Genomic DNA, 144,179 nt, shown 5'->3' with positions numbered 1-144,179 from the left:
AACGTTCACGGATATAAGATGCATTTTTCATGGAAAAAATATTTTTGGGAATTTCAGTGGTCTAGGATGCGGGTTAATGCCCCTTTCAGGCTGCAAATGTTTTTGGGACATTCAGAGCTCTCTGACCCTGTTTTTGGGCCACCAACATTTTCTGGACTTTAGGGGGTCTAGGATGCCTGTAAACCCCTTTTTAGGGCTTCCAAAGTTTTCAACATTTTTGCAGGCCTAAGATGCATTTTAAGGCCTTTTTTGGGCTGCTAACATATTCTTAACCTTTAGGGGTGTAGAATGCATTTTTTGTGCCAAAATTAGTTTTGGGAATTTCAGTGGTCTAGGATGCGGGTCAATGCCCCTTTTAGGCTGCAAATTCGTTAGGGACATTCAGAGCTCTCTGACACAGTATTTGGGCACCATCATTTTCTGGAATTAAGGGGGTCTAGGATGCCTGTAAACCCCGTTTTTGGGCCTCCAAAGTTTTCAACATTTTTCCAGGCCTAAAATGCATTTTAAGGTCTTTTTTGGGCTGCTAAAATATTCTGAACATTCACGGATGTAAGATGCATTTTTCATGGAAAAAATTTTTTGGGGAATTTCAGTGGTCTAGGATGCAAGTTAATGCCCCTTTCAGGCTACACATGTTTTTGGGACATTCAGCGCTCTCTGACTCTGCTTGTCGGCCACCAACATTTTCTGGACTTTAGGGGGTCTAGGATGCCTGTAAACCTCTTTTTTGAGCCTCCAAAGTCTTCTACATTTTTGCAGGCCTAAGATGCATTTTAAGGCCTTTTTTGGGCTGCTAACATATTCTTAACTTTCAGGGGTGTAGGATGCATTTTTTGTGCCAAAATTATTTTTGGGAATTTCAGTGGTCTAGGATGCGGGTTAATGCCCCTTTCAGACTGCAAATGTTTTTGGGACATTCAGAGCTCTCTGACTCTGTTTGTCGGCCACCAACATTTTCTGGACTTTAGGGGGTCTAGGAAGCCTGTAAACCTCTTTTTTGGGCCTCCAAAGTCTTCTACATTGTTGCAGGCCTAAAATGCATTTTAAGGCCTTTTTTGGGCTGCTAACATATTCTTAACTTTCAAGGGTGTAGGATGCATTTTTTGTGCCAAAATTATTTTTGGGAATTTCAGTCGTCTAGGATGCGGGTTAATGCCCCTTTCAGACTGCAAATGTTTTTGGGACATTCAGAGCTCTCTGACGCACCTTTTGGGCCACCATCATTTTCTGGACTTTAGGGGGTCTACGATGCCTGTAAACCCCTTTTTTGGGCCTTCAAAGTTTTCAACATTTTGCAGGCCTAAGTTGCATTTTAAGGCCTTTTTTGGGCTGCTAACATATTCCTAACTTTTAGGGGTGTAGAATGCATTTTTTGTGCCAAAATTATTTTTGGGAATGTCAGTGGTCTAGGATGCGGGTTAATGCCCCTTTTAGGCTGCAAATGCGTTAGGGACATTCAGAGCTCTCTGACACAGTATTTGGGCACCATCATTTTCTGGAGTTAAGGGGGTCTAGGATGCCTGTAAACCCTGTTTTTGGGCCTCCAAAGTTTTCAACATTTTTCCAGGCCTAAAATGCATTTTAAGGTCTTTTTTGGGCTGCTAACATATTCTGAACATTCACGGATGTAAGATGCATTTTTCATGGAAAAAATATTTTTGGGAATTTCAGAGGTCTAGGATGCAAGTTAATGCCCCTTTCAGGCTACACATGTTTTTGGGACATTCAGCGCTCTCTGACTCTGCTTGTCGGCCACCAACATTTTCTGGACTTTAGGGGGTCTAGGATGCCTGTAAACCTCTTTTTTGGGCCTCCAAAGTCTTCTACATTTTTGCAGGCCTAAGATGCATTTTAAGGCCTTTTTTGGGCTGCTAACATATTCTGAACATTCACGGATGTATGATGCATTTTTCATGGAAAAAATATTTTTGGGAATTTCAGTGGTCTAGGATGCAAGTTAATGCCCCTTTCAGGCTACACATGTTTTTGGGACATTCAGCGCTCTCTGACTCTGTTTGTCGGCCACCAACATTTTCTGGACTTTAGGGGGTCTAGGATGCCTGTAAACCTCTTTTTTGGGCCTCCAAAGTCTTCTACATTTTTGCAGGCCTAAGATGCATTTTAAGGCCTTTTTTGGGCTGCTAACATATTCTTAAATTTCAGGGGTGTAGGATGCATTTTTTGTGCCAAAATTATTTTTGGGAATTTCAGTGGTCTAGGATGCGGGTTAATGCCCTTTTCAGACTGCAAATGTTTTTGGGACATTCAGAGCTCTCTGACGCACCTTTTGGGCCCACATCATTTTCTGGACTTTAGGGGGTCTAGGATGCCTGTAAACCCCTTTTTTGGGCCTTCAAAGTTTTCAACATTTTTGCAGGCCTAAATTGCATTTTAAGGCCTTTTTTGGGCTGCTAACATATTCTTAACTTTTAGGGGTGTAGGATGCATTTTTTGTGCCAAAATTATTTTTGGGAATTTCAGTGGTCTAGGATGCGGGTTAATGCCCCTTTTAGGCTGCAAATGCGTTAGGGACATTCAGAGCTATCTGACACAGTATTTGGGCACCATCATTTTCTGGAGTTAAGGGGGTCTAGGATGCCTGTAAACCCCGTTTTTGGGCCTCCAAAGTTTTCAACATTTTTCCAGGCCTAAAATGCATTTTAAGGTCTTTTTTGGGCTGCTAACATATTCTGAACATTCACGGATGTAAGATGCATTTTTCATGGAAAAAACATTTTTGGGAATTTCAGTAGTCTAGGATGCGGGTTAATGCCCCTTTCAGGCTGCAAATGTTTTTGGGACATTCATAGCTCTCTGACCCTGTTTTTGGGCCACCAACATTTTCTGGACTTTAGGGGGTCTAGGATGCCTGTAAACCCCTTTTTAGGCCTTCCAAAGTTTTCAACATTTTTGCAGGCCTAAGATGCATTTTAAGGCCTTTTTTGGGCTCTAACATATTCTTAACTTTCAGTGGTGCAGGATGCATTTTTTGTGCCAAAATTATTTTTGGGAATTTCAGTGGTCTAGGATGCAAGTTAATGCCCCTTTCAGGCTACACATGTTTTTGGGACATTCAGCGCTCTCTGACTCTGCTTGTCGGCCACCAACATTTTCTGGACTTTAGGGGGTCTAGGAAGCCTGTAAACCTCTTTTTTGGGCCTCCAAAGTCTTCTACATTTTTGCAGGCCTAAAATGCATTTTAAGGCCTTTTTTGGGCTGCTAACATATTCTTAACTTTCAAGGGTGTAGGATGCATTTTTTGTGCCAAAATTATTTTTGGGAATTTCAGTCGTCTAGGATGCGGGTTAATGCCCCTTTCAGACTGCAAATGTTTTTGGGACATTCAGAGCTCTCTGACGCACCTTTTGGGCCACCATCATTTTCTGGACTTTAGGGGGTCTAGGATGCCTGTAAACCCATTTTTAGGGCTTCCAAAGTTTTCAACATTTTTGCAGGACTAAGATGCATTTTAAGGCCTTTTTTGGGCTGCTAACATTCTGAACGTTCACGGATGTAAGATGCATTTTTCGTGGAAAAAATATTTTTGGGAATTTCAGTGGTCTAGGATGCGGGTTAATGTCCCTTTCAGGCTGCAAATGTTTTTGGGACATTCAGAGCTCTCTGACCCTGTTTTTGGGCCACCAACATTTTCTGGACTTTAGGGGTCTAGGATGCCTGTAAACCCCTTTTTAGGCCTTCCAAAGTTTTCAACATTTTTGCAGGCCTAAGATGCATTTTAAGGCCTTTTTTGGGCTCTAACATATTCTTAACTTTCAGTGGTGTAGGATGCATTTTTTGTGCCAAAATTATTTTTGGGAATTTCAGTGGTCTAGGATGCGGGTTAATGCCCCTTTCAGAATGCAAATGTTTTTGGGACATTCAGAGCTCTCTGACGCACCTTTTGGGCCACCATCATTTTCTGGACTTTAGGGGGTCTACGATGCCTGTAAACCCCTTTTTTGGGCCTTCAAAGTTTTCAACATTTTGCAGGCCTAAGTTGCATTTTAAGGCCTTTTTTGGGCTGCTAACATATTCCTAACTTTTAGGGGTGTAGAATGCATTTTTTGTGCCAAAATTATTTTTGGGAATTTCAGTGGTCTAGGATGCGGGTTAATGCCCCTTTTAGGCTGCAAATGCGTTAGGGACATTCAGAGCTCTCTGACACAGTATTTGGGCACCATCATTTTCTGGAGTTAAGGGGGTCTAGGATGCCTGTAAACCCTGTTTTTGGGCCTCCAAAGTTTTCAACATTTTTCCAGGCCTAAAATGCATTTTAAGGTCTTTTTTGGGCTGCTAACATATTCTGAACATTCACGGATGTAAGATGCATTTTTCATGGAAAAAAATTTTTGGGAAATTTCAGTGGTCTAGGATGCGGGTTAATGCCCCTTTCAGGCTGCAAATGTTTTTGGGACATTCAGAGCTCTCTGACCCTGTTTTGGGCCACCAACATTTTCTGGAATTTAGGGGGTCTAGGATGCCTGTAAACCCCTTTTTAGGCCTTCCAAAGTTTTCAACATTTTTGCAGGCCTAAGATGCATTTTAAGGCCTTTTTTGGGCTCTAACATATTCTTAACTTTCAGTGGTGTAGGATGCATTTTTTGTGCCAAAATTACTTTTGGGAATTTCAGTGGTCTAGGATGCGGGTTAATGCCCCTTTCAGAATGCAAATGTTTTTGGGACATTCAGAGCTCTCTGACGCACCTTTTGGGCCACCATCATTTTCTGGACTTTAGGGGGTCTACGATGCCTGTAAACCCCTTTTTTGGGCCTTCAAAGTTTTCAACATTTTGCAGGCCTAAATTGCATTTTAAGGCCTTTTTTGGGCTGCTAACATATTCCTAACTTTTAGGGGTGTAGAATGCATTTTTTGTGCCAAAATTATTTTTGGGAATTTCAGTGGTCTAGGATGCGGGTTAATGCCCCTTTTAGGCTGCAAATGCGTTAGGGACATTCAGAGCTCTCTGACACAGTATTTGGGCACCATCATTTTCTGGAGTTAAGGGGGTCTAGGATGCCTGTAAACCCTGTTTTTGGGCCTCCAAAGTTTTCAACATTTTTCCAGGCCTAAAATGCATTTTAAGGTCTTTTTTGGGCTGCTAACATATTCTGAACATTCACGGATGTAAGATGCATTTTTCATGGAAAAAATATTTTTGGGAATTTCAGTGGTCTAGGATGCAAGTTAATGCCCCTTTCAGGCTACACATGTTTTTGGGACATTCAGCGATCTCTGACTCTGTTTGTCGGCCACCAACATTTTCTGGACTTTAGGGTGTCTAGGATGCCTGTAAACCTCTTTTTTGGGCCTCCAAAGTCTTCTACATTTTTGCAGGCCTAAGATGCATTTTAAGGCCTTTTTTGGGCTGCTAACATATTCTTAAATTTCAGGGGTGTAGGATGCATTTTTTGTGCCAAAATTATTTTTGGGAATTTCAGTGGTCTAGGATGCGGGTTAATGCCCTTTTCAGACTGCAAATGTTTTTGGGACATTCAGAGCTCTCTGACGCACCTTTTGGGCCAACATCATTTTCTGGACTTTAGGGGGTCTAGGATGCCTGTAAACCCCGTTTTTGGGCCTTCAAAGTTTTCAACATTTTTGCAGGCCTAAATTGCATTTTAAGGCCTTTTTTGGGCTGCTAACATATTCTTAACTTTTAGGGGTGTAGGATGCATTTTTTGTGCCAAAATTATTTTTGGGAATTTCAGTGGTCTAGGATGCGGGTTAATGCCCCTTTTAGGCTGCAAATGCGTTAGGGACATTCAGAGCTCTCTGACACAGTATTTGGGCACCATCATTTTCTGGAGTTAAGGGGGTCTAGGATGCCTGTAAACCCCGTTTTTGGGCCTCCAAAGTTTTCAACATTTTTCCAGGCCTAAAATGCATTTTAACGTCTTTTTTGGGCTGCTAACATATTCTGAACATTCACGGATGTAAGATGCATTTTTCATGGAAAAAATATTTTTGGGAATTTCAGTGGTCTAGGATGCGAGTTAATGCCCCTTTCAGGCTACACATGTTTTTGGGACATTCAGCGCTCTCTGACTCTGTTTGTCGGCCACCAACATTTTCTGGACTTTAGGGGGTCTAGGATGCCTGTAAACCTCTTTTTTGGGCCTCCTAAGTTTTCTACATTTTTGCAGGCCTAAGATGCATTTTAAGGCCTTTTTTGGGCTGCTAACATTCTGAACGTTCACGGATATAAGATGCATTTTTCGTGGAAAAAATATTTTTGGGAATTTCAGTGGTCTAGGATGCGGGTTAATGCCCCTTTTAGGCTGCAAATGTTTTTGGGACATTCAGAGCTCTCTGACCCTGTTTTTGGGCCACCAACATTTTCTGGACTTTAGGGGGTCTAGGATGCCTGTAAACCCCTTTTTAGGGCTTCCAAAGTTTTCAACATTTTTGCAGGCCTAAGATGCATTTTAAGGCCTTTTTTGGGCTCTAACATATTCTTAACTTTCAGTGGTGTAGGATGCATTTTTTGTGCCAAAATTATTTTTGGGAATTTCAGTGGTCTAGGATGCTGGTTAATGCCCCTTTCAGAATGCAAATGTTTTTGGGACATTCAGAGCTCTCTGACGCACCTTTTGGGCCACCATCATTTTCTGGACTTTAGGGGGTCTAGGATGCCTGTAAACCCCTTTTTTGGGCCTTCAAAGTTTTCAACATTTTGCAGGCCTAAGTTGCATTTTAAGGCCTTTTTTGGGCTGCTAACATATTCTTAACCTTTAGGGGTGTAGAATGCATTTTTTGTGCCAAAATTATTTTTGGGAATTTCAGTGGTCTAGGATGCGGGTTAATGCCCATTTTAGGCTGCAAATGCGTTAGGGACATTCAGAGCTCTCTGACACAGTATTTGGGCACCATCATTTTCTGGAATTAAGTGGGTCTAGGATGCCTGTAAACCCCGTTTTTGGGCCTCCAAAGTTTTCAACATTTTTCCAGGCCTAAAATGCATTTTAAGGTCTTTTTTGGGCTGCTAAAATATTCTGAACATTCACGGATGTAAGATGCATTTTTCATGGAAAAAATATTTTTGGGAATTTCAGTGGTCTAGGATGCAAGTTAATGCCCCTTTCAGGCTACACATGTTTTTGGGACATTCAGCGCTCTCTGACTCTGCTTGTCGGCCACCAACATTTTCTGGACTTTAGGGGGTCTAGGAAGCCTGTAAACCTCTTTTTTGGGCCTCCAAAGTCTTCTACATTTTTGCAGGCCTAAAATGCATTTTAAGGCCTTTTTTGGGCTGCTAACATATTCTTAACTTTCAAGGGTGTAGGATGCATTTTTTGTGCCAAAATTATTTTTGGGAATTTCAGTCGTCTAGGATGCGGGTTAATGCCCCTTTCAGACTGCAAATGTTTTTGGGACATTCAGAGCTCTCTGACACAGTTTTTGGGCCACCATCATTTTCTGGACTTTAGGGGGTCTAGGATGCCTGTAAACCCATTTTTAGGGCTTCCAAAGTTTTCAACATTTTTGCAGGACTAAGATGCATTTTAAGGCCTTTTTTGGGCTGCTAACATTCTGAACGTTCACGGATGTAAGATGCATTTTTCGTGGAAAAAATATTTTTGGGAATTTCAGTGGTCTAGGATGCGGGTTAATGTCCCTTTCAGGCTGCAAATGTTTTTGGGACATTCAGAGCTCTCTGACCCTGTTTTTGGGCCACCAACATTTTCTGGACTTTAGGGGTCTAGGATGCCTGTAAACCCCTTTTTAGGCCTTCCAAAGTTTTCAACATTTTTGCAGGCCTAAGATGCATTTTAAGGCCTTTTTTGGGCTCTAACATATTCTTAACTTTCAGTGGTGTAGGATGCATTTTTTGTGCCAAAATTATTTTTGGGAATTTCAGTGGTCTAGGATGCGGGTTAATGCCCCTTTCAGAATGCAAATGTTTTTGGGACATTCAGAGCTCTCTGACGCACCTTTTGGGCCACCATCATTTTCTGGACTTTAGGGGGTCTACGATGCCTGTAAACCCCTTTTTTGGGCCTTCAAAGTTTTCAACATTTTGCAGGCCTAAGTTGCATTTTAAGGCCTTTTTTGGGCTGCTAACATATTCCTAACTTTTAGGGGTGTAGAATGCATTTTTTGTGCCAAAATTATTTTTGGGAATTTCAGTGGTCTAGGATGCGGGTTAATGCCCCTTTTAGGCTGCAAATGCGTTAGGGACATTCAGAGCTCTCTGACACAGTATTTGGGCACCATCATTTTCTGGAGTTAAGGGGGTCTAGGATGCCTGTAAACCCTGTTTTTGGGCCTCCAAAGTTTTCAACATTTTTCCAGGCCTAAAATGCATTTTAAGGTCTTTTTTGGGCTGCTAACATATTCTGAACATTCACGGATGTAAGATGCATTTTTCATGGAAAAAATTTTTTTGGAAATTTCAGTGGTCTAGGATGCGGGTTAATGCCCCTTTCAGGCTGCAAATGTTTTTGGGACATTCAGAGCTCTCTGACCCTGTTTTGGGCCACCAACATTTTCTGGAATTTAGGGGGTCTAGGATGCCTGTAAACCCCTTTTTAGGCCTTCCAAAGTTTTCAACATTTTTGCAGGCCTAAGATGCATTTTAAGGCCTTTTTTGGGCTCTAACATATTCTTAACTTTCAGTGGTGTAGGATGCATTTTTTGTGCCAAAATTACTTTTGGGAATTTCAGTGGTCTAGGATGCGGGTTAATGCCCCTTTCAGAATGCAAATGTTTTTGGGACATTCAGAGCTCTCTGACGCACCTTTTGGGCCACCATCATTTTCTGGACTTTAGGGGGTCTACGATGCCTGTAAACCCCTTTTTTGGGCCTTCAAAGTTTTCAACATTTTGCAGGCCTAAATTGCATTTTAAGGCCTTTTTTGGGCTGCTAACATATTCCTAACTTTTAGGGGTGTAGAATGCATTTTTTGTGCCAAAATTATTTTTGGGAATTTCAGTGGTCTAGGATGCGGGTTAATGCCCCTTTTAGGCTGCAAATGCGTTAGGGACATTCAGAGCTCTCTGACACAGTATTTGGGCACCATCATTTTCTGGAGTTAAGGGGGTCTAGGATGCCTGTAAACCCTGTTTTTGGGCCTCCAAAGTTTTCAACATTTTTCCAGGCCTAAAATGCATTTTAAGGTCTTTTTTGGGCTGCTAACATATTCTGAACATTCACGGATGTAAGATGCATTTTTCATGGAAAAAATATTTTTGGGAATTTCAGTGGTCTAGGATGCAAGTTAATGCCCCTTTCAGGCTACACATGTTTTTGGGACATTCAGCGCTCTCTGACTCTGCTTGTCGGCCACCAACATTTTCTGGACTTTAGGGGGTCTAGGATGCCTGTAAACCTCTTTTTTGGGCCTCCAAAGTCTTCTACATTTTTGCAGGCCTAAGATGCATTTTAAGGCCTTTTTTGGGCTGCTAACATATTCTTAACTTTCAGGGGTGTAGGATGCATTTTTTGTGCCAAAATTATTTTTGGGAATTTCAGTGGTCTAGGATGCGGGTTAATGCCCCTTTCAGACTGCAAATGTTTTTGGGACATTCAGAGCTGTCTGATGCAGTTTTTGGGCCACCAACATTTTCTGGACTTTAGGGGGTCTAGGATGCATGTAAACACCTTTTTTGGGCCTCCAAAGTGTTCAACATTTTTGCAGGCCTAAGATGCATTTTAAGGCCTTTTTTGGGCTGCTAACATATTCTTAACTTTCAGGGGTGTAGGATGCATTTTTCGTGCCAAAATTATTTTTAGGAATTTCAGTGGTCTAGGATGCGGGTTAATGCGCCTTTCATGCTCCAAATGATTTTGGGACTTTCAGAGCTCTCTGACACAGTTTTTGGGCCACCATCATTTTCTGGACTTTAGGGGGTCTAGGATGCCTGTAAACCTCTTTTTTGGGCCTCCAAAGTCTTCTACATTTTTGCAGGCCTAAGATGCATTTTAAGGCCTTTTTTGGGCTGCTAACATATTCTTAAATTTCAGGGGTGTACGATGCATTTTTTGTGCCAAAATTATTTTTGGGAATTTCAGTGGTCTAGGATGCGGGTTAATGCCCCTTTCAGAATGCAAATGTTTTTGGGACATTCAGAGCTCTCTGACGCACCTTTTGGGCCACCATCATTTTCTGGACTTTAGGGGGTCTACGATGCCTGTAAACCCCTTTTTTGGGCCTTCAAAGTTTTCAACATTTTGCAGGCCTAAGTTGCATTTTAAGGCCTTTTTTGGGCTGCTAACATATTCTTAACCTTTAGGGGTGTAGAATGCATTTTTTGTGCCAAAATTATTTTTGGGAATTTCAGTGGTCTAGGATGCGGGTTAATGCCCCTTTTAGGTTCAAATGCGTTAGGGACATTCAGAGCTCTCTGACACAGTATTTGGGCACCATCATTTTCTGGAATTAAGGGGGTCTAGGATGCCTGTAAACCCCGTTTTTGGGCCTCCAAAGTTTTCAACATTTTTCCAGGCCTAAAATGCATTTTAAGGTCTTTTTTGGGCTGCTAAAATATTCTGAACATTCACGGATGTAAGATGCATTTTTCATGGAAAAAATATTTTTGGGAATTTCAGTGGTCTAGGATGCAAGTTAATGCCCCTTTCAGGCTACACATGTTTTTGGGACATTCAGCGCTCTCTGACTCTGCTTGTCGGCCACCAACATTTTCTGGACTTTAGGGGGTCTAGGAAGCCTGTAAACCTCTTTTTTGGGCCTCCAAAGTCTTCTACATTTTTGCAGGCCTAAAATGCATTTTAAGGCCTGTTTGGGCTGCTAACATATTCTTAACTTTCAAGGGTGTAGGATGCATTTTTTGTGCCAAAATTATTTTTGGGAATTTCAGTCGTCTAGGATGCGGGTTAATGCCCCTTTCAGACTGCAAATGTTTTTGGGACATTCAGAGCTGTCTGACACAGTTTTTGGGCCACCAACATTTTCTGGACTTTACGGGGTCTAGGATGCCTGTAAACACCTTTTTTGGGCCTCCAAAGTGTTCAACATTTTTGCAGGCCTAAGATGCATTTTAAGGCCTTTTTTGGGCTGCTAACATATTCTTAACTTTCATGGCTGTAGGATGCATTTTTCGTGCCAAAATTTTTTTTGGCAATTTCAGTGGTCTAGGATTCGGGTTAATGCGCCTTTCATGCTCCAAATGATTTTGGGACTTTCAGAGCTCTCTGACACAGTTTTTGGGCCACCAACATTTTCTGGACTTTAGGGGGTCTAGGATGCCTGTAAACCCATTTTTAGGCCTTCCAAAGTTTTCAACATTTTTGCAGGCCTAAGATGCATTTTAAGGCCTTTTTTGGGCTCTAACATATTCTTAACTTTCAGTGGTGTAGGATGCATTTTTTGTGCCAAAATTATTTTTGGGAATTTCAGTGGTCTAGGATGCGGGTTAATGCCCCTTTCAGAATGCAAATGTTTTTGGGACATTCAGAGCTCTCTGACGCACCTTTTGGGCCACCATCATTTTCTGGACTTTAGGGGGTCTACGATGCCTGTAAACCCCTTTTTTGGGCCTTCAAAGTTTTCAACATTTTGCAGGCCTAAGTTGCATTTTAAGGCCTTTTTTGGGCTGCTAACATATTCCTAACTTTTAGGGGTGTAGAATGCATTTTTTGTGCCAAAATTATTTTTGGGAATTTCAGTGGTCTAGGATGCGGGTTAATGCCCCTTTTAGGCTGCAAATGCGTTAGGGACATTCAGAGCTCTCTGACACAGTATTTGGGCACCATCATTTTCTGGAGTTAAGGGGGTCTAGGATGCCTGTAAACCCTGTTTTTGGGCCTCCAAAGTTTTCAACATTTTTCCAGGCCTAAAACGCATTTTAAGGTCTTTTTTGGGCTGCTAACATATTCTGAACATTCACGGATGTAAGATGCATTTTTCATGGAAAAAATATTTTTGGGAATTTCGGTGGTCTAGGATGCGGGTTAATGCCCCTTTCAGGCTGCAAATGTTTTTGGGACATTCAGAGCTCTCTGACCCTGTTTTTGGGCCACCAACATTTTCTGGACTTTAGGGGGTCTAGGATGCCTGTAAACCCCTTTTTAGGCCTTCCAAAGTTTTCAACATTTTTGCAGGCCTAAGATGCATTTTAAGGCCTTTTTTGGGCTCTAACATATTCTTAACTTTCAGTGGTGTAGGATGCATTTTTTGTGCCAAAATTATTTTTGGGAATTTCAGTGGTCTAGGATGCGGGTTAATGCCCCTTTCAGAATGCAAATGTTTTTGGGACATTCAGAGCTCTCTGACGCACCTTTTGGGCCACCATCATTTTCTGGACTTTAGGGGGTCTACGATGCCTGTAAACCCCTTTTTTGGGCCTTCAAAGTTTTCAACATTTTGCAGGCCTAAGTTGCATTTTAAGGCCTTTTTTGGGCTGCTAACATATTCCTAACTTTTAGGGGTGTAGAATGCATTTTTTGTGCCAAAATTATTTTTGGGAATTTCAGTGGTCTAGGATGCAAGTTAATGCCCCTTTCAGGCTACACATGTTTTTGGGACATTCAGCGCTCTCTGACTCTGTTTGTCGGCCACCAACATTTTCTGGACTTTTAGGGGGTCTAGGATGCCTGTAAACCTCTTTTTTGGGCCTCCAAAGTCTTCTACATTTTTGCAGGCCTAAGATGCATTTTAAGGCCTTTTTTGGGCTGCTAACATATTCTTAAATTTCAGGGGTGTAGGATGCATTTTTTGTGCCAAAATTATTTTTGGGAATTTCAGTGGTCTAGGATGCGGGTTAATGCCCTTTTCAGACTGCAAATGTTTTTGGGACATTCAGAGCTATCTGACGCACCTTTTGGGCCAACATCATTTTCTGGACTTTAGGGGGTCTAGGATGCCTGTAAACCCCGTTTTTGGGCCTTCAAAGTTTTCAACATTTTTGCAGGCCTAAATTGCATTTTAAGGCCTTTTTTGGGCTGCTAACATATTCTTAACTTTTAGGGGTGTAGGATGTATTTTTTGTGCCAAAATTATTTTTGGGAATTTCAGTGGTCTAGGATGCGGGTTAATGCCCCTTTTAGGCTGCAAATGTTTTTGGGACATTCAGAGCTCTCTGACTCTGTTTGTCGGCCACCAACATTTTCTGGACTTTAGGGGGTCTAGGAAGCCTGTAAACCTCTTTTTTGGGCCTCCAAAGTCTTCTACATTTTTGCAGGCCTAAAATGCATTTTAAGGCGTTTTTTGGGCTGCTAACATATTCTTAACTTTCAAGGGTGTAGGATGCATTTTTTGTGCCAAAATTATTTTTGGGAATTTCAGTCGTCTAGGATGCGGGTTAATGCCCCTTTCAGACTGCAAATGTTTTTGGGACATTCAGAGCTGTCTGACGCAGTTTTTGGGCCACCAACATTTTCTGGACTTTAGGGGGTCTAGGATGCATGTAAACACCTTTTTTGGGCCTCCAAAGTGTTCAACATTTTTGCAGGCCTAAGATGCATTTTAAGGCCTTTTTTGGGCTGCTAACATATTCTTAACTTTCAGGGGTGTAGGATGCATTTTTCGTGCCAAAATTATTTTTAGGAATTTCAGTGGTCTAGGATGCGGGTTAATGCGCCTTTCATGCTCCAAATGATTTTGGGACTTTCAGAGCTCTCTGACACAGTTTTTGGGCCACCATCATTTTCTGGACTTTAGGGGGTCTAGGATGCCTGTAACCTCTTTTTTTGGGCCTCCAAAGTTTTCTACATTTTTGCAGGACTAAGATGCATTTTAAGGCCTTTTTTGGGCTGCTAACATTCTGAACGTTCACGGATGTAAGATGCATTTTTCGTGGAAAAAATATTTTTGGGAATTTCAGTGGTCTAGGATGCGGGTTAATGCCCCTTTCAGGCTGCAAATGTTTTTGGGACATTCAGAGCTCTCTGACCCTGTTTTTGGGCCACCAACATTTTCTGGACTTTAGGGGGTCTAGGATGCCTGTAAACCCCTTTTTAGGCCTTCCAAAGTTTTCAACATTTTTGCAGGCCTAAGATGCATTTTAAGGCCTTTTCTGGGCTCTAACATATTCTTAACTTTCAGTGGTCTAGGATGCGGGTTAATGCCCCTTTTAGGCTGCAAATGCGTTAGGGACATTCAGAGCTCTCTGACACAGTATTTGGGCACCATCATTTTCTGGAGTTAAAGGGGTCTAGGATGCTGTAAACCCCGTTTTTGGGCCTCCAAAGTTTTTAACATTTTTCCAGGCCTAAAATGCATTTTAAGGTCTTTTTTGGGCTGCTAACATATTCTGAACATTCACGGATGTAAGATGCATTTTTCATGGAAAAAATATTTTTGGGAATTTCAGTGGTCTAGGATGCGAGTTAATGCCCCTTTCAGGCTACACATGTTTTTGGGACATTCAGCGCTCTCTGACTCTGTTTGTCGGCCACCAACATTTTCTGGACTTTAGGGGGTCTAGGATGCCTGTAAATCTCTTTTTTGGGCCTCCTAAGTTTTCTACATTTTTGCAGGCCTAAGATGCATTTTAAGGCCTTTTTGGGCTGCTAACATTCTGAACGTTCACGGATATAAAATGCATTTTTCGTGGAAAAAATATTTTTGGGAATTTCAGTGGTCTAGGATGCGGGTTAATGCCCCTTTCAGGCTGCAAATGTTTTTGGGACATTCAGAGCTCTCTGACCCTGTTTTTGGGCCACCAACATTTTCTGGACTTTAGGGGGTCTAGGATGCCTGTAAACCCCTTTTTAGGGCTTCCAAAGTTTTCAACATTTTTGCAGGCCTAAGATGCATTTTAAGGCCTTTTTTGGGCTCTAACATATTCTTAACTTTCAGTGGTGTAGGATGCATTTTTTGTGCCAAAATTATTTTTGGGGATTTCAGTGGTCTAGGATGTGGGTTAATGCCCCTTTCAGAATGCAAATGTTTTTGGGACATTCAGAGCTCTCTGACGCACCTTTTGGGCCACCATCATTTTCTGGACTTTAGGGGGTCTAGGATGCCTGTAAACCCCTTTTTTGGGCCTTCAAAGTTTTCAACATTTTGCAGGCCTAAGTTGCATTTTAAGGCCTTTTTTGGGCTGCTAACATATTCTTAACCTTTAGGGGTGTAGAATGCATTTTTTGTGCCAAAATTATTTTTGGGAATTTCAGTGGTCTAGGATGCGGGTTAATGCCCCTTTTAGGCTGCAAATGCGTTAGGGACATTCAGAGCTCTCTGACACAGTATTTGGGCACCATCATTTTCTGGAATTAAGGGGGTCTAGGATGCCTGTAAACCCCGTTTTTGGGCCTCCAAAGTTTTCAACATTTTTCCATGCCTAAAATGCATTTTAAGGTCTTTTTTGGGCTGCTAAAATATTCTGAACATTCACGGATGTAAGATGCATTTTTCATGGAAAAAATATTTTTGGGAATTTCAGTGGTCTAGGATGCAAGTTAATGCCCCTTTCAGGCTACACATGTTTTTGGGACATTCAGCGCTCTCTGACTCTGCTTGTCGGCCACCAACATTTTCTGGACTTTAGGGGGTCTAGGAAGCCTGTAAACCTCTTTTTTGGGCCTCCAAAGTCTTCTACATTTTTGCAGGCCTAAAATGCATTTTAAGGCCTTTTTTGGGCTGCTAACATATTCTTAACTTTCAAGGGTGTAGGATGCATTTTTTGTGCCAAAATTATTTTTGGGAATTTCAGTCGTCTAGGATGCGGGTTAATGCCCCTTTCAGACTGCAAATGTTTTTGGGACATTCAGAGCTGTCTGACGCAGTTTTTGGGCCACCAACATTTTCTGGACTTTAGGGGGTCTAGGATGCCTGTAAACACCTTTTTTGGGCCTCCAAAGTGTTCAACATTTTTGCAGGCCTAAGATGCATTTTAAGGCCTTTCTTGGGCTGCTAACATATTCTTAACTTTCAGGGGTGTAGGATGCATTTTTCGTGCCAAAATTATTTTTGGGAATTTCAGTGGTCTAGGATGCGCTTTAATGCGCCTTTCATGCTCCAAATGATTTTGGGACTTTCAGAGCTCTCTGACACAGTTTTTGGGCCACCATCATTTTCTGGACTTTAGGGGGTCTAGGATGCCTGTAAACCCCTTTTTAGTCCTTCCAAAGTTTTCAACATTTTTGCAGGCCTAAGATGCATTTTAAGGCCTTTTTTGGGCTCTAACATATTCTTAACTTTCAGTGGTGTAGGATGCATTTTTTGTGCCAAAATTATTTTTGGGAATTTCAGTGGTCTAGGATGCGGGTTAATGCCCCTTTCAGAATGCAAATGTTTTTGGGACATTCAGAGCTCTCTGACGCACCTTTTGGGCCACCATCATTTTCTGAACTTTAGGGGGTCTACGATGCCTGTAAACCCCTTTTTTGGGCCTTCAAAGTTTTCAACATTTTGCAAGCCTAAGTTGCATTTTAAGGCCTTTTTTGGGCTGCTAACATATTCCTAACTTTTAGGGGTGTAGAATGCATTTTTTGTGCCAAAATTATTTTTGGGAATTTCAGTGGTCTAGGATGCGGGTTAATGCCCCTTTTAGGCTGCAAATGCGTTAGGGACATTCAGAGCTCTCTGACACAGTATTTGGGCACCATCATTTTCTGGAGTTAAGGGGGTGTAGGATGCCTGTAAACCCTGTTTTTGGGCCTCCAAAGTTTTCAACATTTTTCCAGGCCTAAAATGCATTTTAAGGTCTTTTTTGGGCTGCTAACATATTCTGAACATTCACGGATGTAAGATGCATTTTTCATGGAAAAAATATTTTTGGGAATTTCAGTGGTCTAGGATGCAAGTTAATGCCCCTTTCAGGCTACACATGTTTTTGGGACATTCAGCGCTCTCTGACTCTGTTTGTCGGCCACCAACATTTTCTGGACTTTAGGGGGTCTAGGATGCCTGTAAACCTCTTTTTTTGGCCTCCAAAGTCTTCTACATTTTTGCAGGCCTAAGATGCATTTTAAGGCCTTTTTTGGGCTGCTAACATATTCTTAAATTTCAGGGGTGTAGGATGCATTTTTTGTGCCAAAATTATTTTTGGGAATTTCAGTGGTCTAGGATGCGGGTTAATGCCCTTTTCAGACTGCAAATGTTTTTGGGACATTCAGAGCTCTCTGACGCACCTTTTGGGCCAACATCATTTTCTGGACTTTAGGGGGTCTAGGATGCCTGTAAACCCCTTTTTTGGGCCTTCAAAGTTTTCAACATTTTTGCAGGCCTAAATTGCATTTTAAGGCCTTTTTTGGGCTGCTAACATATTCTTAACTTTTAGGGGTGTAGGATGCATTTTTTGTGCCAAAATTATTTTTGGGAATTTCAGTGGTCTAGGATGCGGGTTAATGCCCCTTTTAGGCTGCAAATGCATTAGGGACATTCAGAGCTCTCTGACACAGTATTTGGGCACCATCATTTTCTGGAGTTAAGGGGGTCTAGGATGCCTGTAAACCCCGTTTTTGGGCCTCCAAAGTTTTCAACATTTTTCCAGGCCTAAAATGCATTTTAAGGTCTTTTTTGGGCTGCTAACATATTCTGAACATTCACGGATGTAAGATGCATTTTTCATGGAAAAAATATTTTTGGGAATTTCAGTGGTCTAGGATGCGAGTTAATGCCCCTTTCAGGCTACACATGTTTTTGGGACATTCAGCGCTCTCTGACCCTGTTTTTGGGCCACCAACATTTTCTGGACTTTAGGGGGTCTAGGATGCCTGTAAACCCCTTTTTAGGGCTTCCAAAGTTTTCAACATTTTTGCAGGCCTAAGATGCATTTTAAGGCCTTTTTTGGGCTCTAACATATTCTTAACTTTCAGTGGTGTAGGATACATTTTTTGTGCCAAAATTATTTTGGGGAATTTCAGTGGTCTAGGATGCGGGTTAATGCCCCTTTCAGAATGCAAATGTTTTTGGGACATTCAGAGCTCTCTGACGCACCTTTTGGGCCACCATCATTTTCTGGACTTTAGGGGGTCTAGGATGCCTGTAAACCCCTTTTTTGGGCCTTCAAAGTTTTCAACATTTTGCAGGCCTAAGTTGCATTTTAAGGCCTTTTTTGGGCTGCTAACATATTCTTAACCTTTAGGGGTGTAGAATGCATTTTTTGTGCCAAAATTATTTTTGGGAATTTCAGTGGTCTAGGATGCGGGTTAATGCCCCTTTTAGGCTGTAAATGCGCTAGGGACATTCAGAGCTCTCTGACACAGTATTTGGGCACCATCATTTTCTGGAATTAAGGGGGTCTAGGATGCCTGTAAACCCCGTTTTTGGGCCTCCAAAGTTTTCAACATTTTTCCAGGCCTAAAATGCATTTTAAGGTCTTTTTTGGGCTGCTAAAATATTCTGAACATTCACGGATGTAAGATGCATTTTTCATGGAAAAAATATTTTTGGGTATTTCAGTGGTCTAGGATGCAAGCTAATGCCCCTTTCAGGCTACACATGTTTTTGGGACATTCAGCGCTCTCTGACTCTGCTTGTCGGCCACCAACATTTTCTGGACTTTAGGGGGTCTAGGATGCCTGTAAACCTCTTTTTTGGGCCTCCAAAGTCTTCTACATTTTTGCAGGCCTAAGATGCATTTTAAGGCCTTTTTTGGGCTGCTAACATATTCTTAACTTTCAGGGGTGTAGGATGCATTTTTTGTGCCAAAATTATTTTTGGGAATTTCAGTGGTCTAGGATGCGGGTTAATGCCCCTTTCAGACTGCAAATGTTTTTGGGACATTCAGAGCTCTCTGACTCTGTTTGTCGGCCACCAACATTTTCTGGACTTTAGGGGGTCTAGGAAGCCTGTAAACCTCTTTTTTGGGCCTCCAAAGTCTTCTACATTTTTGCAGGCCTAAAATGCATGTTAAGGCCTTTTTTTATGCTGCTAACATATTCTTAACTTTCAAGGGTGTAGGATGCATTTTTTGTGCCAAAATTATTTTTGGGAATTTCAGTCGTCTAGGATGCGGGTTAATGCCCCTTTCAGACTGCAAATGTTTTTGGGACATTCAGAGCTGTCTGACGCAGTTTTTGGGCCACCAACATTTTCTTGACTTTAGGGGGTCTAGGATGCCTGTAAACACCTTTTTTGGGCCTCCAAATTGTTCAACATTTTTGCAGGCCTAAGATGCATTTTAAGGCCTTTTTTGGGCTGCTAACATATTCTTAACTTTCAGGGGTGTAGGATGCATTTTTCGTGCCAAAATTATTTTTGGGAATTTCAGTGGTCTAGGATGCGGGTTAATGCGCCTTTCATGCTCCAAATGATTTTGGGACTTTCAGAGCTCTCTGACACAGTTTTTGGGCCACCATCATTTTCTGGACTTTAGGGGGTCTAGGATGCCTGTAACCTCTTTTTTTGGGCCTCCAAAGTTTTCTACATTTTTGCAGGACTAAGATGCATTTTAAGGGCATTTTTGGGCTGCTAACATTCTGAACGTTCACGGATGTAAGATGCATTTTTCGTGGAAAAAATATTTTTGGGAATTTCAGTGGTCTAGGATGCGGGTTAATGCCCCTTTCAGGCTGCAAATGTTTTTGGGACATTCAGAGCTCTCTGACCCTGTTTTTGGGCCACCAACATTTTCTGGACTTTAGGGGGTCTAGGATGCCTGTAAACCCCTTTTTAGGCCTTCCAAAGTTTTCAACATTTTTGCAGGCCTAAGATGCATTTTAAGGCCTTTTTTGGGCTCTAACATATTCTTAACTTTCAGTGGTGTAGGATGCATTTTTTGTGCCAAAATTATTTTTGGGAATTTCAGTGGTCTAGGATGCGGGTTAATGCCCCTTTCAGAATGCAAATGTTTTTGGGACATTCAGAGCTCTCTCACGCACCTTTTGGGCCACCATCATTTTCTGGACTTTAGGGGGTCTACGATGCCTGTAAACCCCTTTTTTGGGCCTTCAAAGTTTTCAACATTTTGCAGGCCTAAGTTGCATTTTAAGGCCTTTTTTGGGCTGCTAACATATTCCTAACTTTTAGGGGTGTAGAATGCATTTTTTGTGCCAAAATTATTTTTCGGAATTTCAGTGGTCTAGGATGCGGGTTAATGCCCCTTTTAGGCTGCAAATGCGTTAGGGACATTCAGAGCTCTCTGACACAGTATTTGGGCACCATCATTTTCTGGAGTTAAGGGGGTCTAGGATGCCTGTAAACCCTGTTTTTGGGCCTCCAAAGTTTTCAACATTTTTCCAGGCCTAAAATGCATTTTAAGGTCTTTTTTGGGCTGCTAACATATTCTGAACATTCACGGATGTAAGATGCATTTTTCATGGAAAAAATATTTTTGGGAATTTCAGTGGTCTAGGATACGGGTTAATGCCCCTTTCAGGCTGCAAATGTTTTTGGGACATTCAGAGCTCTCTGACCCTGTTTTTGGGCCACCAACATTTTCTGGACTTTAGGGGGTCTAGGATGCCTGTAAACCCCTTTTTAGGCCTTCCAAAGTTTTCAACATTTTTGCAGGCCTAAGATGCATTTTAAGGCCTTTTTTGGGCTGCTAACATATTCCTAACTTTTAGGGGTGTAGAATGCATTTTTTGTGCCAAAATTATTTTTGGGAATTTCAGTGGTCTAGGATGCGGGTTAATGCCCCTTTTAGGCTGCAAATGCGTTAGGGACATTCAGAGCTCTCTGACACAGTATTTGGGCACCATCATTTTCTGGAGTTAAGGGGGTCTAGGATGCCTGTAAACCCTGTTTTTGGGCCTCCAAAGTTTTCAACATTTTTCCAGGCCTAAAATGCATTTTAAGGTCTTTTTTGGGCTGCTAACATATTCTGAACATTCACGGATGTAAGATGCATTTTTCATGGAAAAAATATTTTTGGGAATTTCAGTGGTCTAGGATGCAAGTTAATGCCCCTTTCAGGCTACACATGTTTTTGGGACATTCAGCGCTCTCTGACTCTGTTTGTCGGCCACCAACATTTTCTGGACTTTAGGGGGTCTAGGATGCCTGTAAACCTCTTTTTTGGGCCTCCAAAGTCTTCTACATTTTTGCAGGCCTAAGATGCATTTTAAGGCCTTTTTTGGGCTGCTAACATATTCTTAAATTTCAGGGGTGTAGGATGCATTTTTTGTGCCAAAATTATTTTTGGGAATTTCAGTGGTCTAGGATGCGGGTTAATGCCCTTTTCAGACTGCAAATGTTTTTGGGACATTCAGAGCTCTCTGACGCACCTTTTGGGCCAACATCATTTTCGGGACTTTAGGGGGTCTAGGATGCCTGTAAACCCCTTTTTTGGGCCTTCAAAGTTTTCAACATTTTTGCAGGCCTAAATTGCATTTTAAGGCCTTTTTTGGGCTGCTAACATATTCTTAACTTTTAGGGGTGTAGGATGCATTTTTTGTGCCAAAATTATTTTTGGGAATTTCAGTGGTCTAGGATGCGGGTTAATGCCCCTTTTAGGCTGCAAATGCGTTAGGGACATTCAGAGCTCTCTGAGACAGTATTTGGGCACCATCATTTTCTGGAATTAAGGGGGTCTAGGATGCCTGTAAACCTCTTTTTTGGGCCTCCAAAGTCTTCTACATTTTTGCAGGCCTAAGATGCATTTTAAGGCCTTTTTTGGGCTGCTAACATTCTGAACGTTCACGGATATAAGATGCATTTTTCGTGGAAAAAATATTTTTGGGAATTTCAGTGGTCTAGGATGCGGGTTAATGCCCCTTTCAGGCTGCAAATGTTTTTGGGACATTCAGAGCTCTCTGACCCTGTTTTTGGGCCACCAACATTTTCTGGACTTTAGGGGGTCTAGGATGCCTGTAAACCCCTTTTTAGGGCTTCCAAAGTTTTCTACATTTTTGCAGGCCTAAGATGCATTTTAAGGCCTTTTTTGGGCTGCTAACATTCTGAACGTTCACGGATATAAGATGCATTTTTCGTGGAAAAAATATTTTTGGGAATTTCAGTGGTCTAGGATGCGGGTTAATGCCCCTTTCAGGCTGCAAATGTTTTTGGGACATTCAGAGCTCACTGACCCTGTTTTTGGGCCACCAACATTTTCTGGACTTTAGGGGGTCTAGGATGCCTGTAAACCCCTTTTTAGGGCTTCCAAAGTTTTCAACATTTTTGCAGGCCTAAGATGCATTTTAAGGCCTTTTTTGGGCTCTAACATATTCTTAACCTTTAGGGGTGTAGAATGCATTTTTTGTGCCAAAATTATTTTTGGGAATTTCAGTGGTCTAGGATGCGGGTTAATGCCCCTTTTAGGCTGCAAATGCGCTAGGGACATTCAGAGCTCTCTGACACAGTATTTGGGCACCATCATTTTCTGGAATTAAGGGGGTCTAGGATGCCTGTAAACCCCGTTTTTGGGCCTCCAAAGTTTTCAACATTTTTCCAGGCCTAAAATGCATTTTAAGGTCTTTTTTGGGCTGCTAAAATATTCTGAACATTCACGGATGTAAGATGCATTTTTCATGGAAAAAATATTTTTGGGAATTTCAGTGGTCTAGGATGCAAGTTAATGCCCCTTTCAGGCTACACATGTTTTTGGGACATTCAGCGCTCTCTGACTCTGCTTGTCGGCCACCAACATTTTCTGGACTTTAGGGGGTCTAGGATGCCTGTAAACCTCTTTTTTGGGCCTCCAAAGTCTTCTACATTTTTGCAGGCCTAAGATGCATTTTAAGGCCTTTTTTGGGCTGCTAACATATTCTTAACTTTCAGGGGTGTAGGATGCATTTTTTGTGCCAAAATTATTTTTGGGAATTTCAGTGGTCTAGGATGCGGGTTAATGCCCCTTTCAGACTGCAAATGTTTTTGGGACATTCAGAGCTCTCTGACTCTGTTTGTCGGCCACCAACATTTTCTGGACTTTAGGGGGTCTAGGAAGCCTGTAAACCTCTTTTTTGGGCCTCCAAAGTCTTCTACATTTTTGCAGGCCTAAAATGCATGTTAAGGCCTTTTTTTTATGCTGCTAACATATTCTTAACTTTCAAGGGTGTAGGATGCATTTTTTGTGCCAAAATTATTTTTGGGAATTTCAGTCGTCTAGGATGCGGGTTAATGCCCCTTTCAGACTGCAAATGTTTTTGGGACATTCAGAGCTGTCTGACGCAGTTTTTGGGCCACCAACATTTTCTTGACTTTAGGGGGTCTAGGATGCCTGTAAACACCTTTTTTGGGCCTCCAAAGTGTTCAACATTTTTGCAGGCCTAAGATGCATTTTAAGGCCTTTTTTGGGCTGCTAACATATTCTTAACTTTCAGGGGTGTAGGATGCATTTTTCGTGCCAAAATTATTTTTGGGAATTTCAGTGGTCTAGGATGCGGGTTAATGCGCCTTTCATGCTCCAAATGATTTTGGGACTTTCAGAGCTCTCTGACACAGTTTTTGGGCCACCATCATTTTCTGGACTTTAGGGGGTCTAGGATGCCTGTAACCTCTTTTTTTGGGCCTCCAAAGTTTTCTACATTTTTGCAGGACTAAGATGCATTTTAAGGCCTTTTTTGGGCTGCTAACATTCTGAACGTTCACGGATGTAAGATGCATTTTTCATGGAAAAAATATTTTTGGGAATTTCAGTGGTCTAGGATGCGGGTTAATGCCCCTTTCAGGCTGCAAATGTTTTTGGGACATTCAGAGCTCTCTGACCCTGTTTTTGGGCCACCAACATTTTCTGGACTTTAGGGGGTCTAGGATGCCTGTAAACCCCTTTTTAGGCCTTCCAAAGTTTTCAACATTTTTGCAGGCCTAAAATGCATTTTAAGGTCTTTTTTGGGCTGCTAAAATATTCTGAACATTCACGGATGTAAGATGCATTTTTCATGGAAAAAATATTTTTGGGAATTTCAGTGGTCTAGGATGCAAGTTAATGCCCCTTTCAGGCTACACATGTTTTTGGGACATTCAGCGCTCTCTGACTCTGCTTGTCGGCCACCAACATTTTCTGGACTTTAGGGGGTCTAGGATGCCTGTAAACCTCTTTTTTGGGCCTCCAAAGTCTTCTACATTTTTGCAGGCCTAAGATGCATTTTAAGGCCTTTTTTGGGCTGCTAACATATTCTTAACTTTCAGGGGTGTAGGATGCATTTTTTGTGCCAAAATTATTTTTGGGAATTTCAGTGGTCTAGGATGCGGGTTAATGCCCCTTTCAGACTGCAAATGTTTTTGGGACATTCAGAGCTCTCTGACTCTGTTTGTCGGCCACCAACATTTTCTGGACTTTAGGGGGTCTAGGAAGCCTGTAAACCTCTTTTTTGGGCCTCCAAAGTCTTCTACATTTTTGCAGGCCTAAAATGCATGTTAAGGCCTTTTTTTTATGCTGCTAACATATTCTTAACTTTCAAGGGTGTAGGATGCATTTTTTGTGCCAAAATTATTTTTGGGAATTTCAGTCGTCTAGGATGCGGGTTAATGCCCCTTTCAGACTGCAAATGTTTTTGGGACATTCAGAGCTGTCTGACGCAGTTTTTGGGCCACCAACATTTTCTTGACTTTAGGGGGTCTAGGATGCCTGTAAACACCTTTTTTGGGCCTCCAAAGTGTTCAACATTTTTGCAGGCCTAAGATGCATTTTAAGGCCTTTTTTGGGCTGCTAACATATTCTTAACTTTCAGGGGTGTAGGATGCATTTTTCGTGCCAAAATTATTTTTGGGAATTTCAGTGGTCTAGGATGCGGGTTAATGCGCCTTTCATGCTCCAAATGATTTTGGGACTTTCAGAGCTCTCTGACACAGTTTTTGGGCCACCATCATTTTCTGGACTTTAGGGGGTCTAGGATGCCTGTAACCTCTTTTTTTGGGCCTCCAAAGTTTTCTACATTTTTGCAGGACTAAGATGCATTTTAAGGCCTTTTTTGGGCTGCTAACATTCTGAACGTTCACGGATGTAAGATGCATTTTTCATGGAAAAAATATTTTTGGGAATTTCAGTGGTCTAGGATGCGGGTTAATGCCCCTTTCAGGCTGCAAATGTTTTTGGGACATTCAGAGCTCTCTGACCCTGTTTTTGGGCCACCAACATTTTCTGGACTTTAGGGGGTCTAGGATGCCTGTAAACCCCTTTTTAGGCCTTCCAAAGTTTTCAACATTTTTGCAGGCCTAAAATGCATTTTAAGGTCTTTTTTGGGCTGCTAAAATATTCTGAACATTCACGGATGTAAGATGCATTTTTCATGGAAAAAATATTTTTGGGAATTTCAGTGGTCTAGGATGCAAGTTAATGCCCCTTTCAGGCTACACATGTTTTTGGGACATTCAGCGCTCTCTGACTCTGCTTGTCGGCCACCAACATTTTCTGGACTTTAGGGGGTCTAGGATGCCTGTAAACCTCTTTTTTGGGCCTCCAAAGTCTTCTACATTTTTGCAGGCCTAAGATGCATTTTAAGGCCTTTTTTGGGCTGCTAACATATTCTTAACTTTCAGGGGTGTAGGATGCATTTTTTGTGCCAAAATTATTTTTGGGAATTTCAGTGGTCTAGGACGCGGGTTAATGCCCCTTTCAGACTGCAAATGTTTTTGGGACATTCAGAGCTCTCTGACTCTGTTTGTCGGCCACCAACATTTTCTGGACTTTAGGGGGTCTAGGAAGCCTGTAAACCTCTTTTTTGGGCCTCCAAAGTCTTCTACATTTTTGCAGGCCTAAAATGCATGTTAAGGCCTTTTTTTTATGCTGCTAACATATTCTTAACTTTCAAGGGTGTAGGATGCATTTTTTGTGCCAAAATTATTTTTGGGAATTTCAGTCGTCTAGGATGCGGGTTAATGCCCCTTTCAGACTGCAAATGTTTTTGGGACATTCAGAGCTGTCTGACGCAGTTTTTGGGCCACCAACATTTTCTTGACTTTAGGGGGTCTAGGATGCCTGTAAACACCTTTTTTGGGCCTCCAAAGTGTTCAACATTTTTGCAGGCCTAAGATGCATTTTAAGGCCTTTTTTGGGCTGCTAACATATTCTTAACTTTCAGGGGTGTAGGATGCATTTTTCGTGCCAAAATTATTTTTGGGAATTTCAGTGGTCTAGGATGCGGGTTAATGCCCCTTTCAGGCTGCAAATGTTTTTGGGACATTCAGAGCTCTCTGACCCTGTTTTTGGGCCACCAACATTTTCTGGACTTTAGGGGGTCTAGGATGCCTGTAAACCCCTTTTTAGGCCTTCCAAAGTTTTCAACATTTTTGCAGGCCTAAGATGCATTTTAAGGCCTTTTTTGGGCTCTAACATATTCTTAACTTTCAGTGGTGTAGGATGCATTTTTTGTCCCAAAATTATTTTTGGGAATTTCAGTGATCTAGGATGCGGGTTAATGCCCCTTTCAGAATGCAAATGTTTTTGGGACATTCAGAGCTCTCTGACGCACCTTTTGGGCCACCATCATTTTCTGGACTTTAGGGGGTCTACGATGCCTGTAAACCCCTTTTTTGGGCCTTCAAAGTTTTCAACATTTTGCAGGCCTAAGTTGCATTTTAAGGCCTTTTTTGGGCTGCTAACATATTCCTAACTTTTAGGGGTGTAGAATGCATTTTTTGTGCCAAAATTATTTTTGGGAATTTCAGTGGTCTAGGATGCGGGTTAATGCCCCTTTTAGGCTGCAAATGCGTTAGGGACATTCAGAGCTCTCTGACACAGTATTTGGGCACCATCATTTTCTGGAGTTAAGGGGGTCTACGATGCCTGTAAACCCTGTTTTTGGGCCTCCAAAGTTTTCAACATTTTTCCAGGCCTAAAATGCATTTTAAGGTCTTTTTTGGGCTGCTAACATATTCTGAACATTCACGGATGTAAGATGCATTTTTCATGGAAAAAATATTTTTGGGAATTTCAGTGGTCTAGGATGCAAGTTAATGCCCCTTTCAGGCTACACATGTTTTTGGGACATTCAGCGCTCTCTGACTCTGCTTGTCGGCCACCAACATTTTCTGGACTTTACGGGGTCTAGGATGCCTGTAAACCTCTTTTTTGGGCCTCCAAAGTCTTCTACATTTTTGCAGGCCTAAGATGCACTTTAAGGCCTTTTTTGGGCTGCTAACATATTCTTAACTTTCAGGGGTGTAGGATGCATTTTTTGTGCCAAAATTATTTTTGGGAATTTCAGTGGTCTAGGATGCGGGTTAATGCCCCTTTCAGACTGCAAATGTTTTTGGGACATTCAGAGCTCTCTGACTCTGTTTGTCGGCCACCAACATTTTCTGGACTTTAGGGGGTCTAGGAAGCCTGTAAACCTCTTTTTTGGGCCTCCAAAGTCTTCTACATTTTTGCAGGCCTAAAATGCATGTTAAGGCCTTTTTTTTATGCTGCTAACATATTCTTAACTTTCAAGGGTGTAGGATGCATTTTTTGTGCCAAAATTATTTTTGGGAATTTCAGTCGTCTAGGATGCGGGTTAATGCCCCTTTCAGACTGCAAATGTTTTTGGGACATTCAGAGCTGTCTGACGCAGTTTTTGGGCCACCAACATTTTCTTGACTTTAGTGGGTCTAGGATGCCTGTAAACACCTTTTTTGGGCCTCCAAATTGTTCAACATTTTTGCAGGCCTAAGATGCATTTTAAGGCCTTTTTTGGGCTGCTAACATATTCTTAACTTTCAGGGGTGTAGGATGCATTTTTCGTGCCAAAATTATTTTTGGGAATTTCAGTGGTCTAGGATGCGGGTTAATGCGCCTTTCATGCTCCAAATGATTTTGGGACTTTCAGAGCTCTCTGACACAGTTTTTGGGCCACCATCATTTTCTGGACTTTAGGGGGTCTAGGATGCCTGTAACCTCTTTTTTTGGGCCTCCAAAGTTTTCTACATTTTTGCAGGACTAAGATGCATTTTAAGGCCTTTTTTGGGCTGCTAACATTCTGAACGTTCACGGATGTAAGATGCATTTTTCGTGGAAAAAATATTTTTGGGAATTTCAGTGGTCTAGGATGCGGGTTAATGCCCCTTTCAGGCTGCAAATGTTTTTGGGACATTCAGAGCTCTCTGACCCTGTTTTTGGGCCACCAACATTTTCTGGACTTTAGGGGGTCTAGGATGCCTGTAAACCCCTTTTTAGGCCTTCCAAAGTTTTCAACATTTTTGCAGGCCTAAGATGCATTTTAAGGCCTTTTTTGGGCTCTAACATATTCTTAACTTTCAGTGGTGTAGGATGCATTTTTTGTGCCAAAATTATTTTTGGGAATTTCAGTGGTCTAGGATGCGGGTTAATGCCCCTTTCAGAATGCAAATGTTTTTGGGACATTCAGAGCTCTCTCACGCACCTTTTGGGCCACCATCATTTTCTGGACTTTAGGGGGTCTACGATGCCTGTAAACCCCTTTTTTGGGCCTTCAAAGTTTTCAACATTTTGCAGGCCTAAGTTGCATTTTAAGGCCTTTTTTGGGCTGCTAACATATTCCTAACTTTTAGGGGTGTAGAATGCATTTTTTGTGCCAAAATTATTTTTGGGAATTTCAGTGGTCTAGGATGCGGGTTAATGCCCCTTTTAGGCTGCAAATGCGTTAGGGACATTCAGAGCTCTCTGACACAGTATTTGGGCACCATCATTTTCTGGAGTTAAGGGGGTCTAGGATGCCTGTAAACCCTGTTTTTGGGCCTCCAAAGTTTTCAACATTTTTCCAGGCCTAAAATGCATTTTAAGGTCTTTTTTGGGCTGCTAACATATTCTGAACATTCACGGATGTAAGATGCATTTTTCATGGAAAAAATATTTTTGGGAATTTCAGTGGTCTAGGATACGGGTTAATGCCCCTTTCAGGCTGCAAATGTTTTTGGGACATTCAGAGCTCTCTGACCCTGTTTTTGGGCCACCAACATTTTCTGGACTTTAGGGGGTCTAGGATGCCTGTAAACCCCTTTTTAGGCCTTCCAAAGTTTTCAACATTTTTGCAGGCCTAAGATGCATTTTAAGGCCTTTTTTGGGCTGCTAACATATTCCTAACTTTTAGGGGTGTAGAATGCATTTTTTGTGCCAAAATTATTTTTGGGAATTTCAGTGGTCTAGGATGCGGGTTAATGCCCCTTTTAGGCTGCAAATGCGTTAGGGACATTCAGAGCTCTCTGACACAGTATTTGGGCACCATCATTTTCTGGAGTTAAGGGGGTCTAGGATGCCTGTAAACCCTGTTTTTGGGCCTCCAAAGTTTTCAACATTTTTCCAGGCCTAAAATGCATTTTAAGGTCTTTTTTGGGCTGCTAACATATTCTGAACATTCACGGATGTAAGATGCATTTTTCATGGAAAAAATATTTTTGGGAATTTCAGTGGTCTAGGATGCAAGTTAATGCCCCTTTCAGGCTACACATGTTTTTGGGACATTCAGCGCTCTCTGACTCTGTTTGTCGGCCACCAACATTTTCTGGACTTTAGGGGGTCTAGGATGCCTGTAAACCTCTTTTTTGGGCCTCCAAAGTCTTCTACATTTTTGCAGGCCTAAGATGCATTTTAAGGCCTTTTTTGGGCTGCTAACATATTCTTAAATTTCAGGGGTGTAGGATGCATTTTTTGTGCCAAAATTATTTTTGGGAATTTCAGTGGTCTAGGATGCGGGTTAATGCCCTTTTCAGACTGCAAATGTTTTTGGGACATTCAGAGCTCTCTGACGCACCTTTTGGGCCAACATCATTTTCTGGACTTTAGGGGGTCTAGGATGCCTGTAAACCCTTTTTTGGGCCTTCAAAGTTTTCAACATTTTTGCAGGCCTAAATTGCATTTTAAGGCCTTTTTTGGGCTGCTAACATATTCTTAACTTTTAGGGGTGTAGGATGCATTTTTTGTGCCAATATTATTTTTGGGAATTTCAGTGGTCTAGGATGCGGGTTAATGCCCCTTTTAGGCTGCAAATGCGTTAGGGACATTCAGAGCTCTCTGACACAGTATTTGGGCACCATCATTTTCTGGAGTTAAGGGGGTCTAGGATGCCTGTAAACCCCGTTTTTGGGCCTCCAAAGTTTTCAACATTTTTCCAGGCCTAAAATGCATTTTAAGGTCTTTTTTGGGCTGCTAACATATTCTGAACATTCACGGATGTAAGATGCATTTTTCATGGAAAAAATATTTTTGGGAATTTCAGTGGTCTAGGATGCGAGTTAATGCCCCTTTCAGGCTACACATGTTTTTGGGACATTCAGCGCTCTCTGACTCTGTTTGTCGGCCACCAACATTTTCTGGACTTTAGGGGGTCTAGGATGCCTGTAAACCTCTTTTTTGGGCCTCCTAAGTTTTCTACATTTTTGCAGGCCTAAGATGCATTTTAAGGCCTTTTTTGGGCTGCTAACATTCTGAACGTTCACGGATATAAGATGCATTTTTCGTGGAAAAAATATTTTTGGGAATTTCAGTGGTCTAGGATGCGGGTTAATGCCCCTTTCAGGCTGCAAATGTTTTTGGGACATTCAGAGCTCTCTGACCCTGTTTTTGGGCCACCAACATTTTCTGGACTTTAGGGGGTCTAGGATGCCTGTAAACCCCTTTTTAGGGCTTCCAAAGTTTTCTACATTTTTGCAGGCCTAAAATGCATTTTAAGGCCTTTTTTGGGCTGCTAACATTCTGAACGTTCACGGATATAAGATGCATTTTTCGTGGAAAAAATATTTTTGGGAATTTCAGTGGTCTAGGATGCGGGTTAATGCCCCTTTCAGGCTGCAAATGTTTTTGGGACATTCAGAGCTCTCTGACCCTGTTTTTGGGCCACCAACATTTTCTGGACTTTAGGGGGTCTAGGATGCCTGTAAACCCCTTTTTAGGGCTTCCAAAGTTTTCAACATTTTTGCAGGCCTAAGATGCATTTTAAGGCCTTTTTTGGGCTCTAACATATTCTTAACCTTTAGGGGTGTAGAATGCATTTTTTGTGCCAAAATTATTTTTGGGAATTTCAGTGGTCTAGGATGCGGGTTAATGCCCCTTTTAGGCTGCAAATGCGCTAGGGACATTCAGAGCTCTCTGACACAGTATTTGGGCACCATCATTTTCTGGAATTAAGGGGGTCTAGGATGCCTGTAAACCCCGTTTTTGGGCCTCCAAAGTTTTCAACATTTTTCCAGGCCTAAAATGCATTTTAAGGTCTTTTTTGGGCTGCTAAAATATTCTGAACATTCACGGATGTAAGATGCATTTTTCATGGAAAAAATATTTTTGGGAATTTCAGTGGTCTAGGATGCAAGTTAATGCCCCTTTCAGGCTACACATGTTTTTGGGACATTCAGCGCTCTCTGACTCTGCTTGTCGGCCACCAACATTTTCTGGACTTTAGGGGGTCTAGGATGCCTGTAAACCTCTTTTTTGGGCCTCCAAAGTCTTCTACATTTTTGCAGGCCTAAGATGCATTTTAAGGCCTTTTTTGGGCTGCTAACATATTCTTAACTTTCAGGGGTGTAGGATGCATTTTTTGTGCCAAAATTATTTTTGGGAATTTCAGTGGTCTAGGATGCGGGTTAATGCCCCTTTCAGACTGCAAATGTTTTTGGGACATTCAGAGCTCTCTGACTCTGTTTGTCGGCCACCAACATTTTCTGGACTTTAGGGGGTCTAGGAAGCCTGTAAACCTCTTTTTTGGACCTCCAAAGTCTTCTACATTTTTGCAGGCCTAAAATGCATGTTAAGGCCTTTTTTTTATGCTGCTAACATATTCTTAACTTTCAAGGGTGTAGGATGCATTTTTTGTGCCAAAATTATTTTTGGGAATTTCAGTAGTCTAGGATGCGGGTTAATGCCCCTTTCAGACTGCAAATGTTTTTGGGACATTCAGAGCTGTCTGACGCAGTTTTTGGGCCACCAACATTTTCTTGACTTTAGGGGGTCTAGGATGCCTGTAAACACCTTTTTTGGGCCTCCAAAGTGTTCAACATTTTTGCAGGCCTAAGATGCATTTTAAGGCCTTTTTTGGGCTGCTAACATATTCTTAACTTTCAGGGGTGTAGGATGCATTTTTCGTGCCAAAATTATTTTTGGGAATTTCAGTGGTCTAGGATGCGGGTTAATGCGCCTTTCATGCTCCAAATGATTTTGGGACTTTCAGAGCTCTCTGACACAGTTTTTGGGCCACCATCATTTTCTGGACTTTAGGGGGTCTAGGATGCCTGTAACCTCTTTTTTTGGGCCTCCAAAGTTTTCTACATTTTTGCAGGACTAAGATGCATTTTAAGGCCTTTTTTGGGCTGCTAACATTCTGAACGTTCACGGATGTAAGATGCATTTTTCATGGAAAAAATATTTTTGGGAATTTCAGTGGTCTAGGATGCGGGTTAATGCCCCTTTCAGGCTGCAAATGTTTTTGGGACATTCAGAGCTCTCTGACCCTGTTTTTGGGCCACCAACATTTTCTGGACTTTAGGGGGTCTAGGATGCCTGTAAACCCCTTTTTAGGCCTTCCAAAGTTTTCAACATTTTTGCAGGCCTAAAATGCATTTTAAGGTCTTTTTTGGGCTGCTAAAATATTCTGAACATTCACGGATGTAAGATGCATTTTTCATGGAAAAAATATTTTTGGGAATTTCAGTGGTCTAGGATGCAAGTTAATGCCCCTTTCAGGCTACACATGTTTTTGGGACATTCAGCGCTCTCTGACTCTGCTTGTCGGCCACCAACATTTTCTGGACCTTAGGGGGTCTAGGATGCCTGTAAACCTCTTTTTTGGGCCTCCAAAGTCTTCTACATTTTTGCAGGCCTAAGATGCATTTTAAGGCCTTTTTTGGGCTGCTAACATATTCTTAACTTTCAGGGGTGTAGGATGCATTTTTTGTGCCAAAATTATTTTTGGGAATTTCAGTGGTCTAGGATGCGGGTTAATGCCCCTTTCAGACTGCAAATGTTTTTGGGACATTCAGAGCTCTCTGACTCTGTTTGTCGGCCACCAACATTTTCTGGACTTTAGGGGGTCTAGGAAGCCTGTAAACCTCTTTTTTGGGCCTCCAAAGTCTTCTACATTTTTGCAGGCCTAAAATGCATGTTAAGGCCTTTTTTTTATGCTGCTAACATATTCTTAACTTTCAAGGGTGTAGGATGCATTTTTTGTGCCAAAATTATTTTTGGGAATTTCAGTCGTCTAGGATGCGGGTTAATGCCCCTTTCAGACTGCAAATGTTTTTGGGACATTCAGAGCTGTCTGACGCAGTTTTTGGGCCACCAACATTTTCTTGACTTTAGGGGGTCTAGGATGCCTGTAAACACCTTTTTTGGGCCTCCAAAGTGTTCAACATTTTTGCAGGCCTAAGATGCATTTTAAGGCCTTTTTTGGGCTGCTAACATATTCTTAACTTTCAGGGGTGTAGGATGCATTTTTCGTGCCAAAATTATTTTTGGGAATTTCAGTGGTCTAGGATGCGGGTTAATGCGCCTTTCATGCTCCAAATGATTTTGGGACTTTCAGAGCTCTCTGACACAGTTTTTGGGCCACCATCATTTTCTGGACTTTAGGGGGTCTAGGATGCCTGTAACCTCTTTTTTTGGGCCTCCAAAGTTTTCTACATTTTTGCAGGACTAAGATGCATTTTAAGGCCTTTTTTGGGCTGCTAACATTCTGAACGTTCACGGATGTAAGATGCATTTTTCATGGAAAAAATATTTTTGGGAATTTCAGTGGTCTAGGATGCGGGTTAATGCCCCTTTCAGGCTGCAAATGTTTTTGGGACATTCAGAGCTCTCTGACCCTGTTTTTGGGCCACCAACATTTTCTGGACTTTAGGGGGTCTAGGATGCCTGTAAACCCCTTTTTAGGCCTTCCAAAGTTTTCAACATTTTTGCAGGCCTAAAATGCATTTTAAGGTCTTTTTTGGGCTGCTAAAATATTCTGAACATTCACGGATGTAAGATGCATTTTTCATGGAAAAAATATTTTTGGGAATTTCAGTGGTCTAGGATGCAAGTTAATGCCCCTTTCAGGCTACACATGTTTTTGGGACATTCAGCGCTCTCTGACTCTGCTTGTCGGCCACCAACATTTTCTGGACTTTAGGGGGTCTAGGATGCCTGTAAACCTCTTTTTTGGGCCTCCAAAGTCTTCTACATTTTTGCAGGCCTAAGATGCATTTTAAGGCCTTTTTTGGGCTGCTAACATATTCTTAACTTTCAGGGGTGTAGGATGCATTTTTTGTGCCAAAATTATTTTTGGGAATTTCAGTGGTCTAGGATGCGGGTTAATGCCCCTTTCAGACTGCAAATGTTTTTGGGACATTCAGAGCTCTCTGACTCTGTTTGTCGGCCACCAACATTTTCTGGACTTTGGGGGGTCTAGGAAGCCTGTAAACCTCTTTTTTGGGCCTCCAAAGTCTTCTACATTTTTGCAGGCCTAAAATGCATGTTAAGGCCTTTTTTTATGCTGCTAACATATTCTTAACTTTCAAGGGTGTAGGATGCATTTTTTGTGCCAAAATTATTTTTGGGAATTTCAGTCGTCTAGGATGCGGGTTAATGCCCCTTTCAGACTGCAAATGTTTTTGGGACATTCAGAGCTGTCTGACGCAGTTTTTGGGCCACCAACATTTTCTTGACTTTAGGGGGTCTAGGATGCCTGTAAACACCTTTTTTGGGCCTCCAAAGTGTTCAACATTTTTGCAGGCCTAAGATGCATTTTAAGGCCTTTTTTGGGCTGCTAACATATTCTTAACTTTCAGGGGTGTAGGATGCATTTTTCGTGCCAAAATTATTTTTGGGAATTTCAGTGATCTAGGATGCGGGTTAATGCGCCTTTCATGCTCCAAATGATTTTGGGACTTTCAGAGCTCTCTGACACAGTTTTTGGGCCACCATCATTTTCTGGACTTTAGGGGGTCTAGGATGCCTGTAACCTCTTTTTTTGGGCCTCCAAAGTTTTCTACATTTTTGCAGGACTAAGATGCATTTTAAGGCCTTTTTTGGGCTGCTAACATTCTGAACGTTCACGGATGTAAGATGCATTTTTCGTGGAAAAAATATTTTTGGGAATTTCAGTGGTCTAGGATGCGGGTTAATGCCCCTTTCAGGCTGCAAATGTTTTTGGGACATTCAGAGCTCTCTGACCCTGTTTTTGGGCCACCAACATTTTCTGGACTTTAGGGGGTCTAGGATGCCTGTAAACCCCTTTTTAGGCCTTCCAAAGTTTTCAACATTTTTGCAGGCCTAAGATGCATTTTAAGGCCTTTTTTGGGCTCTAACATATTCTTAACTTTCAGTGGTGTAGGATGCATTTTTTGTGCCAAAATTATTTTTGGGAATTTCAGTGATCTAGGATGCGGGTTAATGCCCCTTTCAGAATGCAAATGTTTTTGGGACATTCAGAGCTCTCTGACGCACCTTTTGGGCCACCATCATTTTCTGGACTTTAGGGGGTCTACGATGCCTGTAAACCCCTTTTTTGGGCCTTCAAAGTTTTCAACATTTTGCAGGCCTAAGTTGCATTTTAAGGCCTTTTTTGGGCTGCTAACATATTCCTAACTTTTAGGGGTGTAGAATGCATTTTTTGTGCCAAAATTATTTTTGGGAATTTCAGTGGTCTAGGATGCGGGTTAATGCCCCTTTTAGGCTGCAAATGCGTTAGGGACATTCAGAGCTCTCTGACACAGTATTTGGGCACCATCATTTTCTGGAGTTAAGGGGGTCTACGATGCCTGTAAACCCTGTTTTTGGGCCTCCAAAGTTTTCAACATTTTTCCAGGCCTAAAATGCATTTTAAGGTCTTTTTTGGGCTGCTAACATATTCTGAACATTCACGGATGTAAGATGCATTTTTCATGGAAAAAATATTTTTGGGAATTTCAGTGGTCTAGGATGCAAGTTAATGCCCCTTTCAGGCTACACATGTTTTTGGGACATTCAGCGCTCTCTGACTCTGCTTGTCGGCCACCAACATTTTCTGGACTTTACGGGGTCTAGGATGCCTGTAAACCTCTTTTTTGGGCCTCCAAAGTCTTCTACATTTTTGCAGGCCTAAGATGCACTTTAAGGCCTTTTTTGGGCTGCTAACATATTCTTAACTTTCAGGGGTGTAGGATGCATTTTTTGTGCCAAAATTATTTTTGGGAATTTCAGTGGTCTAGGATGCGGGTTAATGCCCCTTTCAGACTGCAAATGTTTTTGGGACATTCAGAGCTCTCTGACTCTGTTTGTCGGCCACCAACATTTTCTGGACTTTAGGGGGTCTAGGAAGCCTGTAAACCTCTTTTTTGGGCCTCCAAAGTCTTCTACATTTTTGCAGGCCTAAAATGCATGTTAAGGCCTTTTTTTTATGCTGCTAACATATTCTTAACTTTCAAGGGTGTAGGATGCATTTTTTGTGCCAAAATTATTTTTGGGAATTTCAGTCGTCTAGGATGCGGGTTAATGCCCCTTTCAGACTGCAAATGTTTTTGGGACATTCAGAGCTGTCTGACGCAGTTTTTGGGCCACCAACATTTTCTTGACTTTAGTGGGTCTAGGATGCCTGTAAACACCTTTTTTGGGCCTCCAAATTGTTCAACATTTTTGCAGGCCTAAGATGCATTTTAAGGCCTTTTTTGGGCTGCTAACATATTCTTAACTTTCAGGGGTGTAGGATGCATTTTTCGTGCCAAAATTATTTTTGGGAATTTCAGTGGTCTAGGATGCGGGTTAATGCGCCTTTCATGCTCCAAATGATTTTGGGACTTTCAGAGCTCTCTGACACAGTTTTTGGGCCACCATCATTTTCTGGACTTTAGGGGGTCTAGGATGCCTGTAACCTCTTTTTTTGGGCCTCCAAAGTTTTCTACATTTTTGCAGGACTAAGATGCATTTTAAGGCCTTTTTTGGGCTGCTAACATTCTGAACGTTCACGGATGTAAGATGCATTTTTCGTGGAAAAAATATTTTTGGGAATTTCAGTGGTCTAGGATGCGGGTTAATGCCCCTTTCAGGCTGCAAATGTTTTTGGGACATTCAGAGCTCTCTGACCCTGTTTTTGGGCCACCAACATTTTCTGGACTTTAGGGGGTCTAGGATGCCTGTAAACCCCTTTTTAGGCCTTCCAAAGTTTTCAACATTTTTGCAGGCCTAAGATGCATTTTAAGGCCTTTTTTGGGCTCTAACATATTCTTAACTTTCAGTGGTGTAGGATGCATTTTTTGTGCCAAAATTATTTTTGGGAATTTCAGTGGTCTAGGATGCGGGTTAATGCCCCTTTCAGAATGCAAATGTTTTTGGGACATTCAGAGCTCTCTCACGCACCTTTTGGGCCACCATCATTTTCTGGACTTTAGGGGGTCTACGATGCCTGTAAACCCCTTTTTTGGGCCTTCAAAGTTTTCAACATTTTGCAGGCCTAAGTTGCATTTTAAGGCCTTTTTTGGGCTGCTAACATATTCCTAACTTTTAGGGGTGTAGAATGCATTTTTTGTGCCAAAATTATTTTTGGGAATTTCAGTGGTCTAGGATGCGGGTTAATGCCCCTTTTAGGCTGCAAATGCGTTAGGGACATTCAGAGCTCTCTGACACAGTATTTGGGCACCATCATTTTCTGGAGTTAAGGGGGTCTAGGATGCCTGTAAACCCTGTTTTTGGGCCTCCAAAGTTTTCAACATTTTTCCAGGCCTAAAATGCATTTTAAGGTCTTTTTTGGGCTGCTAACATATTCTGAACATTCACGGATGTAAGATGCATTTTTCATGGAAAAAATATTTTTGGGAATTTCAGTGGTCTAGGATACGGGTTAATGCCCCTTTCAGGCTGCAAATGTTTTTGGGACATTCAGAGCTCTCTGACCCTGTTTTTGGGCCACCAACATTTTCTGGACTTTAGGGGGTCTAGGATGCCTGTAAACCCCTTTTTAGGCCTTCCAAAGTTTTCAACATTTTTGCAGGCCTAAGATGCATTTTAAGGCCTTTTTTGGGCTGCTAACATATTCCTAACTTTTAGGGGTGTAGAATGCATTTTTTGTGCCAAAATTATTTTTGGGAATTTCAGTGGTCTAGGATGCGGGTTAATGCCCCTTTTAGGCTGCAAATGCGTTAGGGACATTCAGAGCTCTCTGACACAGTATTTGGGCACCATCATTTTCTGGAGTTAAGGGGGTCTAGGATGCCTGTAAACCCTGTTTTTGGGCCTCCAAAGTTTTCAACATTTTTCCAGGCCTAAAATGCATTTTAAGGTCTTTTTTGGGCTGCTAACATATTCTGAACATTCACGGATGTAAGATGCATTTTTCATGGAAAAAATATTTTTGGGAATTTCAGTGGTCTAGGATGCAAGTTAATGCCCCTTTCAGGCTACACATGTTTTTGGGACATTCAGCGCTCTCTGACTCTGTTTGTCGGCCACCAACATTTTCTGGACTTTAGGGGGTCTAGGATGCCTGTAAACCTCTTTTTTGGGCCTCCAAAGTCTTCTACATTTTTGCAGGCCTAAGATGCATTTTAAGGCCTTTTTTGGGCTGCTAACATATTCTTAAATTTCAGGGGTGTAGGATGCATTTTTTGTGCCAAAATTATTTTTGGGAATTTCAGTGGTCTAGGATGCGGGTTAATGCCCTTTTCAGACTGCAAATGTTTTTGGGACATTCAGAGCTCTCTGACGCACCTTTTGGGCCAACATCATTTTCTGGACTTTAGGGGGTCTAGGATGCCTGTAAACCCTTTTTTGGGCCTTCAAAGTTTTCAACATTTTTGCAGGCCTAAATTGCATTTTAAGGCCTTTTTTGGGCTGCTAACATATTCTTAACTTTTAGGGGTGTAGGATGCATTTTTTGTGCCAATATTATTTTTGGGAATTTCAGTGGTCTAGGATGCGGGTTAATGCCCCTTTTAGGCTGCAAATGCGTTAGGGACATTCAGAGCTCTCTGACACAGTATTTGGGCACCATCATTTTCTGGAGTTAAGGGGGTCTAGGATGCCTGTAAACCCCGTTTTTGGGCCTCCAAAGTTTTCAACATTTTTCCAGGCCTAAAATGCATTTTAAGGTCTTTTTTGGGCTGCTAACATATTCTGAACATTCACGGATGTAAGATGCATTTTTCATGGAAAAAATATTTTTGGGAATTTCAGTGGTCTAGGATGCGAGTTAATGCCCCTTTCAGGCTACACATGTTTTTGGGACATTCAGCGCTCTCTGACTCTGTTTGTCGGCCACCAACATTTTCTGGACTTTAGGGGGTCTAGGATGCCTGTAAACCTCTTTTTTGGGCCTCCTAAGTTTTCTACATTTTTGCAGGCCTAAGATGCATTTTAAGGCCTTTTTTGGGCTGCTAACATTCTGAACGTTCACGGATATAAGATGCATTTTTCGTGGAAAAAATATTTTTGGGAATTTCAGTGGTCTAGGATGCGGGTTAATGCCCCTTTCAGGCTGCAAATGTTTTTGGGACATTCAGAGCTCTCTGACCCTGTTTTTGGGCCACCAACATTTTCTGGACTTTAGGGGGTCTAGGATGCCTGTAAACCCCTTTTTAGGGCTTCCAAAGTTTTCTACATTTTTGCAGGCCTAAAATGCATTTTAAGGCCTTTTTTGGGCTGCTAACATTCTGAACGTTCACGGATATAAGATGCATTTTTCGTGGAAAAAATATTTTTGGGAATTTCAGTGGTCTAGGATGCGGGTTAATGCCCCTTTCAGGCTGCAAATGTTTTTGGGACATTCAGAGCTCTCTGACCCTGTTTTTGGGCCACCAACATTTTCTGGACTTTAGGGGGTCTAGGATGCCTGTAAACCCCTTTTTAGGGCTTCCAAAGTTTTCAACATTTTTGCAGGCCTAAGATGCATTTTAAGGCCTTTTTTGGGCTCTAACATATTCTTAACCTTTAGGGGTGTAGAATGCATTTTTTGTGCCAAAATTATTTTTGGGAATTTCAGTGGTCTAGGATGCGGGTTAATGCCCCTTTTAGGCTGCAAATGCGCTAGGGACATTCAGAGCTCTCTGACACAGTATTTGGGCACCATCATTTTCTGGAATTAAGGGGGTCTAGGATGCCTGTAAACCCCGTTTTTGGGCCTCCAAAGTTTTCAACATTTTTCCAGGCCTAAAATGCATTTTAAGGTCTTTTTTGGGCTGCTAAAATATTCTGAACATTCACGGATGTAAGATGCATTTTTCATGGAAAAAATATTTTTGGGAATTTCAGTGGTCTAGGATGCAAGTTAATGCCCCTTTCAGGCTACACATGTTTTTGGGACATTCAGCGCTCTCTGACTCTGCTTGTCGGCCACCAACATTTTCTGGACTTTAGGGGGTCTAGGATGCCTGTAAACCTCTTTTTTGGGCCTCCAAAGTCTTCTACATTTTTGCAGGCCTAAGATGCATTTTAAGGCCTTTTTTGGGCTGCTAACATATTCTTAACTTTCAGGGGTGTAGGATGCATTTTTTGTGCCAAAATTATTTTTGGGAATTTCAGTGGTCTAGGATGCGGGTTAATGCCCCTTTCAGACTGCAAATGTTTTTGGGACATTCAGAGCTCTCTGACTCTGTTTGTCGGCCACCAACATTTTCTGGACTTTAGGGGGTCTAGGAAGCCTGTAAACCTCTTTTTTGGGCCTCCAAAGTCTTCTACATTTTTGCAGGCCTAAAATGCATGTTAAGGCCTTTTTTTTATGCTGCTAACATATTCTTAACTTTCAAGGGTGTAGGATGCATTTTTTGTGCCAAAATTATTTTTGGGAATTTCAGTAGTCTAGGATGCGGGTTAATGCCCCTTTCAGACTGCAAATGTTTTTGGGACATTCAGAGCTGTCTGACGCAGTTTTTGGGCCACCAACATTTTCTTGACTTTAGGGGGTCTAGGATGCCTGTAAACACCTTTTTTGGGCCTCCAAAGTGTTCAACATTTTTGCAGGCCTAAGATGCATTTTAAGGCCTTTTTTGGGCTGCTAACATATTCTTAACTTTCAGGGGTGTAGGATGCATTTTTCGTGCCAAAATTATTTTTGGGAATTTCAGTTGTCTAGGATGCGGGTTAATGCGCCTTTCATGCTCCAAATGATTTTGGGACTTTCAGAGCTCTCTGACACAGTTTTTGGGCCACCATCATTTTCTGGACTTTAGGGGGTCTAGGATGCCTGTAACCTCTTTTTTTGGGCCTCCCAAGTTTTCTACATTTTTGCAGGACTAAGATGCATTTTAAGGCCTTTTTTGGGCTGCTAACATTCTGAACGTTCACGGATGTAAGATGCATTTTTCGTGGAAAAAATATTTTTGGGAATTTCAGTGGTCTAGGATGCGGGTTAATGCCCCTTTCAGGCTGCAAATGTTTTTGGGACATTCAGAGCTCTCTGACCCTGTTTTTGGGCCACCAACATTTTCTGGACTTTAGGGGGTCTAGGATGCCTGTAAACCCCTTTTTAGGCCTTCCAAAGTTTTCAACATTTTTGCAGGCCTAAGATGCATTTTAAGGCCTTTTTTGGGCTCTAACATATTCTTAACTTTCAGTGGTGTAGGATGCATTTTTTGTGCCAAAATTATTTTTGGGAATTTCAGTGGTCTAGGATGCGGGTTAATGCCCCTTTCAGAATGCAAATGTTTTTGGGACATTCAGAGCTCTCTGACGCACCTTTTGGGCCACCATCATTTTCTGAACTTTAGGGGGTCTACGATGCCTGTAAACCCCTTTTTTGGGCCTTCAAAGTTTTCAACATTTTGCAAGCCTAAGTTGCATTTTAAGGCCTTTTTTGGGCTGCTAACATATTCCTAACTTTTAGGGGTGTAGAATGCATTTTTTGTGCCAAAATTATTTTTGGGAATTTCAGTGGTCTAGGATGCGGGTTAATGCCCCTTTTAGGCTGCAAATGCGTTAGGGACATTCAGAGCTCTCTGACACAGTATTTGGGCACCATCATTTTCTCGAGTTAAGGGGGTGTAGGATGCCTGTAAACCCTGTTTTTGGGCCTCCAAAGTTTTCAACATTTTTCCAGGCCTAAAATGCATTTTAAGGTCTTTTTTGGGCTGCTAACATATTCTGAACATTCACGGATGTAAGATGCATTTTTCATGGAAAAAATATTTTTGGGAATTTCAGTGGTCTAGGATGCAAGTTAATGCCCCTTTCAGGCTACACATGTTTTTGGGACATTCAGCGCTCTCTGACTCTGTTTGTCGGCCACCAACATTTTCTGGACTTTAGGGGGTCTAGGATGCCTGTAAACCTCTTTTTTTGGCCTCCAAAGTCTTCTACATTTTTGCAGGCCTAAGATGCATTTTAAGGCCTTTTTTGGGCTGCTAACATATTCTTAAATTTCAGGGGTGTAGGATGCATTTTTTGTGCCAAAATTATTTTTGGGAATTTCAGTGGTCTAGGATGCGGGTTAATGCCCTTTTCAGACTGCAAATGTTTTTGGGACATTCAGAGCTCTCTGACGCACCTTTTGGGCCAACATCATTTTCTGGACTTTAGGGGGTCTAGGATGCCTGTAAACCCCTTTTTTGGGCCTTCAAAGTTTTCAACATTTTTGCAGGCCTAAATTGCATTTTAAGGCCTTTTTTGGGCTGCTAACATATTCTTAACTTTTAGGGGTGTAGGATGCATTTTTTGTGCCAAAATTATTTTTGGGAATTTCAGTGGTCTAGGATGCGGGTTAATGCCCCTTTTAGGCTGCAAATGCATTAGGGACATTCAGAGCTCTCTGACACAGTATTTGGGCACCATCATTTTCTGGAGTTAAGGGGGTCTAGGATGCCTGTAAACCCCGTTTTGGGCCTCCAAAGTTTTCAACATTTTTCCAGGCCTAAAATGCATTTTAAGGTCTTTTTTGGGCTGCTAACATATTCTGAACATTCACGGATGTAAGATGCATTTTTCATGGAAAAAATATTTTTGGGAATTTCAGTGGTCTAGGATGCGAGTTAATGCCCCTTTCAGGCTACACATGTTTTTGGGACATTCAGCGCTCTCTGACCCTGTTTTTGGGCCACCAACATTTTCTGGACTTTAGGGGGTCTAGGATGCCTGTAAACCCCTTTTTAGGGCTTCCAAAGTTTTCAACATTTTTGCAGGCCTAAGATGCATTTTAAGGCCTTTTTTGGGCTCTAACATATTCTTAACTTTCAGTGGTGTAGGATACATTTTTTGTGCCAAAAATATTTTTGGGTATTTCAGTGGTCTAGGATGCAAGTTAATGCCCCTTTCAGGCTACACATGTTTTTGGGACATTCAGCGCTCTCTGACTCTGCTTGTCGGCCACCAACATTTTCTGGACTTTAGGGGGTCTAGGATGCCTGTAAACCTCTTTTTTGGGCCTCCAAAGTCTTCTACATTTTTGCAGGCCTAAGATGCATTTTAAGGCCTTTTTTGGGCTGCTAACATATTCTTAACTTTCAGGGGTGTAGGATGCATTTTTTGTGCCAAAATTATTTTGGGGAATTTCAGTGGTCTAGGATGCGGGTTAATGCCCCTTTCAGACTGCAAATGTTTTTGGGACATTCAGAGCTCTCTGACTCTGTTTGTCGGCCACCAACATTTTCTGGACTTTAGGGGGTCTAGGAAGCCTGTAAACCTCTTTTTTGGGCCTCCAAAGTCTTCTACATTTTTGCAGGCCTAAAATGCATGTTAAGGCCTTTTTTTATGCTGCTAACATATTCTTAACTTTCAAGGGTGTAGGATGCATTTTTTGTGCCAAAATTATTTTTGGGAATTTCAGTCGTCTAGGATGCGGGTTAATGCCCCTTTCAGACTGCAAATGTTTTTGGGACATTCAGAGCTGTCTGACGCAGTTTTTGGGCCACCAACATTTTCTTGACTTTAGGGGGTCTAGGATGCCTGTAAACACCTTTTTTGGGCCTCCAAATTGTTCAACATTTTTGCAGGCCTAAGATGCATTTTAAGGCCTTTTTTGGGCTGCTAACATATTCTTAACTTTCAGGGGTGTAGGATGCATTTTTCGTGCCAAAATTATTTTTGGGAATTTCAGTGGTCTAGGATGCGGGTTAATGCGCCTTTCATGCTCCAAATGATTTTGGGACTTTCAGAGCTCTCTGACACAGTTTTTGGGCCACCATCATTTTCTGGACTTTAGGGGGTCTAGGATGCCTGTAACCTCTTTTTTTGGGCCTCCAAAGTTTTCTACATTTTTGCAGGACTAAGATGCATTTTAAGGGCATTTTTGGGCTGCTAACATTCTGAACGTTCACGGATGTAAGATGCATTTTTCGTGGAAAAAATATTTTTGGGAATTTCAGTGGTCTAGGATGCGGGTTAATGCCCCTTTTAGGCTGCAAATGCGTTAGGGACATTCAGAGCTCTCTGACACAGTATTTGGGCACCATCATTTTCTGGAGTTAAGGGGGTCTAGGATGCCTGTAAACCCTGTTTTTGGGCCTCCAAAGTTTTCAACATTTTTCCAGGCCTAAAATGCATTTTAAGGTCTTTTTTGGGCTGCTAACATATTCTGAACATTCACGGATGTAAGATGCATTTTTCATGGAAAAAATATTTTTGGGAATTTCAGTGGTCTAGGATACGGGTTAATGCCCCTTTCAGGCTGCAAATGTTTTTGGGACATTCAGAGCTGTCTGACCCTGTTTTTGGGCCACCAACATTTTCTGGACTTTAGGGGGTCTAGGATGCCTGTAAACCCCTTTTTAGGCCTTCCAAAGTTTTCAACATTTTTGCAGGCCTAAGATGCATTTTAAGGCCTTTTTTGGGCTGCTAACATATTCCTAACGTTTAGGGGTGTAGAATGCATTTTTTGTGCCAAAATTATTTTTGGGAATTTCAGTGGTCTAGGATGCGGGTTAATGCCCCTTTTAGGCTGCAAATGCGTTAGGGACATTCAGAGCTCTCTGACACAGTATTTGGGCACCATCATTTTCTGGAGTTAAGGGGGTCTAGGATGCCTGTAAACCCTGTTTTTGGGCCTCCAAAGTTTTCAACATTTTTCCAGGCCTAAAATGCATTTTAAGGTCTTTTTTGGGCTGCTAACATATTCTGAACATTCACGGATGTAAGATGCATTTTTCATGGAAAAAATATTTTTGGGAATTTCAGTGGTCTAGGATGCAAGTTAATGCCCCTTTCAGGCTACACATGTTTTTGGGACATTCAGCGCTCTCTGACTCTGTTTGTCGGCCACCAACATTTTCTGGACTTTAGGGGGTCTAGGATGCCTGTAAACCTCTTTTTTGGGCCTCCAAAGTCTTCTACATTTTTGCAGGCCTAAGATGCATTTTAAGGCCTTTTTTGGGCTGCTAACATATTCTTAAATTTCAGGGGTGTAGGATGCATTTTTTGTGCCAAAATTATTTTTGGGAATTTCAGTGGTCTAGGATGCGGGTTAATGCCCTTTTCAGACTGCAAATGTTTTTGGGACATTCAGAGCTCTCTGACGCACCTTTTGGGCCAACATCATTTTCGGGACTTTAGGGGGTCTAGGATGCCTGTAAACCCCTTTTTTGGGCCTTCAAAGTTTTCAACATTTTTGCAGGCCTAAATTGCATTTTAAGGCCTTTTTTGGGCTGCTAACATATTCTTAACTTTTAGGGGTGTAGGATGCATTTTTTGTGCCAAAATTATTTTTGGGAATTTCAGTGGTCTAGGATGCGGGTTAATGCCCCTTTTAGGCTGCAAATGCGTTAGGGACATTCAGAGCTCTCTGACACAGTATTTGGGCACCATCATTTTCTGGAATTAAGGGGGTCTAGGATGCCTGTAAACCTCTTTTTTGGGCCTCCAAAGTCTTCTACATTTTTGCAGGCCTAAGATGCATTTTAAGGCCTTTTTTGGGCTGCTAACATTCTGAACGTTCACGGATATAAGATGCATTTTTCGTGGAAAAAATATTTTTGGGAATTTCAGTGGTCTAGGATGCGGGTTAATGCCCCTTTCAGGCTGCAAATGTTTTTGGGACATTCAGAGCTCTCTGACCCTGTTTTTGGGCCACCAACATTTTCTGGACTTTAGGGGGTCTAGGATGCCTGTAAACCCCTTTTTAGGGCTTCCAAAGTTTTCTACATTTTTGCAGGCCTAAGATGCATTTTAAGGCCTTTTTTGGGCTGCTAACATTCTGAACGTTCACGGATATAAGATGCATTTTTCGTGGAAAAAATATTTTTGGGAATTTCAGTGGTCTAGGATGCGGGTTAATGCCCCTTTCAGGCTGCAAATGTTTTTGGGACATTCAGAGCTCACTGACCCTGTTTTTGGGCCACCAACATTTTCTGGACTTTAGGGGGTCTAGGATGCCTGTAAACCCCTTTTTAGGGCTTCCAAAGTTTTCAACATTTTTGCAGGCCTAAGATGCATTTTAAGGCCTTTTTTGGGCTCTAACATATTCTTAACCTTTAGGGGTGTAGAATGCATTTTTTGTGCCAAAATTATTTTTGGGAATTTCAGTGGTCTAGGATGCGGGTTAATGCCCCTTTTAGGCTGCAAATGCGCTAGGGACATTCAGAGCTCTCTGACACAGTATTTGGGCACCATCATTTTCTGGAATTAAGGGGGTCTAGGATGCCTGTAAACCCCGTTTTTGGGCCTCCAAAGTTTTCAACATTTTTCCAGGCCTAAAATGCATTTTAAGGTCTTTTTTGGGCTGCTAAAATATTCTGAACATTCACGGATGTAAGATGCATTTTTCATGGAAAAAATATTTTTGGGAATTTCAGTGGTCTAGGATGCAAGTTAATGCCCCTTTCAGGCTACACATGTTTTTGGGACATTCAGCGCTCTCTGACTCTGCTTGTCGGCCACCAACATTTTCTGGACTTTAGGGGGTCTAGGATGCCTGTAAACCTCTTTTTTGGGCCTCCAAAGTCTTCTACATTTTTGCAGGCCTAAGATGCATTTTAAGGCCTTTTTTGGGCTGCTAACATATTCTTAACTTTCAGGGGTGTAGGATGCATTTTTTGTGCCAAAATTATTTTTGGGAATTTCAGTGGTCTAGGATGCGGGTTAATGCCCCTTTCAGACTGCAAATGTTTTTGGGACATTCAGAGCTCTCTGACTCTGTTTGTCGGCCACCAACATTTTCTGGACTTTAGGGGGTCTAGGAAGCCTGTAAACCTCTTTTTTGGGCCTCCAAAGTCTTCTACATTTTTGCAGGCCTAAAATGCATGTTAAGGCCTTTTTTTTATGCTGCTAACATATTCTTAACTTTCAAGGGTGTAGGATGCATTTTTTGTGCCAAAATTATTTTTGGGAATTTCAGTCGTCTAGGATGCGGGTTAATGCCCCTTTCAGACTGCAAATGTTTTTGGGACATTCAGAGCTGTCTGACGCAGTTTTTGGGCCACCAACATTTTCTTGACTTTAGGGGGTCTAGGATGCCTGTAAACACCTTTTTTGGGCCTCCAAAGTGTTCAACATTTTTGCAGGCCTAAGATGCATTTTAAGGCCTTTTTTGGGCTGCTAACATATTCTTAACTTTCAGGGGTGTAGGATGCATTTTTCGTGCCAAAATTATTTTTGGGAATTTCAGTGGTCTAGGATGCGGGTTAATGCGCCTTTCATGCTCCAAATGATTTTGGGACTTTCAGAGCTCTCTGACACAGTTTTTGGGCCACCATCATTTTCTGGACTTTAGGGGGTCTAGGATGCCTGTAACCTCTTTTTTTGGGCCTCCAAAGTTTTCTACATTTTTGCAGGACTAAGATGCATTTTAAGGCCTTTTTTGGGCTGCTAACATTCTGAACGTTCACGGATGTAAGATGCATTTTTCATGGAAAAAATATTTTTGGGAATTTCAGTGGTCTAGGATGCGGGTTAATGCCCCTTTCAGGCTGCAAATGTTTTTGGGACATTCAGAGCTCTCTGACCCTGTTTTTGGGCCACCAACATTTTCTGGACTTTAGGGGGTCTAGGATGCCTGTAAACCCCTTTTTAGGCCTTCCAAAGTTTTCAACATTTTTGCAGGCCTAAAATGCATTTTAAGGTCTTTTTTGGGCTGCTAAAATATTCTGAACATTCACGGATGTAAGATGCATTTTTCATGGAAAAAATATTTTTGGGAATTTCAGTGGTCTAGGATGCAAGTTAATGCCCCTTTCAGGCTACACATGTTTTTGGGACATTCAGCGCTCTCTGACTCTGCTTGTCGGCCACCAACATTTTCTGGACTTTAGGGGGTCTAGGATGCCTGTAAACCTCTTTTTTGGGCCTCCAAAGTCTTCTACATTTTTGCAGGCCTAAGATGCATTTTAAGGCCTTTTTTGGGCTGCTAACATATTCTTAACTTTCAGGGGTGTAGGATGCATTTTTTGTGCCAAAATTATTTTTGGGAATTTCAGTGGTCTAGGATGCGGGTTAATGCCCCTTTCAGACTGCAAATGTTTTTGGGACATTCAGAGCTCTCTGACTCTGTTTGTCGGCCACCAACATTTTCTGGACTTTAGGGGGTCTAGGAAGCCTGTAAACCTCTTTTTTGGGCCTCCAAAGTCTTCTACATTTTTGCAGGCCTAAAATGCATGTTAAGGCCTTTTTTTTATGTTGCTAACATATTCTTAACTTTCAAGGGTGTAGGATGCATTTTTTGTGCCAAAATTATTTTTGGGAATTTCAGTCGTCTAGGATGCGGGTTAATGCCCCTTTCAGACTGCAAATGTTTTTGGGACATTCAGAGCTGTCTGACGCAGTTTTTGGGCCACCAACATTTTCTTGACTTTAGGGGGTCTAGGATGCCTGTAAACACCTTTTTTGGGCCTCCAAAGTGTTCAACATTTTTGCAGGCCTAAGATGCATTTTAAGGCCTTTTTTGGGCTGCTAACATATTCTTAACTTTCAGGGGTGTAGGATGCATTTTTCGTGCCAAAATTATTTTTGGGAATTTCAGTGGTCTAGGATGCGGGTTAATGCGCCTTTCATGCTCCAAATGATTTTGGGACTTTCAGAGCTCTCTGACACAGTTTTTGGGCCACCATCATTTTCTGGACTTTAGGGGGTCTAGTATGCCTGTAACCTCTTTTTTTGGGCCTCCAAAGTTTTCTACATTTTTGCAGGACTAAGATGCATTTTAAGGCCTTTTTTGGGCTGCTAACATTCTGAACGTTCACGGATGTAAGATGCATTTTTCATGGAAAAAATATTTTTGGGAATTTCAGTGGTCTAGGATGCGGGTTAATGCCCCTTTCAGGCTGCAAATGTTTTTGGGACATTCAGAGCTCTCTGACCCTGTTTTTGGGCCACCAACATTTTCTGGACTTTAGGGGGTCTAGGATGCCTGTAAACCCCTTTTTAGGCCTTCCAAAGTTTTCAACATTTTTGCAGGCCTAAAATGCATTTTAAGGTCTTTTTTGGGCTGCTAAAATATTCTGAACATTCACGGATGTAAGATGCATTTTTCATGGAAAAAATATTTTTGGGAATTTCAGTGGTCTAGGATGCAAGTTAATGCCCCTTTCAGGCTACACATGTTTTTGGGACATTCAGCGCTCTCTGACTCTGCTTGTCGGCCACCAACATTTTCTGGACTTTAGGGGGTCTAGGATGCCTGTAAACCTCTTTTTTGGGCCTCCAAAGTCTTCTACATTTTTGCAGGCCTAAGATGCATTTTAAGGCCTTTTTTGGGCTGCTAACATATTCTTAACTTTCAGGGGTGTAGGATGCATTTTTTGTGCCAAAATTATTTTTGGGAATTTCAGTGGTCTAGGATGCGGGTTAATGCCCCTTTCAGACTGCAAATGTTTTTGGGACATTCAGAGCTCTCTGACTCTGTTTGTCGGCCACCAACATTTTCTGGACTTTAGGGGGTCTAGGAAGCCTGTAAACCTCTTTTTTGGGCCTCCAAAGTCTTCTACATTTTTGCAGGCCTAAAATGCATGTTAAGGCCTTTTTTTTATGCTGCTAACATATTCTTAACTTTCAAGGGTGTAGGATGCATTTTTTGTGCCAAAATTATTTTTGGGAATTTCAGTCGTCTAGGATGCGGGTTAATGCCCCTTTCAGACTGCAAATGTTTTTGGGACATTCAGAGCTGTCTGACGCAGTTTTTGGGAACCACCAACATTTTCTTGACTTTAGGGGGTCTAGGATGCCTGTAAACACCTTTTTTGGGCCTCCAAAGTGTTCAACATTTTTGCAGGCCTAAGATGCATTTTAAGGCCTTTTTTGGGCTGCTAACATATTCTTAACTTTCAGGGGTGTAGGATGCATTTTTCGTGCCAAAATTATTTTTGGGAATTTCAGTGATCTAGGATGCGGGTTAATGCGCCTTTCATGCTCCAAATGATTTTGGGACTTTCAGAGCTCTCTGACACAGTTTTTGGGCCACCATCATTTTCTGGACTTTAGGGGGTCTAGGATGCCTGTAACCTCTTTTTTTGGGCCTCCAAAGTTTTCTACATTTTTGCAGGACTAAGATGCATTTTAAGGCCTTTTTTGGGCTGCTAACATTCTGAACGTTCACGGATGTAAGATGCATTTTTCGTGGAAAAAATATTTTTGGGAATTTCAGTGGTCTAGGATGCGGGTTAATGCCCCTTTCAGGCTGCAAATGTTTTTGGGACATTCAGAGCTCTCTGACCCTGTTTTTGGGCCACCAACATTTTCTGGACTTTAGGGGGTCTAGGATGCCTGTAAACCCCTTTTTAGGCCTTCCAAAGTTTTCAACATTTTTGCAGGCCTAAAATGCATTTTAAGGTCTTTTTTGGGCTGCTAAAATATTCTGAACATTCACGGATGTAAGATGCATTTTTCATGGAAAAAATATTTTTGGGAATTTCAGTGGTCTAGGATGCAAGTTAATGCCCCTTTCAGGCTACACATGTTTTTGGGACATTCAGCGCTCTCTGACTCTGCTTGTCGGCCACCAACATTTTCTGGACTTTAGGGGGTCTAGGATGCCTGTAAACCTCTTTTTTGGGCCTCCAAAGTCTTCTACATTTTTGCAGGCCTAAGATGCATTTTAAGGCCTTTTTTGGGCTGCTAACATATTCTTAACTTTCAGGGGTGTAGGATGCATTTTTTGTGCCAAAATTATTTTTGGGAATTTCAGTGGTCTAGGATGCGGGTTAATGCCCCTTTCAGACTGCAAATGTTTTTGGGACATTCAGAGCTCTCTGACTCTGTTTGTCGGCCACCAACATTTTCTGGACTTTAGGGGGTCTAGGAAGCCTGTAAACCTCTTTTTTGGGCCTCCAAAGTCTTCTACATTTTTGCAGGCCTAAAATGCATGTTAAGGCCTTTTTTTTATGCTGCTAACATATTCTTAACTTTCAAGGGTGTAGGATGCATTTTTTGTGCCAAAATTATTTTTGGGAATTTCAGTCGTCTAGGATGCGGGTTAATGCCCCTTTCAGACTGCAAATGTTTTTGGGACATTCAGAGCTGTCTGACGCAGTTTTTGGGAACCACCAACATTTTCTTGACTTTAGGGGGTCTAGGATGCCTGTAAACACCTTTTTTGGGCCTCCAAAGTGTTCAACATTTTTGCAGGCCTAAGATGCATTTTAAGGCCTTTTTTGGGCTGCTAACATATTCTTAACTTTCAGGGGTGTAGGATGCATTTTTCGTGCCAAAATTATTTTTGGGAATTTCAGTGATCTAGGATGCGGGTTAATGCGCCTTTCATGCTCCAAATGATTTTGGGACTTTCAGAGCTCTCTGACACAGTTTTTGGGCCACCATCATTTTCTGGACTTTAGGGGGTCTAGGATGCCTGTAACCTCTTTTTTTGGGCCTCCAAAGTTTTCTACATTTTTGCAGGACTAAGATGCATTTTAAGGCCTTTTTTGGGCTGCTAACATTCTGAACGTTCACGGATGTAAGATGCATTTTTCGTGGAAAAAATATTTTTGGGAATTTCAGTGGTCTAGGATGCGGGTTAATGCCCCTTTCAGGCTGCAAATGTTTTTGGGACATTCAGAGCTCTCTGACCCTGTTTTTGGGCCACCAACATTTTCTGGACTTTAGGGGGTCTAGGATGCCTGTAAACCCCTTTTTAGGCCTTCCAAAGTTTTCAACATTTTTGCAGGCCTAAGATGCATTTTAAGGCCTTTTTTGGGCTCTAACATATTCTTAACTTTCAGTGGTGTAGGATGCATTTTTTGTGCCAAAATTATTTTTGGGAATTTCAGTGATCTAGGATGCGGGTTAATGCCCCTTTCAGAATGCAAATGTTTTTGGGACATTCAGAGCTCTCTGACGCACCTTTTGGGCCACCATCATTTTCTGGACTTTAGGGGGTCTACGATGCCTGTAAACCCCTTTTTTGGGCCTTCAAAGTTTTCAACATTTTGCAGGCCTAAGTTGCATTTTAAGGCCTTTTTTGGGCTGCTAACATATTCCTAACTTTTAGGGGTGTAGAATGCATTTTTTGTGCCAAAATTATTTTTGGGAATTTCAGTGGTCTAGGATGCGGGTTAATGCCCCTTTTAGGCTGCAAATGCGTTAGGGACATTCAGAGCTCTCTGACACAGTATTTGGGCACCATCATTTTCTGGAGTTAAGGGGGTCTACGATGCCTGTAAACCCTGTTTTTGGGCCTCCAAAGTTTTCAACATTTTTCCAGGCCTAAAATGCATTTTAAGGTCTTTTTTGGGCTGCTAACATATTCTGAACATTCACGGATGTAAGATGCATTTTTCATGGAAAAAATATTTTTGGGAATTTCAGTGGTCTAGGATGCAAGTTAATGCCCCTTTCAGGCTACACATGTTTTTGGGACATTCAGCGCTCTCTGACTCTGCTTGTCGGCCACCAACATTTTCTGGACTTTACGGGGTCTAGGATGCCTGTAAACCTCTTTTTTGGGCCTCCAAAGTCTTCTACATTTTTGCAGGCCTAAGATGCATGTTAAGGCCTTTTTTTATGCTGCTAACATATTCTTAACTTTCAAGGGTGTAGGATGCATTTTTTGTGCCAAAATTATTTTTGGGAATTTCAGTGGTCTAGGATGCGGGTTAATGCCCCTTTCAGACTGCAAATGTTTTTGGGACATTCAGAGCTCTCTGACTCTGTTTGTCGGCCACCAACATTTTCTGGACTTTAGGGGGTCTAGGAAGCCTGTAAACCTCTTTTTTGGGCCTCCAAAGTCTTCTACATTTTTGCAGGCCTAAAATGCATGTTAAGGCCTTTTTTTTATGCTGCTAACATATTCTTAACTTTCAAGGGTGTAGGATGCATTTTTTGTGCCAAAATTATTTTTGGGAATTTCAGTCGTCTAGGATGCGGGTTAATGCCCCTTTCAGACTGCAAATGTTTTTGGGACATTCAGAGCTGTCTGACGCAGTTTTTGGGCCACCAACATTTTCTTGACTTTAGTGGGTCTAGGATGCCTGTAAACACCTTTTTTGGGCCTCCAAATTGTTCAACATTTTTGCAGGCCTAAGATGCATTTTAAGGCCTTTTTTGGGCTGCTAACATATTCTTAACTTTCAGGGGTGTAGGATGCATTTTTCGTGCCAAAATTATTTTTGGGAATTTCAGTGGTCTAGGATGCGGGTTAATGCGCCTTTCATGCTCCAAATGATTTTGGGACTTTCAGAGCTCTCTGACACAGTTTTTGGGCCACCATCATTTTCTGGACTTTAGGGGGTCTAGGATGCCTGTAACCTCTTTTTTTGGGCCTCCAAAGTTTTCTACATTTTTGCAGGACTAAGATGCATTTTAAGGCCTTTTTTGGGCTGCTAACATTCTGAACGTTCACGGATGTAAGATGCATTTTTCGTGGAAAAAATATTTTTGGGAATTTCAGTGGTCTAGGATGCGGGTTAATGCCCCTTTCAGGCTGCAAATGTTTTTGGGACATTCAGAGCTCTCTGACCCTGTTTTTGGGCCACCAACATTTTCTGGACTTTAGGGGGTCTAGGATGCCTGTAAACCCCTTTTTAGGCCTTCCAAAGTTTTCAACATTTTTGCAGGCCTAAGATGCATTTTAAGGCCTTTTTTGGGCTCTAACATATTCTTAACTTTCAGTGGTGTAGGATGCATTTTTTGTGCCAAAATTATTTTTGGGAATTTCAGTGGTCTAGGATGCGGGTTAATGCCCCTTTCAGAATGCAAATGTTTTTGGGACATTCAGAGCTCTCTCACGCACCTTTTGGGCCACCATCATTTTCTGGACTTTAGGGGGTCTACGATGCCTGTAAACCCCTTTTTTGGGCCTTCAAAGTTTTCAACATTTTGCAGGCCTAAGTTGCATTTTAAGGCCTTTTTTGGGCTGCTAACATATTCCTAACTTTTAGGGGTGTAGAATGCATTTTTTGTGCCAAAATTATTTTTGGGAATTTCAGTGGTCTAGGATGCGGGTTAATGCCCCTTTTAGGCTGCAAATGCGTTAGGGACATTCAGAGCTCTCTGACACAGTATTTGGGCACCATCATTTTCTGGAGTTAAGGGGGTCTAGGATGCCTGTAAACCCTGTTTTTGGGCCTCCAAAGTTTTCAACATTTTTCCAGGCCTAAAATGCATTTTAAGGTCTTTTTTGGGCTGCTAACATATTCTGAACATTCACGGATGTAAGATGCATTTTTCATGGAAAAAATATTTTTGGGAATTTCAGTGGTCTAGGATACGGGTTAATGCCCCTTTCAGGCTGCAAATGTTTTTGGGACATTCAGAGCTCTCTGACCCTGTTTTTGGGCCACCAACATTTTCTGGACTTTAGGGGGTCTAGGATGCCTGTAAACCCCTTTTTAGGCCTTCCAAAGTTTTCAACATTTTTGCAGGCCTAAGATGCATTTTAAGGCCTTTTTTGGGCTGCTAACATATTCCTAACTTTTAGGGGTGTAGAATGCATTTTTTGTGCCAAAATTATTTTTGGGAATTTCAGTGGTCTAGGATGCGGGTTAATGCCCCTTTTAGGCTGCAAATGCGTTAGGGACATTCAGAGCTCTCTGACACAGTATTTGGGCACCATCATTTTCTGGAGTTAAGGGGGTCTAGGATGCCTGTAAACCCTGTTTTTGGGCCTCCAAAGTTTTCAACATTTTTCCAGGCCTAAAATGCATTTTAAGGTCTTTTTTGGGCTGCTAACATATTCTGAACATTCACGGATGTAAGATGCATTTTTCATGGAAAAAATATTTTTGGGAATTTCAGTGGTCTAGGATGCAAGTTAATGCCCCTTTCAGGCTACACATGTTTTTGGGACATTCAGCGCTCTCTGACTCTGTTTGTCGGCCACCAACATTTTCTGGACTTTAGGGGGTCTAGGATGCCTGTAAACCTCTTTTTTGGGCCTCCAAAGTCTTCTACATTTTTGCAGGCCTAAGATGCATTTTAAGGCCTTTTTTGGGCTGCTAACATATTCTTAAATTTCAGGGGTGTAGGATGCATTTTTTGTGCCAAAATTATTTTTGGGAATTTCAGTGGTCTAGGATGCGGGTTAATGCCCTTTTCAGACTGCAAATGTTTTTGGGACATTCAGAGCTCTCTGACGCACCTTTTGGGCCAACATCATTTTCTGGACTTTAGGGGGTCTAGGATGCCTGTAAACCCTTTTTTGGGCCTTCAAAGTTTTCAACATTTTTGCAGGCCTAAATTGCATTTTAAGGCCTTTTTTGGGCTGCTAACATATTCTTAACTTTTAGGGGTGTAGGATGCATTTTTTGTGCCAATATTATTTTTGGGAATTTCAGTGGTCTAGGATGCGGGTTAATGCCCCTTTTAGGCTGCAAATGCGTTAGGGACATTCAGAGCTCTCTGACACAGTATTTGGGCACCATCATTTTCTGGAGTTAAGGGGGTCTAGGATGCCTGTAAACCCCGTTTTTGGGCCTCCAAAGTTTTCAACATTTTTCCAGGCCTAAAATGCATTTTAAGGTCTTTTTTGGGCTGCTAACATATTCTGAACATTCACGGATGTAAGATGCATTTTTCATGGAAAAAATATTTTTGGGAATTTCAGTGGTCTAGGATGCGAGTTAATGCCCCTTTCAGGCTACACATGTTTTTGGGACATTCAGCGCTCTCTGACTCTGTTTGTCGGCCACCAACATTTTCTGGACTTTAGGGGGTCTAGGATGCCTGTAAACCTCTTTTTTGGGCCTCCTAAGTTTTCTACATTTTTGCAGGCCTAAGATGCATTTTAAGGCCTTTTTTGGGCTGCTAACATTCTGAACGTTCACGGATATAAGATGCATTTTTCGTGGAAAAAATATTTTTGGGAATTTCAGTGGTCTAGGATGCGGGTTAATGCCCCTTTCAGGCTGCAAATGTTTTTGGGACATTCAGAGCTCTCTGACCCTGTTTTTGGGCCACCAACATTTTCTGGACTTTAGGGGGTCTAGGATGCCTGTAAACCCCTTTTTAGGGCTTCCAAAGTTTTCTACATTTTTGCAGGCCTAAAATGCATTTTAAGGCCTTTTTTGGGCTGCTAACATTCTGAACGTTCACGGATATAAGATGCATTTTTCGTGGAAAAAATATTTTTGGGAATTTCAGTGGTCTAGGATGCGGGTTAATGCCCCTTTCAGGCTGCAAATGTTTTTGGGACATTCAGAGCTCTCTGACCCTGTTTTTGGGCCACCAACATTTTCTGGACTTTAGGGGGTCTAGGATGCCTGTAAACCCCTTTTTAGGGCTTCCAAAGTTTTCAACATTTTTGCAGGCCTAAGATGCATTTTAAGGCCTTTTTTGGGCTCTAACATATTCTTAACCTTTAGGGGTGTAGAATGCATTTTTTGTGCCAAAATTATTTTTGGGAATTTCAGTGGTCTAGGATGCGGGTTAATGCCCCTTTTAGGCTGCAAATGCGCTAGGGACATTCAGAGCTCTCTGACACAGTATTTGGGCACCATCATTTTCTGGAATTAAGGGGGTCTAGGATGCCTGTAAACCCCGTTTTTGGGCCTCCAAAGTTTTCAACATTTTTCCAGGCCTAAAATGCATTTTAAGGTCTTTTTTGGGCTGCTAAAATATTCTGAACATTCACGGATGTAAGATGCATTTTTCATGGAAAAAATATTTTTGGGAATTTCAGTGGTCTAGGATGCAAGTTAATGCCCCTTTCAGGCTACACATGTTTTTGGGACATTCAGCGCTCTCTGACTCTGCTTGTCGGCCACCAACATTTTCTGGACTTTAGGGGGTCTAGGATGCCTGTAAACCTCTTTTTTGGGCCTCCAAAGTCTTCTACATTTTTGCAGGCCTAAGATGCATTTTAAGGCCTTTTTTGGGCTGCTAACATATTCTTAACTTTCAGGGGTGTAGGATGCATTTTTTGTGCCAAAATTATTTTTGGGAATTTCAGTGGTCTAGGATGCGGGTTAATGCCCCTTTCAGACTGCAAATGTTTTTGGGACATTCAGAGCTCTCTGACTCTGTTTGTCGGCCACCAACATTTTCTGGACTTTAGGGGGTCTAGGAAGCCTGTAAACCTCTTTTTTGGGCCTCCAAAGTCTTCTACATTTTTGCAGGCCTAAAATGCATGTTAAGGCCTTTTTTTTATGCTGCTAACATATTCTTAACTTTCAAGGGTGTAGGATGCATTTTTTGTGCCAAAATTATTTTTGGGAATTTCAGTAGTCTAGGATGCGGGTTAATGCCCCTTTCAGACTGCAAATGTTTTTGGGACATTCAGAGCTGTCTGACGCAGTTTTTGGGCCACCAACATTTTCTTGACTTTAGGGGGTCTAGGATGCCTGTAAACACCTTTTTTGGGCCTCCAAAGTGTTCAACATTTTTGCAGGCCTAAGATGCATTTTAAGGCCTTTTTTGGGCTGCTAACATATTCTTAACTTTCAGGGGTGTAGGATGCATTTTTCGTGCCAAAATTATTTTTGGGAATTTCAGTTGTCTAGGATGCGGGTTAATGCGCCTTTCATGCTCCAAATGATTTTGGGACTTTCAGAGCTCTCTGACACAGTTTTTGGGCCACCATCATTTTCTGGACTTTAGGGGGTCTAGGATGCCTGTAACCTCTTTTTTTGGGCCTCCCAAGTTTTCTACATTTTTGCAGGACTAAGATGCATTTTAAGGCCTTTTTTGGGCTGCTAACATTCTGAACGTTCACGGATGTAAGATGCATTTTTCGTGGAAAAAATATTTTTGGGAATTTCAGTGGTCTAGGATGCGGGTTAATGCCCCTTTCAGGCTGCAAATGTTTTTGGGACATTCAGAGCTCTCTGACCCTGTTTTTGGGCCACCAACATTTTCTGGACTTTAGGGGGTCTAGGATGCCTGTAAACCCCTTTTTAGGCCTTCCAAAGTTTTCAACATTTTTGCAGGCCTAAGATGCATTTTAAGGCCTTTTTTGGGCTCTAACATATTCTTAACTTTCAGTGGTGTAGGATGCATTTTTTGTGCCAAAATTATTTTTGGGAATTTCAGTGGTCTAGGATGCGGGTTAATGCCCCTTTCAGAATGCAAATGTTTTTGGGACATTCAGAGCTCTCTCACGCACCTTTTGGGCCACCATCATTTTCTGGACTTTAGGGGGTCTACGATGCCTGTAAACCCCTTTTTTGGGCCTTCAAAGTTTTCAACATTTTGCACGCCTAAGTTGCATTTTAAGGCCTTTTTTGGGCTGCTAACATATTCCTAACTTTTAGGGGTGTAGAATGCATTTTTTGTGCCAAAATTATTTTTGGGAATTTCAGTGGTCTAGGATGCGGGTTAATGCCCCTTTTAGGCTGCACATGCGTTAGGGACATTCAGAGCTCTCTGACACAGTATTTGGGCACCATCATTTTCTGGAGTTAAGGGGGTCTAGGATGCCTGTAAACCCTGTTTTTGGGCCTCCAAAGTTTTCAACATTTTTCCAGGCCTAAAATGCATTTTAAGGTCTTTTTTGGGCTGCTAACATATTCTGAACATTCACGGATGTAAGATGCATTTTTCATGGAAAAAATATTTTTGGGAATTTCAGTGGTCTAGGATACGGGTTAATGCCCCTTTCAGGCTGCAAATGTTTTTGGGACATTCAGAGCTCTCTGACCCTGTTTTTGGGCCACCAACATTTTCTGGACTTTAGGGGGTCTAGGATGCCTGTAAACCCCTTTTTAGGCCTTCCAAAGTTTTCAACATTTTTGCAGGCCTAAGATGCATTTTAAGGCCTTTTTTGGGCTGCTAACATATTCCTAACTTTTAGGGGTGTAGAATGCATTTTTTGTGCCAAAATTATTTTTGGGAATTTCAGTGGTCTAGGATGCGGGTTAATGCCCCTTTTAGGCTGCAAATGCGTTAGGGACATTCAGAGCTCTCTGACACAGTATTTGGGCACCATCATTTTCTGGAGTTAAGGGGGTCTAGGATGCCTGTAAACCCTGTTTTTGGGCCTCCAAAGTTTTCAACATTTTTCCAGGCCTAAAATGCATTTTAAGGTCTTTTTTGGGCTGCTAACATATTCTGAACATTCACGGATGTAAGATGCATTTTTCATGGAAAAAATATTTTTGGGAATTTCAGTGGTCTAGGATGCAAGTTAATGCCCCTTTCAGGCTACACATGTTTTTGGGACATTCAGCGCTCTCTGACTCTGTTTGTCGGCCACCAACATTTTCTGGACTTTAGGGGGTCTAGGATGCCTGTAAACCTCTTTTTTGGGCCTCCAAAGTCTTCTACATTTTTGCAGGCCTAAGATGCATTTTAAGGCCTTTTTTGGGCTGCTAACATATTCTTAAATTTCAGGGGTGTAGGATGCATTTTTTGTGCCAAAATTATTTTTGGGAATTTCAGTGGTCTAGGATGCGGGTTAATGCCCTTTTCAGACTGCAAATGTTTTTGGGACATTCAGAGCTCTCTGACGCACCTTTTGGGCCAACATCATTTTCTGGACTTTAGGGGGTCTAGGATGCCTGTAAACCCTTTTTTGGGCCTTCAAAGTTTTCAACATTTTTGCAGGCCTAAATTGCATTTTAAGGCCTTTTTTGGGCTGCTAACATATTCTTAACTTTTAGGGGTGTAGGATGCATTTTTTGTGCCAATATTATTTTTGGGAATTTCAGTGGTCTAGGATGCGGGTTAATGCCCCTTTTAGGCTGCAAATGCGTTAGGGACATTCAGAGCTCTCTGACACAGTATTTGGGCACCATCATTTTCTGGAGTTAAGGGGGTCTAGGATGCCTGTAAACCCCGTTTTTGGGCCTCCAAAGTTTTCAACATTTTTCCAGGCCTAAAATGCATTTTAAGGTCTTTTTTGGGCTGCTAACATATTCTGAACATTCACGGATGTAAGATGCATTTTTCATGGAAAAAATATTTTTGGGAATTTCAGTGGTCTAGGATGCGAGTTAATGCCCCTTTCAGGCTACACATGTTTTTGGGACATTCAGCGCTCTCTGACTCTGTTTGTCGGCCACCAACATTTTCTGGACTTTAGGGGGTCTAGGATGCCTGTAAACCTCTTTTTTGGGCCTCCTAAGTTTTCTACATTTTTGCAGGCCTAAGATGCATTTTAAGGCCTTTTTTGGGCTGCTAACATTCTGAACGTTCACGGATATAAGATGCATTTTTCGTGGAAAAAATATTTTTGGGAATTTCAGTGGTCTAGGATGCGGGTTAATGCCCCTTTCAGGCTGCAAATGTTTTTGGGACATTCAGAGCTCTCTGACCCTGTTTTTGGGCCACCAACATTTTCTGGACTTTAGGGGGTCTAGGATGCCTGTAAACCCCTTTTTAGGGCTTCCAAAGTTTTCTACATTTTTGCAGGCCTAAAATGCATTTTAAGGCCTTTTTTGGGCTGCTAACATTCTGAACGTTCACGGATATAAGATGCATTTTTCGTGGAAAAAATATTTTTGGGAATTTCAGTGGTCTAGGATGCGGGTTAATGCCCCTTTCAGGCTGCAAATGTTTTTGGGACATTCAGAGCTCTCTGACCCTGTTTTTGGGCCACCAACATTTTCTGGACTTTAGGGGGTCTAGGATGCCTGTAAACCCCTTTTTAGGGCTTCCAAAGTTTTCAACATTTTTGCAGGCCTAAGATGCATTTTAAGGCCTTTTTTGGGCTCTAACATATTCTTAACCTTTAGGGGTGTAGAATGCATTTTTTGTGCCAAAATTATTTTTGGGAATTTCAGTGGTCTAGGATGCGGGTTAATGCCCCTTTTAGGCTGCAAATGCGCTAGGGACATTCAGAGCTCTCTGACACAGTATTTGGGCACCATCATTTTCTGGAATTAAGGGGGTCTAGGATGCCTGTAAACCCCGTTTTTGGGCCTCCAAAGTTTTCAACATTTTTCCAGGCCTAAAATGCATTTTAAGGTCTTTTTTGGGCTGCTAAAATATTCTGAACATTCACGGATGTAAGATGCATTTTTCATGGAAAAAATATTTTTGGGAATTTCAGTGGTCTAGGATGCAAGTTAATGCCCCTTTCAGGCTACACATTTTTTTGGGACATTCAGCGCTCTCTGACTCTGCTTGTCGGCCACCAACATTTTCTGGACTTTAGGGGGTCTAGGATGCCTGTAAACCTCTTTTTTGGGCCTCCAAAGTCTTCTACATTTTTGCAGGCCTAAGATGCATTTTAAGGCCTTTTTTGGGCTGCTAACATATTCTTAACTTTCAGGGGTGTAGGATGCATTTTTTGTGCCAAAATTATTTTTGGGAATTTCAGTGGTCTAGGATGCGGGTTAATGCCCCTTTCAGACTGCAAATGTTTTTGGGACATTCAGAGCTCTCTGACTCTGTTTGTCGGCCACCAACATTTTCTGGACTTTAGGGGGTCTAGGAAGCCTGTAAACCTCTTTTTTGGGCCTCCAAAGTCTTCTACATTTTTGCAGGCCTAAAATGCATGTTAAGGCCTTTTTTTTATGCTGCTAACATATTCTTAACTTTCAAGGGTGTAGGATGCATTTTTTGTGCCAAAATTATTTTTGGGAATTTCAATAGTCTAGGATGCGGGTTAATGCCCCTTTCAGACTGCAAATGTTTTTGGGACATTCAGAGCTGTCTGACGCAGTTTTTGGGCCACCAACATTTTCTTGACTTTAGGGGGTCTAGGATGCCTGTAAACACCTTTTTTGGGCCTCCAAAGTGTTCAACATTTTTGCAGGCCTAAGATGCATTTTAAGGCCTTTTTTGGGCTGCTAACATATTCTTAACTTTCAGGGGTGTAGGATGCATTTTTCGTGCCAAAATTATTTTTGGGAATTTCAGTTGTCTAGGATGCGGGTTAATGCGCCTTTCATGCTCCAAATGATTTTGGGACTTTCAGAGCTCTCTGACACAGTTTTTGGGCCACCATCATTTTCTGGACTTTAGGGGGTCTAGGATGCCTGTAACCTCTTTTTTTGGGCCTCCCAAGTTTTCTACATTTTTGCAGGACTAAGATGCATTTTAAGGCCTTTTTTGGGCTGCTAACATTCTGAACGTTCACGGATGTAAGATGCATTTTTCGTGGAAAAAATATTTTTGGGAATTTCAGTGGTCTAGGATGCGGGTTAATGCCCCTTTCAGGCTGCAAATGTTTTTGGGACATTCAGAGCTCTCTGACCCTGTTTTTGGGCCACCAACATTTTCTGGACTTTAGGGGGTCTAGGATGCCTGTAAACCCCTTTTTAGGCCTTCCAAAGTTTTCAACATTTTTGCAGGCCTAAGATGCATTTTAAGGCCTTTTTTGGGCTCTAACATATTCTTAACTTTCAGTGGTGTAGGATGCATTTTTTGTGCCAAAATTATTTTTGGGAATTTCAGTGGTCTAGGATGCGGGTTAATGCCCCTTTCAGAATGCAAATGTTTTTGGGACATTCAGAGCTCTCTCACGCACCTTTTGGGCCACCATCATTTTCTGGACTTTAGGGGGTCTACGATGCCTGTAAACCCCTTTTTTGGGCCTTCAAAGTTTTCAACATTTTGCACGCCTAAGTTGCATTTTAAGGCCTTTTTTGGGCTGCTAACATATTCCTAACTTTTAGGGGTGTAGAATGCATTTTTTGTGCCAAAATTATTTTTGGGAATTTCAGTGGTCTAGGATGCGGGTTAATGCCCCTTTTAGGCTGCACATGCGTTAGGGACATTCAGAGCTCTCTGACACAGTATTTGGGCACCATCATTTTCTGGAGTTAAGGGGGTCTAGGATGCCTGTAAACCCTGTTTTTGGGCCTCCAAAGTTTTCAACATTTTTCCAGGCCTAAAATGCATTTTAAGGTCTTTTTTGGGCTGCTAACATATTCTGAACATTCACGGATGTAAGATGCATTTTTCATGGAAAAAATATTTTTGGGAATTTCAGTGGTCTAGGATACGGGTTAATGCCCCTTTCAGGCTGCAAATGTTTTTGGGACATTCAGAGCTCTCTGACCCTGTTTTTGGGCCACCAACATTTTCTGGACTTTAGGGGGTCTAGGATGCCTGTAAACCCCTTTTTAGGCCTTCCAAAGTTTTCAACATTTTTGCAGGCCTAAGATGCATTTTAAGGCCTTTTTTGGGCTGCTAACATATTCCTAACTTTTAGGGGTGTAGAATGCATTTTTTGTGCCAAAATTATTTTTGGGAATTTCAGTGGTCTAGGATGCGGGTTAATGCCCCTTTTAGGCTGCAAATGCGTTAGGGACATTCAGAGCTCTCTGACACAGTATTTGGGCACCATCATTTTCTGGAGTTAAGGGGGTCTACGATGCCTGTAAACCCTGTTTTTGGGCCTCCAAAGTTTTCAACATTTTTCCAGGCCTAAAATGCATTTTAAGGTCTTTTTTGGGCTGCTAACATATTCTGAACATTCACGGATGTAAGATGCATTTTTCATGGAAAAAATATTTTTGGGAATTTCAGTGGTCTAGGATGCAAGTTAATGCCCCTTTCAGGATACACATGTTTTTGGGACATTCAACGCTCTCTGACTCTGTTTGTCGGCCACCAACATTTTCTGGACTTAAGGGGGTCTAGGATGCCTGTAAACCTCTTTTTTGGGCCTCCAAAGTCTTCTACATTTTTGCAGGCCTAAGATGCATTTTAAGGCCTTTTTTGGGTTGCTAACATATTCTTAAATTTCAGGGGTGTAGGATGCATTTTTTGTGCCAAAATTATTTTTGGGAATTTCAGTGATCTAGGATGCGGGTTAATGCCCCTTTCAGAATGCAAATGTTTTTGGGACATTCAGAGCTCTCTGACGCACCTTTTGGGCCACCATCATTTTCTGGACTTTAGGGGGTCTACGATGCCTGTAAACCCCTTTTTTGGGCCTTCAAAGTTTTCAACATTTTGCAGGCCTAAGTTGCATTTTAAGGCCTTTTTTGGGCTGCTAACATATTCCTAACTTTTAGGGGTGTAGAATGCATTTTTTGTGCCAAAATTATTTTTGGGAATTTCAGTGGTCTAGGATGCGGGTTAATGCCCCTTTTAGGCTGCAAATGCGTTAGGGACATTCAGAGCTCTCTGACACAGTATTTGGGCACCATTATTTTCTGGAGTTAAGGGGGTCTAGGATGCCTGTAAACCCTGTTTTTGGGCCTCCAAAGTTTTCAACATTTTTCCAGGCCTAAAATGCATTTTAAGGTCTTTTTTGGGCTGCTAACATATTCTGAACATTCACGGATGTAAGATGCATTTTTCATGGAAAAAATATTTTTGGGAATTTCAGTGGTCTAGGATGCAAGTTAATGCCCCTTTCAGGCTACACATGTTTTTGGGACATTCAGCGCTCTCTGACTCTGCTTGTCGGCCACCAACATTTTCTGGACTTTAGGGGGTCTAGGATGCCTGTAAACCTCTTTTTTGGGCCTCCAAAGTCTTCTACATTTTTGCAGGCGTAAGATGCATTTTAAGGCCTTTTTTGGGCTGCTAACATATTCTGAACATTCACGGATGTAAGATGCATTTTTCATGGAAAAAATATTTTTGGGAATTTCAGTGGTCTAGGATGCAAGTTAATGCCCCTTTCAGGCTACACATGTTTTTGGGACATTCAGCGCTCTCTGACTCTGCTTGTCGGCCACCAACATTTTCTGGACTTTAGGGGGTCTAGGATGCCTGTAAACCTCTTTTTTGGGCCTCCAAAGTCTTCTACATTTTTGCAGGCCTAAGATGCATTTTAAGGCCTTTTTTGGGCTGCTAACATATTCTTAAATTTCAGGGGTGTAGGATGCATTTTTTGTGCCAAAATTATTTTTGGGAATTTCAGTGGTCTAGGATGCGGGTTAATGCCCTTTTCAGACTGCAAATGTTTTTGGGACATTCAGAGCTCTCTGACGCACCTTTTGGGCCCACATCATTTTCTGGACTTTAGGGGGTCTAGGATGCCTGTAAACCCCTTTTTTGGGCCTTCAAAGTTTTCAACATTTTTGCAGGCCTAAATTGCATTTTAAGGCCTTTTTTGGGCTGCTAACATATTCTTAACTTTTAGGGGTGTAGGATGCATTTTTTGTGCCAAAATTATTTTTGGGAATTTCAGTGGTCTAGGATGCGGGTTAATGCCCCTTTTAGGCTGCAAATGCGTTAGGGACATTCAGAGCTATCTGACACAGTATTTGGGCACCATCATTTTCTGGAGTTAAGGGGGTCTAGGATGCCTGTAAACCCCGTTTTTGGGCCTCCAAAGTTTTCAACATTTTTCCAGGCCTAAAATGCATTTTAAGGTCTTTTTTGGGCTGCTAACATATTCTGAACATTCACGGATGTAAGATGCATTTTTCATGGAAAAAACATTTTTGGGAATTTCAGTGGTCTAGGATGCGAGTTAATGCCCCTTTCAGGCTACACATGTTTTTGGGACATTCAGCGCTCTCTGACTCTGTTTGTCGGCCACCAACATTTTCTGGACTTTAGGGGGTCTAGGATGCCTGTAAACCTCTTTTTTGGGCCTCCTATGTTTTCTACATTTTTGCAGGCCTAAGATGCATTTTAAGGCCTTTTTTGGGCTGCTAACATTCTGAACGTTCACGGATATAAGATGCATTTTTCGTGGAAAAAATATTTTTGGGAATTTCAGTGGTCTAGGATGCGTGTTAATGCCCCTTTCAGGCTGCAAATGTCTTTGGGACATTCAGAGCTCTCTGACCCTGTTTTTGGGCCACCAACATTTTCTGGACTTTAGGGGGTCTAGGATGCCTGTAAACCCCTTTTTAGGGCTTCCAAAGTTTTCAACATTTTTGCAGGCCTAAGATGCATTTTAAGGCCTTTTTTGGGCTCTAACATATTCTTAACTTTCAGTGGTGTAGGATGCATTTTTTGTGCCAAAATTATTTTTGGGAATTTCAGTGGTCTAGGATGCGGGTTAATGCCCCTTTCAGAATGCAAATGTTTTTGGGACATTCAGAGCTCCCTGACGCACCTTTTGGGCCACCATCATTTTCTGGACTTTAGGGGGTCTAGGATGCCTGTAAACCCCTTTTTTGGGCCTTCAAAGTTTTCAACATTTTGCAGGCCTAAGTTACATTTTAAGGCCTTTTTTGGGCTGCTAACATATTCTTAACCTTTAGGGGTGTAGAATGCATTTTTTGTGCCAAAATTAGTTTTGGGAATTTCAGTGGTCTAGGATGCGGGTTAATGCCCCTTTTAGGCTGCAAATTCGTTAGGGACATTCAGAGCTCTCTGACACAGTATTTGGGCACCATCATTTTCTGGAATTAAGGGGGTCTAGGATGCCTGTAAACCCCGTTTTTGGGCCTCCAAAGTTTTCAACATTTTTCCAGGCCTAAAATGCATTTTAAGGTCTTTTTTGGGCTGCTAAAATATTCTGAACATTCACGGATGTAAGATGCATTTTTCATGGAAAAAATTTTTTGGGGAATTTCAGTGGTCTAGGATGCAAGTTAATGCCCCTTTCAGGCTACACATGTTTTTGGGACATTCAGCGCTCTCTGACTCTGCTTGTCGGCCACCAACATTTTCTGGACTTTAGGGGGTCTAGGATGCCTGTAAACCTCTTTTTTGAGCCTCCAAAGTCTTCTACATTTCTGCAGGCCTAAGATGCATTTTAAGGCCTTTTTTGGGCTGCTAACATATTCTTAACTTTCAGGGGTGTAGGATGCATTTTTTGTGCCAAAATTATTTTTGGGAATTTCAGTGGTCTAGGATGCGGGTTAATGCCCCTTTTAGGCTGCAAATGCGTTAGGGACATTCAGAGCTCTCTGACACAGTATTTGGGCACCATCATTTTCTGGAGTTAAGGGGGTCTAGGATGCCTGTAAACCCCGTTTTTGGGCCTCCAAAGTTTTCAACATTTTTCCAGGCCTAAAATGCATTTTAAGGTCTTTTTTGGGCTGCTAACATATTCTGAACATTCACGGATGTAAGATGCATTTTTCATGGAAAAAATATTTTTGGGAATTTCAGTGGTCTAGGATGCGAGTTAATGCCCCTTTCAGGCTACACATGTTTTTGGGACATTCAGCGCTCTCTGACTCTGTTTGTCGGCCACCAACATTTTCTGGACTTTAGGGGGTCTAGGATGCCTGTAAACCTCTTTTTTGGGCCTCCTAAGTTTTCTACATTTTTGCAGGCCTAAGATGCATTTTAAGGCCTTTTTTGGGCTGCTAACATTCTGAACGTTCACGGATATAAGATGCATTTTTCGTGGAAAAAATATTTTTGGGAATTTCAGTGGTCTAGGATGCGGGTTAATGCCCCTTTCAGGCTGCAAATGTTTTTGGGACATTCAGAGCTCTCTGACCCTGTTTTTGGGCCACCAACATTTTCTGGACTTTAGGGGGTCTAGGATGCCTGTAAACCCCTTTTTAGGGCTTCCAAAGTTTTCTACATTTTTGCAGGCCTAAAATGCATTTTAAGGCCTTTTTTGGGCTGCTAACATTCTGAACGTTCACGGATATAAGATGCATTTTTCGTGGAAAAAATATTTTTGGGAATTTCAGTGGTCTAGGATGCGGGTTAATGCCCCTTTCAGGCTGCAAATGTTTTTGGGACATTCAGAGCTCTCTGACCCTGTTTTTGGGCCACCAACATTTTCTGGACTTTAGGGGGTCTAGGATGCCTGTAAACCCCTTTTTAGGGCTTCCAAAGTTTTCAACATTTTTGCAGGCCTAAGATGCATTTTAAGGCCTTTTTTGGGCTCTAACATATTCTTAACCTTTAGGGGTGTAGAATGCATTTTTTGTGCCAAAATTATTTTTGGGAATTTCAGTGGTCTAGGATGCGGGTTAATGCCCCTTTTAGGCTGCAAATGCGCTAGGGACATTCAGAGCTCTCTGACACAGTATTTGGGCACCATCATTTTCTGGAATTAAGGGGGTCTAGGATGCCTGTAAACCCCGTTTTTGGGCCTCCAAAGTTTTCAACATTTTTCCAGGCCTAAAATGCATTTTAAGGTCTTTTTTGGGCTGCTAAAATATTCTGAACATTCACGGATGTAAGATGCATTTTTCATGGAAAAAATATTTTTGGGAATTTCAGTGGTCTAGGATGCAAGTTAATGCCCCTTTCAGGCTACACATGTTTTTGGGACATTCAGCGCTCTCTGACTCTGCTTGTCGGCCACCAACATTTTCTGGACTTTAGGGGGTCTAGGATGCCTGTAAACCTCTTTTTTGGGCCTCCAAAGTCTTCTACATTTTTGCAGGCCTAAGATGCATTTTAAGGCCTTTTTTGGGCTGCTAACATATTCTTAACTTTCAGGGGTGTAGGATGCATTTTTTGTGCCAAAATTATTTTTGGGAATTTCAGTGGTCTAGGATGCGGGTTAATGCCCCTTTCAGACTGCAAATGTTTTTGGGACATTCAGAGCTCTCTGACTCTGTTTGTCGGCCACCAACATTTTCTGGACTTTAGGGGGTCTAGGAAGCCTGTAAACCTCTTTTTTGGGCCTCCAAAGTCTTCTACATTTTTGCAGGCCTAAAATGCATGTTAAGGCCTTTTTTTTATGCTGCTAACATATTCTTAACTTTCAAGGGTGTAGGATGCATTTTTTGTGCCAAAATTATTTTTGGGAATTTCAGTAGTCTAGGATGCGGGTTAATGCCCCTTTCAGACTGCAAATGTTTTTGGGACATTCAGAGCTGTCTGACGCAGTTTTTGGGCCACCAACATTTTCTTGACTTTAGGGGGTCTAGGATGCCTGTAAACACCTTTTTTGGGCCTCCAAAGTGTTCAACATTTTTGCAGGCCTAAGATGCATTTTAAGGCCTTTTTTGGGCTGCTAACATATTCTTAACTTTCAGGGGTGTAGGATGCATTTTTCGTGCCAAAATTATTTTTGGGAATTTCAGTTGTCTAGGATGCGGGTTAATGCGCCTTTCATGCTCCAAATGATTTTGGGACTTTCAGAGCTCTCTGACACAGTTTTTGGGCCACCATCATTTTCTGGACTTTAGGGGGTCTAGGATGCCTGTAACCTCTTTTTTTGGGCCTCCCAAGTTTTCTACATTTTTGCAGGACTAAGATGCATTTTAAGGCCTTTTTTGGGCTGCTAACATTCTGAACGTTCACGGATGTAAGATGCATTTTTCGTGGAAAAAATATTTTTGGGAATTTCAGTGGTCTAGGATGCGGGTTAATGCCCCTTTCAGGCTGCAAATGTTTTTGGGACATTCAGAGCTCTCTGACCCTGTTTTTGGGCCACCAACATTTTCTGGACTTTAGGGGGTCTAGGATGCCTGTAAACCCCTTTTTAGGCCTTCCAAAGTTTTCAACATTTTTGCAGGCCTAAGATGCATTTTAAGGCCTTTTTTGGGCTCTAACATATTCTTAACTTTCAGTGGTGTAGGATGCATTTTTTGTGCCAAAATTATTTTTGGGAATTTCAGTGGTCTAGGATGCGGGTTAATGCCCCTTTCAGAATGCAAATGTTTTTGGGACATTCAGAGCTCTCTGACGCACCTTTTGGGCCACCATCATTTTCTGAACTTTAGGGGGTCTACGATGCCTGTAAACCCCTTTTTTGGGCCTTCAAAGTTTTCAACATTTTGCAAGCCTAAGTTGCATTTTAAGGCCTTTTTTGGGCTGCTAACATATTCCTAACTTTTAGGGGTGTAGAATGCATTTTTTGTGCCAAAATTATTTTTGGGAATTTCAGTGGTCTAGGATGCGGGTTAATGCCCCTTTTAGGCTGCAAATGCGTTAGGGACATTCAGAGCTCTCTGACACAGTATTTGGGCACCATCATTTTCTCGAGTTAAGGGGGTGTAGGATGCCTGTAAACCCTGTTTTTGGGCCTCCAAAGTTTTCAACATTTTTCCAGGCCTAAAATGCATTTTAAGGTCTTTTTTGGGCTGCTAACATATTCTGAACATTCACGGATGTAAGATGCATTTTTCATGGAAAAAATATTTTTGGGAATTTCAGTGGTCTAGGATGCAAGTTAATGCCCCTTTCAGGCTACACATGTTTTTGGGACATTCAGCGCTCTCTGACTCTGTTTGTCGGCCACCAACATTTTCTGGACTTTAGGGGGTCTAGGATGCCTGTAAACCTCTTTTTTTGGCCTCCAAAGTCTTCTACATTTTTGCAGGCCTAAGATGCATTTTAAGGCCTTTTTTGGGCTGCTAACATATTCTTAAATTTCAGGGGTGTAGGATGCATTTTTTGTGCCAAAATTATTTTTGGGAATTTCAGTGGTCTAGGATGCGGGTTAATGCCCTTTTCAGACTGCAAATGTTTTTGGGACATTCAGAGCTCTCTGACGCACCTTTTGGGCCAACATCATTTTCTGGACTTTAGGGGGTCTAGGATGCCTGTAAACCCCTTTTTTGGGCCTTCAAAGTTTTCAACATTTTTGCAGGCCTAAATTGCATTTTAAGGCCTTTTTTGGGCTGCTAACATATTCTTAACTTTTAGGGGTGTAGGATGCATTTTTTGTGCCAAAATTATTTTTGGGAATTTCAGTGGTCTAGGATGCGGGTTAATGCCCCTTTTAGGCTGCAAATGCATTAGGGACATTCAGAGCTCTCTGACACAGTATTTGGGCACCATCATTTTCTGGAGTTAAGGGGGTCTAGGATGCCTGTAAACCCCGTTTTGGGCCTCCAAAGTTTTCAACATTTTTCCAGGCCTAAAATGCATTTTAAGGTCTTTTTTGGGCTGCTAACATATTCTGAACATTCACGGATGTAAGATGCATTTTTCATGGAAAAAATATTTTTGGGAATTTCAGTGGTCTAGGATGCGAGTTAATGCCCCTTTCAGGCTACACATGTTTTTGGGACATTCAGCGCTCTCTGACCCTGTTTTTGGGCCACCAACATTTTCTGGACTTTAGGGGGTCTAGGATGCCTGTAAACCCCTTTTTAGGGCTTCCAAAGTTTTCAACATTTTTGCAGGCCTAAGATGCATTTTAAGGCCTTTTTTGGGCTCTAACATATTCTTAACTTTCAGTGGTGTAGGATACATTTTTTGTGCCAAAAATATTTTTGGGTATTTCAGTGGTCTAGGATGCAAGTTAATGCCCCTTTCAGGCTACACATGTTTTTGGGACATTCAGCGCTCTCTGACTCTGCTTGTCGGCCACCAACATTTTCTGGACTTTAGGGGGTCTAGGATGCCTGTAAACCTCTTTTTTGGGCCTCCAAAGTCTTCTACATTTTTGCAGGCCTAAGATGCATTTTAAGGCCTTTTTTGGGCTGCTAACATATTCTTAACTTTCAGGGGTGTAGGATGCATTTTTTGTGCCAAAATTATTTTGGGGAATTTCAGTGGTCTAGGATGCGGGTTAATGCCCCTTTCAGACTGCAAATGTTTTTGGGACATTCAGAGCTCTCTGACTCTGTTTGTCGGCCACCAACATTTTCTGGACTTTAGGGGGTCTAGGAAGCCTGTAAACCTCTTTTTTGGGCCTCCAAAGTCTTCTACATTTTTGCAGGCCTAAAATGCATGTTAAGGCCTTTTTTTATGCTGCTAACATATTCTTAACTTTCAAGGGTGTAGGATGCATTTTTTGTGCCAAAATTATTTTTGGGAATTTCAGTCGTCTAGGATGCGGGTTAATGCCCCTTTCAGACTGCAAATGTTTTTGGGACATTCAGAGCTGTCTGACGCAGTTTTTGGGCCACCAACATTTTCTTGACTTTAGGGGGTCTAGGATGCCTGTAAACACCTTTTTTGGGCCTCCAAATTGTTCAACATTTTTGCAGGCCTAAGATGCATTTTAAGGCCTTTTTTGGGCTGCTAACATATTCTTAACTTTCAGGGGTGTAGGATGCATTTTTCGTGCCAAAATTATTTTTGGGAATTTCAGTGGTCTAGGATGCGGGTTAATGCGCCTTTCATGCTCCAAATGATTTTGGGACTTTCAGAGCTCTCTGACACAGTTTTTGGGCCACCATCATTTTCTGGACTTTAGGGGGTCTAGGATGCCTGTAACCTCTTTTTTTGGGCCTCCAAAGTTTTCTACATTTTTGCAGGACTAAGATGCATTTTAAGGGCATTTTTGGGCTGCTAACATTCTGAACGTTCACGGATGTAAGATGCATTTTTCGTGGAAAAAATATTTTTGGGAATTTCAGTGGTCTAGGATGCGGGTTAATGCCCCTTTTAGGCTGCAAATGCGTTAGGGACATTCAGAGCTCTCTGACACAGTATTTGGGCACCATCATTTTCTGGAGTTAAGGGGGTCTAGGATGCCTGTAAACCCTGTTTTTGGGCCTCCAAAGTTTTCAACATTTTTCCAGGCCTAAAATGCATTTTAAGGTCTTTTTTGGGCTGCTAACATATTCTGAACATTCACGGATGTAAGATGCATTTTTCATGGAAAAAATATTTTTGGGAATTTCAGTGGTCTAGGATACGGGTTAATGCCCCTTTCAGGCTGCAAATGTTTTTGGGACATTCAGAGCTGTCTGACCCTGTTTTTGGGCCACCAACATTTTCTGGACTTTAGGGGGTCTAGGATGCCTGTAAACCCCTTTTTAGGCCTTCCAAAGTTTTCAACATTTTTGCAGGCCTAAGATGCATTTTAAGGCCTTTTTTGGGCTGCTAACATATTCCTAACGTTTAGGGGTGTAGAATGCATTTTTTGTGCCAAAATTATTTTTGGGAATTTCAGTGGTCTAGGATGCGGGTTAATGCCCCTTTTAGGCTGCAAATGCGTTAGGGACATTCAGAGCTCTCTGACACAGTATTTGGGCACCATCATTTTCTGGAGTTAAGGGGGTCTAGGATGCCTGTAAACCCTGTTTTTGGGCCTCCAAAGTTTTCAACATTTTTCCAGGCCTAAAATGCATTTTAAGGTCTTTTTTGGGCTGCTAACATATTCTGAACATTCACGGATGTAAGATGCATTTTTCATGGAAAAAATATTTTTGGGAATTTCAGTGGTCTAGGATGCAAGTTAATGCCCCTTTCAGGCTACACATGTTTTTGGGACATTCAGCGCTCTCTGACTCTGTTTGTCGGCCACCAACATTTTCTGGACTTTAGGGGGTCTAGGATGCCTGTAAACCTCTTTTTTGGGCCTCCAAAGTCTTCTACATTTTTGCAGGCCTAAGATGCATTTTAAGGCCTTTTTTGGGCTGCTAACATATTCTTAAATTTCAGGGGTGTAGGATGCATTTTTTGTGCCAAAATTATTTTTGGGAATTTCAGTGGTCTAGGATGCGGGTTAATGCCCTTTTCAGACTGCAAATGTTTTTGGGACATTCAGAGCTCTCTGACGCACCTTTTGGGCCAACATCATTTTCGGGACTTTAGGGGGTCTAGGATGCCTGTAAACCCCTTTTTTGGGCCTTCAAAGTTTTCAACATTTTTGCAGGCCTAAATTGCATTTTAAGGCCTTTTTTGGGCTGCTAACATATTCTTAACTTTTAGGGGTGTAGGATGCATTTTTTGTGCCAAAATTATTTTTGGGAATTTCAGTGGTCTAGGATGCGGGTTAATGCCCCTTTTAGGCTGCAAATGCGTTAGGGACATTCAGAGCTCTCTGACACAGTATTTGGGCACCATCATTTTCTGGAATTAAGGGGGTCTAGGATGCCTGTAAACCTCTTTTTTGGGCCTCCAAAGTCTTCTACATTTTTGCAGGCCTAAGATGCATTTTAAGGCCTTTTTTGGGCTGCTAACATTCTGAACGTTCACGGATATAAGATGCATTTTTCGTGGAAAAAATATTTTTGGGAATTTCAGTGGTCTAGGATGCGGGTTAATGCCCCTTTCAGGCTGCAAATGTTTTTGGGACATTCAGAGCTCTCTGACCCTGTTTTTGGGCCACCAACATTTTCTGGACTTTAGGGGGTCTAGGATGCCTGTAAACCCCTTTTTAGGGCTTCCAAAGTTTTCTACATTTTTGCAGGCCTAAGATGCATTTTAAGGCCTTTTTTGGGCTGCTAACATTCTGAACGTTCACGGATATAAGATGCATTTTTCGTGGAAAAAATATTTTTGGGAATTTCAGTGGTCTAGGATGCGGGTTAATGCCCCTTTCAGGCTGCAAATGTTTTTGGGACATTCAGAGCTCACTGACCCTGTTTTTGGGCCACCAACATTTTCTGGACTTTAGGGGGTCTAGGATGCCTGTAAACCCCTTTTTAGGGCTTCCAAAGTTTTCAACATTTTTGCAGGCCTAAGATGCATTTTAAGGCCTTTTTTGGGCTCTAACATATTCTTAACCTTTAGGGGTGTAGAATGCATTTTTTGTGCCAAAATTATTTTTGGGAATTTCAGTGGTCTAGGATGCGGGTTAATGCCCCTTTTAGGCTGCAAATGCGCTAGGGACATTCAGAGCTCTCTGACACAGTATTTGGGCACCATCATTTTCTGGAATTAAGGGGGTCTAGGATGCCTGTAAACCCCGTTTTTGGGCCTCCAAAGTTTTCAACATTTTTCCAGGCCTAAAATGCATTTTAAGGTCTTTTTTGGGCTGCTAAAATATTCTGAACATTCACGGATGTAAGATGCATTTTTCATGGAAAAAATATTTTTGGGAATTTCAGTGGTCTAGGATGCAAGTTAATGCCCCTTTCAGGCTACACATGTTTTTGGGACATTCAGCGCTCTCTGACTCTGCTTGTCGGCCACCAACATTTTCTGGACTTTAGGGGGTCTAGGATGCCTGTAAACCTCTTTTTTGGGCCTCCAAAGTCTTCTACATTTTTGCAGGCCTAAGATGCATTTTAAGGCCTTTTTTGGGCTGCTAACATATTCTTAACTTTCAGGGGTGTAGGATGCATTTTTTGTGCCAAAATTATTTTTGGGAATTTCAGTGGTCTAGGATGCGGGTTAATGCCCCTTTCAGACTGCAAATGTTTTTGGGACATTCAGAGCTCTCTGACTCTGTTTGTCGGCCACCAACATTTTCTGGACTTTAGGGGGTCTAGGAAGCCTGTAAACCTCTTTTTTGGGCCTCCAAAGTCTTCTACATTTTTGCAGGCCTAAAATGCATGTTAAGGCCTTTTTTTTATGCTGCTAACATATTCTTAACTTTCAAGGGTGTAGGATGCATTTTTTGTGCCAAAATTATTTTTGGGAATTTCAGTCGTCTAGGATGCGGGTTAATGCCCCTTTCAGACTGCAAATGTTTTTGGGACATTCAGAGCTGTCTGACGCAGTTTTTGGGCCACCAACATTTTCTTGACTTTAGGGGGTCTAGGATGCCTGTAAACACCTTTTTTGGGCCTCCAAAGTGTTCAACATTTTTGCAGGCCTAAGATGCATTTTAAGGCCTTTTTTGGGCTGCTAACATATTCTTAACTTTCAGGGGTGTAGGATGCATTTTTCGTGCCAAAATTATTTTTGGGAATTTCAGTGGTCTAGGATGCGGGTTAATGCGCCTTTCATGCTCCAAATGATTTTGGGACTTTCAGAGCTCTCTGACACAGTTTTTGGGCCACCATCATTTTCTGGACTTTAGGGGGTCTAGGATGCCTGTAACCTCTTTTTTTGGGCCTCCAAAGTTTTCTACATTTTTGCAGGACTAAGATGCATTTTAAGGCCTTTTTTGGGCTGCTAACATTCTGAACGTTCACGGATGTAAGATGCATTTTTCATGGAAAAAATATTTTTGGGAATTTCAGTGGTCTAGGATGCGGGTTAATGCCCCTTTCAGGCTGCAAATGTTTTTGGGACATTCAGAGCTCTCTGACCCTGTTTTTGGGCCACCAACATTTTCTGGACTTTAGGGGGTCTAGGATGCCTGTAAACCCCTTTTTAGGCCTTCCAAAGTTTTCAACATTTTTGCAGGCCTAAAATGCATTTTAAGGTCTTTTTTGGGCTGCTAAAATATTCTGAACATTCACGGATGTAAGATGCATTTTTCATGGAAAAAATATTTTTGGGAATTTCAGTGGTCTAGGATGCAAGTTAATGCCCCTTTCAGGCTACACATGTTTTTGGGACATTCAGCGCTCTCTGACTCTGCTTGTCGGCCACCAACATTTTCTGGACTTTAGGGGGTCTAGGATGCCTGTAAACCTCTTTTTTGGGCCTCCAAAGTCTTCTACATTTTTGCAGGCCTAAGATGCATTTTAAGGCCTTTTTTGGGCTGCTAACATATTCTTAACTTTCAGGGGTGTAGGATGCATTTTTTGTGCCAAAATTATTTTTGGGAATTTCAGTGGTCTAGGATGCGGGTTAATGCCCCTTTCAGACTGCAAATGTTTTTGGGACATTCAGAGCTCTCTGACTCTGTTTGTCGGCCACCAACATTTTCTGGACTTTAGGGGGTCTAGGAAGCCTGTAAACCTCTTTTTTGGGCCTCCAAAGTCTTCTACATTTTTGCAGGCCTAAAATGCATGTTAAGGCCTTTTTTTTATGTTGCTAACATATTCTTAACTTTCAAGGGTGTAGGATGCATTTTTTGTGCCAAAATTATTTTTGGGAATTTCAGTCGTCTAGGATGCGGGTTAATGCCCCTTTCAGACTGCAAATGTTTTTGGGACATTCAGAGCTGTCTGACGCAGTTTTTGGGCCACCAACATTTTCTTGACTTTAGGGGGTCTAGGATGCCTGTAAACACCTTTTTTGGGCCTCCAAAGTGTTCAACATTTTTGCAGGCCTAAGATGCATTTTAAGGCCTTTTTTGGGCTGCTAACATATTCTTAACTTTCAGGGGTGTAGGATGCATTTTTCGTGCCAAAATTATTTTTGGGAATTTCAGTGGTCTAGGATGCGGGTTAATGCGCCTTTCATGCTCCAAATGATTTTGGGACTTTCAGAGCTCTCTGACACAGTTTTTGGGCCACCATCATTTTCTGGACTTTAGGGGGTCTAGTATGCCTGTAACCTCTTTTTTTGGGCCTCCAAAGTTTTCTACATTTTTGCAGGACTAAGATGCATTTTAAGGCCTTTTTTGGGCTGCTAACATTCTGAACGTTCACGGATGTAAGATGCATTTTTCATGGAAAAAATATTTTTGGGAATTTCAGTGGTCTAGGATGCGGGTTAATGCCCCTTTCAGGCTGCAAATGTTTTTGGGACATTCAGAGCTCTCTGACCCTGTTTTTGGGCCACCAACATTTTCTGGACTTTAGGGGGTCTAGGATGCCTGTAAACCCCTTTTTAGGCCTTCCAAAGTTTTCAACATTTTTGCAGGCCTAAAATGCATTTTAAGGTCTTTTTTGGGCTGCTAAAATATTCTGAACATTCACGGATGTAAGATGCATTTTTCATGGAAAAAATATTTTTGGGAATTTCAGTGGTCTAGGATGCAAGTTAATGCCCCTTTCAGGCTACACATGTTTTTGGGACATTCAGCGCTCTCTGACTCTGCTTGTCGGCCACCAACATTTTCTGGACTTTAGGGGGTCTAGGATGCCTGTAAACCTCTTTTTTGGGCCTCCAAAGTCTTCTACATTTTTGCAGGCCTAAGATGCATTTTAAGGCCTTTTTTGGGCTGCTAACATATTCTTAACTTTCAGGGGTGTAGGATGCATTTTTTGTGCCAAAATTATTTTTGGGAATTTCAGTGGTCTAGGATGCGGGTTAATGCCCCTTTCAGACTGCAAATGTTTTTGGGACATTCAGAGCTCTCTGACTCTGTTTGTCGGCCACCAACATTTTCTGGACTTTAGGGGGTCTAGGAAGCCTGTAAACCTCTTTTTTGGGCCTCCAAAGTCTTCTACATTTTTGCAGGCCTAAAATGCATGTTAAGGCCTTTTTTTTATGCTGCTAACATATTCTTAACTTTCAAGGGTGTAGGATGCATTTTTTGTGCCAAAATTATTTTTGGGAATTTCAGTCGTCTAGGATGCGGGTTAATGCCCCTTTCAGACTGCAAATGTTTTTGGGACATTCAGAGCTGTCTGACGCAGTTTTTGGGAACCACCAACATTTTCTTGACTTTAGGGGGTCTAGGATGCCTGTAAACACCTTTTTTGGGCCTCCAAAGTGTTCAACATTTTTGCAGGCCTAAGATGCATTTTAAGGCCTTTTTTGGGCTGCTAACATATTCTTAACTTTCAGGGGTGTAGGATGCATTTTTCGTGCCAAAATTATTTTTGGGAATTTCAGTGATCTAGGATGCGGGTTAATGCGCCTTTCATGCTCCAAATGATTTTGGGACTTTCAGAGCTCTCTGACACAGTTTTTGGGCCACCATCATTTTCTGGACTTTAGGGGGTCTAGGATGCCTGTAACCTCTTTTTTTGGGCCTCCAAAGTTTTCTACATTTTTGCAGGACTAAGATGCATTTTAAGGCCTTTTTTGGGCTGCTAACATTCTGAACGTTCACGGATGTAAGATGCATTTTTCGTGGAAAAAATATTTTTGGGAATTTCAGTGGTCTAGGATGCGGGTTAATGCCCCTTTCAGGCTGCAAATGTTTTTGGGACATTCAGAGCTCTCTGACCCTGTTTTTGGGCCACCAACATTTTCTGGACTTTAGGGGGTCTAGGATGCCTGTAAACCCCTTTTTAGGCCTTCCAAAGTTTTCAACATTTTTGCAGGCCTAAAATGCATTTTAAGGTCTTTTTTGGGCTGCTAAAATATTCTGAACATTCACGGATGTAAGATGCATTTTTCATGGAAAAAATATTTTTGGGAATTTCAGTGGTCTAGGATGCAAGTTAATGCCCCTTTCAGGCTACACATGTTTTTGGGACATTCAGCGCTCTCTGACTCTGCTTGTCGGCCACCAACATTTTCTGGACTTTAGGGGGTCTAGGATGCCTGTAAACCTCTTTTTTGGGCCTCCAAAGTCTTCTACATTTTTGCAGGCCTAAGATGCATTTTAAGGCCTTTTTTGGGCTGCTAACATATTCTTAACTTTCAGGGGTGTAGGATGCATTTTTTGTGCCAAAATTATTTTTGGGAATTTCAGTGGTCTAGGATGCGGGTTAATGCCCCTTTCAGACTGCAAATGTTTTTGGGACATTCAGAGCTCTCTGACTCTGTTTGTCGGCCACCAACATTTTCTGGACTTTAGGGGGTCTAGGAAGCCTGTAAACCTCTTTTTTGGGCCTCCAAAGTCTTCTACATTTTTGCAGGCCTAAAATGCATGTTAAGGCCTTTTTTTTATGCTGCTAACATATTCTTAACTTTCAAGGGTGTAGGATGCATTTTTTGTGCCAAAATTATTTTTGGGAATTTCAGTCGTCTAGGATGCGGGTTAATGCCCCTTTCAGACTGCAAATGTTTTTGGGACATTCAGAGCTGTCTGACGCAGTTTTTGGGAACCACCAACATTTTCTTGACTTTAGGGGGTCTAGGATGCCTGTAAACACCTTTTTTGGGCCTCCAAAGTGTTCAACATTTTTGCAGGCCTAAGATGCATTTTAAGGCCTTTTTTGGGCTGCTAACATATTCTTAACTTTCAGGGGTGTAGGATGCATTTTTCGTGCCAAAATTATTTTTGGGAATTTCAGTGATCTAGGATGCGGGTTAATGCGCCTTTCATGCTCCAAATGATTTTGGGACTTTCAGAGCTCTCTGACACAGTTTTTGGGCCACCATCATTTTCTGGACTTTAGGGGGTCTAGGATGCCTGTAACCTCTTTTTTTGGGCCTCCAAAGTTTTCTACATTTTTGCAGGACTAAGATGCATTTTAAGGCCTTTTTTGGGCTGCTAACATTCTGAACGTTCACGGATGTAAGATGCATTTTTCGTGGAAAAAATATTTTTGGGAATTTCAGTGGTCTAGGATGCGGGTTAATGCCCCTTTCAGGCTGCAAATGTTTTTGGGACATTCAGAGCTCTCTGACCCTGTTTTTGGGCCACCAACATTTTCTGGACTTTAGGGGGTCTAGGATGCCTGTAAACCCCTTTTTAGGCCTTCCAAAGTTTTCAACATTTTTGCAGGCCTAAGATGCATTTTAAGGCCTTTTTTGGGCTCTAACATATTCTTAACTTTCAGTGGTGTAGGATGCATTTTTTGTGCCAAAATTATTTTTGGGAATTTCAGTGATCTAGGATGCGGGTTAATGCCCCTTTCAGAATGCAAATGTTTTTGGGACATTCAGAGCTCTCTGACGCACCTTTTGGGCCACCATCATTTTCTGGACTTTAGGGGGTCTACGATGCCTGTAAACCCCTTTTTTGGGCCTTCAAAGTTTTCAACATTTTGCAGGCCTAAGTTGCATTTTAAGGCCTTTTTTGGGCTGCTAACATATTCCTAACTTTTAGGGGTGTAGAATGCATTTTTTGTGCCAAAATTATTTTTGGGAATTTCAGTGGTCTAGGATGCGGGTTAATGCCCCTTTTAGGCTGCAAATGCGTTAGGGACATTCAGAGCTCTCTGACACAGTATTTGGGCACCATCATTTTCTGGAGTTAAGGGGGTCTACGATGCCTGTAAACCCTGTTTTTGGGCCTCCAAAGTTTTCAACATTTTTCCAGGCCTAAAATGCATTTTAAGGTCTTTTTTGGGCTGCTAACATATTCTGAACATTCACGGATGTAAGATGCATTTTTCATGGAAAAAATATTTTTGGGAATTTCAGTGGTCTAGGATGCAAGTTAATGCCCCTTTCAGGCTACACATGTTTTTGGGACATTCAGCGCTCTCTGACTCTGCTTGTCGGCCACCAACATTTTCTGGACTTTACGGGGTCTAGGATGCCTGTAAACCTCTTTTTTGGGCCTCCAAAGTCTTCTACATTTTTGCAGGCCTAAGATGCATGTTAAGGCCTTTTTTTATGCTGCTAACATATTCTTAACTTTCAAGGGTGTAGGATGCATTTTTTGTGCCAAAATTATTTTTGGGAATTTCAGTGGTCTAGGATGCGGGTTAATGCCCCTTTCAGACTGCAAATGTTTTTGGGACATTCAGAGCTCTCTGACTCTGTTTGTCGGCCACCAACATTTTCTGGACTTTAGGGGGTCTAGGAAGCCTGTAAACCTCTTTTTTGGGCCTCCAAAGTCTTCTACATTTTTGCAGGCCTAAAATGCATGTTAAGGCCTTTTTTTTATGCTGCTAACATATTCTTAACTTTCAAGGGTGTAGGATGCATTTTTTGTGCCAAAATTATTTTTGGGAATTTCAGTCGTCTAGGATGCGGGTTAATGCCCCTTTCAGACTGCAAATGTTTTTGGGACATTCAGAGCTGTCTGACGCAGTTTTTGGGCCACCAACATTTTCTTGACTTTAGTGGGTCTAGGATGCCTGTAAACACCTTTTTTGGGCCTCCAAATTGTTCAACATTTTTGCAGGCCTAAGATGCATTTTAAGGCCTTTTTTGGGCTGCTAACATATTCTTAACTTTCAGGGGTGTAGGATGCATTTTTCGTGCCAAAATTATTTTTGGGAATTTCAGTGGTCTAGGATGCGGGTTAATGCGCCTTTCATGCTCCAAATGATTTTGGGACTTTCAGAGCTCTCTGACACAGTTTTTGGGCCACCATCATTTTCTGGACTTTAGGGGGTCTAGGATGCCTGTAACCTCTTTTTTTGGGCCTCCAAAGTTTTCTACATTTTTGCAGGACTAAGATGCATTTTAAGGCCTTTTTTGGGCTGCTAACATTCTGAACGTTCACGGATGTAAGATGCATTTTTCGTGGAAAAAATATTTTTGGGAATTTCAGTGGTCTAGGATGCGGGTTAATGCCCCTTTCAGGCTGCAAATGTTTTTGGGACATTCAGAGCTCTCTGACCCTGTTTTTGGGCCACCAACATTTTCTGGACTTTAGGGGGTCTAGGATGCCTGTAAACCCCTTTTTAGGCCTTCCAAAGTTTTCAACATTTTTGCAGGCCTAAGATGCATTTTAAGGCCTTTTTTGGGCTCTAACATATTCTTAACTTTCAGTGGTGTAGGATGCATTTTTTGTGCCAAAATTATTTTTGGGAATTTCAGTGGTCTAGGATGCGGGTTAATGCCCCTTTCAGAATGCAAATGTTTTTGGGACATTCAGAGCTCTCTCACGCACCTTTTGGGCCACCATCATTTTCTGGACTTTAGGGGGTCTACGATGCCTGTAAACCCCTTTTTTGGGCCTTCAAAGTTTTCAACATTTTGCAGGCCTAAGTTGCATTTTAAGGCCTTTTTTGGGCTGCTAACATATTCCTAACTTTTAGGGGTGTAGAATGCATTTTTTGTGCCAAAATTATTTTTGGGAATTTCAGTGGTCTAGGATGCGGGTTAATGCCCCTTTTAGGCTGCAAATGCGTTAGGGACATTCAGAGCTCTCTGACACAGTATTTGGGCACCATCATTTTCTGGAGTTAAGGGGGTCTAGGATGCCTGTAAACCCTGTTTTTGGGCCTCCAAAGTTTTCAACATTTTTCCAGGCCTAAAATGCATTTTAAGGTCTTTTTTGGGCTGCTAACATATTCTGAACATTCACGGATGTAAGATGCATTTTTCATGGAAAAAATATTTTTGGGAATTTCAGTGGTCTAGGATACGGGTTAATGCCCCTTTCAGGCTGCAAATGTTTTTGGGACATTCAGAGCTCTCTGACCCTGTTTTTGGGCCACCAACATTTTCTGGACTTTAGGGGGTCTAGGATGCCTGTAAACCCCTTTTTAGGCCTTCCAAAGTTTTCAACATTTTTGCAGGCCTAAGATGCATTTTAAGGCCTTTTTTGGGCTGCTAACATATTCCTAACTTTTAGGGGTGTAGAATGCATTTTTTGTGCCAAAATTATTTTTGGGAATTTCAGTGGTCTAGGATGCGGGTTAATGCCCCTTTTAGGCTGCAAATGCGTTAGGGACATTCAGAGCTCTCTGACACAGTATTTGGGCACCATCATTTTCTGGAGTTAAGGGGGTCTAGGATGCCTGTAAACCCTGTTTTTGGGCCTCCAAAGTTTTCAACATTTTTCCAGGCCTAAAATGCATTTTAAGGTCTTTTTTGGGCTGCTAACATATTCTGAACATTCACGGATGTAAGATGCATTTTTCATGGAAAAAATATTTTTGGGAATTTCAGTGGTCTAGGATGCAAGTTAATGCCCCTTTCAGGCTACACATGTTTTTGGGACATTCAGCGCTCTCTGACTCTGTTTGTCGGCCACCAACATTTTCTGGACTTTAGGGGGTCTAGGATGCCTGTAAACCTCTTTTTTGGGCCTCCAAAGTCTTCTACATTTTTGCAGGCCTAAGATGCATTTTAAGGCCTTTTTTGGGCTGCTAACATATTCTTAAATTTCAGGGGTGTAGGATGCATTTTTTGTGCCAAAATTATTTTTGGGAATTTCAGTGGTCTAGGATGCGGGTTAATGCCCTTTTCAGACTGCAAATGTTTTTGGGACATTCAGAGCTCTCTGACGCACCTTTTGGGCCAACATCATTTTCTGGACTTTAGGGGGTCTAGGATGCCTGTAAACCCTTTTTTGGGCCTTCAAAGTTTTCAACATTTTTGCAGGCCTAAATTGCATTTTAAGGCCTTTTTTGGGCTGCTAACATATTCTTAACTTTTAGGGGTGTAGGATGCATTTTTTGTGCCAATATTATTTTTGGGAATTTCAGTGGTCTAGGATGCGGGTTAATGCCCCTTTTAGGCTGCAAATGCGTTAGGGACATTCAGAGCTCTCTGACACAGTATTTGGGCACCATCATTTTCTGGAGTTAAGGGGGTCTAGGATGCCTGTAAACCCCGTTTTTGGGCCTCCAAAGTTTTCAACATTTTTCCAGGCCTAAAATGCATTTTAAGGTCTTTTTTGGGCTGCTAACATATTCTGAACATTCACGGATGTAAGATGCATTTTTCATGGAAAAAATATTTTTGGGAATTTCAGTGGTCTAGGATGCGAGTTAATGCCCCTTTCAGGCTACACATGTTTTTGGGACATTCAGCGCTCTCTGACTCTGTTTGTCGGCCACCAACATTTTCTGGACTTTAGGGGGTCTAGGATGCCTGTAAACCTCTTTTTTGGGCCTCCTAAGTTTTCTACATTTTTGCAGGCCTAAGATGCATTTTAAGGCCTTTTTTGGGCTGCTAACATTCTGAACGTTCACGGATATAAGATGCATTTTTCGTGGAAAAAATATTTTTGGGAATTTCAGTGGTCTAGGATGCGGGTTAATGCCCCTTTCAGGCTGCAAATGTTTTTGGGACATTCAGAGCTCTCTGACCCTGTTTTTGGGCCACCAACATTTTCTGGACTTTAGGGGGTCTAGGATGCCTGTAAACCCCTTTTTAGGGCTTCCAAAGTTTTCTACATTTTTGCAGGCCTAAAATGCATTTTAAGGCCTTTTTTGGGCTGCTAACATTCTGAACGTTCACGGATATAAGATGCATTTTTCGTGGAAAAAATATTTTTGGGAATTTCAGTGGTCTAGGATGCGGGTTAATGCCCCTTTCAGGCTGCAAATGTTTTTGGGACATTCAGAGCTCTCTGACCCTGTTTTTGGGCCACCAACATTTTCTGGACTTTAGGGGGTCTAGGATGCCTGTAAACCCCTTTTTAGGGCTTCCAAAGTTTTCAACATTTTTGCAGGCCTAAGATGCATTTTAAGGCCTTTTTTGGGCTCTAACATATTCTTAACCTTTAGGGGTGTAGAATGCATTTTTTGTGCCAAAATTATTTTTGGGAATTTCAGTGGTCTAGGATGCGGGTTAATGCCCCTTTTAGGCTGCAAATGCGCTAGGGACATTCAGAGCTCTCTGACACAGTATTTGGGCACCATCATTTTCTGGAATTAAGGGGGTCTAGGATGCCTGTAAACCCCGTTTTTGGGCCTCCAAAGTTTTCAACATTTTTCCAGGCCTAAAATGCATTTTAAGGTCTTTTTTGGGCTGCTAAAATATTCTGAACATTCACGGATGTAAGATGCATTTTTCATGGAAAAAATATTTTTGGGAATTTCAGTGGTCTAGGATGCAAGTTAATGCCCCTTTCAGGCTACACATGTTTTTGGGACATTCAGCGCTCTCTGACTCTGCTTGTCGGCCACCAACATTTTCTGGACTTTAGGGGGTCTAGGATGCCTGTAAACCTCTTTTTTGGGCCTCCAAAGTCTTCTACATTTTTGCAGGCCTAAGATGCATTTTAAGGCCTTTTTTGGGCTGCTAACATATTCTTAACTTTCAGGGGTGTAGGATGCATTTTTTGTGCCAAAATTATTTTTGGGAATTTCAGTGGTCTAGGATGCGGGTTAATGCCCCTTTCAGACTGCAAATGTTTTTGGGACATTCAGAGCTCTCTGACTCTGTTTGTCGGCCACCAACATTTTCTGGACTTTAGGGGGTCTAGGAAGCCTGTAAACCTCTTTTTTGGGCCTCCAAAGTCTTCTACATTTTTGCAGGCCTAAAATGCATGTTAAGGCCTTTTTTTTATGCTGCTAACATATTCTTAACTTTCAAGGGTGTAGGATGCATTTTTTGTGCCAAAATTATTTTTGGGAATTTCAGTAGTCTAGGATGCGGGTTAATGCCCCTTTCAGACTGCAAATGTTTTTGGGACATTCAGAGCTGTCTGACGCAGTTTTTGGGCCACCAACATTTTCTTGACTTTAGGGGGTCTAGGATGCCTGTAAACACCTTTTTTGGGCCTCCAAAGTGTTCAACATTTTTGCAGGCCTAAGATGCATTTTAAGGCCTTTTTTGGGCTGCTAACATATTCTTAACTTTCAGGGGTGTAGGATGCATTTTTCGTGCCAAAATTATTTTTGGGAATTTCAGTTGTCTAGGATGCGGGTTAATGCGCCTTTCATGCTCCAAATGATTTTGGGACTTTCAGAGCTCTCTGACACAGTTTTTGGGCCACCATCATTTTCTGGACTTTAGGGGGTCTAGGATGCCTGTAACCTCTTTTTTTGGGCCTCCCAAGTTTTCTACATTTTTGCAGGACTAAGATGCATTTTAAGGCCTTTTTTGGGCTGCTAACATTCTGAACGTTCACGGATGTAAGATGCATTTTTCGTGGAAAAAATATTTTTGGGAATTTCAGTGGTCTAGGATGCGGGTTAATGCCCCTTTCAGGCTGCAAATGTTTTTGGGACATTCAGAGCTCTCTGACCCTGTTTTTGGGCCACCAACATTTTCTGGACTTTAGGGGGTCTAGGATGCCTGTAAACCCCTTTTTAGGCCTTCCAAAGTTTTCAACATTTTTGCAGGCCTAAGATGCATTTTAAGGCCTTTTTTGGGCTCTAACATATTCTTAACTTTCAGTGGTGTAGGATGCATTTTTTGTGCCAAAATTATTTTTGGGAATTTCAGTGGTCTAGGATGCGGGTTAATGCCCCTTTCAGAATGCAAATGTTTTTGGGACATTCAGAGCTCTCTCACGCACCTTTTGGGCCACCATCATTTTCTGGACTTTAGGGGGTCTACGATGCCTGTAAACCCCTTTTTTGGGCCTTCAAAGTTTTCAACATTTTGCACGCCTAAGTTGCATTTTAAGGCCTTTTTTGGGCTGCTAACATATTCCTAACTTTTAGGGGTGTAGAATGCATTTTTTGTGCCAAAATTATTTTTGGGAATTTCAGTGGTCTAGGATGCGGGTTAATGCCCCTTTTAGGCTGCACATGCGTTAGGGACATTCAGAGCTCTCTGACACAGTATTTGGGCACCATCATTTTCTGGAGTTAAGGGGGTCTAGGATGCCTGTAAACCCTGTTTTTGGGCCTCCAAAGTTTTCAACATTTTTCCAGGCCTAAAATGCATTTTAAGGTCTTTTTTGGGCTGCTAACATATTCTGAACATTCACGGATGTAAGATGCATTTTTCATGGAAAAAATATTTTTGGGAATTTCAGTGGTCTAGGATACGGGTTAATGCCCCTTTCAGGCTGCAAATGTTTTTGGGACATTCAGAGCTCTCTGACCCTGTTTTTGGGCCACCAACATTTTCTGGACTTTAGGGGGTCTAGGATGCCTGTAAACCCCTTTTTAGGCCTTCCAAAGTTTTCAACATTTTTGCAGGCCTAAGATGCATTTTAAGGCCTTTTTTGGGCTGCTAACATATTCCTAACTTTTAGGGGTGTAGAATGCATTTTTTGTGCCAAAATTATTTTTGGGAATTTCAGTGGTCTAGGATGCGGGTTAATGCCCCTTTTAGGCTGCAAATGCGTTAGGGACATTCAGAGCTCTCTGACACAGTATTTGGGCACCATCATTTTCTGGAGTTAAGGGGGTCTAGGATGCCTGTAAACCCTGTTTTTGGGCCTCCAAAGTTTTCAACATTTTTCCAGGCCTAAAATGCATTTTAAGGTCTTTTTTGGGCTGCTAACATATTCTGAACATTCACGGATGTAAGATGCATTTTTCATGGAAAAAATATTTTTGGGAATTTCAGTGGTCTAGGATGCAAGTTAATGCCCCTTTCAGGCTACACATGTTTTTGGGACATTCAGCGCTCTCTGACTCTGTTTGTCGGCCACCAACATTTTCTGGACTTTAGGGGGTCTAGGATGCCTGTAAACCTCTTTTTTGGGCCTCCAAAGTCTTCTACATTTTTGCAGGCCTAAGATGCATTTTAAGGCCTTTTTTGGGCTGCTAACATATTCTTAAATTTCAGGGGTGTAGGATGCATTTTTTGTGCCAAAATTATTTTTGGGAATTTCAGTGGTCTAGGATGCGGGTTAATGCCCTTTTCAGACTGCAAATGTTTTTGGGACATTCAGAGCTCTCTGACGCACCTTTTGGGCCAACATCATTTTCTGGACTTTAGGGGGTCTAGGATGCCTGTAAACCCTTTTTTGGGCCTTCAAAGTTTTCAACATTTTTGCAGGCCTAAATTGCATTTTAAGGCCTTTTTTGGGCTGCTAACATATTCTTAACTTTTAGGGGTGTAGGATGCATTTTTTGTGCCAATATTATTTTTGGGAATTTCAGTGGTCTAGGATGCGGGTTAATGCCCCTTTTAGGCTGCAAATGCGTTAGGGACATTCAGAGCTCTCTGACACAGTATTTGGGCACCATCATTTTCTGGAGTTAAGGGGGTCTAGGATGCCTGTAAACCCCGTTTTTGGGCCTCCAAAGTTTTCAACATTTTTCCAGGCCTAAAATGCATTTTAAGGTCTTTTTTGGGCTGCTAACATATTCTGAACATTCACGGATGTAAGATGCATTTTTCATGGAAAAAATATTTTTGGGAATTTCAGTGGTCTAGGATGCGAGTTAATGCCCCTTTCAGGCTACACATGTTTTTGGGACATTCAGCGCTCTCTGACTCTGTTTGTCGGCCACCAACATTTTCTGGACTTTAGGGGGTCTAGGATGCCTGTAAACCTCTTTTTTGGGCCTCCTAAGTTTTCTACATTTTTGCAGGCCTAAGATGCATTTTAAGGCCTTTTTTGGGCTGCTAACATTCTGAACGTTCACGGATATAAGATGCATTTTTCGTGGAAAAAATATTTTTGGGAATTTCAGTGGTCTAGGATGCGGGTTAATGCCCCTTTCAGGCTGCAAATGTTTTTGGGACATTCAGAGCTCTCTGACCCTGTTTTTGGGCCACCAACATTTTCTGGACTTTAGGGGGTCTAGGATGCCTGTAAACCCCTTTTTAGGGCTTCCAAAGTTTTCTACATTTTTGCAGGCCTAAAATGCATTTTAAGGCCTTTTTTGGGCTGCTAACATTCTGAACGTTCACGGATATAAGATGCATTTTTCGTGGAAAAAATATTTTTGGGAATTTCAGTGGTCTAGGATGCGGGTTAATGCCCCTTTCAGGCTGCAAATGTTTTTGGGACATTCAGAGCTCTCTGACCCTGTTTTTGGGCCACCAACATTTTCTGGACTTTAGGGGGTCTAGGATGCCTGTAAACCCCTTTTTAGGGCTTCCAAAGTTTTCAACATTTTTGCAGGCCTAAGATGCATTTTAAGGCCTTTTTTGGGCTCTAACATATTCTTAACCTTTAGGGGTGTAGAATGCATTTTTTGTGCCAAAATTATTTTTGGGAATTTCAGTGGTCTAGGATGCGGGTTAATGCCCCTTTTAGGCTGCAAATGCGCTAGGGACATTCAGAGCTCTCTGACACAGTATTTGGGCACCATCATTTTCTGGAATTAAGGGGGTCTAGGATGCCTGTAAACCCCGTTTTTGGGCCTCCAAAGTTTTCAACATTTTTCCAGGCCTAAAATGCATTTTAAGGTCTTTTTTGGGCTGCTAAAATATTCTGAACATTCACGGATGTAAGATGCATTTTTCATGGAAAAAATATTTTTGGGAATTTCAGTGGTCTAGGATGCAAGTTAATGCCCCTTTCAGGCTACACATTTTTTTGGGACATTCAGCGCTCTCTGACTCTGCTTGTCGGCCACCAACATTTTCTGGACTTTAGGGGGTCTAGGATGCCTGTAAACCTCTTTTTTGGGCCTCCAAAGTCTTCTACATTTTTGCAGGCCTAAGATGCATTTTAAGGCCTTTTTTGGGCTGCTAACATATTCTTAACTTTCAGGGGTGTAGGATGCATTTTTTGTGCCAAAATTATTTTTGGGAATTTCAGTGGTCTAGGATGCGGGTTAATGCCCCTTTCAGACTGCAAATGTTTTTGGGACATTCAGAGCTCTCTGACTCTGTTTGTCGGCCACCAACATTTTCTGGACTTTAGGGGGTCTAGGAAGCCTGTAAACCTCTTTTTTGGGCCTCCAAAGTCTTCTACATTTTTGCAGGCCTAAAATGCATGTTAAGGCCTTTTTTTTATGCTGCTAACATATTCTTAACTTTCAAGGGTGTAGGATGCATTTTTTGTGCCAAAATTATTTTTGGGAATTTCAATAGTCTAGGATGCGGGTTAATGCCCCTTTCAGACTGCAAATGTTTTTGGGACATTCAGAGCTGTCTGACGCAGTTTTTGGGCCACCAACATTTTCTTGACTTTAGGGGGTCTAGGATGCCTGTAAACACCTTTTTTGGGCCTCCAAAGTGTTCAACATTTTTGCAGGCCTAAGATGCATTTTAAGGCCTTTTTTGGGCTGCTAACATATTCTTAACTTTCAGGGGTGTAGGATGCATTTTTCGTGCCAAAATTATTTTTGGGAATTTCAGTTGTCTAGGATGCGGGTTAATGCGCCTTTCATGCTCCAAATGATTTTGGGACTTTCAGAGCTCTCTGACACAGTTTTTGGGCCACCATCATTTTCTGGACTTTAGGGGGTCTAGGATGCCTGTAACCTCTTTTTTTGGGCCTCCCAAGTTTTCTACATTTTTGCAGGACTAAGATGCATTTTAAGGCCTTTTTTGGGCTGCTAACATTCTGAACGTTCACGGATGTAAGATGCATTTTTCGTGGAAAAAATATTTTTGGGAATTTCAGTGGTCTAGGATGCGGGTTAATGCCCCTTTCAGGCTGCAAATGTTTTTGGGACATTCAGAGCTCTCTGACCCTGTTTTTGGGCCACCAACATTTTCTGGACTTTAGGGGGTCTAGGATGCCTGTAAACCCCTTTTTAGGCCTTCCAAAGTTTTCAACATTTTTGCAGGCCTAAGATGCATTTTAAGGCCTTTTTTGGGCTCTAACATATTCTTAACTTTCAGTGGTGTAGGATGCATTTTTTGTGCCAAAATTATTTTTGGGAATTTCAGTGGTCTAGGATGCGGGTTAATGCCCCTTTCAGAATGCAAATGTTTTTGGGACATTCAGAGCTCTCTCACGCACCTTTTGGGCCACCATCATTTTCTGGACTTTAGGGGGTCTACGATGCCTGTAAACCCCTTTTTTGGGCCTTCAAAGTTTTCAACATTTTGCACGCCTAAGTTGCATTTTAAGGCCTTTTTTGGGCTGCTAACATATTCCTAACTTTTAGGGGTGTAGAATGCATTTTTTGTGCCAAAATTATTTTTGGGAATTTCAGTGGTCTAGGATGCGGGTTAATGCCCCTTTTAGGCTGCACATGCGTTAGGGACATTCAGAGCTCTCTGACACAGTATTTGGGCACCATCATTTTCTGGAGTTAAGGGGGTCTAGGATGCCTGTAAACCCTGTTTTTGGGCCTCCAAAGTTTTCAACATTTTTCCAGGCCTAAAATGCATTTTAAGGTCTTTTTTGGGCTGCTAACATATTCTGAACATTCACGGATGTAAGATGCATTTTTCATGGAAAAAATATTTTTGGGAATTTCAGTGGTCTAGGATACGGGTTAATGCCCCTTTCAGGCTGCAAATGTTTTTGGGACATTCAGAGCTCTCTGACCCTGTTTTTGGGCCACCAACATTTTCTGGACTTTAGGGGGTCTAGGATGCCTGTAAACCCCTTTTTAGGCCTTCCAAAGTTTTCAACATTTTTGCAGGCCTAAGATGCATTTTAAGGCCTTTTTTGGGCTGCTAACATATTCCTAACTTTTAGGGGTGTAGAATGCATTTTTTGTGCCAAAATTATTTTTGGGAATTTCAGTGGTCTAGGATGCGGGTTAATGCCCCTTTTAGGCTGCAAATGCGTTAGGGACATTCAGAGCTCTCTGACACAGTATTTGGGCACCATCATTTTCTGGAGTTAAGGGGGTCTACGATGCCTGTAAACCCTGTTTTTGGGCCTCCAAAGTTTTCAACATTTTTCCAGGCCTAAAATGCATTTTAAGGTCTTTTTTGGGCTGCTAACATATTCTGAACATTCACGGATGTAAGATGCATTTTTCATGGAAAAAATATTTTTGGGAATTTCAGTGGTCTAGGATGCAAGTTAATGCCCCTTTCAGGATACACATGTTTTTGGGACATTCAACGCTCTCTGACTCTGTTTGTCGGCCACCAACATTTTCTGGACTTAAGGGGGTCTAGGATGCCTGTAAACCTCTTTTTTGGGCCTCCAAAGTCTTCTACATTTTTGCAGGCCTAAGATGCATTTTAAGGCCTTTTTTGGGTTGCTAACATATTCTTAAATTTCAGGGGTGTAGGATGCATTTTTTGTGCCAAAATTATTTTTGGGAATTTCAGTGATCTAGGATGCGGGTTAATGCCCCTTTCAGAATGCAAATGTTTTTGGGACATTCAGAGCTCTCTGACGCACCTTTTGGGCCACCATCATTTTCTGGACTTTAGGGGGTCTACGATGCCTGTAAACCCCTTTTTTGGGCCTTCAAAGTTTTCAACATTTTGCAGGCCTAAGTTGCATTTTAAGGCCTTTTTTGGGCTGCTAACATATTCCTAACTTTTAGGGGTGTAGAATGCATTTTTTGTGCCAAAATTATTTTTGGGAATTTCAGTGGTCTAGGATGCGGGTTAATGCCCCTTTTAGGCTGCAAATGCGTTAGGGACATTCAGAGCTCTCTGACACAGTATTTGGGCACCATTATTTTCTGGAGTTAAGGGGGTCTAGGATGCCTGTAAACCCTGTTTTTGGGCCTCCAAAGTTTTCAACATTTTTCCAGGCCTAAAATGCATTTTAAGGTCTTTTTTGGGCTGCTAACATATTCTGAACATTCACGGATGTAAGATGCATTTTTCATGGAAAAAATATTTTTGGGAATTTCAGTGGTCTAGGATGCAAGTTAATGCCCCTTTCAGGCTACACATGTTTTTGGGACATTCAGCGCTCTCTGACTCTGCTTGTCGGCCACCAACATTTTCTGGACTTTAGGGGGTCTAGGATGCCTGTAAACCTCTTTTTTGGGCCTCCAAAGTCTTCTACATTTTTGCAGGCGTAAGATGCATTTTAAGGCCTTTTTTGGGCTGCTAACATATTCTGAACATTCACGGATGTAAGATGCATTTTTCATGGAAAAAATATTTTTGGGAATTTCAGTGGTCTAGGATGCAAGTTAATGCCCCTTTCAGGCTACACATGTTTTTGGGACATTCAGCGCTCTCTGACTCTGCTTGTCGGCCACCAACATTTTCTGGACTTTAGGGGGTCTAGGATGCCTGTAAACCTCTTTTTTGGGCCTCCAAAGTCTTCTACATTTTTGCAGGCCTAAGATGCATTTTAAGGCCTTTTTTGGGCTGCTAACATATTCTTAAATTTCAGGGGTGTAGGATGCATTTTTTGTGCCAAAATTATTTTTGGGAATTTCAGTGGTCTAGGATGCGGGTTAATGCCCTTTTCAGACTGCAAATGTTTTTGGGACATTCAGAGCTCTCTGACGCACCTTTTGGGCCCACATCATTTTCTGGACTTTAGGGGGTCTAGGATGCCTGTAAACCCCTTTTTTGGGCCTTCAAAGTTTTCAACATTTTTGCAGGCCTAAATTGCATTTTAAGGCCTTTTTTGGGCTGCTAACATATTCTTAACTTTTAGGGGTGTAGGATGCATTTTTTGTGCCAAAATTATTTTTGGGAATTTCAGTGGTCTAGGATGCGGGTTAATGCCCCTTTTAGGCTGCAAATGCGTTAGGGACATTCAGAGCTATCTGACACAGTATTTGGGCACCATCATTTTCTGGAGTTAAGGGGGTCTAGGATGCCTGTAAACCCCGTTTTTGGGCCTCCAAAGTTTTCAACATTTTTCCAGGCCTAAAATGCATTTTAAGGTCTTTTTTGGGCTGCTAACATATTCTGAACATTCACGGATGTAAGATGCATTTTTCATGGAAAAAACATTTTTGGGAATTTCAGTGGTCTAGGATGCGAGTTAATGCCCCTTTCAGGCTACACATGTTTTTGGGACATTCAGCGCTCTCTGACTCTGTTTGTCGGCCACCAACATTTTCTGGACTTTAGGGGGTCTAGGATGCCTGTAAACCTCTTTTTTGGGCCTCCTATGTTTTCTACATTTTTGCAGGCCTAAGATGCATTTTAAGGCCTTTTTTGGGCTGCTAACATTCTGAACGTTCACGGATATAAGATGCATTTTTCGTGGAAAAAATATTTTTGGGAATTTCAGTGGTCTAGGATGCGTGTTAATGCCCCTTTCAGGCTGCAAATGTCTTTGGGACATTCAGAGCTCTCTGACCCTGTTTTTGGGCCACCAACATTTTCTGGACTTTAGGGGGTCTAGGATGCCTGTAAACCCCTTTTTAGGGCTTCCAAAGTTTTCAACATTTTTGCAGGCCTAAGATGCATTTTAAGGCCTTTTTTGGGCTCTAACATATTCTTAACTTTCAGTGGTGTAGGATGCATTTTTTGTGCCAAAATTATTTTTGGGAATTTCAGTGGTCTAGGATGCGGGTTAATGCCCCTTTCAGAATGCAAATGTTTTTGGGACATTCAGAGCTCCCTGACGCACCTTTTGGGCCACCATCATTTTCTGGACTTTAGGGGGTCTAGGATGCCTGTAAACCCCTTTTTTGGGCCTTCAAAGTTTTCAACATTTTGCAGGCCTAAGTTACATTTTAAGGCCTTTTTTGGGCTGCTAACATATTCTTAACCTTTAGGGGTGTAGAATGCATTTTTTGTGCCAAAATTAGTTTTGGGAATTTCAGTGGTCTAGGATGCGGGTTAATGCCCCTTTTAGGCTGCAAATTCGTTAGGGACATTCAGAGCTCTCTGACACAGTATTTGGGCACCATCATTTTCTGGAATTAAGGGGGTCTAGGATGCCTGTAAACCCCGTTTTTGGGCCTCCAAAGTTTTCAACATTTTTCCAGGCCTAAAATGCATTTTAAGGTCTTTTTTGGGCTGCTAAAATATTCTGAACATTCACGGATGTAAGATGCATTTTTCATGGAAAAAATTTTTTGGGGAATTTCAGTGGTCTAGGATGCAAGTTAATGCCCCTTTCAGGCTACACATGTTTTTGGGACATTCAGCGCTCTCTGACTCTGCTTGTCGGCCACCAACATTTTCTGGACTTTAGGGGGTCTAGGATGCCTGTAAACCTCTTTTTTGAGCCTCCAAAGTCTTCTACATTTCTGCAGGCCTAAGATGCATTTTAAGGCCTTTTTTGGGCTGCTAACATATTCTTAACTTTCAGGGGTGTAGGATGCATTTTTTGTGCCAAAATTATTTTTGGGAATTTCAGTGGTCTAGGATGCGGGTTAATGCCCCTTTTAGGCTGCAAATGCGTTAGGGACATTCAGAGCTATCTGACACAGTATTTGGGCACCATCATTTTCTGGAGTTAAGGGGGTCTAGGATGCCTGTGAACCCCGTTTTTGGGCCTCCAACGTTTTCAACATTTTTCCAGGCCTAAAATGCATTTTAAGGTCTTTTTTGGGCTGCTAACATATTCTGAACATTCACGGATGTAAGATGCATTTTTCATGGAAAAAACATTTTTGGGAATTTCAGTGGTCTAGGATGCGAGTTAATGCCCCTTTCAGGCTACACATGTTTTTGGGACATTCAGCGCTCTCTGACTCTGTTTGTCGGCCACCAACATTTTCTGGACTTTAGGGGGTCTAGGATGCCTGTAAACCTCTTTTTTGGGCCTCCTAAGTTTTCTACATTTTTGCAGGCCTAAGATGCATTTTAAGGCCTTTTTTGGGCTGCTAACATTCTGAACGTTCACGGATATAAGATGCATTTTTCGTGGAAAAAATATTTTTGGGAATTTCAGTGGTCTAGGATGCGGGTTAATGCCCCTTTCAGGCTGCAAATGTCTTTGGGACATTCAGAGCTCTCTGACCCTGTTTTTGGGCCACCAACATTTTCTGGACTTTAGGGGGTCTAGGATGCCTGTAAACCCCTTTTTAGGGCTTCCAAAGTTTTCAACATTTTTGCAGGCCTAAGATGCATTTTAAGGCCTTTTTTGGGCTCTAACATATTCTTAACTTTCAGTGGTGTAGGATGCATTTTTTGTGCCAAAATTATTTTTGGGAATTTCAGTGGTCTAGGATGCGGGTTAATGCCCCTTTCAGAATGCAAATGTTTTTGGGACATTCAGAGCTCCCTGATGCACCTTTTGGGCCACCATCATTTTCTGGACTTTAGGGGGTCTAGGATGCCTGTAAACCCCTTTTTTGGGCCTTCAAAGTTTTCAATATTTTGCAGGCCTAAGTTGCATTTTAAGGCCTTTTTTGGGCTGCTAACATATTCTTAACCTTTAGGGGTGTAGAATGCATTTTTTGTGCCAAAATTAGTTTTGGGAATTTCAGTGGTCTAGGATGCGGGTTAATGCCCCTTTTAGGCTGCAAATTCGTTAGGGACATTCAGAGCTCTCTGACACAGTATTTGGGCACCATCATTTTCTGGAATTAAGGGGGTCTAGGATGCCTGTAAACCCCGTTTTTGGGCCTCCAAAGTTTTCAACATTTTTCCAGGCCTAAAATGCATTTTAAGGTCTTTTTTGGGCTGCTAAAATATTCTGAACATTCACGGATGTAAGATGCATTTTTCATGGAAAAATTTTTTTTGGGAATTTCAGTGGTCTAGGATGCAAGTTAATGCCCCTTTCAGGCTACACATGTTTTTGGGACATTCAGCGCTCTCTGACTCTGCTTGTCGGCCACCAACATTTTCTGGACTTTAGGGGGTCTAGGATGCCTGTAAACCTCTTTTTTGAGCCTCCAAAGTCTTCTACATTTTTGCAGGCCTAAGATGCATTTTAAGGCCTTTTTTGGGCTGCTAACATATTCTTAACTTTCAGGGGTGTAGGATGCATTTTTTGTGCCAAAATTATTTTTGGGAATTTCAGTGGTCTAGGATGCGGGTTAATGCCCATTTCAGACTGCAAATGTTTTTGGGAAATTCAGAGCTCTCTGACTCTGTTTGTCGGCCACCAACATTTTCTGGACTTTAGGGGGTCTAGGAAGCCTGTAAACCTCTTTTTTGGGCCTCCAAAGTCTTCTACATTTTTGCAGGCCTAAAATGCATTTTAAGGCCTTTTTTGGGCTGCTAACATATTCTTAACTTTCAAGGGTGTAGGATGCATTTTTTGTGCCAAAATTATTTTTGGGAATTTCAGTCGTCTAGGATGCGGGTTAATGCCCCTTTCAGACTGCAAATGTTTTTGGGACATTCAGAGCTGTCTGACGCAGTTTTTGGGCTACCAACATTTTCTGGACTTTAGGGGGTCTAGGATGCCTGTAAACACCTTTTTTGGGCCTCCAAAGTGTTCAACATTTTTGCAGGCCTAAGATGCATTTTAAGGCCTTTTTTGGGCTGCTAACATATTCTTAACTTTCAGGGGTGTAGTATGCATTTTTCGTGCCAAAATTATTTTTGGGAATTTCAGTGGTCTAGGATGCGGGTTAATGCGCCTTTCATGCTGCACATGTTTTTGGGACATTCAGAGCTCTCTGACCCTGTTTTTGGGCCACCAACATTTTCTGGACTTTAGGGGGTCTAGGATGCCTGTAAACCCCTTTTTAGGCCTTCCAAAGTTTTCAACATTTTTGCAGGCCTAAGATGCATTTTAAGGCCTTTTTTGGGCTCTAACATATTCTTAACTTTCAGTGGTGTAGGATGCATTTTTTGTGCCAAAATTATTTTTGGGAATTTCAGTGGTCTAGGATGCGGGTTAATGCCCCTTTCAGAATGCAAATGTTTTTGGGACATTCAGAGCTCTCTGACGCACCTTTTGGGCCACCATCATTTTCTGGACTTTAGGGGGTCTACGATGCCTGTAAACCCCTTTTTTGGGCCTTCAAAGTTTTCAACATTTTGCAGGCCTAAGTTGCATTTTAAGGCCTTTTTTGGGCTGCTAACATATTCCTAACTTTTAGGGGTGTAGAATGCATTTTTTGTGCCAAAATTATTTTTGGGAATTTCAGTGGTCTAGGATGCGGGTTAATGCCCCTTTTAGGCTGCAAATGCGTTAGGGACATTCAGAGCTCTCTGACACAGTATTTGGGCACCATCATTTTCTGGAGTTAAGGGGGTCTAGGATGCCTGTAAACCCTGTTTTTGGGCCTCCAAAGTTTTCAACATTTTTCCAGGCCTAAAATGCATTTTAAGGTCTTTTTTGGGCGGCTAACATATTCTGAACATTCACGGATGTAAGATGCATTTTTCATGGAAAAAATATTTTTGGGAATTTCAGTGGTCTAGGATGCAAGTTAATGCCCCTTTCAGGCTACACATGTTTTTGGGACATTCAGCGCTCTCTGACTCTGTTTGTCGGCCACCAACATTTTCTGGACTTTAGGGGGTCTAGGATGCCTGTAAACCTCTTTTTTGGGCCTCCAAAGTCTTCTACATTTTTGCAGGCCTAAGATGCATTTTAAGGCCTTTTTTGGGCTGCTAACATATTCTTAAATTTCAGGGGTGTAGGATGCATTTTTTGTGCCAAAATTATTTTTGGGAATTTCAGTGGTCTAGGATGCGGGTTAATGCCCTTTTCAGACTGCAAATGTTTTTGGGACATTCAGAGCTCTCTGACGCACCTTTTGGGCCAACATCATTTTCTGGACTTTAGGGGGTCTAGGATGCCTGTAAACCCCTTTTTTGGGCCTTCAAAGTTTTCAACATTTTTGCAGGCCTAAATTGCATTTTAAGGCCTTTTTTGGGCTGCTAACATATTCTTAACTTTTAGGGGTGTAGGATGCATTTTTTGTGCCAAAATTATTTTTGGGAATTTCAGTGGTCTAGGATGCGGGTTAATGCCCCTTTTAGGCTGCAAATGCGTTAGGGACATTCAGAGCTCTCTGACACAGTATTTGGGCACCATCATTTTCTGGAGTTAAGGGGGTCTAGGATGCCTGTAAACCCCGTTTTTGGGCCTCCAAAGTTTTCAACATTTTTCCAGGCCTAAAATGCATTTTAAGGTCTTTTTTGGGCTGCTAACATATTCTGAACATTCACGGATGTAAGATGCATTTTTCATGGAAAAAATATTTTTGGGAATTTCAGTGGTCTAGGATGCGGGTTAATGCCCCTTTCAGACTGCAAATGTTTTTGGGACATTCAGAGCTGTCTGACGCAGTTTTTGGGCCACCAACATTTTCTTGACTTTAGTGGGTCTAGGATGCCTGTAAACACCTTTTTTGGGCCTCCAAATTGTTCAACATTTTTGCAGGCCTAAGATGCATTTTAAGGCCTTTTTTGGGCTGCTAACATATTCTTAACTTTCAGGGGTGTAGGATGCATTTTTCGTGCCAAAATTATTTTTGGGAATTTCAGTGGTCTAGGATGCGGGTTAATGCGCCTTTCATGCTCCAAATGATTTTGGGACTTTCAGAGCTCTCTGACACAGTTTTTGGGCCACCATCATTTTCTGGACTTTAGGGGGTCTAGGATGCCTGTAACCTCTTTTTTTGGGCCTCCAAAGTTTTCTACATTTTTGCAGGACTAAGATGCATTTTAAGGCCTTTTTTGGGCTGCTAACATTCTGAACGTTCACGGATGTAAGATGCATTTTTCGTGGAAAAAATATTTTTGGGAATTTCAGTGGTCTAGGATGCGGGTTAATGCCCCTTTCAGGCTGCAAATGTTTTTGGGACATTCAGAGCTCTCTGACCCTGTTTTTGGGCCACCAACATTTTCTGGACTTTAGGGGGTCTAGGATGCCTGTAAACCCCTTTTTAGGGCTTCCAAAGTTTTCAACATTTTTGCAGGCCTAAGATGCATTTTAAGGCCTTTTTTGGGCTCTAACATATTCTTAACTTTCAGTGGTGTAGGATGCATTTTTTGTGCCAAAATTATTTTTGGGAATTTCAGTGGTCTAGGATGCGGGTTAATGCCCCTTTCAGAATGCAAATGTTTTTGGGACATTCAGAGCTCTCTGACGCACCTTTTGGGCCACCATCATTTTCTGGACTTTAGGGGGTCTAGGATGCCTGTAAACCCCTTTTTTGGGCCTTCAACGTTTTCAACATTTTGCAGGCCTAAGTTGCATTTTAAGGCCTTTTTTGGGCTGCTAACATATTCTTAACCCTTAGGGGTGTAGAATGCATTTTTTGTGCCAAAATTATTTTTGGGAATTTCAGTGGTCTAGGATGCGGGTTAATGCCCCTTTTAGGCTGCAAATGCGCTAGGGACATTCAGAGCTCTCTGACACAGTATTTGGGCACCATCATTTTCTGGAATTAAGGGGGTCTAGGATGCCTGTAAACCCCGTTTTTGGGCCTCCAAAGTTTTCAACATTTTTCCAGGCCTAAAATGCATTTTAAGGTCTTTTTTGGGCTGCTAAAATATTCTGAACATTCACGGATGTAAGATGCATTTTTCATGGAAAAAATATTTTTGGGAATTTCAGTGGTCTAGGATGCAAGTTAATGCCCCTTTCAGGCTACACATTTTTTTGGGACATTCAGCGCTCTCTGACTCTGTTTGTCGGCCACCAACATTTTCTGGACTTTAGGGGGTCTAGGAAGCCTGTAAACCTCTTTTTTGGGCCTCCAAAGTCTTCTACATTTTTGCAGGCCTAAAATGCATGTTAAGGCCTTTTTTTTATGCTGCTAACATATTCTTAACTTTCAAGGGTGTAGGATGCATTTTTTGTGCCAAAATTATTTTTGGGAATTTCAGTCGTCTAGGATGCGGGTTAATGCCCCTTTCAGACTGCAAATGTTTTTGGGACATTCAGAGCTGTCTGACGCAGTTTTTGGGCCACGAACATTTTCTTGACTTTAGGGGGTCTAGGATGCCTGTAAACACCTTTTTTGGGCCTCCAAAGTGTTCAACATTTTTGCAGGCCTAAAATGCATTTTAAGGCCTTTTTTGGGCTGCTAACATATTCTTAACTTTCAGGGGTGTAGGATGCATTTTTCGTGCCAAAATTATTTTTGGGAATTTCAGTGGTCTAGGATGCGGGTTAATGCGCCTTTCATGCTCCAAATGATTTTGGGACTTTCAGAGCTCTCTGACACAGTTTTTGGGCCACCATCATTTTCTGGACTTTAGGGGGTCTAGGATGCCTGTAACCTCTTTTTTTGGGCCTCCAAAGTTTTCTACATTTTTGCAGGACTAAGATGCATTTTAAGGCCTTTTTTGGGCTGCTAACATTCTGAACGTTCACGGATGTAAGATGCATTTTTCGTGGAAAAAATATTTTTGGGAATTTCAGTGGTCTAGGATGCGGGTTAATGCCCCTTTCAGGCTGCAAATGTTTTTGGGACAGTCAGAGCTCTCTGACCCTGTTTTTGGGCCACCAACATTTTCTGGACTTTAGGGGGTCTAGGATGCCTGTAAACCCCTTTTTAGGCCTTCCAAAGTTTTCAACATTTTTGCAGGCCTAAGATGCATTTTAAGGCCTTTTTTGGGCTCTAACATATTCTTAACTTTCAGTGGTGTAGGATGCATTTTTTGTGCCAAAATTATTTTTGGGAATTTCAGTGGTCTAGGATGCGGGTTAATGCCCCTTTCAGAATGCAAATGTTTTTGGGACATTCAGAGCTCTCTCACGCACCTTTTGGGCCACCATCATTTTCTGGACTTTAGGGGGTCTACGATGCCTGTAAACCCCTTTTTTGGGCCTTCAAAGTTTTCAACATTTTGCAGGCCTAAGTTGCATTTTAAGGCCTTTTTTGGGCTGCTAACATATTCCTAACTTTTAGGGGTGTAGAATGCATTTTTTGTGCCAAAATTATTTTTGGGAATTTCAGTGGTCTAGGATGCGGGTTAATGCCCCTTTTAGGCTGCAAATGCGTTAGGGACATTCAGAGCTCTCTGACACAGTATTTGGGCACCATCATTTTCTGGAGTTAAGGGGGTCTAGGATGCCTGTAAACCCTGTTTTTGGGCCTCCAAAGTTTTCAACATTTTTCCAGGCCTAAAATGCATTTTAAGGTCTTTTTTGGGCTGCTAACATATTCTGAACATTCACGGATGTAAGATGCATTTTTCATGGAAAAAATATTTTTGGGAATTTCAGTGGTCTAGGATACGGGTTAATGCCCCTTTCAGGCTGCAAATGTTTTTGGGACATTCAGAGCTCTCTGACCCTGTTTTTGGGCCACCAACATTTTCTGGACTTTAGGGGGTCTAGGATGCCTGTAAACCCCTTTTTAGGCCTTCCAAAGTTTTCAACATTTTTGCAGGCCTAAGATGCATTTTAAGGCCTTTTTTGGGCTGCTAACATATTCCTAACTTTTAGGGGTGTAGAATGCATTTTTTGTGCCAAAATTATTTTTGGGAATTTCAGTGGTCTAGGATGCGGGTTAATGCCCCTTTTAGGCTGCAAATGCGTTAGGGACATTCAGAGCTCTCTGACACAGTATTTGGGCACCATCATTTTCTGGAGTTAAGGGGGTCTACGATGCCTGTAAACCCTGTTTTTGGGCCTCCAAAGTTTTCAACATTTTTCCAGGCCTAAAATGCATTTTAAGGTCTTTTTTGGGCTGCTAACATATTCTGAACATTCACGGATGTAAGATGCATTTTTCATGGAAAAAATATTTTTGGGAATTTCAGTGGTCTAGGATGCAAGTTAATGCCCCTTTCAGGCTACACATGTTTTTGGGACATTCAGCGCTCTCTGACTCTGTTTGTCGGCCACCAACATTTTCTGGACTTTAGGGGGTCTAGGATGCCTGTAAACCTCTTTTTTGGGCCTCCAAAGTCTTCTACATTTTTGCAGGCCTAAGATGCATTTTAAGGCCTTTTTTGGGCTGCTAACATATTCTTAAATTTCAGGGGTGTAGGATGCATTTTTTGTGCCAAAATTATTTTTGGGAATTTCAGTGGTCTAGGATGCGGGTTAATGCCCTTTTCAGACTGTAAATGTTTTTGGGACATTCAGAGCTCTCTGACGCACCTTTTGGGCCCACATCATTTTCTGGACTTTAGGGGGTCTACGATGCCTGTAAACCCCTTTTTTGGGCCTTCAAAGTTTTCAACATTTTGCAGGCCTAAGTTGCATTTTAAGGCCTTTTTTGGGCTGCTAACATATTCCTAACTTTTAGGGGTGTAGAATGCATTTTTTGTGCCAAAATTATTTTTGGGAATTTCAGTGGTCTAGGATGCGGGTTAATGCCCCTTTTAGGCTGCAAATGCGTTAGGGACATTCAGAGCTCTCTGACACAGTATTTGGGCACCATCATTTTCTGGAGTTAAGGGGGTCTAGGATGCCTGTAAACCCTGTTTTTGGGCCTCCAAAGTTTTCAACATTTTTCCAGGCCTAAAATGCATTTTAAGGTCTTTTTTGGGCTGCTAAAATATTCTGAACATTCACGGATGTAAGATGCATTTTTCATGGAAAAAATATTTTTGGGAATTTCAGTGGTCTAGGATGCAAGTTAATGCCCCTTTCAGGCTACACATGTTTTTGGGACATTCAGCGCTCTCTGACTCTGCTTGTCGGCCACCAACATTTTCTGGACTTTAGGGGGTCTAGGATGCCTGTAAACCTCTTTTTTGGGCCTCCAAAGTCTTCTACATTTTTGCAGGCCTAAGATGCATTTTAAGGCCTTTTTTGGGCTGCTAACATATTCTGAACATTCACGGATGTAAGATGCATTTTTCATGGAAAAAATATTTTTGGGAATTTCAGTGGTCTAGGATGCAAGTTAATGCCCCTTTCAGGCTACACATGTTTTTGGGACATTCAGCGCTCTCTGACTCTGTTTGTCGGCCACCAACATTTTCTGGACTTTAGGGGGTCTAGGATGCCTGTAAACCTCTTTTTTGGGCCTCCAAAGTCTTCTACATTTTTGCAGGCCTAAGATGCATTTTAAGGCCTTTTTTGGGCTGCTAACATATTCTTAAATTTCAGGGGTGTAGGATGCATTTTTTGTGCCAAAATTATTTTTGGGAATTTCAGTGGTCTAGGATGCGGGTTAATGCCCTTTTCAGACTGCAAATGTTTTTGGGACATTCAGAGCTCTCTGACGCACCTTTTGGGCCCACATCATTTTCTGGACTTTAGGGGGTCTAGGATGCCTGTAAACCCCTTTTTTGGGCCTTCAAAGTTTTCAACATTTTTGCAGGCCTAAATTGCATTTTAAGGCCTTTTTTGGGCTGCTAACATATTCTTAACTTTTAGGGGTGTAGGATGCATTTTTTGTGCCAAAATTATTTTTGGGAATTTCAGTGGTCTAGGATGCGGGTTAATGCCCCTTTTAGGCTGCAAATGCGTTAGGGACATTCAGAGCTATCTGACACAGTATTTGGGCACCATCATTTTCTGGAGTTAAGGGGGTCTAGGATGCCTGTAAACCCCGTTTTTGGGCCTCCAAAGTTTTCAACATTTTTCCAGGCCTAAAATGCATTTTAAGGTCTTTTTTGGGCTGCTAACATATTCTGAACATTCACGGATGTAAGATGCATTTTTCATGGAAAAAACATTTTTGGGAATTTCAGTGGTCTAGGATGCGAGTTAATGCCCCTTTCAGGCTACACATGTTTTTGGGACATTCAGCGCTCTCTGACTCTGTTTGTCGGCCACCAACATTTTCTGGACTTTAGGGGGTCTAGGATGCCTGTAAACCTCTTTTTTGGGCCTCCTAAGTTTTCTACATTTTTGCAGGCCTAAGATGCATTTTAAGGCCTTTTTTGGGCTGCTAACATTCTGAACGTTCACGGATATAAGATGCATTTTTCGTGGAAAAAATATTTTTGGGAATTTCAGTGGTCTAGGATGCGGGTTAATGCCCCTTTCAGAATGCAAATGTTTTTGGGACATTCAGAGCTCCCTGACGCACCTTTTGGGCCACCATCATTTTCTGGACTTTAGGGGGTCTAGGATGCCTGTAAACCCCTTTTTTGGGCCTTCAAAGTTTTCAACATTTTGCAGGCCTAAGTTGCATTTTAAGGCCTTTTTTGGGCTGCTAACATATTCTTAACCTTTAGGGGTGTAGAATGCATTTTTTGTGCCAAAATTAGTTTTGGGAATTTCAGTGGTCTAGGATGCGGGTTAATGCCCCTTTTAGGCTGCAAATTCGTTAGGGACATTCAGAGCTCTCTGACACAGTATTTGGGCACCATCATTTTCTGGAATTAAGGGGGTCTAGGATGCCTGTAAACCCCGTTTTTGGGCCTCCAAAGTTTTCAACATTTTTCCAGGCCTAAAATGCATTTTAAGGTCTTTTTTGGGCTGCTAAAATATTCTGAACATTCACGGATGTAAGATGCATTTTTCATGGAAAAAATTTTTTGGGGAATTTCAGTGGTCTAGGATGCAAGTTAATGCCCCTTTCAGGCTACACATGTTTTTGGGACATTCAGCGCTCTCTGACTCTGCTTGTCGGCCACCATCATTTTCTGGACTTTAGGGGGTCTAGGATGCCTGTAAACCTCTTTTTTGAGCCTCCCAAGTCTTCTACATTTTTGCAGGCCTAACATGCATTTTAAGGCCTTTTTTGGGCTGCTAACATATTCTTAACTTTCAGGGGTGTAGGATGCATTTTTTGTGCCAAAATTATTTTTGGGAATTTCAGTGGTCTAGGATGCGGGTTAATGCCCCTTTCAGACTGCAAATGTTTTTGGGACATTCAGAGCTCTCTGACTCTGTTTGTCGGCCACCAACATTTTCTGGACTTTAGGGGGTCTAGGAAGCCTGTAAACCTCTTTTTTGGGCCTCCAAAGTCTTCTACATTTTTGCAGGCCTAAAATGCATTTTAAGGCCTTTTTTGGGCTGCTAACATATTCTTAACTTTCAAGGGTGTAGGATGCATTTTTTGTGCCAAAATTATTTTTGGGAATTTCAGTCGTCTAGGATGCGGGTTAATGCCCCTTTCAGACTGCAAATGTTTTTGGGACATTCAGAGCTGTCTGACGCAGTTTTTGGGCTACCAACATTTTCTGGACTTTAGGGGGTCTAGGATGCCTGTAAACACCTTTTTTGGGCCTCCAAAGTGTTCAACATTTTTGCAGGCCTAAGATGCATTTTAAGGCCTTTTTTGGGCTGCTAACATATTCTTAACTTTCAGGGGTGTAGGATGCATTTTTCATGCCAAAATTATTTTTGGGAATTTCAGTGGTCTAGGATGCGGGTTAATGCGCCTTTCATGCTCCAAATGATTTTGGGACTTTCAGAGCTCTCTGACACAGTTTTTGGGCCACCATCATTTTCTGGACTTTAGGGGGTCTAGGATGCCTGTAACCTCTTTTTTTGGGCCTCCAAAGTTTTCTACATTTTTGCAGGACTAAGATGCATTTTAAGGCCTTTTTTGGGCTGCTAACATTCTGAACGTTCACGGATGTAAGATGCATTTTTCGTGGAAAAAATATTTTTGGGAATTTCAGTGGTCTAGGATGCGGGTTAATGCCCCTTTCAGGCTGCAAATGTTTTTGGGACAGTCAGAGCTCTCTGACCCTGTTTTTGGGCCACCAACATTTTCTGGACTTTAGGGGGTCTAGGATGCCTGTAAACCCCTTTTTAGGCCTTCCAAAGTTTTCAACATTTTTGCAGGCCTAAGATGCATTTTAAGGCCTTTTTTGGGCTCTAACATATTCTTAACTTTCAGTGGTGTAGGATGCATTTTTTGTGCCAAAATTATTTTTGGGAATTTCAGTGGTCTAGGATGCGGGTTAATGCCCCTTTCAGAATGCAAATGTTTTTGGGACATTCAGAGCTCTCTCACGCACCTTTTGGGCCACCATCATTTTCTGGACTTTAGGGGGTCTACGATGCCTGTAAACCCCTTTTTTGGGCCTTCAAAGTTTTCAACATTTTGCAGGCCTAAGTTGCATTTTAAGGCCTTTTTTGGGCTGCTAACATATTCCTAACTTTTAGGGGTGTAGAATGCATTTTTTGTGCCAAAATTATTTTTGGGAATTTCAGTGGTCTAGGATGCGGGTTAATGCCCCTTTTAGGCTGCAAATGCGTTAGGGACATTCAGAGCTCTCTGACACAGTATTTGGGCACCATCATTTTCTGGAGTTAAGGGGGTCTAGGATGCCTGTAAACCCTGTTTTTGGGCCTCCAAAGTTTTCAACATTTTTCCAGGCCTAAAATGCATTTTAAGGTCTTTTTTGGGCTGCTAACATATTCTGAACATTCACGGATGTAAGATGCATTTTTCATGGAAAAAATATTTTTGGGAATTTCAGTGGTCTAGGATACGGGTTAATGCCCCTTTCAGGCTGCAAATGTTTTTGGGACATTCAGAGCTCTCTGACCCTGTTTTTGGGCCACCAACATTTTCTGGACTTTAGGGGGTCTAGGATGCCTGTAAACCCCTTTTTAGGCCTTCCAAAGTTTTCAACATTTTTGCAGGCCTAAGATGCATTTTAAGGCCTTTTTTGGGCTGCTAACATATTCCTAACTTTTAGGGGTGTAGAATGCATTTTTTGTGCCAAAATTATTTTTGGGAATTTCAGTGGTCTAGGATGCGGGTTAATGCCCCTTTTAGGCTGCAAATGCGTTAGGGACATTCAGAGCTCTCTGACACAGTATTTGGGCACCATCATTTTCTGGAGTTAAGGGGGTCTACGATGCCTGTAAACCCTGTTTTTGGGCCTCCAAAGTTTTCAACATTTTTCCAGGCCTAAAATGCATTTTAAGGTCTTTTTTGGGCTGCTAACATATTCTGAACATTCACGGATGTAAGATGCATTTTTCATGGAAAAAATATTTTTGGGAATTTCAGTGGTCTAGGATGCAAGTTAATGCCCCTTTCAGGCTACACATGTTTTTGGGACATTCAGCGCTCTCTGACTCTGTTTGTCGGCCACCAACATTTTCTGGACTTTAGGGGGTCTAGGATGCCTGTAAACCTCTTTTTTGGGCCTCCAAAGTCTTCTACATTTTTGCAGGCCTAAGATGCATTTTAAGGCCTTTTTTGGGCTGCTAACATATTCTTAAATTTCAGGGGTGTAGGATGCATTTTTTGTGCCAAAATTATTTTTGGGAATTTCAGTGGTCTAGGATGCGGGTTAATGCCCTTTTCAGACTGTAAATGTTTTTGGGACATTCAGAGCTCTCTGACGCACCTTTTGGGCCCACATCATTTTCTGGACTTTAGGGGGTCTACGATGCCTGTAAACCCCTTTTTTGGGCCTTCAAAGTTTTCAACATTTTGCAGGCCTAAGTTGCATTTTAAGGCCTTTTTTGGGCTGCTAACATATTCCTAACTTTTAGGGGTGTAGAATGCATTTTTTGTGCCAAAATTATTTTTGGGAATTTCAGTGGTCTAGGATGCGGGTTAATGCCCCTTTTAGGCTGCAAATGCGTTAGGGACATTCAGAGCTCTCTGACACAGTATTTGGGCACCATCATTTTCTGGAGTTAAGGGGGTCTAGGATGCCTGTAAACCCTGTTTTTGGGCCTCCAAAGTTTTCAACATTTTTCCAGGCCTAAAATGCATTTTAAGGTCTTTTTTGGGCTGCTAAAATATTCTGAACATTCACGGATGTAAGATGCATTTTTCATGGAAAAAATATTTTTGGGAATTTCAGTGGTCTAGGATGCAAGTTAATGCCCCTTTCAGGCTACACATGTTTTTGGGACATTCAGCGCTCTCTGACTCTGCTTGTCGGCCACCAACATTTTCTGGACTTTAGGGGGTCTAGGATGCCTGTAAACCTCTTTTTTGGGCCTCCAAAGTCTTCTACATTTTTGCAGGCCTAAGATGCATTTTAAGGCCTTTTTTGGGCTGCTAACATATTCTGAACATTCACGGATGTAAGATGCATTTTTCATGGAAAAAATATTTTTGGGAATTTCAGTGGTCTAGGATGCAAGTTAATGCCCCTTTCAGGCTACACATGTTTTTGGGACATTCAGCGCTCTCTGACTCTGTTTGTCGGCCACCAACATTTTCTGGACTTTAGGGGGTCTAGGATGCCTGTAAACCTCTTTTTTGGGCCTCCAAAGTCTTCTACATTTTTGCAGGCCTAAGATGCATTTTAAGGCCTTTTTTGGGCTGCTAACATATTCTTAAATTTCAGGGGTGTAGGATGCATTTTTTGTGCCAAAATTATTTTTGGGAATTTCAGTGGTCTAGGATGCGGGTTAATGCCCTTTTCAGACTGCAAATGTTTTTGGGACATTCAGAGCTCTCTGACGCACCTTTTGGGCCCACATCATTTTCTGGACTTTAGGGGGTCTAGGATGCCTGTAAACCCCTTTTTTGGGCCTTCAAAGTTTTCAACATTTTTGCAGGCCTAAATTGCATTTTAAGGCCTTTTTTGGGCTGCTAACATATTCTTAACTTTTAGGGGTGTAGGATGCATTTTTTGTGCCAAAATTATTTTTGGGAATTTCAGTGGTCTAGGATGCGGGTTAATGCCCCTTTTAGGCTGCAAATGCGTTAGGGACATTCAGAGCTATCTGACACAGTATTTGGGCACCATCATTTTCTGGAGTTAAGGGGGTCTAGGATGCCTGTAAACCCCGTTTTTGGGCCTCCAAAGTTTTCAACATTTTTCCAGGCCTAAAATGCATTTTAAGGTCTTTTTTGGGCTGCTAACATATTCTGAACATTCACGGATGTAAGATGCATTTTTCATGGAAAAAACATTTTTGGGAATTTCAGTGGTCTAGGATGCGAGTTAATGCCCCTTTCAGGCTACACATGTTTTTGGGACATTCAGCGCTCTCTGACTCTGTTTGTCGGCCACCAACATTTTCTGGACTTTAGGGGGTCTAGGATGCCTGTAAACCTCTTTTTTGGGCCTCCTAAGTTTTCTACATTTTTGCAGGCCTAAGATGCATTTTAAGGCCTTTTTTGGGCTGCTAACATTCTGAACGTTCACGGATATAAGATGCATTTTTCGTGGAAAAAATATTTTTGGGAATTTCAGTGGTCTAGGATGCGGGTTAATGCCCCTTTCAGGCTGCAAATGTCTTTGGGACATTCAGAGCTCTCTGACCCTGTTTTTGGGCCACCAACATTTTCTGGACTTTAGGGGGTCTAGGATGCCTGTAAACCCCTTTTTAGGGCTTCCAAAGTTTTCAACATTTTTGCAGGCCTAAGATGCATTTTAAGGCCTTTTTTGGGCTCTAACATATTCTTAACTTTCAGTGGTGTAGGATGCATTTTTGTGCCAAAATTATTTTTGGGAATTTCAGTGGTCTAGGATGCGGGTTAATGCCCCTTTCAGAATGCAAATGTTTTTGGGACATTCAGAGCTCCCTGACGCACCTTTTGGGCCACCATCATTTTCTGGACTTTAGGGGGTCTAGGATGCCTGTAAACCCCTTTTTTGGGCCTTCAAAGTTTTCAACATTTTGCAGGCCTAAGTTGCATTTTAAGGCCTTTTTTGGGCTGCTAACATATTCTTAACCTTTAGGGGTGTAGAATGCATTTTTTGTGCCAAAATTAGTTTTGGGAATTTCAGTGGTCTAGGATGCGGGTTAATGCCCCTTTTAGGCTGCAAATTCGTTAGGGACATTCAGAGCTCTCTGACACAGTATTTGGGCACCATCATTTTCTGGAATTAAGGGGGTCTAGGATGCCTGTAAACCCCGTTTTTGGGCCTCCAAAGTTTTCAACATTTTTCCAGGCCTAAAATGCATTTTAAGGTCTTTTTTGGGCTGCTAAAATATTCTGAACATTCACGGATGTAAGATGCATTTTTCATGGAAAAAATTTTTTGGGGAATTTCAGTGGTCTAGGATGCAAGTTAATGCCCCTTTCAGGCTACACATGTTTTTGGGACATTCAGTGCTCTCTGACTCTGCTTGTCGGCCACCATCATTTTCTGGACTTTAGGGGGTCTAGGATGCCTGTAAACCTCTTTTTTGAGCCTCCCAAGTCTTCTACATTTTTGCAGGCCTAACATGCATTTTAAGGCCTTTTTTGGGCTGCTAACATATTCTTAACTTTCAGGGGTGTAGGATGCATTTTTTGTGCCAAAATTATTTTTGGGAATTTCAGTGGTCTAGGATGCGGGTTAATGCCCCTTTCAGACTGCAAATGTTTTTGGGACATTCAGAGCTCTCTGACTCTGTTTGTCGGCCACCAACATTTTCTGGACTTTAGGGGGTCTAGGAAGCCTGTAAACCTCTTTTTTGGGCCTCCAAAGTCTTCTACATTTTTGCAGGCCTAAAATGCATTTTAAGGCCTTTTTTGGGCTGCTAACATATTCTTAACTTTCAAGGGTGTAGGATGCATTTTTTGTGCCAAAATTATTTTTGGGAATTTCAGTCGTCTAGGATGCGGGTTAATGCCCCTTTCAGACTGCAAATGTTTTTGGGACATTCAGAGCTGTCTGACGCAGTTTTTGGGCTACCAACATTTTCTGGACTTTAGGGGGTCTAGGATGCCTGTAAACACCTTTTTTGGGCCTCCAAAGTGTTCAACATTTTTGCAGGCCTAAGATGCATTTTAAGGCCTTTTTTGGGCTGCTAACATATTCTTAACTTTCAGGGGTGTAGGATGCATTTTTCGTGCCAAAATTATTTTTGGGAATTTCAGTGGTCTAGGATGCGGGTTAATGCGCCTTTCATGCTCCAAATGATTTTGGGACTTTCAGAGCTCTCTGACACAGTTTTTGGGCCACCATCATTTTCTGGACTTTAGGGGGTCTAGGATGCCTGTAACCTCTTTTTTTGGGCCTCCAAAGTTTTCTACATTTTTGCAGGACTAAGATGCATTTTAAGGCCTTTTTTGGGCTGCTAACATTCTGAACGTTCACGGATGTAAGATGCATTTTTCATGGAAAAAATATTTTTGGGAATTTCAGTGGTCTAGGATGCGGGTTAATGCCCCTTTCAGGCTGCAAATGTTTTTGGGACATTCAGAGCTCTCTGACCCTGTTTTTGGGCCACCAACATTTTCTGGACTTTAGGGGGTCTAGGATGCCTGTAAACCCCTTTTTAGGCCTTCCAAAGTTTTCAACATTTTTGCAGGCCTAAGATGCATTTTAAGGCCTTTTTTGGGCTCTAACATATTCTTAACTTTCAGTGGTGTAGGATGCATTTTTTGTGCCAAAATTATTTTTGGGAATTTCAGTGGTCTAGGATGCAGGTTAATGCCCCTTTCAGAATGCAAATGTTTTTGGGACATTCAGAGCTCTCTGACGCACCTTTTGGGCCACCATCATTTTCTGGACTTTAGGGGGTCTACAATGCCTGTAAACCCCTTTTTTGGGCCTTCAAAGTTTTCAACATTTTGCAGGCCTAAGTTGCATTTTAAGGCCTTTTTTGGGCTGCTAACATATTCCTAACTTTTAGGGGTGTAGAATGCATTTTTTGTGCCAAAATTATTTTTGGGAATTTCAGTGGTCTAGGATGCGGGTTAATGCCCCTTTCAGGCTACACATGTTTTTGGGACATTCAGCGCTCTCTGACTCTGTTTGTCGGCCACCAACATTTTCTGGACTTTAGGGGGTCTAGGATGCCTGTAAACCTCTTTTTTGGGCCTCCAAAGTCTTCTACATTTTTGCAGGCCTAAGATGCATTTTAAGGCCTTTTTTGGGCTGCTAACATATTCTTAAATTTCAGGGGTGTAGGATGCATTTTTTGTGCCAAAATTATTTTTGGGAATTTCAGTGGTCTAGGATGCGGGTTAATGCCCTTTTCAGACTGCAAATGTTTTTGGGACATTCAGAGCTCTCTGACGCACCTTTTGGGCCAACATCATTTTCTGGACTTTAGGGGGTCTAGGATGCCTGTAAACCCCTTTTTTGGGCCTTCAAAGTTTTCAACATTTTTGCAGGCCTAAATTGCATTTTAAGTCCTTTTTTTGGGCTGCTAACATATTCTTAACTTTTAGGGGTGTAGGATGCATTTTTTGTGCCAAAATTATTTTTGGGAATTTCAGTGGTCTAGGATGCGGGTTAATGCCCCTTTTAGGCTGCAAATGCGTTAGGGACATTCAGAGCTCTCTGACACAGTATTTGGGCACCATCATTTTCTGGAGTTAAGGGGGTCTAGGATGCCTGTAAACCCCGTTTTTGGGGCCTCCAAAGTTTTCAACATTTTTCCAGGCCTAAAATGCATTTTAAGGCCTTTTTTGGGCTGCTAACATATTCTTAACTTTCAGGGGTGTAGGATGCATTTTTCGTGCCAAAATTATTTTTGGGAATTTCAGTGGTCTAGGATGCGGGTTAATGCGCCTTTCATGCTCCAAATGATTTTGGGACTTTCAGAGCTCTCTGACACAGTTTTTGGGCCACCATCATTTTCTGGACTTTAGGGGGTCTAGGATGCCTGTAACCTCTTTTTTTGGGCCTCCAAAGTTTTCTACATTTTTGCAGGACTAAGATGCATTTTAAGGCCTTTTTTGGGCTGCTAACATTCTGAACGTTCACGGATGTAAGATGCATTTTTTGTGGAAAAAATATTTTTGGGAATTTCAGTGGTCTAGGATGCGGGTTAATGCCCCTTTCAGGCTGCAAATGTTTTTGGGACATTCAGAGCTCTCTGACCCTGTTTTTGGGCCACCAACATTTTCTGGACTTTAGGGGGTCTAGGATGCCTGTAAACCCCTTTTTAGGCCTTCCAAAGTTTAGAACATTTTTGCAGGCCTAAGATGCATTTTAAGGCCTTTTTTGGGCTCTAACATATTCTTAACTTTCAGTGGTGTAGGATGCATTTTTTGTGCCAAAATTATTTTTGGGAATTTCAGTGGTCTAGGATGCGGGTTAATGCCCCTTTCAGAATGCAAATGTTTTTGGGACATTCAGAGCTCTCTCACGCACCTTTTGGGCCACCATCATTTTCTGGACTTTAGGGGGTCTACGATGCCTGTAAACCCCTTTTTTGGGCCTTCAAAGTTTTCAACATTTTGCAGGCCTAAGTTGCATTTTAAGGCCTTTTTTGGGCTGCTAACATATTCCTAACTTTTAGGGGTGTAGAATGCATTTTTTGTGCCAAAATTATTTTTGGGAATTTCAGTGGTCTAGGATGCGGGTTAATGCCCCTTTTAGGCTGCAAATGCGTTAGGGACATTCAGAGCTCTCTGACACAGTATTTGGGCACCATCATTTTCTGGAGTTAAGGGAGTCTAGGATGCCTGTAAACCCTGTTTTTGGGCCTCCAAAGTTTTCAACATTTTTCCAGGCCTAAAATGCATATTAAGGTCTTTTTTGGGCTGCTAACATATTCTGAACATTCACGGATGTAAGATGCATTTTTCATGGAAAAAATATTTTTGGGAATTTCAGTGGTCTAGGATACGGGTTAATGCCCCTTTCAGGCTGCAAATGTTTTTGGGACATTCAGAGCTCTCTGACCCTGTTTTTGGGCCACCAACATTTTCTGGACTTTAGGGGGTCTAGGATGCCTGTAAACCCCTTTTTAGGCCTTCCAAAGTTTTCAACATTTTTGCAGGCCTAAGATGCATTTTAAGGCCTTTTTTGGGCTGCTAACATATTCCTAACTTTTAGGGGTGTAGAATGCATTTTTTGTGCCAAAATTATTTTTGGGAATTTCAGTGGTCTAGGATGCGGGTTAATGCCCCTTTTAGGCTGCAAATGCGTTAGGGACATTCAGAGCTCTCTGACACAGTAGTTGGGCACCATCATTTTCTGGAGTTAAGGGGGTCTACGATGCCTGTAAACCCTGTTTTTGGGCCTCCAAAGTTTTCAACATTTTTCCAGGGCTAAAATGCATTTTAAGGTCTTTATTGGGCTGCTAACATATTCTGAACATTCACGGATGTAAGATGCATTTTTCTTGGAAAAAATATTTTTGGGAATTTCAGTGGTCTAGGATGCAAGTTAATGCCCCTTTCAGGATACACATGTTTTTGGGACATTCAGCGCTCTCTGACTCTGTTTGTCGGCCACCAACATTTTCTGGACTTTAGGGGGTCTAGGATGCCTGTAAACCTCTTTTTTGGGCCTCCAAAGTCTTCTACATTTTTGCAGGCCTAAGATGCATTTTAAGGCCTTTTTTGGGTTGCTAACATATTCTTAAATTTCAGGGGTGTAGGATGCATTTTTTGTGCCAAAATTATTTTTGGGAATTTCAGTGGTCTAGGATGCGGGTTAATGCCCCTTTCAGAATGCAAATGTTTTTGGGACATTCAGAGCTCTCTGACGCACCTTTTGGGCCACCATCATTTTCTGGACTTTAGGGGGTCTACGATGCCTGTAAACCCCTTTTTTGGGCCTTCAAAGTTTTCAACATTTTGCAGGCCTAAGTTGCATTTTAAGGCCTTTTTTGGGCTGCTAACATATTCCTAACTTTTAGGGGTGTAGAATGCATTTTTTGTGCCAAAATTATTTTTGGGAATTTCAGTGGTCTAGGATGCGGGTTAATGCCCCTTTTAGGCTGCAAATGCGTTAGGGACATTCAGAGCTCTCTGACACAGTATTTGGGCTCCATCATTTTCTGGAGTTAAGGGGGTCTAGGATGCCTGTAAACCCTGTTTTTGGGCCTCCAAAGTTTTCAACATTTTTCCAGGCCTAAAATGCATTTTAAGGTCTTTTTTGGGCTGCTAACATATTCTGAACATTCACGGATGTAAGATGCATTTTTCATGGAAAAAATATTTTTGGGAATTTCAGTGGTCTAGGATGCAAGTTAATGCCCCTTTCAGGCTACACATGTTTTTGGGACATTCAGCGCTCTCTGACTCTGCTTGTCGGCCACCAACATTTTCTGGACTTTAGGGGGTCTAGGATGCCTGTAAACCTCTTTTTTGGGCCTCCAAAGTCTTCTACATTTTTGCAGGCCTAAGATGCATTTTAAGGCCTTTTTTGGGCTGCTAACATATTCTGAACATTCACGGATGTAAGATGCATTTTTCATGGAAAAAATATTTTTGGGAATTTCAGTGGTCTAGGATGCAAGTTAATGCCCCTTTCAGGCTACACATGTTTTTGGGACATTCAGCGCTCTCTGACTCTGTTTGTCGGCCACCAACATTTTCTGGACTTTAGGGGGTCTAGGATGCCTGTAAACCTCTTTTTTGGGCCTCCAAAGTCTTCTACATTTTTGCAGGCCTAAGATGCATTTTAAGGCCTTTTTTGGGCTGCTAACATATTCTTAAATTTCAGGGGTGTAGGATGCATTTTTTGTGCCAAAATTATTTTTGGGAATTTCAGTGGTCTAGGATGCGGGTTAATGCCCTTTTCAGACTGCAAATGTTTTTGGGACATTCAGAGCTCTCTGACGCACCTTTTGGGCCCACATCATTTTCTGGACTTTAGGGGGTCTAGGATGCCTGTAAACCCCTTTTTTGGGCCTTCAAAGTTTTCAACATTTTTGCAGGCCTAAATTGCATTTTAAGGCCTTTTTTGGGCTGCTAACATATTCTTAACTTTTAGGGGTGTAGGATGCATTTTTTGTGCCAAAATTATTTTTGGGAATTTCAGTGGTCTAGGATGCGGGTTAATGCCCCTTTTAGGCTGCAAATGCGTTAGGGACATTCAGAACTATCTGACACAGTATTTGGGCACCATCATTTTCTGGAGTTAAGGGGGTCTAGGATGCCTGTAAACCCCGTTTTTGGGCCTCCAAAGTTTTCAACATTTTTCCAGGCCTAAAATGCATTTTAAGGTCTTTTTTGGGCTGCTAACATATTCTGAACATTCACGGATGTAAGATGCATTTTTCATGGAAAAAACATTTTTGGGAATTTCAGTGGTCTAGGATGCGAGTTAATGCCCCTTTCAGGCTACACATGTTTTTGGGACATTCAGCGCTCTCTGACTCTGTTTGTCGGCCACCAACATTTTCTGGACTTTAGGGGGTCTAGGATGCCTGTAAACCTCTTTTTTGGGCCTCCTAAGTTTTCTACATTTTTGCAGGCCTAAGATGCATTTTAAGGCCTTTTTTGGGCTGCTAACATTCTGAACGTTCACGGATATAAGATGCATTTTTCATGGAAAAAATATTTTTGGGAATTTCAGTGGTCTAGGATGCGGGTTAATGCCCCTTTCAGGCTGCAAATGTTTTTGGGACATTCAGAGCTCTCTGACCCTGTTTTTGGGCCACCAACATTTTCTGGACTTTAGGGGGTCTAGGATGCCTGTAAACCCCTTTTTAGGCCTTCCAAAGTTTTCAACATTTTTGCAGGCCTAAGATGCATTTTAAGGCCTTTTTTGGGCTCTAACATATTCTTAACTTTCAGTGGTGCAGGATGCATTTTTTGTGCCAAAATTATTTTTGGGAATTTCAGTGGTCTAGGATGCGGGTTAATGCCCCTTTCAGAATGCAAATGTTTTTGGGACATTCAGAGCTCTCTGACGCACCTTTTGGGCCACCATCATTTTCTGGACTTTAGGGGGTCTACGATGCCTGTAAACCCCTTTTTTGGGCCTTCAAAGTTTTCAACATTTTGCAGGCCTAAGTTGCATTTTAAGGCCTTTTTTGGGCTGCTAACATATTCCTAACTTTTAGGGGTGTAGAATGCATTTTTTTTGCCAAAATTATTTTTGGGAATTTCAGTGGTCTAGGATGCGGGTTAATGCCCCTTTTAGGCTGCAAATGCGTTAGGGACATTCAGAGCTCTCTGACACAGTATTTGGGCACCATCATTTTCTGGAGTTAAGGGGGTCTAGGATGCCTGTAAACCCTGTTTTTGGGCCTCCAAAGTTTTCAACATTTTTCCAGGCCTAAAATGCATTTTAAGGTCTTTTTTGGGCTGCTAACATATTCTGAACATTCACGGATGTAAGATGCATTTTTCATGGAAAAAATATTTTTGGGAATTTCAGTGGTCTAGGATGCAAGTTAATGCCCCTTTCAGGCTACACATGTTCTTGGGACATTCAGCGCTCTCTGACTCTGTTTGTCGGCCAGCAACATTTTCTGGACTTTAGGGTGTCTAGGATGCCTGTAAACCTCTTTTTTGGGCCTCCAAAGTCTTCTACATTTTTGCAGGCCTAAGATGCATTTTAAGGCCTTTTTTGGGCTGCTAACATATTCTTAAATTTCAGGGGTGTAGGATGCATTTTTTGTGCCAAAATTATTTTTGGGAATTTCAGTGGTCTAGGATGCGGGTTAATGCCCTTTTCAGACTGCAAATGTTTTTGGGACATTCAGAGCTCTCTGACGCACCTTTTGGGCCAACATCATTTTCTGGACTTTAGGGGGTCTAGGATGCCTGTAAACCCCGTTTTTGGGCCTTCAAAGTTTTCAACATTTTTGCAGGCCTAAATTGCATTTTAAGGCCTTTTTTGGGCTGCTAACATATTCTTAACTTTTAGGGGTGTAGGATGCATTTTTTGTGCCAAAATTATTTTTGGGAATTTCAGTGGTCTAGGATGCGGGTTAATGCCCCTTTTAGGCTGCAAATGCGTTAGGGACATTCAGAGCTCTCTGACACAGTATTTGGGCACCATCATTTTCTGGAGTTAAGGGGGTCTAGGATGCCTGTAAACCCCGTTTTTGGGCCTCCAAAGTTTTCAACATTTTTCCAGGCCTAAAATGCATTTTAAGGTCTTTTTTGGGCTGCTAACATATTCTGAACATTCACGGATGTAAGATGCATTTTTCATGGAAAAAATATTTTTGGGAATTTCACTGGTCTAGGATGCGAGTTAATGCCCCTTTCAGGCTACACATGTTTTTGGGACATTCAGCGCTCTCTGACTCTGTTTGTCGGCCACCAACATTTTCTGGACTTTAGGGGGTCTAGGATGCCTGTAAACCTCTTTTTTGGGCCTCCTAAGTTTTCTACATTTTTGCAGGCCTAAAATGCATTTTAAGGCCTTTTTTGGGCTGCTAACATTCTGAACGTTCACGGATATAAGATGCATTTTTCATGGAAAAAATATTTTTGGGAATTTCAGTGGTCTAGGATGCGGGTTAATGCCCCTTTCAGGCTGCAAATGTTTTTGGGACATTCAGAGCTCTCTGACCCTGTTTTTGGGCCACCAACATTTTCTGGACTTTAGGGGGTCTAGGATGCCTGTAAACCCCTTTTTTGGGCCTTCAAAGTTTTCAACATTTTGCAGGCCTAAGTTGCATTTTAAGGCCTTTTTTGGGCTGCTAACATATTCTTAACCTTTAGGGGTGTAGAATGCATTTTTTGTGCCAAAATTATTTTTGGGAATTTCAGTGGTCTAGGATGCGGGTTAATGCCCCTTTTAGGCTGCAAATGCGTTAGGGACATTCAGAGCTCTCTGACACAGTATTTGGGCACCATCATTTTCTGGAATTAAGGGGGTCTAGGATGCCTGTAAACCCCGTTTTTGGGCCTCCAAAGTTTTCAACATTTTTCCAGGCCTAAAATGCATTTTAAGGTCTTTTTTGGGCTGCTAAAATATTCTGAACATTCACGGATGTAAGATGCATTTTTCATGGAAAAAATATTTTTGGGAATTTCAGTGGTCTAGGATGCAAGTTAATGCCCCTTTCAGGCTACACATGTTTTTGGGACATTCAGCGCTCTCTGACTCTGCTTGTCGGCCACCAACATTTTCTGGACTTTAGGGGGTCTAGGAAGCCTGTAAACCTCTTTTTTGGGCCTCCAAAGTCTTCTACATTTTTGCAGGCCTAAAATGCATTTTAAGGCCTTTTTTGGGCTGCTAACATATTCTTAACTTTCAAGGGTGTAGGATGCATTTTTTGTGCCAAAATTATTTTTGGGAATTTCAGTCGTCTAGGATGCGGGTTAATGCCCCTTTCAGACTGCAAATGTTTTTGGGACATTCAGAGCTCTCTGACACAGTTTTTGGGCCACCATCATTTTCTGGACTTTAGGGGGTCTAGGATGCCTGTAAACCCATTTTTAGGGCTTCCAAAGTTTTCAACATTTTTGCAGGACTAAGATGCATTTTAAGGCCTTTTTTGGGCTGCTAACATTCTGAACGTTCACGGATGTAAGATGCATTTTTCGTGGAAAAAATATTTTTGGGAATTTCAGTGGTCTAGGATGCGGGTTAATGCCCCTTTCAGGCTGCAAATGTTTTTGGGACATTCAGAGCTCTCTGACCCTGTTTTTGGGCCACCAACATTTTCTGGACTTTAGGGGTCTAGGATGCCTGTAAACCCCTTTTTAGGCCTTCCAAAGTTTTCAACATTTTTGCAGGCCTAAGATGCATTTTAAGGCCTTTTTTGGGCTCTAACATATTCTTAACTTTCAGTGGTGTAGGATGCATTTTTTGTGCCAAAATTATTTTTGGGAATTTCAGTGGTCTAGGATGCGGGTTAATGCCCCTTTCAGAATGCAAATGTTTTTGGGACATTCAGAGCTCTCTGACGCACCTTTTGGGCCACCATCATTTTCTGGACTTTAGGGGGTCTACGATGCCTGTAAACCCCTTTTTTGGGCCTTCAAAGTTTTCAACATTTTGCAGGCCTAAGTTGCATTTTAAGGCCTTTTTTGGGCTGCTAACATATTCCTAACTTTTAGGGGTGTAGAATGCATTTTTTGTGCCAAAATTATTTTTGGGAATTTCAGTGGTCTAGGATGCGGGTTAATGCCCCTTTTAGGCTGCAAATGCGTTAGGGACATTCAGAGCTCTCTGACACAGTATTTGGGCACCATCATTTTCTGGAGTTAAGGGGGTCTAGGATGCCTGTGAACCCTGTTTTTGGGCCTCCAAAGTTTTCAACATTTTTCCAGGCCTAAAATGCATTTTAAGGTCTTTTTTGGGCTGCTAACATATTCTGAACATTCACGGATGTAAGATGCATTTTTCATGGAAAAAATATTTTTGGGAATTTCAGTGGTCTAGGATGCGGGTTAATGCCCCTTTCAGGCTGCAAATGTTTTTGGGACATTCAGAGCTCTCTGACCCTGTTTTGGGCCACCAACATTTTCTGGAATTTAGGGGGTCTAGGATGCCTGTAAACCCCTTTTTAGGCCTTCCAAAGTTTTCAACATTTTTGCAGGCCTAAAATGCATTTTAAGGCCTTTTTTGGGCTCTAACATATTCTTAACTTTCAGTGGTGTAGGATGCATTTTTTGTGCCAAAATTATTTTTGGGAATTTCAGTGGTCTAGGATGCGGGTTAATGCCCCTTTTAGGCTGCAAATGCGTTAGGGACATTCAGAGCTCTCTGACACAGTATTTGGGCACCATCATTTTCTGGAGTTAAGGGGGTCTAGGATGCCTGTGAACCCTGTTTTTGGGCCTCCAAAGTTTTCAACATTTTTCCAGGCCTAAAATGCATTTTAAGGTCTTTTTTGGGCTGCTAACATATTCTGAACATTCACGGATGTAAGATGCATTTTTCATGGAAAAAATATTTTTGGGAATTTCAGTGGTCTAGGATGCGGGTTAATGCCCCTTTTAGGCTGCAAATGCGTTAGGGACATTCAGAGCTCTCTGACACAGTATTTGGGCACCATCATTTTCTGGAGTTAAGGGGGTCTAGGATGCCTGTAAACCCTGTTTTTGGGCCTCCAAAGTTTTCAACATTTTTCCAGGCCTAAAATGCATTTTAAGGTCTTTTTTGGGCGGCTAACATATTCTGAACATTCACGGATGTAAGATGCATTTTTCATGGAAAAAATATTTTTGGGAATTTCAGTGGTCTAGGATGCAAGTTAATGCCCCTTTCAGGCTACACATGTTTTTGGGACATTCAGCGCTCTCTGACTCTGTTTGTCGGCCACCAACATTTTCTGGACTTTAGGGGGTCTAGGATGCCTGTAAACCTCTTTTTTGGGCCTCCAAAGTCTTCTACATTTTTGCAGGCCTAAGATGCATTTTAAGGCCTTTTTTGGGCTGCTAACATATTCTTAAATTTCAGGGGTGTAGGATGCATTTTTTGTGCCAAAATTATTTTTGGGAATTTCAGTGGTCTAGGATGCGGGTTAATGCCCTTTTCAGACTGCAAATGTTTTTGGGACATTCAGAGCTCTCTGACGCACCTTTTGGGCCAACATCATTTTCTGGACTTTAGGGGGTCTAGGATGCCTGTAAACCCCTTTTTTGGGCCTTCAAAGTTTTCAACATTTTTGCAGGCCTAAATTGCATTTTAAGGCCTTTTTTGGGCTGCTAACATATTCTTAACTTTTAGGGGTGTAGGATGCATTTTTTGTGCCAAAATTATTTTTGGGAATTTCAGTGGTCTAGGATGCGGGTTAATGCCCCTTTTAGGCTGCAAATGCGTTAGGGACATTCAGAGCTCTCTGACACAGTATTTGGGCACCATCATTTTCTGGAGTTAAGGGGGTCTAGGATGCCTGTAAACCCCGTTTTTGGGCCTCCAAAGTTTTCAACATTTTTCCAGGCCTAAAATGCATTTTAAGGTCTTTTTTGGGCTGCTAACATATTCTGAACATTCACGGATGTAAGATGCATTTTTCATGGAAAAAATATTTTTGGGAATTTCAGTGGTCTAGGATGCGAGTTAATGCCCCTTTCAGGCTACACATGTTTTTGGGACATTCAGCGCTCTCTGACTCTGTTTGTCGGCCACCAACATTTTCTGGACTTTAGGGGGTCTAGGATGCCTGTAAACCTCTTTTTTGGGCTTCCAAAGTTTTCTACATTTTTGCAGGCCTAAGATGCATTTTAAGGCCTTTTTTGGGCTGCTAACATTCTGAACGTTCACGGATATAAGATGCATTTTTCGTGGAAAAAATATTTTTGGGAATTTCAGTGGTCTAGGATGCGGGTTAATGCCCCTTTCAGGCTGCAAATGTTTTTGGGACATTCAGAGCTCTCTGACCCTGTTTTTGGGCCACCAACATTTTCTGGACTTTAGGGGGTCTAGGATGCCTGTAAACCCCTTTTTAGGGCTTCCAAAGTTTTCAACATTTTTGCAGGCCTAAGATGCATTTTAAGGCCTTTTTTGGGCTCTAACATATTCTTAACTTTCAGTGGTGTAGGATGCATTTTTTGTGCCAAAATTATTTTTGGGAATTTCAGTGGTCTAGGATGCGGGTTAATGCCCCTTTCAGAATGCAAATGTTTTTGGGACATTCAGAGCTCTCTGACGCACCTTTTGGGCCACCATCATTTTCTGGACTTTAGGGGGTCTAGGATGCCTGTAAACCCCTTTTTTGGGCCTTCAACGTTTTCAACATTTTGCAGGCCTAAGTTGCATTTTAAGGCCTTTTTTGGGCTGCTAACATATTCTTAACCCTTAGGGGTGTAGAATGCATTTTTTGTGCCAAAATTATTTTTGGGAATTTCAGTGGTCTAGGATGCGGGTTAATGCCCCTTTTAGGCTGCAAATGCGCTAGGGACATTCAGAGCTCTCTGACACAGTATTTGGGCACCATCATTTTCTGGAATTAAGGGGGTCTAGGATGCCTGTAAACCCCGTTTTTGGGCCTCCAAAGTTTTCAACATTTTTCCAGGCCTAAAATGCATTTTAAGGTCTTTTTTGGGCTGCTAAAATATTCTGAACATTCACGGATGTAAGATGCATTTTTCATGGAAAAAATATTTTTGGGAATTTCAGTGGTCTAGGATGCAAGTTAATGCCCCTTTCAGGCTACACATGTTTTTGGGACATTCAGCGCTCTCTGACTCTGTTTGTCGGCCACCAACATTTTCTGGACTTTAGGGGGTCTAGGAAGCCTGTAAACCTCTTTTTTGGGCCTCCAAAGTCTTCTACATTTTTGCAGGCCTAAAATGCATGTTAAGGCCTTTTTTTATGCTGCTAACATATTCTTAACTTTCAAGGGTGTAGGATGCATTTTTTGTGCCAAAATTATTTTTGGGAATTTCAGTCGTCTAGGATGCGGGTTAATGCCCCTTTCAGACTGCAAATGTTTTTGGGACATTCAGAGCTGTCTGACGCAGTTTTTGGGCCACGAACATTTTCTTGACTTTAGGGGGTCTAGGATGCCTGTAAACACCTTTTTTGGGCCTCCAAAGTGTTCAACATTTTTGCAGGCCTAAGATGCATTTTAAGGCCTTTTTTGGGCTGCTAACATATTCTTAACTTTCAGGGGTGTAGGATGCATTTTTCGTGCCAAAATTATTTTTGGGAATTTCAGTGGTCTAGGATGCGGGTTAATGCGCCTTTCATGCTCCAAATGATTTTGGGACTTTCAGAGCTCTCTGACACAGTTTTTGGGCCACCATCATTTTCTGGACTTTAGGGGGTCTAGGATGCCTGTAACCTCTTTTTTTGGGCCTCCAAAGTTTTCTACATTTTTGCAGGCCTAAGATGCATTTTAAGGCCTTTTTTGGGCTGCTAACATTCTGAACGTTCACGGATGTAAGATGCATTTTTCGTGGAAAAAATATTTTTGGGAATTTCAGTGGTCTAGGATGCGGGTTAATGCCCCTTTCAGGCTGCAAATGTTTTTGGGACATTCAGAGCTCTCTGACCCTGTTTTTGGGCCACCATCATTTTCTGGACTTTAGGGGGTCTACGATGCCTGTAAACCCCTTTTTTGGGCCTTCAAAGTTTTCAACATTTTTGCAGGCCTAAGTTGCATTTTAAGGCCTTTTTTGGGCTGCTAACATATTCCTAACTTTTAGGGGTGTAGAATGCATTTTTTGTGCCAAAATTATTTTTGGGAATTTCAGTGGTCTAGGATGCGGGTTAATGCCCCTTTTAGGCTGCAAATGCGTTAGGGACATTCAGAGCTCTCTGACACAGTATTTGGGCACCATCATTTTCTGGAGTTAAGGGGGTCTAGGATGCCTGTAAACCCTGTTTTTGGGCCTCCAAAGTTTTCAACATTTTTCCAGGCCTAAAATGCATTTTAAGGTCTTTTTTGGGCTGCTAACATATTCTGAACATTCACGGATGTAAGATGCATTTTTCATGGAAAAAATATTTTTGGGAATTTCAGTGGTCTAGGATACGGGTTAATGCCCCTTTCAGGCTGCAAATGTTTTTGGGACATTCAGAGCTCTCTGACCCTGTTTTTGGGCCACCAACATTTTCTGGACTTTAGGGGGTCTAGGATGCCTGTAAACCCCTTTTTAGGCCTTCCAAAGTTTTCAACATTTTTGCAGGCCTAAGATGCATTTTAAGGCCTTTTTTGGGCTGCTAACATATTCCTAACTTTTAGGGGTGTAGAATGCATTTTTTGTGCCAAAATTATTTTTGGGAATTTCAGTGGTCTAGGATGCGGGTTAATGCCCCTTTTAGGCTGCAAATGCGTTAGGGACATTCAGAGCTCTCTGACACAGTATTTGGGCAGCATCATTTTCTGGAGTTAAGGGGGTCTACGATGCCTGTAAACCCTGTTTTTGGGCCTCCAAAGTTTTCAACATTTTTCCAGGCCTAAAATGCATTTTAAGGTCTTTTTTGGGCTGCTAACATATTCTGAACATTCACGGATGTAAGATGCATTTTTCATGGAAAAAATATTTTTGGGAATTTCAGTGGTCTAGGATGCAAGTTAATGCCCCTTTCAGGCTACACATGTTTTTGGGACATTCAGCGCTCTCTGACTCTGTTTGTCGGCCACCAACATTTTCTGGACTTTAGGGGGTCTAGGATGCCTGTAAACCTCTTTTTTGGGCCTCCAAAGTCTTCTACATTTTTGCAGGCCTAAGATGCATTTTAAGGCCTTTTTTGGGCTGCTAACATATTCTTAAATTTCAGGGGTGTAGGATGCATTTTTTGTGCCAAAATTATTTTTGGGAATTTCAGTGGTCTAGGATGCGGGTTAATGCCCTTTTCAGACTGCAAATGTTTTTGGGACATTCAGAGCTCTCTGACGCACCTTTTGGGCCCACATCATTTTCTGGACTTTAGGGGGTCTACGATGCCTGTAAACCCCTTTTTTGGGCCTTCAAAGTTTTCAACATTTTGCAGGCCTAAGTTGCATTTTAAGGCATTTTTTGGGCTGCTAACATATTCCTAACTTTTAGGGGTGTAGAATGCATTTTTTGTGCCAAAATTATTTTTGGGAATTTCAGTGGTCTAGGATGCGGGTTAATGCCCCTTTTAGGCTGCAAATGCGTTAGGGACATTCAGAGCTCTCTGACACAGTATTTGGGCACCATCATTTTCTGGAGTTAAGGGGGTCTAGGATGCCTGTAAACCCTGTTTTTGGGCCTCCAAAGTTTTCAACATTTTTCCAGGCCTAAAATGCATTTTAAGGTCTTTTTTGGGCTGCTAACATATTCTGAACATTCACGGATGTAAGATGCATTTTTCATGGAAAAAATATTTTTGGGAATTTCAGTGGTCTAGGATGCAAGTTAATGCCCCTTTCAGGCTACACATGTTTTTGGGACATTCAGCGCTCTCTGACTCTGCTTGTCGGCCACCAACATTTTCTGGACTTTAGGGGGTCTAGGATGCCTGTAAACCTCTTTTTTGGGCCTCCAAAGTCTTCTACATTTTTGCAGGCCTAAGATGCATTTTAAGGCCTTTTTTTTGGCTGCTAACATATTCTGAACATTCACGGATGTAAGATGCATTTTTCATGGAAAAAATATTTTTGGGAATTTCAGTGGTCTAGGATGCAAGTTAATGCCCCTTTCAGGCTACACATGTTTTTGGGACATTCAGCGCTCTCTGACTCTGTTTGTCGGCCACCAACATTTTCTGGACTTTAGGGGGTCTAGGATACCTGTAAACCTCTTTTTTGGGCCTCCAAAGTCTTCTACATTTTTGCAGGCCTAAGATGCATTTTAAGGCTTTTTTTGGGCTGCTAACATATTCTTAAATTTCAGGGGTGTAGGATGCATTTTTTGTGCCAAAATTATTTTTGGGAATTTCAGTGGTCTAGGATGCGGGTTAATGCCCTTTTCAGACTGCAAATGTTTTTGGGACATTCAGAGCTCTCTGACGCACCTTTTGGGCCCACATCATTTTCTGGACTTTAGGGGGTCTAGGATGCCTGTAAACCCCTTTTTTGGGCCTTCAAAGTTTTCAACATTTTTGCAGGCCTAAATTGCATTTTAAGGCCTTTTTTGGGCTGCTAACATATTCTTAACTTTTAGGGGTGTAGGATGCATTTTTTGTGCCAAAATTATTTTTGGGAATTTCAGTGGTCTAGGATGCGGGTTAATGCCCCTTTTAGGCTGCAAATGCGTTAGGGACATTCAGAGCTATCTGACACAGTATTTGGGCACCATCATTTTCTGGAGTTAAGGGGGTCTAGGATGCCTGTAAACCCCGTTTTTGGGCCTCCAAAGTTTTCAACATTTTTCCAGGCCTAAAATGCATTTTATGGTCTTTTTTGGGCTGCTAACATATTCTGAACATTCACGGATGTAAGATGCATTTTTCATGGAAAAAACATTTTTGGGAATTTCAGTGGTCTAGGATGCGAGTTAATGCCCCTTTCAGGCTACACATGTTTTTGGGACATTCAGCGCTCTCTGACTCTGTTTGTCGGCCACCAACATTTTCTGGACTTTAGGGGGTCTAGGATGCCTGTAAACCTCTTTTTTGGGCCTCCTAAGTTTTCTACATTTTTGCAGGCCTAAGATGCATTTTAAGGCCTTTTTTGGGCTGCTAACATTCTGAACGTTCACGGATATAAGATGCATTTTTCGTGGAAAAAATATTTTTGGGAATTTCAGTGGTCTAGGATGCGGGTTAATGCCCCTTTCAGGCTGCAAATGTCTTTGGGACATTCAGAGCTCTCTGACCCTGTTTTTGGGCCACCAACATTTTCTGGACTTTAGGGGGTCTAGGATGCCTGTAAACCCCTTTTTAGGGCTTCCAAAGTTTTCAACATTTTTGCAGGCCTAAGATGCATTTTAAGGCCTTTTTTGGGCTCTAACATATTCTTAACTTTCAGTGGTGTAGGATGCATTTTTGTGCCAAAATTATTTTTGGGAATTTCAGTGGTCTAGGATGCGGGTTAATGCCCCTTTCAGAATGCAAATGTTTTTGGGACATTCAGAGCTCCCTGACGCACCTTTTGGGCCACCATCATTTTCTGGACTTTAGGGGGTCTAGGATGCCTGTAAACCCCTTTTTTGGGCCTTCAAAGTTTTCAACATTTTGCAGGCCTAAATTGCATTTTAAGGCCTTTTTTGGGCTGCTAACATATTCTTAACCTTTAGGGGTGTAGAATGCATTTTTTGTGCCAAAATTAGTTTTGGGAATTTCAGTGGTCTAGGATGCGGGTTAATGCCCCTTTTAGGCTGCAAATTCGTTAGGGACATTCAGAGCTCTCTGACACAGTATTTGGGCACCATCATTTTCTGGAATTAAGGGGGTCTAGGATGCCTGTAAACCCCGTTTTTGGGCCTCCAAAGTTTTCAACATTTTTCCAGGCCTAAAATGCATTTTAAGGTCTTTTTTGGGCTGCTAAAATATTCTGAACATTCACGGATGTAAGATGCATTTTTCATGGAAAAAATTTTTTGGGGAATTTCAGTGGTCTAGGATGCAAGTTAATGCCCCTTTCAGGCTACACATGTTTTTGGGACATTCAGCGCTCTCTGACTCTGCTTGTCGGCCACCATCATTTTCTGGACTTTAGGGGGTCTAGGATGCCTGTAAACCTCTTTTTTGAGCCTCCCAAGTCTTCTACATTTTTGCAGGCCTAACATGCATTTTAAGGCCTTTTTTGGGCTGCTAACATATTCTTAACTTTCAGGGGTGTAGGATGCATTTTTTGTGCCAAAATTATTTTTGGGAATTTCAGTGGTCTAGGATGCGGTTTAATGCCCCTTTCAGACTGCAAATGTTTTTGGGACATTCAGAGCTCTCTGACTCTGTTTGTCGGCCACCAACATGTTCTGGACTTTAGGGGGTCTAGGAAGCCTGTAAACCTCTTTTTTGGGCCTCCAAAGTCTTCTACATTTTTGCAGGCCTAAAATGCATTTTAAGGCCTTTTTTGGGCTGCTAACATATTCTTAACTTTCAAGGGTGTAGGATGCATTTTTTGTGCCAAAATTATTTTTGGGAATTTCAGTCGTCTAGGATGCGGGTTAATGCCCCTTTCAGACTGCAAATGTTTTTGGGACATTCAGAGCTGTCTGACGCAGTTTTTGGGCTACCAACATTTTCTGGACTTTAGGGGGTCTAGGATGCCTGTAAACACCTTTTTTGGGCCTCCAAAGTGTTCAACATTTTTGCAGGCCTAAGATGCATTTTAAGGCCTTTTTTGGGCTGCTAACATATTCTTAACTTTCAGGGGTGTAGGATGCATTTTTCGTGCCAAAATTATTTTTGGGAATTTCAGTGGTCTAGGATGCGGGTTAATGCGCCTTTCATGCTCCAAATGATTTTGGGACTTTCAGAGCTCTCTGACACAGTTTTTGGGCCACCATCATTTTCTGGACTTTAGGGGGTCTAGGATGCCTGTAACCTCTTTTTTTGGGCCTCCAAAGTTTTCTACATTTTTGCAGGACTAAGATGCATTTTAAGGCCTTTTTTGGGCTGCTAACATTCTGAACGTTCACGGATGTAAGATGCATTTTTCATGGAAAAAATATTTTTGGGAATTTCAGTGGTCTAGGATGCGGGTTAATGCCCCTTTCAGGCTGCAAATGTTTTTGGGACATTCAGAGCTCTCTGACCCTGTTTTTGGGCCACCAACATTTTCTGGACTTTAGGGGGTCTAGGATGCCTGTAAACCCCTTTTTAGGCCTTCCAAAGTTTTCAACATTTTTGCAGGCCTAAGATGCATTTTAAGGCCTTTTTTGGGCTCTAACATATTCTTAACTTTCAGTGGTGTAGGATGCATTTTTTGTGCCAAAATTATTTTTGGGAATTTCAGTGGTCTAGGATGCGGGTTAATGCCCCTTTCAGAATGCAAATGTTTTTGGGACATTCAGAGCTCTCTGACGCACCTTTTGGGCCACCATCATTTTCTGGACTTTAGGGGGTCTACAATGCCTGTAAACCCCTTTTTTGGGCCTTCAAAGTTTTCAACATTTTGCAGGCCTAAGTTGCATTTTAAGGCCTTTTTTGGGCTGCTAACATATTCCTAACTTTTAGGGGTGTAGAATGCATTTTTTGTGCCAAAATTATTTTTGGGAATTTCAGTGGTCTAGGATGCGGGTTAATGCCCCTTTCAGGCTACACATGTTTTTGGGACATTCAGCGCTCTCTGACTCTGTTTGTCGGCCACCAACATTTTCTGGACTTTAGGGGGTCTAGGATGCCTGTAAACCTCTTTTTTGGGCCTCCAAAGTCTTCTACATTTTTGCAGGCCTAAGATGCATTTTAAGGCCTTTTTTGGGCTGCTAACATATTCTTAAATTTCAGGGGTGTAGGATGCATTTTTCGTGCCAAAATTATTTTTGGGAATTTCAGTGGTCTAGGATGCGGGTTAATGCCCTTTTCAGACTGCAAATGTTTTTGGGACATTCAGAGCTCTCTGACGCACCTTTTGGGCCAACATCATTTTCTGGACTTTAGGGGGTCTAGGATGCCTGTAAACCCCTTTTTTGGGCCTTCAAAGTTTTCAACATTTTTGCAGGCCTAAATTGCATTTTAAGTCCTTTTTTTGGGCTGCTAACATATTCTTAACTTTTAGGGGTGTAGGATGCATTTTTTGTGCCAAAATTATTTTTGGGAATTTCAGTGGTCTAGGATGCGGGTTAATGCCCCTTTTAGGCTGCAAATGCGTTAGGGACATTCAGAGCTCTCTGACACAGTATTTGGGCACCATCATTTTCTGGAGTTAAGGGGGTCTAGGATGCCTGTAAACCCCGTTTTTTGGGCCTCCAAAGTTTTCAACATTTTTCCAGGCCTAAAATGCATTTTAAGGCCTTTTTTGGGCTGCTAACATATTCTTAACTTTCAGGGGTGTAGGATGCATTTTTCGTGCCAAAATTATTTTTGGGAATTTCAGTGGTCTAGGATGCGGGTTAATGCGCCTTTCATGCTCCAAATGATTTTGGGACTTTCAGAGCTCTCTGACACAGTTTTTGGGCCACCATCATTTTCTGGACTTTAGGGGGTCTAGGATGCCTGTAACCTCTTTTTTTGGGCCTCCAAAGTTTTCTACATTTTTGCAGGACTAAGATGCATTTTAAGGCCTTTTTTGGGCTGCTAACATTCTGAACGTTCACGGATGTAAGATGCATTTTTCGTGGAAAAAATATTTTTGGGAATTTCAGTGGTCTAGGATGCGGGTTAATGCCCCTTTCAGGCTGCAAATGTTTTTGGGACATTCAGAGCTCTCTGACCCTGTTTTTGGGCCACCAACATTTTCTGGACTTTAGGGGGTCTAGGATGCCTGTAAACCCCTTTTTAGGCCTTCCAAAGTTTAGAACATTTTTGCAGGCCTAAGATGCATTTTAAGGCCTTTTTTGGGCTCTAACATATTCTTAACTTTCAGTGGTGTAGGATGCATTTTTTGTGCCAAAATTATTTTTGGGAATTTCAGTGGTCTAGGATGCGGGTTAATGCCCCTTTCAGAATGCAAATGTTTTTGGGACATTCAGAGCTCTCTCACGCACCTTTTGGGCCACCATCATTTTCTGGACTTTAGGGGGTCTACGATGCCTGTAAACCCCTTTTTTGGGCCTTCAAAGTTTTCAACATTTTGCAGGCCTAAGTTGCATTTTAAGGCCTTTTTTGGGCTGCTAACATATTCCTAACTTTTAGGGGTGTAGAATGCATTTTTTGTGCCAAAATTATTTTTGGGAATTTCAGTGGTCTAGGATGCGGGTTAATGCCCCTTTTAGGCTGCAAATGCGTTAGGGACATTCAGAGCTCTCTGACACAGTATTTGGGCACCATCATTTTCTGGAGTTAAGGGAGTCTAGGATGCCTGTAAACCCTGTTTTTGGGCCTCCAAAGTTTTCAACATTTTTCCAGGCCTAAAATGCATATTAAGGTCTTTTTTGGGCTGCTAACATATTCTGAACATTCACGGATGTAAGATGCATTTTTCATGGAAAAAATATTTTTGGGAATTTCAGTGGTCTAGGATACGGGTTAATGCCCCTTTCAGGCTGCAAATGTTTTTGGGACATTCAGAGCTCTCTGACCCTGTTTTTGGGCCACCAACATTTTCTGGACTTTAGGGGGTCTAGGATGCCTGTAAACCCCTTTTTAGGCCTTCCAAAGTTTTCAACATTTTTGCAGGCCTAAGATGCATTTTAAGGCCTTTTTTGGGCTGCTAACATATTCCTAACTTTTAGGGGTGTAGAATGCATTTTTTGTGCCAAAATTATTTTTGGGAATTTCAGTGGTCTAGGATGCGGGTTAATGCCCCTTTTAGGCTGCAAATGCGTTAGGGACATTCAGAGCTCTCTGACACAGTATTTGGGCACCATCATTTTCTGGAGTTAAGGGGGTCTACGATGCCTGTAAACCCTGTTTTTGGGCCTCCAAAGTTTTCAACATTTTTCCAGGGCTAAAATGCATTTTAAGGTCTTTATTGGGCTGCTAACATATTCTGAACATTCACGGATGTAAGATGCATTTTTCTTGGAAAAAATATTTTTGGGAATTTCAGTGGTCTAGGATGCAAGTTAATGCCCCTTTCAGGATACACATGTTTTTGGGACATTCAGCGCTCTCTGACTCTGTTTGTCGGCCACCAACATTTTCTGGACTTTAGGGGGTCTAGGATGCCTGTAAACCTCTTTTTTGGGCCTCCAAAGTCTTCTACATTTTTGCAGGCCTAAGATGCATTTTAAGGCCTTTTTTGGGTTGCTAACATATTCTTAAATTTCAGGGGTGTAGGATGCATTTTTTGTGCCAAAATTATTTTTGGGAATTTCAGTGGTCTAGGATGCGGGTTAATGCCCCTTTCAGAATGCAAATGTTTTTGGGACATTCAGAGCTCTCTGACGCACCTTTTGGGCCACCATCATTTTCTGGACTTTAGGGGGTCTACGATGCCTGTAAACCCCTTTTTTGGGCCTTCAAAGTTTTCAACATTTTGCAGGCCTAAGTTGCATTTTAAGGCCTTTTTTGGGCTGCTAACATATTCCTAACTTTTAGGGGTGTAGAATGCATTTTTTGTGCCAAAATTATTTTTGGGAATTTCAGTGGTCTAGGATGCGGGTTAATGCCCCTTTTAGGCTGCAAATGCGTTAGGGACATTCAGAGCTCTCTGACACAGTATTTGGGCTCCATCATTTTCTGGAGTTAAGGGGGTCTAGGATGCCTGTAAACCCTGTTTTTGGGCCTCCAAAGTTTTCAACATTTTTCCAGGCCTAAAATGCATTTTAAGGTCTTTTTTGGGCTGCTAACATATTCTGAACATTCACGGATGTAAGATGCATTTTTCATGGAAAAAATATTTTTGGGAATTTCAGTGGTCTAGGATGCAAGTTAATGCCCCTTTCAGGCTACACATGTTTTTGGGACATTCAGCGCTCTCTGACTCTGCTTGTCGGCCACCAACATTTTCTGGACTTTAGGGGGTCTAGGATGCCTGTAAACCTCTTTTTTGGGCCTCCAAAGTCTTCTACATTTTTGCAGGCCTAAGATGCATTTTAAGGCCTTTTTTGGGCTGCTAACATATTCTGAACATTCACGGATGTAAGATGCATTTTTCATGGAAAAAATATTTTTGGGAATTTCAGTGGTCTAGGATGCAAGTTAATGCCCCTTTCAGGCTACACATGTTTTTGGGACATTCAGCGCTCTCTGACTCTGTTTGTCGGCCACCAACATTTTCTGGACTTTAGGGGGTCTAGGATGCCTGTAAACCTCTTTTTTGGGCCTCCAAAGTCTTCTACATTTTTGCAGGCCTAAGATGCATTTTAAGGCCTTTTTTGGGCTGCTAACATATTCTTAAATTTCAGGGGTGTAGGATGCATTTTTTGTGCCAAAATTATTTTTGGGAATTTCAGTGGTCTAGGATGCGGGTTAATGCCCTTTTCAGACTGCAAATGTTTTTGGGACATTCAGAGCTCTCTGACGCACCTTTTGGGCCCACATCATTTTCTGGACTTTAGGGGGTCTAGGATGCCTGTAAACCCCTTTTTTGGGCCTTCAAAGTTTTCAACATTTTTGCAGGCCTAAATTGCATTTTAAGGCCTTTTTTGGGCTGCTAACATATTCTTAACTTTTAGGGGTGTAGGATGCATTTTTTGTGCCAAAATTATTTTTGGGAATTTCAGTGGTCTAGGATGCGGGTTAATGCCCCTTTTAGGCTGCAAATGCGTTAGGGACATTCAGAACTATCTGACACAGTATTTGGGCACCATCATTTTCTGGAGTTAAGGGGGTCTAGGATGCCTGTAAACCCCGTTTTTGGGCCTCCAAAGTTTTCAACATTTTTCCAGGCCTAAAATGCATTTTAAGGTCTTTTTTGGGCTGCTAACATATTCTGAACATTCACGGATGTAAGATGCATTTTTCATGGAAAAAACATTTTTGGGAATTTCAGTGGTCTAGGATGCGAGTTAATGCCCCTTTCAGGCTACACATGTTTTTGGGACATTCAGCGCTCTCTGACTCTGTTTGTCGGCCACCAACATTTTCTGGACTTTAGGGGGTCTAGGATGCCTGTAAACCTCTTTTTTGGGCCTCCTAAGTTTTCTACATTTTTGCAGGCCTAAGATGCATTTTAAGGCCTTTTTTGGGCTGCTAACATTCTGAACGTTCACGGATATAAGATGCATTTTTCATGGAAAAAATATTTTTGGGAATTTCAGTGGTCTAGGATGCGGGTTAATGCCCCTTTCAGGCTGCAAATGTTTTTGGGACATTCAGAGCTCTCTGACCCTGTTTTTGGGCCACCAACATTTTCTGGACTTTAGGGGGTCTAGGATGCCTGTAAACCCCTTTTTAGGCCTTCCAAAGTTTTCAACATTTTTGCAGGCCTAAGATGCATTTTAAGGCCTTTTTTGGGCTCTAACATATTCTTAACTTTCAGTGGTGCAGGATGCATTTTTTGTGCCAAAATTATTTTTGGGAATTTCAGTGGTCTAGGATGCGGGTTAATGCCCCTTTCAGAATGCAAATGTTTTTGGGACATTCAGAGCTCTCTGACGCACCTTTTGGGCCACCATCATTTTCTGGACTTTAGGGGGTCTACGATGCCTGTAAACCCCTTTTTTGGGCCTTCAAAGTTTTCAACATTTTGCAGGCCTAAGTTGCATTTTAAGGCCTTTTTTGGGCTGCTAACATATTCCTAACTTTTAGGGGTGTAGAATGCATTTTTTTTGCCAAAATTATTTTTGGGAATTTCAGTGGTCTAGGATGCGGGTTAATGCCCCTTTTAGGCTGCAAATGCGTTAGGGACATTCAGAGCTCTCTGACACAGTATTTGGGCACCATCATTTTCTGGAGTTAAGGGGGTCTAGGATGCCTGTAAACCCTGTTTTTGGGCCTCCAAAGTTTTCAACATTTTTCCAGGCCTAAAATGCATTTTAAGGTCTTTTTTGGGCTGCTAACATATTCTGAACATTCACGGATGTAAGATGCATTTTTCATGGAAAAAATATTTTTGGGAATTTCAGTGGTCTAGGATGCAAGTTAATGCCCCTTTCAGGCTACACATGTTTTTGGGACATTCAGCGCTCTCTGACTCTGTTTGTCGGCCAGCAACATTTTCTGGACTTTAGGGTGTCTAGGATGCCTGTAAACCTCTTTTTTGGGCCTCCAAAGTCTTCTACATTTTTGCAGGCCTAAGATGCATTTTAAGGCCTTTTTTGGGCTGCTAACATATTCTTAAATTTCAGGGGTGTAGGATGCATTTTTTGTGCCAAAATTATTTTTGGGAATTTCAGTGGTCTAGGATGCGGGTTAATGCCCTTTTCAGACTGCAAATGTTTTTGGGACATTCAGAGCTCTCTGACGCACCTTTTGGGCCAACATCATTTTCTGGACTTTAGGGGGTCTAGGATGCCTGTAAACCCCGTTTTTGGGCCTTCAAAGTTTTCAACATTTTTGCAGGCCTAAATTGCATTTTAAGGCCTTTTTTGGGCTGCTAACATATTCTTAACTTTTAGGGGTGTAGGATGCATTTTTTGTGCCAAAATTATTTTTGGGAATTTCAGTGGTCTAGGATGCGGGTTAATGCCCCTTTTAGGCTGCAAATGCGTTAGGGACATTCAGAGCTCTCTGACACAGTATTTGGGCACCATCATTTTCTGGAGTTAAGGGGGTCTAGGATGCCTGTAAACCCCGTTTTTGGGCCTCCAAAGTTTTCAACATTTTTCCAGGCCTAAAATGCATTTTAAGGTCTTTTTTGGGCTGCTAACATATTCTGAACATTCACGGATGTAAGATGCATTTTTCATGGAAAAAATATTTTTGGGAATTTCACTGGTCTAGGATGCGAGTTAATGCCCCTTTCAGGCTACACATGTTTTTGGGACATTCAGCGCTCTCTGACTCTGTTTGTCGGCCACCAACATTTTCTGGACTTTAGGGGGTCTAGGATGCCTGTAAACCTCTTTTTTGGGCCTCCTAAGTTTTCTACATTTTTGCAGGCCTAAAATGCATTTTAAGGCCTTTTTTGGGCTGCTAACATTCTGAACGTTCACGGATATAAGATGCATTTTTCATGGAAAAAATATTTTTGGGAATTTCAGTGGTCTAGGATGCGGGTTAATGCCCCTTTCAGGCTGCAAATGTTTTTGGGACATTCAGAGCTCTCTGACCCTGTTTTTGGGCCACCAACATTTTCTGGACTTTAGGGGGTCTAGGATGCCTGTAAACCCCTTTTTTGGGCCTTCAAAGTTTTCAACATTTTGCAGGCCTAAGTTGCATTTTAAGGCCTTTTTTGGGCTGCTAACATATTCTTAACCTTTAGGGGTGTAGAATGCATTTTTTGTGCCAAAATTATTTTTGGGAATTTCAGTGGTCTAGGATGCGGGTTAATGCCCCTTTTAGGCTGCAAATGCGTTAGGGACATTCAGAGCTCTCTGACACAGTATTTGGGCACCATCATTTTCTGGAATTAAGGGGGTCTAGGATGCCTGTAAACCCCGTTTTTGGGCCTCCAAAGTTTTCAACATTTTTCCAGGCCTAAAATGCATTTTAAGGTCTTTTTTGGGCTGCTAAAATATTCTGAACATTCACGGATGTAAGATGCATTTTTCATGGAAAAAATATTTTTGGGAATTTCAGTGGTCTAGGATGCAAGTTAATGCCCCTTTCAGGCTACACATGTTTTTGGGACATTCAGCGCTCTCCGACTCTGCTTGTCGGCCACCAACATTTTCTGGACTTTAGGGGGTCTAGGAAGCCTGTAAACCTCTTTTTTGGGCCTCCAAAGTCTTCTACATTTTTGCAGGCCTAAAATGCATTTTAAGGCCTTTTTTGGGCTGCTAACATATTCTTAACTTTCAAGGGTGTAGGATGCATTTTTTGTGCCAAAATTATTTTTGGGAATTTCAGTCGTCTAGGATGCGGGTTAATGCCCCTTTCAGACTGCAAATGTTTTTGGGACATTCAGAGCTCTCTGACACAGTTTTTGGGCCACCATCATTTTCTGGACTTTAGGGGGTCTAGGATGCCTGTAAACCCATTTTTAGGGCTTCCAAAGTTTTCAACATTTTTGCAGGACTAAGATGCATTTTAAGGCCTTTTTTGGGCTGCTAACATTCTGAACGTTCACGGATGTAAGATGCATTTTTCGTGGAAAAAATATTTTTGGGAATTTCAGTGGTCTAGGATGCGGGTTAATGCCCCTTTCAGGCTGCAAATGTTTTTGGGACATTCAGAGCTCTCTGACCCTGTTTTTGGGCCACCAACATTTTCTGGACTTTAGGGGTCTAGGATGCCTGTAAACCCCTTTTTAGGCCTTCCAAAGTTTTCAACATTTTTGCAGGCCTAAGATGCATTTTAAGGCCTTTTTTGGGCTCTAACATATTCTTAACTTTCAGTGGTGTAGGATGCATTTTTTGTGCCAAAATTATTTTTGGGAATTTCAGTGGTCTAGGATGCGGGTTAATGCCCCTTTCAGAATGCAAATGTTTTTGGGACATTCAGAGCTCTCTGACGCACCTTTTGGGCCACCATCATTTTCTGGACTTTAGGGGGTCTACGATGCCTGTAAACCCCTTTTTTGGGCCTTCAAAGTTTTCAACATTTTGCAGGCCTAAGTTGCATTTTAAGGCCTTTTTTGGGCTGCTAACATATTCCTAACTTTTAGGGGTGTAGAATGCATTTTTTGTGCCAAAATTATTTTTGGGAATTTCAGTGGTCTAGGATGCGGGTTAATGCCCCTTTTAGGCTGCAAATGCGTTAGGGACATTCAGAGCTCTCTGACACAGTATTTGGGCACCATCATTTTCTGGAGTTAAGGGGGTCTAGGATGCCTGTGAACCCTGTTTTTGGGCCTCCAAAGTTTTCAACATTTTTCCAGGCCTAAAATGCATTTTAAGGTCTTTTTTGGGCTGCTAACATATTCTGAACATTCACGGATGTAAGATGCATTTTTCATGGAAAAAATATTTTTGGGAATTTCAGTGGTCTAGGATGCGGGTTAATGCCCCTTTCAGGCTGCAAATGTTTTTGGGACATTCAGAGCTCTCTGACCCTGTTTTGGGCCACCAACATTTTCTGGAATTTAGGGGGTCTAGGATGCCTGTAAACCCCTTTTTAGGCCTTCCAAAGTTTTCAACATTTTTGCAGGCCTAAAATGCATTTTAAGGCCTTTTTTGGGCTCTAACATATTCTTAACTTTCAGTGGTGTAGGATGCATTTTTTGTGCCAAAATTATTTTTGGGAATTTCAGTGGTCTAGGATGCGGGTTAATGCCCCTTTCAGAATGCAAATGTTTTTGGGACATTCAGAGCTCTCTGACGCACCTTTTGGGCCACCATCATTTTCTGAACTTTAGGGGGTCTACGATGCCTGTAAACCCCTTTTTTGGGCCTTCAAAGTTTTCAACATTTTGCAGGCCTAAGTTGCATTTTAAGGCCTTTTTTGGGCTGCTAACATATTCCTAACTTTTAGGGGTGTAGAATGCATTTTTTGTGCCAAAATTATTTTTGGGAATTTCAGTGGTCTAGGATGCGGGTTAATGCCCCTTTTAGGCTGCAAATGCGTTAGGGACCTTCAGAGCTCTCTGACACAGTATTTGGGCACCATCATTTTCTGGAGTTAAGGGGGTCTAGGATGCCTGTAAACCCTGTTTTTGGGCCTCCAAAGTTTTCAACATTTTTCCAGGCCTAAAATGCATTTTAAGGTCTTTTTTGGGCTGCTAACATATTCTGAACATTCACGGATGTAAGATGCATTTTTCATGGAAAAAATATTTTTGGGAATTTCAGTGGTCTAGGATGCAAGTTAATGCCCCTTTCAGGCTACACATGTTTTTGGGACATTCAGCGCTCTCTGACTCTGTTTGTCGGCCACCAACATTTTCTGGACTTTAGGGGGTCTAGGATGCCTGTAAACCTCTTTTTTGGGCCTCCAAAGTCTTCTACATTTTTGCAGGCCTAAGATGCATTTTAAGGCCTTTTTTGGGCTGCTAACATATTCTTAAATTTCAGGGGTGTAGGATGCATTTTTTGTGCCAAAATTATTTTTGGGAATTTCAGTGGTCTAGGATGCGGGTTAATGCCCTTTTCAGACTGCAAATGTTTTTGGGACATTCAGAGCTCTCTGACGCACCTTTTGGGCCAACATCATTTTCTGGACTTTAGGGGGTCTAGGATGCCTGTAAACCCCGTTTTTGGGCCTTCAAAGTTTTCAACATTTTTGCAGGCCTAAATTGCATTTTAAGGCCTTTTTTGGGCTGCTAACATATTCTTAACTTTTAGGGGTGTAGGATGCATTTTTTGTGCCAAAATTATTTTTGGGAATTTCAGTGGTCTAGGATGCGGGTTAATGCCCCTTTTAGGCTGCAAATGCGTTAGGGACATTCAGAGCTCTCTGACACAGTATTTGGGCACCATCATTTTCTGGAGTTAAGGGGGTCTAGGATGCCTGTAAACCCCGTTTTTGGGCCTCCAAAGTTTTCAACATTTTTCCAGGCCTAAAATGCATTTTAAGGTCTTTTTTGGGCTGCTAACATATTCTGAACATTCACGGATGTAAGATGCATTTTTCATGGAAAAAATATTTTTGGGAATTTCAGTGGTCTAGGATGCGAGTTAATGCCCCTTTCAGGCTACACATGTTTTTGGGACATTCAGCGCTCTCTGACTCTGTTTGTCGGCCACCAACATTTTCTGGACTTTAGGGGGTCTAGGATGCCTGTAAACCTCTTTTTTGGGCCTCCTAAGTTTTCTACATTTTTGCAGGCCTAAGATGCATTTTAAGGCCTTTTTTGGGCTGCTAACATTCTGAACGTTCATGGATATAAGATGCATTTTTCGTGGAAAAAATATTTTTGGGAATTTCAGTGGTCTAGGATGCGGGTTAATGCCCCTTTCAGGCTGCAAATGTTTTTGGGACATTCAGAACTCTCTGACCCTGTTTTTGGGCCACCAACATTTTCTGGACTTTAGGGGGTCTAGGATGCCTGTAAACCCCTTTTTAGGGCTTCCAAAGTTTTCAACATTTTTGCAGGCCTAAGATGCATTTTAAGGCCTTTTTTGGGCTCTAACATATTCTTAACTTTCAGTGGTGTAGGATGCATTTTTTGTGCCAAAATTATTTTTGGGAATTTCAGTGGTCTAGGATGCGGGTTAATGCCCCTTTCAGAATGCAAATGTTTTTGGGACATTCAGAGCTCTCTGACGCACCTTTTGGGCCACCATAATTTTCTGGACTTTAGGGGGTCTAGGATGCCTGTAAACCCCTTTTTTGGGCCTTCAAAGTTTTCAACATTTTGCAGGCCTAAGTTGCATTTTAAGGCCTTTTTTGGGCTGCTAACATATTCTTAACCTTTAGGGGTGTAGAATGCATTTTTTGTGCCAAAATTATTTTTGGGAATTTCAGTGGTCTAGGATGCGGGTTAATGCCCCTTTTAGGCTGCAAATGCGTTAGGGACATTCAGAGCTCTCTGACACAGTATTTGGGCACCATCATTTTCTGGAATTAAGGTGGTCTAGGATGCCTGTAAACCCCGTTTTTGGGCCTCCAAGGTTTTCAACATTTTTCCAGGCTTAAAATGCATTTTAAGGTCTTTTTTGGGCTGCTAAAATATTCTGAACATTCACGGATGTAAGATGCATTTTTCATGGAAAAAATATTTTTGGGAATTTCAGTGGTCTAGGATGCAAGTTAATGCCCCTTTCAGGCTACACATGTTTTTGGGACATTCAGCGCTCTCTGACTCTGCTTGTCGGCCACCAACATTTTCTGGACTTTAGGGGGTCTAGGATGCCTGTAAACCTCTTTTTTGGGCCTCCAAAGTCTTCCACATTTTTGCAGGCCTAAGATGCATTTTAAGGCCTTTTTTGGGCTGCTAACATATTCTTAACTTTCAGGGGTGTAGGATGCATTTTTTGTGCCAAAATTATTTTTGGGAATTTCAGTGGTCTAGGATGCGGGTTAATGCCCCTTTCAGACTGCAAATGTTTTTGGGACATTCAGAGCTCTCTGACTCTGTTTGTCGGCCACCAACATTTTCTGGACTTTAGGGGGTCTAGGAAGCCTCAAACCTCTTTTTTGGGCCTCCAAAGTCTTCTATATTTTTGCAGGCCTAAAATGCATTTTAAGGCCTTTTTTGGGCTGCTAACATATTCTTAACTTTCAAGGGTGTAGGATGCATTTTTTGTGCCAAAATTATTTTTGGGAATTTCAGTCGTCTAGGATGCGGGTTAATGCCCCTTTCAGACTGCAAATGTTTTTGGGACATTCAGAGCTGTCTGATGCAGTTTTTGGGCCACCAACATTTTCTGGACTTTAGGGGGTCTAGGATGCATGTAAACACCTTTTTTGGGCCTCCAAAGTGTTCAACATTTTTGCAGGCCTAAGATGCATTTTAAGGCCTTTTTTGGGCTGCTAACATATTCTTAACTTTCAGGGGTGTAGGATGCATTTTTCGTGCCAAAATTATTTTTAGGAATTTCAGTGGTCTAGGATGCGGGTTAATGCGCCTTTCATGCTCCAAATGATTTTGGGACTTTCAGAGCTCTCTGACACAGTTTTTGGGCCACCATCATTTTCTGGACTTTAGGGGGTCTAGGATGCCTGTAACCTCTTTTTTTGGGCCTCCAAAGTTTTCTACATTTTTGCAGGACTAAGATGCATTTTAAGGCCTTTTTTGGGCTGCTAACATTCTGAACGTTCACGGATGTAAGATGCATTTTTCGTGGAAAAAATATTTTTGGGAATTTCAGTGGTCTAGGATGCGGGTTAATGCCCCTTTCAGGCTGCAAATGTTTTTGGGACATTCAGAGCTCTCTGACCCTGTTTTTGGGCCACCAACATTTTCTGGACTTTAGGGGGTCTAGGATTCCTGTAAACCCCTTTTTTGGGCCTCCAAAGTTTTCAACATTTTTCCAGGCCTAAAATGCATTTTAAGGTCTTTTTTGGGCTGCTAACATATTCTGAACATTCACGGATGTAAGATGCATTTTTCATGGAAAAAATATTTTTGGGAATTTCAGTGGTCTAGGATGCGGGTTAATGCCCCTTTCAGGCTGCAAATGTTTTTGGGACATTCAGAGCTCTCTGACCCTGTTTTTGGGCCACCAACATTTTCTGGACTTTAGGGGGTCTAGGATGCCTGTAAACCCCTTTTTAGGCCTTTCAAAGTTTTCAACATTTTTGCAGGCCTAAAATGCATTTTAAGGCCTTTTTTGGGCTCTAACATATTCTTAACTTTCAGTGGTGTAGGATGCATTTTTTGTGCCAAAATTATTTTTGGGAATTTCAGTGGTCTAGGATGCGGGTTAATGCCCCTTTTAGAATGCAAATGTTTTTGGGACATTCAGAGCTCTCTGACGCACCTTTTGGGCCACCATCATTTTCTGGACTTTAGGGGGTCTAGGATGCCTGTAAACCCCTTTTTTGGGCCTTCAAAGTTTTCAACATTTTGCAGGCCTAAGTTGCATTTTAAGGCCTTTTTTGGGCTGCTAACATATTCCTAACTTTTAGGGGTGTAGAATGCATTTTTTGTGCCAAAATTATTTTTGTGAATTTCAGTGGTCTAGGATGCGGGTTAATGCCCCTTTTAGGCTGCAAATGCGTTAGGGACATTCAGAGCTCTCTGACACAGTATTTGGGCACCATCATTTTCTGGAGTTAAGGGGGTCTAGGATGCCTGTAAACCCTGTTTTTGGGCCTCCAAAGTTTTCAACATTTTTCCAGGCCTAAAATGCATTTTAAGGTCTTTTTTGGGCTGCTAACATATTCTGAACATTCACGGATGTAAGATGCATTTTTCATGGAAAAAATATTTTTGGGAATTTCAGTGGTCTAGGATGCAAGTTAATGCCCCTTTCAGGATACACATGTTTTTGGGACATTCAGAGCTGTCTGACGCAGTTTTTGGGCCACCAACATTTTCTGGACTTTAGGGGGTCTAGGATGCCTGTAAACCTCTTTTTTGGGCCTCCAAAGTCTTCTACATTTTTGCAGGCCTAAGATGCATTTTAAGGCCTTTTTTGGGCTGCTAACATATTCTTAACCTTTAGGGGTGTAGAATGCATTTTTTGTGCCAAAATTATTTTTGGGAATTTCAGTGGTCTAGGATGCGGGTTAATGCCCCTTTCAGAATGCAAATGTTTTTGGGACATTCAGAGCTCTCTGACGCACCTTTTGGGCCACCATCATTTTCTGGACTTTAGGGGGTCTACGATGCCTGTAAACCCCTTTTTAGGCCTTTCAAAGTTTTCAACATTTTTGCAGGCCTAAAATGCATTTTAAGGCCTTTTTTGGGCTCTAACATATTCTTAACTTTCAGTGGTGTAGGATGCATTTTTTGTGCCAAAATTATTTTTGGGAATTTCAGTGGTCTAGGATGCGGGTTAATGCCCCTTTTAGGTTCAAATGCGTTAGGGACATTCAGAGCTCTCTGACACAGTATTTGGGCACCATCATTTTCTGGAATTAAGGGGGTCTAGGATGCCTGTAAACCCCGTTTTTGGGCCTCCAAAGTTTTCAACATTTTTCCAGGCCTAAAATGCATTTTAAGGTCTTTTTTGGGCTGCTAAAATATTCTGAACATTCACGGATGTAAGATGCATTTTTCATGGAAAAAATATTTTTGGGAATTTCAGTGGTCTAGGATGCAAGTTAATGCCCCTTTCAGGCTACACATGTTTTTGGGACATTCAGCGCTCTCTGACTCTGCTTGTCGGCCACCAACATTTTCTGGACTTTAGGGGGTCTAGGAAGCCTGTAAACCTCTTTTTTGGGCCTCCAAAGTCTTCTACATTTTTGCAGGCCTAAAATGCATTTTAAGGCCTTTTTGGGCTGCTAACATATTCTTAACTTTAAAGGGTGTAGGATGCATTTTTCGTGCCAAAATTATTTTTGGGAATTTCAGTCGTCTAGGATGCGGGTTAATGCGCCTTTCATGCTCCAAATGATTTTGGGACTTTCAGAGCTCTCTGACACAGTTTTTGGGCCACCATCATTTTCTGGACTTTAGGGGGTCTAGGAAGCCTGTAAACCTCTTTTTTGGGCCTCCAAAGTTTTCTACATTTTTGCAGGACTAAGATGCATTTTAAGGCCTTTTTTGGGCTGCTAACATTCTGAACGTTCACGGATGTAAGATGCATTTTTCGTGGAAAAAATATTTTTGGGAATTTCAGTGGTCTAGGATGCAGGTTAATGCCCCTTTCAGGCTGCAAATGTTTTTGGGACATTCAGAGCTCTCTGACCCTGTTTTTGGGCCACCAACATTTTCTGGACTTTAGGGGGTCTAGGATGCCTGTAAACCCATTTTTAGGCCTTCCAAAGTTTTCAACATTTTTGCAGGCCTAAGATGCATTTTAAGGCCTTTTTTGGGCTCTAACATATTCTTAACTTTCAGTGGTGTAGGATGCATTTTTTGTGCCAAAATTATTTTTGGGAATTTCAGTGGTCTAGGATGCGGGTTAATGCCCCTTTCAGAATGCAAATGTTTTTGGGACATTCAGAGCTCTCTGACGCACCTTTTGGGCCACCATCATTTTCTGGACTTTAGGGGGTCTACGATGCCTGTAAACCCCTTTTTTGGGCCTTCAAAGTTTTCAACATTTTGCAGGCCTAAGTTGCATTTTAAGGCCTTTTTTGGGCTGCTAACATATTCCTAACTTTTAGGGGTGTAGAATGCATTTTTTGTGCCAAAATTATTTTTGGGAATTTCAGTGGTCTAGGATGCAGGTTAATGCCCCTTTTAGGCTGCAAATGCGTTAGGGACATTCAGAGCTCTCTG

The sequence above is a fragment of the Ambystoma mexicanum genome, chromosome 5q (assembly GCF_040938575.1).
Source record: "Ambystoma mexicanum isolate Mex_15411 chromosome 5q, UKY_AmexF1_1, whole genome shotgun sequence".
Classification (NCBI taxonomy): Eukaryota; Metazoa; Chordata; class Amphibia; order Caudata; family Ambystomatidae; genus Ambystoma; species Ambystoma mexicanum.
This window is presented reverse-complemented; position numbering follows the sequence as displayed.